A 119496-nucleotide genomic window follows, 5' to 3' on the forward strand; every position below is an offset into this window, starting at 1 on the left:
GAAGTTATTTATCTTGGTAAACTATATTCTTACAAAGGCTTTTAAATATGTTATTATATATGGTATTGCTGCTAATGTAACATTAATTTAAAAACTTTATGAAGAATAGGATTGAATCCTTACATATATTATAAAGGCGAAAGTGTTATTTTTTTCTGTTTTATTTTTATTTCTTTTTCGTTGCAAATTAAATGTATGATATTAGCAGTCAGTAAGCTACAGAGTGACATAGATTTATTACCGTGGTGAAATGTATTATAACAATGGGAATTTCCTTTGAACACGTGGGCGAAGCCGCAGGCACAAAGCTGGTATGTAATATGTAGTTGCTTTATAAGAACTACATTATTATTACTTATAAAATATTATATTGTAATGATTTGGCCATTGCGCAGTGTAGCAATAACGTGAATGACTTTCCTCAGGATTATTTGAGTTTAATTTGACATAATATCATCCAGTATACTTTTAATTACATTATAGTTGGTGAATAGAAGGTAGTGGTGTTTATTATGAAACTATTATAATCAAGAGAATTATTTTTCTTCAACGTCAAGTCTTATAAGAAGAATAATAGTAATTTTAAGCATGAGAAGAGAAACGTCTGTAGCAATTACCTAGTAAGCTTCTCTGGATATTTTTCATTGTAAGCTATTTCAAATTATGTCGGATATGACTATTTCATAAATGCAAGTAGTGGGTATACGACGTATTTTATAGAGACAAAGGGCTAAAAGTAAAAGTTATGCGTATGTACCTACAGAGCGCAATCTAGTGGATATTGTAAAGTTAGGTACAATAGTTAACTGCAAAATAAAGTACTACTGACGAATACGTTTCTTCGTACATATATATCTATCTTTGTAGTACCTCATATACTTTTAGACATATAGCTATATAATTTGAATCTGAAAATGGCTTTGATGGAGATTCATGAAAATCAGTAAGTGGGCTGTTTCGTGGGCGATATAATTGATCTAACTTGGTAACATTTTTAGAAAATGCAAAAAAAATAACGAACACGTTTATCCGAGTGGGTGGCTTCTTTTTAAAGCTTCCCTTCACTTATTTACTAATTAATTAAAAAAAAACAACTGTGTATTAATGTAACAACGTTTATTTTAACTTGTATTTAGTATCTATTATCACTTTCCTAGAATATATCTAATATATACTACATATAAAACAGTAACACATATTTATACAGATTTTATTTATTTTCATGAAAATGCATTTAAAGTAGAATATAATAATTTTTAAATTAAAACGAATGACACATACATGAAATCTTAATTTCATATAATTTCGAGCGTTGCGCGTACTTCACGATGACTCAATGATCAGATCATTGACCCCGGAAAAGTCAAAAGGTAGATGTTTGCTCAGAGTTTTTTTTTTTTAATTTATCCCGCATTTAAATCTGTATAATTTAATTTAAAACTACTATGAAATAAACGTGTTAATTAAAGTTTAAATCTCTTGAAATTAATTATCATGAATTTATGAATATAAATAACATAATGATGTGAAAATATGAGCCTTGAATATCTATGAAATTCTATATCAACGTCGTTAAGTATCAAGATACTGGTATAAGGAGCTCTTCTTCAGGTATTACAGACAAATCCTCTTTTCTATAATTCCACCTAGAGAACGTCTCCGCTCCTACAATAAATCTTATAGCTGCTTGATTTCGATATTACACAGAAATGTTTATTGTGCAATTTCTAATGAAATGTCTGCATCTTGTGATAAAAATTGCTTGTCTCAGTTATTCTCTACAACTTATGTAATTCACTTGTACGTTGCGCTCTCGCTGTGAAGAATTCCAAGGAAATTTAATATCTGTTCTTTAATAAATACATATATGTATTTAAGAGACATGCGTTTTATCGAATGTATGTTGTTGAATCGCGTTATATAAGTCGCGCGCAAGTGAGAGCCATACGAAAGAATTTGTATCAATAACGACTTTCGATTAGCCAGCATTGCGATGTTACACTAAGAAATGATATAATTAAATGTGTAGTCTTTTCAATTGACTTTGATGGCGAAACGATCCAATTTATAAGCTGAACAAAAATCCAACGTGGGAAGTGTACGTACAAAATCGCTCAATATACCCACATAAATCGAGTTTCGGTTTGGAAGTTATTGCACGTTAAGCACGTTGAGTACTTAACGTCACTTTATCCGAGCCACAGCCCACACCACAATCCCCACAATATAATTTTACGTTTCACACGAAATATGCATCGCACAACACGAAAATTAAATGCGACGCTATTCAGTCTGAGTGAAGTTAGTTAGTTCATTTAATTAGTTCTTACCACTTACAAGACCGGACAATTATATATCAATCTCGATATTCTGAACTGTTTTCTACTGTCAATTAAACTTCGTGGTACCTTATATTAATCATGAGTTTGGAATTCAGTCTAAATAGAGGGGAACCAGTAACTCATATAGGAACGGCTTTCAAAATAAATGTATATTCTAATCGTAACATTATGTTATTGTATTACATACAAATATTAATGTAATATTGGACTAGGTTATTTAACTTAAGGTTGTAGTGGTACGCAGGAATTGCGCTTGTTAAGAGTCTACGTTTTTTTAGGTGCTAGCTTACATGCACGTAGGATGAAGACAGCAGAAGAGAGCAGTGTGGACCATATTAAGCTACAGCTTTAATATTTGAAACATATTATCTATATTTTCTTAAGCAGCTCAATTACTAGATGCTTATTTTGAAATATAATATGAGGAGTGATAGTTCACTTAGATCGTTCAATAAGTTTCGTTTTATTAATGAGTATCTGGATGACGTCTCTGTATATTTCGACATATTCTGGAAATCAATCCCGGCTAGTGCATTTTGTCAGCTTCGAGCTTCCTGAATACAGAATTTCATTAAATTTGATACGTAATCCTCGTTCCTGCATCCAATAACTCGATTTTAATTAACTATAGTCCATAGGCTGTTAAGCTTATTGGACAGACACGTTAATTACAACTCTCTCGTTTGATGGGGCTGCTTTGTGCAATACAACTTTGAATGTTTGTAAGTGCATAGATATACGCTTCGCAATACAACGTGAGGACGGATTCGCGGTTACACTTTGCGCTATCAACATATCATTTATTAGTCTAATCACAGCACAGTCAATACCAAGCATCACTGTTTCGTTGTTTTGAACGTACATTTACGCTCGATGGACTTCCGATTAATATTAGCTGACCATGTATGAAAGTACCTAATCGTGATTTCCTGCCGCTTTGCAGGACGTGTTCCGATGTCCTAATCAACGATCGCTTAGCTTGCTTCTACTCGAATAGTATCATATAGTTATGTAATTCTCATAACAGATTAAAAATTGATGCAAGATATAACATTTTTCTCAGTAACATTTTCAAGATTAAACCGTGCCTGATTACGTATACTTTTATTTGCAATGATGGATCCTTCATACATATTATAAACATTATATATGTACGAGATTAGATTAGACCTTTGGTTATTTAGATTAAATTTGCTTCGTAGAAAACCTTTTCATCTGTCTGTAGTTGCAAACCAATTTTATTACTTTTGCAGTTCTCGTTTGCAATATTCAACCATGAATACATCTTGCATTAATACATACTTCTGTAATCTTCTATCCTATTATGAATTATAGAAATACATATGCTCTTTATTTCAATAACAATATATAATTTAAAGGTATGCCGTTACACCTATATATTTTAATTATGCACAAAAACACGTTTAGCCAATAAGTAAATACTACCCACTACCATAATATGACATGAACAATAAATATTTCAACATCCGATAATTTTGATTGAGGTCGAATCTCGACCACTTCGGGTCCACTAGTATGCTTAGATTGACTACAATGGCACGGATTGAGATATTTCTTGTAATAATTTATGAGTGTCTGCGCTGTACCTGTCAATATTCAGTGTTGAATATTTAACGCCTCTTTCTCTCCCATTAAATTAATATTATCAATTAGATTTTCGGTAAATTATGACAGTTGAAATGAACGAAATATTATCCAGGATATTTGTAATTCTATCCGATATTTTAATATAGCGTGGGCGAACGCAATCTCGTTGTCGTCGAATCTATGCGCAGACAGGATTTTAGCTACAATTTACATTGCTAAAGTGCTTAATGCCTGGTTCAAGCCCTACTTATAATTCTGTTACAACGGCGTTGGTGCAGAATTTAGGCAGTATTGACAAACATTTATAGACTGAAAATAAAATATTACTAGTCTAGGAATGGGATTATTTTATATATTGTGTTAGCCCTTGTCATTCACAGCACAAGTACAAACTCGAAGATTTAGGTGCAGAGTTGTGGCATCAAAGTCGGTTTGTTATAGATCAGTACGTAACTATCACAGCCAGCTTTGATGAGCATGACTCCACTTACAAACCGCACGAACGCATCGCAACACCGCCTCACCGCTACGTTTCTCGGGCCTAGCCTGTCAAAGCGCCTGTGAAATGTCTACGTCCTCATATCACAGCCACTTTGATGTGGTCGGTTTACGGAGATCCATTTCGCTAATAAAGATCGAGGTAAGCGTTACACCGGACAATCCGTGGCCCATTCGTTAAAATGGTTGTGAAATGCTACACATTCATATCACAGCCACTTTTGACGAGTTGGGCTGCGAGTTAGAACAGCAAATGAAGAGGGACATCGTTTCGCGACTGGAAAGTGACGCGTGTGTCTCTCAAAGTGGCTGTTGTGTGCTTCCGTCCATATCACAGCCAGCTTTGATGAGCGACAAGCGTCATTGAACCGATGGACACGTATATGCTGCGTTTACGCGTTTGGGCGATGGGGAAGCTGACAAAGTGGTTGTGACATGCTGTACGAGTCTACATATCACAGCCAGCTTTGTTGACTTCTCTGCGGCCGAATTACTACGGGCCTCGTATCTCTTAGCATTTGGAATTGTATCATTTGTATATTTGCTTCCTAAGGAAATTAAGATATGAGTGACTGAAAGCTGTATCACTGTAGGTACTGAAACATTATCAACTACAAGATTAAGTATAATCTTGTAGTTCATATTGCTTCGATGTTTTAAAAGTTGTATAATGTGTATGTTAATTTTTTCTTGTGTTACCGTTTAAGAAAGGCGTAATATATTGATGCTCTTTGGGTTTAACTATAATAATATATTAAACCCTCAAGAAGGCATGTGTCCCTGCAGTGGGATTGTATGGGCTGATGATAATGATGATATTAACATAATTTCTTTTTCTTATTTCAGACGATGACACACCCTCAGTTTAAAGAAAATGTTTTGGAAGATAAATTTTTTGGAGTCCTTATATTTTCAGAGCTTGTTTACAGGAACAATACAAATTATCGATAATAAAATTTTATGACAATTTTTTTTCTTTTATTGCTTCCTTCACGATATTTCCTTGTTTCGCTATAACGTATTTACTAATCAATAAAATTGAGACATGATATTTTAACAAAGCATCAAAATTAGCCAGCACCGCAAAATATCTCATCTTTATATTAAATTATTATAAATTCGGAGCAGTAATGGCATTAACATTCACCAAATTTTTCTCACAGACTTATTTCAGCTTTAGAATATGAAAATCTCACAACAATGTGCTTATCGAGAACAGAATACGTTTATTAGGTTTAACAAAATACGGTCTTACTCATAAAAAATAGCCTTTCGAAGGTGGGTGCTTTTCCACCAGACATGTGCTGTGCTACGTTGTTGTGGATGTATTTGATATCCCCCAATCGTATGCAATGGTTTCAACTGAGACATGATTTTTATATGGCAATATGCGTGCTATGGATGTATGCTTTAGATGCGTATCATGGATGGACGCGAGTGGTGTAGCTATGTGCAGAGCGGAGAGTTCTACATTAGGCCTGCGTTTAAAGTAAACATGCCAACGTAGAAGCAAAAATTTATTTACATCACACAATGCGCGAAGAACTCATAAAGAAAGATGAATTCATATTTATTAGCAGCGCCGCATATTCATAGCACATCATACTCGCATCGCTATATAGCTTCGTATTAGTGAAAACGGACACATTTTTCAGCTTAGCTTTTACATCCTCACATCTGCATGGTGGAAAATAGCACCCTTTAGCATACTGCAGGTAATGTGTTTTGCTTATTTGACGTCTTTCAAATTTATCCATTAACGATCTATATCTATAAGGTTTCCTTATAGTTTGTGTAAGTATCAAATTATGGCCATTACAAAGCAAATTTTCCCAAATATATGGAAAACTTGTCCACAGACCTATTTATGAGCTAATTAATAATTAAAATAAATAAATTTATCAACAATAACATAAATAAAAAAATGGATGTGACAAAAATACTCTTTTTTCTCAATTATGGCAATGAGTAATGACTTTTGCCAGTGTCAAGGAAGATGTCAATTTAAATAAAATCAATCATTCAAGTGCGAGGCGGACTCGTGAGACTAGGGTTCCGTTCTAACGTCTAATCTAGAATAAGTATATGAAAAAAGACATTTCTTTTTTCATATACTTGACCATTGTCACCCATCCTATTTATGACCGTGTAAACCGTCCCTTTCCCGTCTCCATAGCGGCAAAAGAAATACCTTAGCTATGAAATTTTCAACTGTATAACTGTCATAGTTCATGAGATACAAGCTGGTGACAGAAAACAGATAGACGACTTGAATAATAATATAAAATTAAATTCACGGACGGTGAGGTCTTAGTTTACTAAGGTTCTAGTTTGACCCTTTTTGTTTTGGAAGCCAAAAAACATACTTCAATAAAAGTATACGTTAATAATAAAATATTTTTCGATGATGTTGGCCATTTCTTATCTATAAGTAGCAACCAGGTACTACAACTAGGCACAGTAGGGGAACGTAAGGGGTTTTATTATAAAACTAGACGCTCGTCCCGGCTCCCCCCGGATATCAAGAATCCTGTTCTATCCTAAGGGAGCATTTAATAGGGATAAAAAGTATCCTATCACCCAAGTCAGCTCATACCCTTTCTGCGCACAAATTCATCAAAATCTGTTCAGGTACATCAGACTCGTTTGAGATTGATGGACAAACATCCAAACAAATAAACTTTCACATTTATAATATTAGTTTTAAGTGTGATGCTTTTATTAATAAAGATATTTAGCATACGTGGTAGTCCAGCCTTCAAATATGCTAAAACTTTTATGAATTTTGAGGTCAACCTTGATCTCAGCAACGGTCTTATGCTGAGATAAAGGATGACCTCAAAATTATGAACGACACTATAAAACACGCTACTGGAATAGTTGAAAATGGAACATTTTTGAAATCTTATTAAAACTTCATAGTGAAAAGGTGTTATTTAGTAGTTGCTGAGATTCAAACAAACTATTCAGGTTTATAATAAAAATAGAATACTTTATTGCACTCACACAAACACAAAAGGCAAAAAAAAAAACACAAAAGCACACAGAAAAGCTAACTTACCTATATTTAACTGTGCTGTGTAGCTTACGTTGTCACGTCTGTCTGTCTGTTACGTATATTGACGTGGTTTTTTTTGAATAGATACGACTGAATCAAGAGGAAGGTTTACATATGTAAATTTTCCCGAAATTCCCACGGGAACGGGCACAACGCGGGTAAGTTATGAAAAAACATGCCTAAAAAAAATTGGTTTTACAAATTACCAATCTTTTTAGGCATATTTTTCAACGAATACAAATACGCTGCTAAATCTATTGATGATATAAAAAATAATGTTCTACACAATCAAAGTACATATTATTGCGAAGAAATCAGTTCGCGAGGATATAAGTCTAACTATTATAGTTAAGCCACAATAACTGATTTAGTTAAAATTCATGAGTTAAAAAAGGGGTATTATTTAAGGTCTCCCCGTATCGACAATGGATTCGATTTTAATAAATAGTGATTCATGAGGAAGGTTAGGTCATGTTAGGTTATATTTTTAATAACATCTATTAAACTTCTCCGAATTAACGCGTGCGAAGCTGCGGTTAGGTTAGCCGCTAGTTAAATATAAACAATAAAGCATAGATTTTTTAGAGAAAAGTGATCCTCTATATCGATGTATTTTAAATAATGAAAGGTAGAAAAGCATTTCAGCAGACATCTTAATCGTAAGAGGATTATAAATAAATCCTTAGGATTTCTAAGTCTGAACCTATCAAAGGAAAGCTTTTAACATTACATAAATATTGTAACAAAGGGTTGCTTTTAAAATGTTCATTGTTAACATAAACATTGAACATTTGATTAGCAAAAGGTAAACTATACGTCTCGTATTTCAATTGCTCTAGATTTAGTTAAACAATGTTTACTTACTATAAAATAATTTACATTAGAGAGTTAATGTTTACTTAAAAATCTTTATTGTCATCACAACTGACGAAACCAATATTATAGTTAAACAGTTAAGGCCTTAAATGTAAAAAAATCTCAGTAACAAGTAATTTGAAATCTTTTGTTTAGTTAACTACCTGAATGGTCAACAGTCGTATTGAACATTTTCAATGAATTGACTGGCTGAAATGATTTAATCATATTACTACTAATATATTGATTTCTTACTTTAATATCTCCGACCAGATTGGTGATTATTGAGTCCTGAAATATTTCTATTGCTATTGAAAAATATAAGATAAATCGCAGATGCCAAGTTGAGCGATGAGAATCCACACAAAAGAAGTCCTAAGCGTTATAGTCCTTATTTTAAGAGTTATGGATAATCTTACAGAAGATGGATATCTATAAGCCCAAAATTATTCATGTTATGCTCAATTTCATACGAATACTTACTTACCACGCCTTACCGATTTCTTATCGAATAGTACACCACATTAGATAATAAGTAATTGAATTTATAGACACTTTGCGTCTAAAATTAGTAATCCTATTAAAGAAGAGCATTAATGATCAAACGCTGAAGGTGGAGCATAAGGATTCCATCCAGACCCCTCGTACATTTGAATATACGTAGCATATAGAATATAGGTAGAGGATATGGGGATGACGATAATTGTAATTAGAGTGAAATATCGGTATGTAGTGGTCCGCATCGGATTTAGCCGTGGTACGATTTTTCTCTCCATAAGAATCTTCCTTGGGCCTTAAAAAAATTTAAAAAATTACCGAAAGTGTCATAGCGATCTCGGGTTATTCGATTAAAACAACACTAAGCGATTCATTTATGTAAATATATCTTAATATATATAAATTATGGGTCACATTGTTCGTCCGCTTTGGACTTCTTAACTACTCAACCGACTTTTATCAAATCTGCACACTATGTGCAGTTTGATCCAAATTAGAAGATAGTGTAGTTTTTATTATGTCAATTAATGCAAATAACTACCCGCCTACAGCTAGTCTGTGTATATAGTTCTATGGATCTATTATGTATTTTTAGTTGAGTATTTTTTAAATACGCAATGAAAAGAAACACATATTATTTTTAATAATTCTTATATTGTGACTTCCAACAACAATTACAGTGATTACTTAAATATTTTTACATTTAGACAAAATATAACTTCATACAGAATAAATCAAATAATTGAGCGCAATTCAACAATAATACCACAAATCATTATATCTAAACGAAGACCTGTAATAAATTGCAAATGAATCATCATAAGAGAAAATCGTTGCAAAAATATCAGCCGTAATAATAAAACTCTGGATTGGACAGACTCCGTTTCGGTATCCTAAATATTAGAATAGATAATTTTATTCTGAAGTGCTTTACACATTTACAAAGTTGCGTTATGTATTATTCTTTACAGTACTCTAAAACTATTCCCTACGACGACTTTCCCCGATTCTATGTTACATTATAATAAAATACTATGAAAAAAATAAATGCTCCAACAGATATCTGAAAATACAAATGCACACTTACATGTTTGGTGTTGCATTATCTTTTACAAAAATAGATCTGGAAAGACGTCAGGCTTTCCCGTATAAATAATTAGACGTAATATTGTTTAGGCTGGGTGTGATAGGATCGATTCTCTTCGCACCAATCACACGAGTGCCGGCAAGGACGTTCTTCAGAAATGAGTATATTGTCAGGAAATTAGCCTATTTTCATATCCCGTGAATCGGTCGCTAACAATACGACGCAATTTATGGAAATCAATACACGTTGTGTAAATTGTAGACCGAGGTAATTTATTACATTTGTATACGTATAAGACAGAATCTATAACTATTGATAATTTTTTGTTACTAATTGTATATTTGATACTAGATAAATAAATGTAACTTTTTTTAACTTACGGTTTACTCAAAAAAAAAAAACGCGATTAAAAGTAAAGGAAGATGAATAAGATACTATATGTACGCACCTATTCACATTCGATGCTAAAGAAGCAATATATATATTTCGGCTAAATTTAGGAAAAATATTTTAATTTATACAAACTATAGAATATTAATTGATACTAACGCTTAGTCACAATAGATAATGATTATCCACTATTTACACCAATTATATCAATACACAACATTAATACACATATAATAAGATTTAACAGTATCATATAAGAAATTTGATTATTGTCTATTGAAAAATGAACATTACATATTGGAAGCAAAATCAATGAATACAAAGCTAAAGCGATCTTTTCTATGAAATAATAATAAAAAAACCTATCGTCTCTAAACTTAAATGACTAGTAATTTTTCAAAAGAAAAAATTATTTTACCTAAGTTCAATACGTATAATTTAAGAAATAAAGCCAGTAAGAGGTGTTCCCATATTCCAAAAAGAACGTAACGAAGCTAAACACTTTCAATATTCGCCCGATTCTACGATATATTTACACTCGCTTGAAATATTATACTTACAATTTAGCGTACTTCGTAGTTAGCGCACCATAATTAACGTTTCCGCGTAGAGATATTAAAAAAAAAAAATCTATAGCTAAAATTATGTTAAGTAATGCAAGTATCAAGGAAGTATATTATGGATTACGTTCAGTCGTTTTGCAATATCACTAATAAACACAAAAATAATAATTTCACATCACAAAAGTGAAATACGGATGTATTGTACGTTTTTAAATATCAGTAAAGGTATTCTAACAGTCTTGCGAGTTCAAATATATAATATTTAAATTAAAAACGGTTACTAATCATTCATGCGTGATAATGAATGTTAGTTTTTTTTTAATGTAACCCTTATATAGCATCACCCTCGCCAGAAACGATCTGTCTTTAAAAAAAATATATATATAAACAAAACTCACTCCTAACGTCGAAAACACCGGTTTAGTTACGTCAGCATGATTGCTACAGACACCACTTAGCTGTTATGCACAAGGCCAGCTTTATATAATTTAGAAACGAATTTCTCTTTCTTTTAAGTGGATGTTTTATATGAATTTCGGAAGGATGTTAATAGATCTTACTAATATGTATTTTATATGTGAATATTCGTATTTTAATGTACACAATAACTTAATTTGCTGCGAAAAGAGATGGACAGTCAAAAAGAGAGAAATTAGATAGATCTCATATTTAAATATACGAAGTCAGCTTCGTTATAACAAATTGTTTTTATGTGTTTGTCTACAAGTTATTATTCATTTATTATTGTTATATAATTGAGTTTTTCATATTTGTCATACAAAGAGACAACGCGACTTACACGTTAGTCATCTGAGAATAGAAGTTGAACCCAAACATAGAAAGTATTATTTAAAACAAATAATATTTGTTTAGGGATTTCCAATACTTTAGCCAGGTAATTACATTAAAGAAAATTGTTATAATATTGTCATAAATTAAGTTCGACAAACGATTTGAATTAATGAATAATTCAAATTTAAACATAATTTAAAATTAAATATAATACTTGCTTATTATTTGTTCATTCATCACATTTAAGTTACTTTACCATTTGACAATAAAGCTTCCCCACACCTGAATCGGACTAAATTTCAGTCGAAACAAATGATTAAAAAAAAAAAAAAAAAACAATACAACATGAAATACAAAACATGCTACGAAATCATAAATAGAATAAGTCGTATTTAACAATCAAACGTAATTTTTGACTACGTTATTGTATATTTAAGTAGACAATAGACATCTAATATTCAACTGACATTGACTAATGCCTGGTTTTAGTTTCCAATCGTTCGGAAATTCCCAACGTTACTCACCGACCAATTACAGACCGATTGAAAATTGAAATCGACCGTATATATAACCAAAGGATCTTAAAGTTACACTGTAAGATAAAATTATACATCGATCATCATTTAGACATCAAAATATGACATTCAAATATATTTGTCACGTAATAACTATATTAATACTTGAATATACCTATATTATACTATCTAAGCGTTGCGGGGATCACAAAAGTAATGGATAGAATCCTTTACGTAAAAAAAAAATAAAGAATCACCGGTAAGATAGAAATGTAAACAAATACAACTCATCAAAAAGATCTTAAAAACTGCTTAGAATAGTTAAAGCTGTCTTTGTGACATAAATTAAACAATAGTTTCAAATCGCCACCGCTCAGGGCGAGGGCTCGAGAGTTTATCGGTTATCATTAACATTACAACATTAAGATAATTGTAAATTACTGTAATTACACATAACACCTAGAGTATGTAGGATATGTAACAATAAATATACGTCTGAAAATATCGTTGCAAATAAGGAATTCATCAGTTTTCTTAATAATTAAAGCGAAGCTCGTTTTTTTATAACAGCAATTAATATAAAAAAAATGACGTAAACCAAAATGAAGTTGGTCTGCTTTTACATGTTTTTGCCACAATATTTGCCAATTATAACGTTCCACACAACTAACAAAGCAAAGGTATAGCTAATATATAAAGTATTGTCCATTGAGTTGAAACATTAACAACAACACATATATATGTAATATCATTAATGTTAATTTAATAAATTACGCTAATTATGTATGGATCAAATGGAGTCAGAGGGGCTGATAGCACAGTATCTCATTTTCAAGGCCGTCACTAGTACTACAGGCTTCAGAAATGAAATATGTCTCTCTATAGCTCTGTCCTGTGTAAGACTGTCTAAATTATAGATTTAAAAGTTACCTTGGTATTTAGGGCATATTTCCTCAATTTCCAAATTCTAATTTTGAAAATGAGTTTATTTTTTTTAAACTCGTCCAACGTCCCGGTCATTTAAATTAAGCAAATTGTGTGTGAAATTCGAATTTCGAAAACGAGCTATACATGCTCTGTAGCAACGGCCGTCGATGTTACGCGGCGCCGCGTATCGTCATGGATCTATTGATCCGCAGGAATGTTCTCGTTGGAGGCGATCGGCGACACGGAGACCAGCGAGGACCGCTCCGAGGAGTGATTGGAGGCGGAGAGCACGCGCTTGTAGTCGTGGCTTGTGTTGGACGCGCTGGTGACGTCGGCCAAGTAGTCCAGGTCGATCGCGATCTCTATGTCGTCCAGGTCGTCGACGTCGCCGAGGTCGAGGCTGCAGTGGGTGGGCGTGAAGTCGCTGTCCTCGTGTCAGATCTGCTCACGGCGCACGTTGAGGATCGGGCCGCGGCACATCGGGCACTCGCGCAGCATGGACGTGCAGACCGAGCAGAAGCCCCTGTTCGAAACAGATACAATATATCCTTCCTAAAAGTATTCATTCACGACCGATTCGCTGCGGCCCGCACCAGTAATGTACGGTCACAGAATAATAAGTTCAAGTACAGAAGCAGAACTTCTCGTAACCATTCATAGTAATAGCGGATCTCGAAAGTTAAATTCAGTTCGCAAAAGCGCACAGTGCCTCACAAGATATTCACCTAAGTATTGCGGTTCTCTTCTAACTCGTAACTCTGGGTCTATGTGGGGCAGAGTGACGTGACACTTATAGCGGTAGGATTGTAGGCTCGGTAATATTTCTATGATATTATACGCGAGCCTAGATAGTCAGTCACTGGACCATACTTATGATGCGTATGATTACTAGGTCATTTAGATAGATATAACAATGAATATTGTAGTCTCTCTTACTTACTTAAATATACTTGTAAACATCGTGATAATCTCAAATACTTGGCAAATACTCATTGAAATAAAAATAAGTTTTGACGTAGAAACTGTTTTTTTATTTAATTCACTAGTTTGGATTCATTTTATTATACACACATAATACACTAATTAGTAATAATTACAGGGAAATTTCAGTACTTGGGGTAGTACAGTAAGCAAAAAAAAAAATGTATTAGACTATTCCAAACCTAACTTTATATTTGAAGATAATATTATTATATAGCATTATAATATTATTGTTACGCAAGCGCGATTGTACTTATTAGTCTGTGGCAACCGACTGTCGAAGTGGCGACGGCGCCACGCGATTTCGTAGGCACTTAGCGGTGTAGGCCAAGGCCTAGTATGGTGCGGTCTACACAACAGACAAGCGCACCAGACTCAGACTCCGAGCCGCCCAGCTATACGCTAGCATCATCGCTAGATAACACGTCGCGTCGTGTTGTGCGTGTGACTAAACCGAAAAATGGTTCGGTGCGCCGTCCACACGATCGAATCGGTTCGAAACGAACTGCATCCGACGGTTTGACGTGCAAGCGCTCCGAAACAGCCGCACCGATATTTAAAGTACCCATAGACGATCGAACTTGGTTCAGGCCGGAGCACGATCATGTGATACACTATCTATCTGTCCCCATGTATGCTTGAAACGGTTAATGTTAGTGGCAGTCTTTTTAATATAAGATATTATGTACAGAGATATTGATAATTTAGGTTTCTTATGAAATAAAATAATTATGTATATTAAGTATATATGAACACTTTTTTTCGAAAAAAGAAAAATCAAAATTATGATTCCTTAAGACACTATGATTTATATTGAGTGCGAATTAATAGTATTTTCGAAATTCTAATGTCAATTCGGGGAAATTCAGATAAAAACGCCGATATTTCTGTACCATATTAACCAAAGGATACAAGGTCGATTTTTTTTAGTATATTACTGCATACCTATGTCCGCACGGTTCTAGCATGCAGCAGGCGGTGTCATCGAAGCAGAGCGTGCACGAGTCCTCCTTCACGCTCGAGTGCCTCATCTGCTCCAGGATCAGGCGTCGCGGCTTCACCTGCAATATAGTACAGTACAATACAGCTGTAACACTGATTTACATAAATAAAACCTAGAAAATACGCCTAAAAATGTCCTAGATTCTAGATTAATTCTTGTATGCGGAAGTCGAGCACGCTTCGGCACTTATTGGGTCAGCTCGCACCAGGGAAGTATCAATATCAATAGGCGTAAGGTCTGCAATTGACCTTACGCCTCTCTAAATATCTACGGGCGGTGATAGCGTTTACCTTCAGGTGACCCACCCGCCGTTGCCGACGATGATATACGAAATCTTAACAAAATTTGCTAATAGCAAGTATAAATCCTTACTTATACTTTATATTTATGCTTGTGTTCGTTTATTTTTCTTTAACATGGCAATGCAGTGTTTTTGTAACATGATTTCTGTGTTTGGAGATTGTTAGGAGGCTAGAGTGTGACATGGGCTTAGGATGAAGGTAGTTTTTACCGTGATTGTATATTTCATTATTTATTTGAGTAAATCGTGGAGAGCTTGCTCATAGCTATTATGCTGTATATATCTGTATTAGCTGTTAAAGCGGAAACATTGCAAAGTTAATCGGAAATTTCTAAAATCATTATATTTATTAGTGACGTGTTTCTATAAATTTAGTTGTTATAAACGTGTATGTTCGTAACAACTGCTGGTAATTTGCATTTAAACATTAGTAGTGCAATCATTTTATTTCTCACGGAGTTATAACATCTAACACCAAGACTGTATAATTTTCTATCAATGGAAGTGGATAATATGTCGCGGGAATTACATTTGAACTATCAATTGGGTGCCTCTATTCTAGTGCGATAATAGCTGAGAAATCGGAACGCAAGAACATGTGTCGCTTCAACCCCACGTTTAGAATACTTAGGTAATTACAGCGAGACTGCACGGAGTGCAATTTGTGTCAAATTAAGTATTCAATTTTGAAAGCTTTGTTTTTGTAATATAATATGCATATGTAATTGTAGTTAAAATTATGGCCAGTACTATTAAATAGGGAACACTAACACCCGCATGAAAGACATCAGCGAAAGAATATATAATAGAATGCACAGTAGAAATACAATGCAATATAGTAGTGTAAATATATAGCCTATTTATATTTTAGTCCTTCTCTTATTTCGACTTGTACTTCGTAATATATATATTGTGCTCCCTTGAACTCTCGCTTATCCAGGTTTGACTGTATCAATCTCATTCTCGCTCATAGAGGTTTCTCACTTACCCGAGTTTCTCACTAATGCATAATATATATATATTATTTTTAATGAAAGCAAAACAAAAATTTATGTACTGTGTAATTGAATTTTATTTAGAAATGAGAATGTAACTGCTAACTATTTTATTTTATTTAAAACTTACATATATTTAAAAATTTCCTTGACAACTAATTACTATAAACTGAGTAAATCCGACTTACATGACAGTACACAAGCACATGTGTCCATTCGAAAAGAATGCGATAAAATGACAATGTTATTTAGTTCCACGAAATAGAATAGGAACAATATTGACGAGAAAACAATACAAAATAATGGTAGAAAGTTTCACGAAAGCTAAGAATGGGTCATAAAATAGCAGATGTTAAATTTTTCATTTGTTTTGTCATATATTCCTCCTGAATAATATAAATAAATAAAGCTCGACTGTCGCTTATAGAGGTCTAGATAAGTAGCAGTCTCACTTACGGAGGTCCGTGAGGGAGAATCGACTTTCTCTTACAGAGGTTTCTGTTTCCCGCTAATAGAGGTTTTGGGAGCTTAAAATGACGGGTCCTGGCTATTACTCTCACTTATAGAGTTTTTTCACTTATCCAGCTCTCACTTACCCAGGTTTGGCTGTATATATAGTGTTGGACTTCCGCGCAATTTATATTTGTGAAATACGTACGTACGATTCTATGTAAACTACGACTTTTGGCAGCCATTTTGTGTAGCACTTTAAAATCGCGGTGGCGTAATACGTATTTTATTGTAACTAGCTGGCTCATATTAATTTTTTATTAATGTATTTAGATTACCATCTTTTCTTCTTCAGTGAGGTTCCCGAAATCGTTGAAAGCGCCGAAGAGTCGATCGCACGGCGGGTACTTGAACGGGTCCTTGCCGAAGTTAAATCGGCACTGCTGATAGGCCATGAAGCTGGCCGCCGCGAAGAAGCCATATCTGAAGATAATTATGTCCAATTTAGGATTTGCATCATAATAAGGAAGGCGTTACTTGGCACTTGTAACTGGCTTATAGATTTAATGTGCGTCGAATACGCTTCGGCACGAATTGTACCAATTCGCATCGGGAAAGTGCCACACCTCCACAGAGGATCGACGTGAAATAGTAGGATGCTACTGTGTTTCGCTCGGTGAGTGGGGAAGGCGAAGCCCCATCTACTCCATTCCTTTATTCCGTAATAAATTCTTTTCTTATCCTTTGAAAGTGGGCAATGCATTTTTGATTGTACATTTATGATTGCTTTCGATCAGGCGAACCATATACGAACTATAATCGTACTAATATTATAAATGCGAAAGTTTATAAGGCTGTGTGTGTGTTCTTTCACGCAAAAACTACTGAACCAATTGCAATGAAATTTGGTACGCAGACAGCTGGAAAACTGGACATATAGGTAACTTTTTATCGCGATATTCCTACGGGATACGCGCTTACGCGGATGCAACCGCGGGGCGCAGCTAGTCTAATATAAATGAGGTAATGCGAATCTTCAGGGAAAAAATAACTATAAAAAAGGGATAAAATATTGTTCTCTTCAGATGTTTACGGATTAACATACAAACAGGTACATATGGGCAACGTCCCTATATTGGTTAAAAGATGCAATGGCTAGCAATTATTTAAAAATATTTTATTTGTCTTGTTTCGTATTTTATTTCATTTCGTTCTTTATGTCGATTTTACAAATTCATTGTTTCAAAAATTGATTATTAAACAGAATCTGTGTACACAACCTATAAGGTCTAACCTAACAAACAATAACCCATAAACAAATGATTATCAGAACTACAATTCCTATTGTTATGTTGTTTATCGTTTCCGAGTTCCAAACAACTGACATATTATTATTATTACCTAGATGGAATTATTATGACACATTTGGTGAAAATTTTTAGTCTAATAAATTAAATCCTTGAATTGACATAATTACTTTCGAGTATTAAACCTGCTTCAATGATATTATATATAAGTCAGAAGTTATAAAAATCTCCTGTAAGCAATATTCAAACTTGTTCAAAATTTCTAGAAAACTTTATGATAAAAAACTCACCTAGTGGCATCAAAGATATCATTGTAGGGCGGCAAACGCTTCCCATTGATGGAGAAGATCACCTCCTTGGCGGCCAGGTCTATGAGGCAGCCCAGGATATCGCCCGGTTTCCATGTCTCCACGTTGTTTATGGCCGTGGGCTTGGCGTTGTACCACACCAGCTTGCGGCAACCATCGTACGCTATCGAGTAGAGATCGTCACCGATGCCGAAGCCCTCCTGAAACAATGCATACTACTAGGCACTGTGATTGTACTGTTTACAGGATGCAAGGCGTGCGTGCATACACCCTACAAACAGTAGCTGAATTCAACATTACAAATATTGTTTAATCTAGCCTATTTATCTATGTGTGATGCTACAGATTACATAATTGATACTACTGCACTGATATATAAAAACTATAATAACTATACTGGATGGACTTTAAAAGTTATATCGAAACTATTACGAATAGCAAAGCTCTCTCAAGGAGGTCTATTATACAGCCTTCATCGATAGATGGATTGTTCAACACACAACTATTTTTTCAATACAAACCAATACTTTATAAAATTAATGCGTTAGTGCAAGCATAAAAACAAACTCGCAATTTTTTGATGTTAGTATAGACATTGGTAAAGACGATAATACTTACATCGCTCAAAAAGTGGCTGTTCTTAGTGGCCCATCCAATTTGCATCACGCCGGATGTCACCACAGTGGCTTCGTAATACCAACACCCGTCGTCCACCTGGAAGGTGCATCGAACACTCTCGAAGGAATACGAGTCGCATCTAGCTTCTAGGCCAGTGGGCGAGATCTGGAGGTATTCGCTGACATCCTGGCAGTTCAGTATGGCGTTGATGCCGGTCATGTCAGCTTCTTCATAGGACAGCTTCCTGCCCTCGACCATAACTAGAATTTTGTGTTGATTTGGGTTAAAGGATTAGATTAAAACAACAGAATGGATGGATAAATTACTTTATTATATTAAATAACTTAATAAATATTAAATAACTTTGATCGTTAATAACATGTGGATATACAATCAGTTATAAAATAACTTCTCCAAAAGTTCACCCAGGGTATACCCAGTGTTTGGATTGTTTGTTAATGCGACTTTAATTGATGAGAATAAGGTTGAATTAATTTCGGTTTATATATATGAATTAATATGTTTTATGTTTTTTTATGAATGTATTTTATTTTACTAAGCCTTTAAAATTAATTGCATTTGGTAAGCTTGATTTTGAGTTGAAATTCTTTCGACTAGAGTTTTGAGTTAGGTTTGATGCGGGTATGTATCTAGCTGTTTTTAGTGATCAATACATGAGAAATAGTCATAGTTAGAAAGGTCTAAAGAAGAGGTCTCTAATCATGTATTATTATAGAATAGTTTCTACTATTGTAACCTGTACAAACTATTGTATTGTGTGCCTAAATAAGTAATATACACGTATATATCTTTAGAAGATATATACGTGAAGTGCCCATCGCTATATTCGCTATTTATATATCAAATATATTCATATCCTTAGAAGCTGAATATATTTGAATATATCCTTAGAAGCTTCCAATTGGCGACCCATGAGAAATTATTATTTTCAAAAGGCCTAGACGTGATGTCTATGATAAATGAGATATTGCGATTAACTGTTTTTTTTGTTTTGTTTTCTAGTTTAATTAACATAGTTCCTCTTTCATATTTAATTATATTATTGTATTGTATCTGCAACGATTAGATTGGACTATGTTTACAGCTGATCACGCTGAGCACGAAAAACAACGTGTTGCACATGAATTTGAATCTCTCTCTACAAATTTGACGTTGTTATATTTAAAAGTTTCTCCTTATTTATTTTAATTAAAACAATATCAAAAATCACATAACCGATACTTTTTATTTTTTCAAATTATTAAAGGTATCTTTTTGAATTTAAAAATCATCCCGTTCTCAAATGTACGGAAGAATACAATTACTCGTGTGGCTAATCTAGATTTACGATAAAAAAAAAATGGATTTGGATTACCAAGCCAAGTTTTATAAATTTTGCGAACCAAGTCTTTCTGAGTGCCTATATTTGACTCTATTCTTATGACTTTTACGCACCATGATAGTGAGATTAAAATCAAAAACAGGGACTTGGACAAATCACAAAAAATTCAAATTACATTACAGTAAGGAAAATTTTTATTCTACCGTATGAATGACGTCATCGCATCATTGCTCGTTTATATATATTTTTAATATACGATCGTAAAAAAAGTTTTCTGTGATAACAAGGAATAAATGGTAAAATCTTTTCTGTTATGGTCTTATAAAAAAATTAAATGTTGTCAATTGGCATGAGTACGAAAAACTATTCCACGTCTATTTTTTATGCTGTCCTTTTCATATTACCTTATCTATACTAATATTATGAAGAGGGAACTTTCGTAAATTCGTGTTTGTTTGTTTCGTGTTTGTTGCTCTTTCACGCAAAATCTACTAAACCGATTGCAATGAAATTTGGTACGTAGACAGCTGGACAACTGGAATAACATATAGGCAACTTTGTATCTAGATATTCCTACGGGATACGCACTTACGCGGGTGAAACCGCAGGGCGCAGCTAGTCCCTACTAATATTATAAATGCGAAAGTAACTCTGTCTGTCTGTCTGTCTGTTACGCTTTCACGCCTAAACCATTGAACCAATTATTTTCCAATTTGGTATGAAGTTAGAACTGATCTTGGGAAAGGACATGGGATAATTTTTATCGCGAAAAAAATGGAAGAAGGAGTTGAAATAGGAAGATGAAAGCGATATAACCGAATTTCACGCGGACGAAGCCGCGGGCGGAAAGCTAGTAGGCTATAAATGTACCACAGGTGAACAGCTACAATTAAATAATTTTTGAACTAGCAGTACTAACTACGATACCATGCGATATAACCAATATTAACTACGATATACGGTTGCAACAACAAATAATATGCCATAGGAAATGGATGAATGATAATTAATTATTATCAGTCTATATGACACTAGCCATGCCCCGCGGTTTCACCCACGTTGAATACCTATAGCCTTCCTAAATAAATGGACTATTCAACACGAAAATATTTTTTCACTTGTATCAAAAGGCGTTTCATACTGTGTCGACTAGAATCCTTATTGCTAAGTTGCAAAATATTGGCGTTTGAGGAGTACCCTTGAAATGGTTCCAGGACTACCTTAGTGATAGATCCCACTCTGTTAAAGTAGATGGCCACGTAAGCAGTGAAGCTCCCAGTACGATCGCGCCAATTTTATTTCTGATTTACGGTAACCCTCTGTGCATGATGCAGATACCACATGCCATGTTCGCTCCACCATACAAACTGGCGTGACGTCAAAATAGCTACAGAGGCAGGCTTATCAATGACTTCTTAGTGGCTTGAAGACAACCTCCTCTCGCTTAACACCAGAAAATCCAACTTCATCACAACATTCAACTTTCACAGAAACAAAAACCAGCCTACCTAATAATGATTTCAAAATAAAACAACATACCCATCCTTGTAAGAGACATGACCTTGACATCAGCAACTGTGATTGTTTAAATTTAAGGAGGCACACTTGCTTAGTGTACGTAGTAGTGTAGTGCAAATTATATGTATTGAATCTTCTGCAGAGATACCACTCCAATATTGTACCCGCCCTCGAAGTAGTGAACAAACGGACTGACAGATGCCCAATACCCGCAATAAAAAAATCATATAGCGTAATTGCTCCTCGTATTAACAACAAGTGAACGAACAAAAATAAAGTAAAAAAGCTCAATAGGATCGCTTTCAAAAAAATGGTATTAGCGTGGTTCGACAAACATGATTACGGTAGCTTGGAAAATCTCATAATCTCACCAGTTTCATAAATCAATTATATGCTGAAGATTTTTACCTATAAGTATACACAATGAGCAGGGAAGGGACTGGCTCTCTTAGCACAGGTTATACCTAGAAGAGGGCCAGAGCCTCTCAATCAATATGTACAACTATTAAGGTGAAATAAAGATTTATTTATTTATTTATCACCCACTGCTATGAGACTTTGTAAGGTAGATATGTTATTATTTAACATGTTATATCCAGTTGAAGAAATTCGATTACTGTGGCAGGATCACGGGTGGCCGAGAGGCTAGGCGTTGCTACGGTTAGGCAAGAAACGCAGGTTCGAATCCTGCCTCGTGATGAATTTTTTCTATTCTTTCAAAATTTCTCATGTTATATCCAGTTTAATACGTGTGAATAACCACTTTCAAAGAACCTTTATAGGGGACCACCCCACTAGCTATATATACCAGTGCCTAGTCAGTATTAAGTGGTAGCTTATTGGCAATATAATTTTCACCATGTGATTCAATTTTCAAACGAATCGAAGACGCGATGAATGCCTTATCAGAACCAATCATAGTTCTAATGAGATAGATATAGCATGTGACCTTTATCCAGCCCACACATATTCGAGAGGAAACCTATGCAATCTGTTATTGATTCCCTGCTATATTTGCAGATTCGTTGAAGCGAGCTCCAATAGCCCACGCAAAGTTTACACTCGGGTTTGTAATATCAGTTCATCAAAGCCCCATACATCGCTGACATCATTTGCATAGTAAACTACGCTGCATTCAACAAATTGTGCTTATATGTGAGCGGACAATTTGATTCCGTAATCAGATTCATTATGCTCATTACAAACTGCAATCACGGCATTTGTTCGCTCATATTATTTAAAAATCAGTACTGATTGATCAAAGAGTCCATACCTCGATAATTTCTTGGAAAATATAATAATATTGAGCGTTTTGAAAAGCTCACTTTTATTAAGCAAAGGTAATTTATAAAAGTATGTTTTCATCAATTTCGCATTTGCAAGAAATGCTTCACTTAATTAAATTTATACTTCGATGGAATTCTATGTAATAGCTTTTGAAATGTGATTTATAGAAAGAAATTGAACGTAATTACGTCTTTTAATTTGCGTCTATGTAATATCGGATTGGTTACGACTGTGAGGTAGGTACTAAGTTATACACAAATCAGCAATAATTAGCTTACGGAGCGGTTTCTGAACTATTTAATAATTCTTCGGACTTGATAAAATATCTGAAAACAGAAAATGCCAAAATTTACTTACACAGGTTGTCCAAGGTCCAACCGGCAACGAAGCCCACCTGCCTCCGTATAAAATCATCATCGTTCGCCAACTTCTCCAAGCGCAGCAAAGGGTTATCCTTGTGTGCGAATTTGTGCTTGATGACGAGTTTGTTCTCCATTGTATGAGCTAATTTCTCCAGAGCGATCATAGCGAAGAGGCAGAGGCACGGATTCCGAAAGTCGACCTATCGCAAATATTTTCTTATGTTATAAATATACATTTTTATGTCATAGTCGGCAAAGGAGCTAGTGGGTCGCCTGATGGTAAGCGCTACCACCGCCCATTAACATTTGAAGATTATTATATTACATTGGTGTGGTCGATCAAAAGCGGAGCTGAAATAATTATGTCAGAAGCCTAGAAACGAGAAACAATTTCACATGCAGTCAAAATTCAGCTTCCGCGCTTTCTTTATGTGGGATCACTCCCATCCTGGCCCGCTGCTGCACAATTCGGCCAGCTCGCGCCGGAGAAAGAAGCACCCTCACAGAAAACCGGCGTGAAATAGTAGCATGTTTTGTATGCTGAATGCCCTCCCCCTTCCCTGTCCATTCCTTCTTTCAAGTCGTCATCTTGTCCTTATCCCTTTCCCGTTAAAAGCGGGTAGCGCATTCGCAGAGGTCCTACCTCTACGATTGTTCATGACGGTGGTGATCGCTTACCATCAGGCGCACCACCAGCTCACCGATTATCGTATAAAAACCTTTAGTTTTTATTATTAATTTAGGAAATTTAAGTTAGAAAGTTGTATATATATGCCTCTGTAGCGAGAGAATTTCGCTTACGCGATTCAGAAATATGTAGCTACAATGTCAAAGGTAAAGTCAAGGTTTGCTCGTGTTGTAGAATAAGCGGTTTCTATTCGCGCTGTGTCAGGGCGAAGGTTATTATCAATGTCGTTATGTCTTTGGGTCGTTCGTCAGTGTCAGGTCAATATCAGTGGAGTAAGTGCAATATCATACAAAACATATTAAAGAGCATGTTATGTTCGAATAAACGGAATTTCTATTGATGATTTTTCAACAATGCTATTTACACCTATAAATTGTTTCATGAACTCCTAAGAAAGAAAATTCTCTGTATAAAAAAAAGAATACTTACAATGTAGGTGTACAGGTAGTCTAGAGCTTTATGCGTGAGCATAGCAATGCTATTAGGCCCAACCAGCTTTTCGGCAAGGCAGCCGATCACGACGCATATGTTGCGATCAACCCTTATATTCGGAGTCTCCAGCCGTGCCCTCTCAGTCGATAAATTGAAAATCTCCGTCAACTAGGAAAAATATAATTATACCAACAGAATTACATTTAATACTAGATCTTTATTGGTTTGAAATATATTTCTTACTTTAACTACAGCCTCTTTGGAGGGCAGGGGACATGCATCGAGCAGTATTGAGATGGCGGTTGGCCCGAAGGGATTCTCGATGGGGATGACGTGCACCATCGATGATATCATCTGAATCCATCCTTCTTCTTTGTCAGCTATGAGGTGCAGCTTCACGAGCGATACCGGAGAATCTTCATCACTACACACATGGAAGTATGAAATCGTAAACAGTTTGGACTATTTGAAATTATGAATTATAGTCAACCTCATCAACAAAAAAAGAAGTTTATTATAGAAGTTAGTTGCCGCATCGAACCTCATAACGCTTAACGTTCGCAATAGCTCTTCTTAAATTCAACACAAATACTATAAGATTAAATTAGCTCTACTTTGGCTATAGACAAATAAAACTATAAGTCTCATTAGGATTCACTGCAAAGTTAAATGGTAATTTAATTCAACAAGTAGATTCGAAAAATCTTCTCACCTAATGAAATAAATCATGTAAAGAAGTAAAAGGTGTATTTTTATCATGGAATTTACAAAGGGATGGGATAGTGTGGCTATAAATCATTCGGAATAAATGCTTTTCCCATCCTTAACAACTCGCAATCATACTCTCTCTCAAGAGAAACCTCCAGAGACACGATTTCTTTTAAATATAAAAACTGCGATCGCAAACTTATTTCTTGAATACCAGAAACGTAAACACTGGAACTTTTTTTAGTTATTCCGTCTTAAACGGCTTAAATAGATTTTTCCTTTTTCGTGCAATTTCCTGAGAAATTGTGAAATTCATTCCATCCATTATTTTCAATCCTACTATGAAGTAAGATTCCAGTTACCAACAACAAGATATTTCATTCAAACATTTACTTCATTTAAAGTCCTATTTAAGACTTTGTATTGTGGTAAAACTGTTTGAAATTGAATTAAGTACTTACTGATTTTATTTTGATGGTTAGGCACTTTTCATAAGGGAGGTGAATTGATGAATATCACATACTTTTACAGACTATCAAATCTAAACTATATATTCTACGTGCTTGAACTAGGAATTGTTGTATAGGTACAATTTATAGTAAATTGTATAGTAGATATTCGACTCGGCCGGGTAATCATTTTTTGTAGTATTTAAAAATTTTAATAACGTTAAAATTCGTTCAGTCATTCTTAAGTTATAAGTTGTGTAACTGTCTATAGTGGGATTAAACGAGCTAGCTAGGATTCATGAAAGAAATCCACAGCAAAACTCAGTAATGCAGGAAATTAAAAGAATGTATACCTCAACGTTCTGTTTTCTAAATGCTTAAAAAATTAAAGCAATTACCATGTTATTAATCCCTAAAAGGAACACGTGAAGGTTGTAGCTATCAAATTAATCTATAAATTTTTCCATAATTATCTGTAAAACTCTAAAGCGTATCACTATTTTTCATTAATATCATTATGCCCTGCAAACACTGCTAATGCAAATTGAATGGATTGTTAAGCTTGCTGCAATATATGCTTAATCCTTCATAACAATTGCCGTTTCAGGTGGATTAAGAAATGCTTTTATCGTTGATTCCTTCTTATGAATTTTTCATAAGCTGATGAAATGCATGTTGATCCAATAAAATGGGATTTTACAAACTGTTGAAACACTTTAATCTTATCTGCTATAGTACAATGTGATATGAAGTGGTATTAATTGCATTTTACTTGATTATGCAGTGACCCAATTGCATGACTAAATTGTAAAACCACATTTTGTTTGAGAGTTATGATTATCAGTAATGGCATAATGGTCTTGATCTTCTGAGACTTCATCCTCAAGTGATAAATCTTCAAATGATGATCTTATTGTTTAATTATTCTTCTTATGATCTGTATCTTCTTATATTCTGTTATATTGTAGTCTGCATATACAAAGACTCAAATCATCACTTATTGCTGATAGTTAAATGTGCTTTTTCGCTCATAAAGTGATATTCAAATCCTGATAATGAAATTGTTCAGATCATTGATTAATTTATGGGCGAGGCTATATTATGCGTATCTTTTGGCGCAATGTACTATATCAGTTAACTCATGTGGATTCTTTTCTTAGAATAAAAACTAATATAATATCGGCAATATCTAGCAATGATGGAAAATATATGCTAAAGAGCTTTTTCAGTTTGTTGACGTACCATTCAGAAAATATGATATTATGCTATATTTATTTGTTTTAGCATAATTTTCATATCTAAATCATTAGTTAACCCTAGTTAACATGAAATAGCAGCATAAAAACTTTGTCATCACTTCTTATTTCATTGAAGAAACAAACTGTGTTATACTCAATTGAATTATGTGTACCTAGCACAAACATACAAACGACGCAAAATTTTGCAAATTTCCAGTTAAGTTCTTTTGGACTTAGAATATTAAACATTTTGATACAATCTGAATTTCGATAGTAGCTGCAAGAATTTGTATGAAACTTAGTACAAAAAAGCATTTGAGAGCGACAAATCTATCTAAGTGGGATTCATTTAACAGCATAAATATATGCCAGTTAGGCTTGGTCATCTATTTAATAAAATGTTTAAGAAACACAATTGTGAAATGTCACTGCCGCTAGTTATTTCCGTAAAAATTTTCGCTTTTGCTCACAGAAAGATATAAATGCAATGCTGGTAGTGGAAAATTCGCAAAACATAAAGTAAAACAAAATTTGAAATCTACCCAATATTGAGTTATACAAATTAAAATTTTAACACACATTGAATTGTAATGCTCGGTCAATTCTTCAAGAATTATTCGATCCTATCACATAATAATCAATAACTTTGTTTGAATATACAACATAAAATCCAATTTTTGCTGAAATAGAATTTGATAAAAAGAATGTTTCCAATGAAATTCACCTAGCACTTGCAAATTTTATATAAGAAAATAAAAAAAAAATCACTCACTTGTCCACTCTGGAAGCTGCTATTTTTAGCATTTCCAGCACCAGCTGATCCACAACATGAGCGTCTACTTTGGCTGTCCTCTGCCGATGTTCAGAATGTGTTGAACTATGTGCTGAGGAGGGCGCTGCATACACAAAGACGTCCGGAGCCCGGCTCTTGCAGCAGCAATCACCCACTATTAAACATGTCAAATGAATGCTGGACCAATCCCAAAGGAATATCTACTAAACACATCAAACTTCAAAGTGCTACTTACTCCTGAGATGTTTGCTCCTTATTATTAAAGATTGTGAAATTTCATTTATTGAATCACATTATTCACCAACTGCTGTCCCAGATGGCTATCTATAAGACAAGAATAACAGGTGGGTAATGAAAAATAAATAAGCACTGAACTTCAGAATCAAGTCCAGATAATTAATGTAATTTTTCTGAGCTCAAAAAGGGAAGAGGTCTTGCACTGGCGAAAATTCGGAATGCACTGAGAGCGAGAGCGGTGACGCGGTAAGGATGTGATTGATTAATTGATTTGATGCTATCCCAGGTAAATTTGCCTCCACTGAACATGCGTCGAATGCACTTTTACCATAGAGTATATAATACATAATGATATTCAGTGTTACACTTGCTCTCGCATGAAATGTTGTTTACGCATCCTAATAACACCTTATAATGCCAAAAATATTTCAAAATACATCGTTCACTTCGCAATTAACGTTTGTTATTGTTTTATAAATATACTATATAGATACATACCGTAACTCTTTTCATTTTTTATCAAGATGATCACAAACACAATGAAAACTGCCTATTATTATTTTGATTCAATGTAATAAAATCTATAACTTTAATGTCTGTATCATTGAGTTATATTTCACTTCGTGTGAATGGAAATAACAATTTTTTCATGAGGAAGAAATCAAACTCCACTGTTCACATAAAATTAAAAACATAGACAGGATTTGTGATTTCGAGCTTATAAACGGAACTGCCAAACGCTGAAAGTAATAAATGTCAAGTAACTAGCCTGGGTGAAGTACCAATCGAAACGGAAAGATTCATGTGAGCTAAGGCTGTACCTGCTTTCTATCGATATTTAAGATAAAAAATTGTTTTTTGTGCCTTACGAATGATATAATAAGAAAAAATTACACATTCTTCATATCAAAGATCAAAACTATAGCCTAGCAATGCGACGCAATGCGATGCAAAGCGTATCACCAGCAATCAAGTACAAACACATAAATCATAATTCATAGTCAAGATAAATAAACAAAAAAATCGTTCTGACCGTATTTTAATAAGTAGCTCACGACTACAGGATACGAAAAAAAAAATAATAACTACAGTGCGATCTAGTACCGCATAAACTAGTATCGTTATCGAATTATCGAACTATAATAGTAAAACACTGAAAACTTGAGCTAACAAACCAAGGAAAAGAACATACCGCCTACCAAAGATTGGTAGTCCTTCAAATAAAAAAAACAAACTAATACGTGATAAGTACTAGCCTCAAACAAGTGGTATTGGTTTGTTAAAAAAAACTAATTACATCATTAACAAGTAAAAAATAATTAAGATTAGTTTAATATTCTACTCTATATTTAAACGAATAAACCTTAGTACCTGGATGACCGAGCTTTGCTCGGTTTAACTTCGTGAAATTCGATTGTTTAAAAGCGTTTTTTCCAAGATCGTTTAGGCATTTTTAAGTGAACACGTGCATTAAGAAGAAATTAGTCTAACCTCAAAGCAAACACTCATTGACTTCGTTACTTAACAACGCCATCTGCTGGAACTTTAATTATTCGCCAAAAAAAGGTATTAGTATTATTATTCGCCAATAGAGGTCAGGAAGAAAAAGTAGTATTAGTATTATTATTCGCTAATAGATGTCAGGAAGAGTCGCTAAGTTTAAGTCGATAAAACACGAATATGACATTTTCTAAAAAAGATTCCTAGCTAGATCGATTTATTGCCCCCGAAACCACCTATATACTAAATTTCATGAAAATCGTTAGAGCCGATTCCGAGATTCCAATTATATATATATATACAAGAATTGCTCGTTAAAAGGTATAAGATACAATATATCTATACATTTTTAATTTTTATGAATAATATAATTGATCACATACAGGCAACACACACAATTTTAAAGTGGGCTCTTTAATTGGAGAACTCTTATATCGAAACGTTACATCTCTTGTTATCTTATTTTTTACCCGAATGCTATTCCACAACCAATCTATACTAACAACTTCGTCGGGGGTAAATTGTTCTCCTTGACTAATACGACATCACCTATTTTGATTTCGGGACCTTTACATTTCCATTTAAACTTCGTATATTTACCTTTAACAATTCAAAATTGTTATCTGGAGCTACAATCAAGGACTCTCCGATCAAAAAATTACCCGGAAAAACAAACGGATCATCTGCATCAGTATTAATGACGGACAGCCTACTTATGAGGCCGCGAATTAAGGTACACTTAGTGAATGATAATGCAATTTCACCACACATTTTGGATTTCTCTTAACAAACTAATTCCGTAACTCATTGAACCGCCTACAAAATTGATGCCATTGTCACTTCATTACTGGATACAACGGTTACGTCTAGCAACAAAGCGTTTGACCGTAAAAAAACCTTCAGCAGTAAGGTCAGAACTTCCTTCTATATGCAGGGCCCTTATAACCATGCAAACAAAAAGGTAAATGATACACCTTCATGGCCCCTGCATTTGAAAAACGTGGATGTTGATGAAACTGGCATAATCAACATCTGAGTAAAAAAATTTTTTTAGGTATTACATGACAGGCTTTTGCTATTTTTAGATGCTTCATTAAATTAATTGCTTACCCTCGGAGTGCTTGGCAAAATATTATTAAATACTAGTTGGACGTCCGTGGCTTAGTCCACGTAGTTAACGGAAATACCATATTCTAGGCCCTTTTTCAATTAACATATCAATCATCGATAAAAAATATCGAATGCTGAAAGCCCTAACGCTCCTTTTTGACATTGACAGTTTTATGTTTTTATGTTGGTAGAACTTTTTCAATAGTTGGCAATAATAACAATGCGTTCACTAAACAGTATCAGATTTTGTTATCCATTAATTAAACATATTTACATATATCTTAAGTATAACTTTTGTAAATTTCATTCTACAAACACCATATCTTGCGTTATTTCTTAATTTGTTGATTAATATTCTTTTGCACATACCAATGAGTACAAACTAGATATAAATGTCTATGGCTAGTATTATTGCGGTAAATTTAAATTTTGACGTTCTGAGGTTATTTACGTAAACACACAATAAATGATTATTAATAGGTTGGTATTGTTATTCTATAGTCTTACGTATTTTATATTCTGTATTGTTATATAAGAGGGTTAAAACTGTAGCATATTAGTCATAATAGAGTTCTCAAGAACTTATTTGCACTGTTTGTATCCTGTTCTAAATGTAGAGATCTAAGCTGTTATTAAATAGCTAAATGCGAAATTTTGTAAAATTGTATCGATGTATTAACGTTTGTCACTCTTTTACGTGAAAACCACTGAACAGATATTGATAATACTTGGCAGTGATGTAGCTTATGTACCAGAATACTACATAAACTATAAAAATATTTGTTATTGTCGCGGGTTCCTTCATTGGTTAAACCTCGCGGCACAGCTAGTAATTCTATTTAAATTACATCTATATCTATTACTTTTTAACCGACTGACTGAAGGAGGGAATGGCAAGGGAAATTCGAGAGCATATGTGTGTGAAAGCATGTAAGTATGTCACTATATATATCCATTTGTATGGCGCTCCCTACAACTCAATCCACTGGACAATTTTTGAGATGATTTGAGGTGTCGTAATATTAGCAGAATAAATATAAAACAGTAAAATTAAAAATTGATAAGCAGGGATTTTTTTTATTCATACAATAATAATTCTCGTTAGCATTATATTTAGTTTTATTGCGAATTTTTAATAATGTCATTATTATATTACCTTTTTTGTTAAAATGAAAGTTAAAGCGGAATATGGTTTGAAATTTTCAATGAGTTAATGTGTAAAAGCTTGTTAAACAACATCTTATTTTATGTCCGCTTTTATGTGTAGTAAATAATTAAAAGAATACTTATCAATTATCCGTAATAGGTAACGGAGTCACGACCCTAATGCAATTGCTGTGTCAAGGGGGTTTAAGGATAGGGTTTCAATTACTTATCTGCTTATATTAATTAAATAAGTACATTCTTAGTAAAATTTATTGTCCTTTTTATATTTTTAACGAAACTTTAAGTATATTAATAATATTGAAATGACGTTCTGTATCAGAAGACTTATACATGAAAAATAATAATGTTGGAATTAAATAATGCCAAAAATTACATAAAGAATGGTTTTATCATAATATGGTATAGCTTCATATAAAACAGTGATTGTTATTCTTTTGCTTAAAATTTTTTACAAAATAAAAAAAAAACAGCTAGTTGGATACCAACCTAATAAAAAGAAATATACGGTGTGTATATTCTAGAAAAAATAAACACAATGGGGTTAAAAAAAATTAATATAAATATTACAAAGACGTAAATTTTTTTGGGACATTATATTGGTTTTCTCCTCTTAAAATTAAAATTTCACAAACAAGTTTAATTGATACGATGAGATATAAGACCTAGTTGCGAACTCGCTTAATAAAATTTCAAGAGTTGCTGAAATAAAAGTTACGTAAAACTTTTCGCGCGCAAATGGTTGAACAAAGTTTTGACATTTGAAGTTTGAGACAGTTGGGGAAGTTGGGACATGGTTCGCCGTGGCTCGGAGCAGGGGACCAGTCAGGAAAAGGTTTTCTTTAGTCGCGGTGAAAACCGCGCGATCGATAGGCGGGTTCGGCGCTGTTGGCGCCCACCCTCCTACCACCACTCGCTGTCACCTCTCCACTTAACCATAGCCCCTCCGGCACTCCGGCGACTTCCCTCGCCGTGCACACACGCGACGATGCGCGGCGATCGCGCCGCTCGCGACACGCGACACAACAAAGATCACGATAACTTAAAGTCATCACTTAAAAAGGGCAATAAATCAAAAAAGCACCGAGTTGTCTTTGATGAGAGTGCTAATGAATTTTTTGAGGCCGATTATATTATTGTAGTCCGAGATGAATGCGGGTATTCCGATGAGGGGGAAAGCGAGGAATGTTCGGGGTGCGGGGCATGCGAGCGCTTCCAGGAGCCGGAACCTGGGGCGCTCAGCCCGCCTGAAGGGTACAAAGATATGGGGCTATTTAACAGAGACGGTACTTTGCGGGAACAGGCTTGGTGGGAAGCGGGAGATGTTGTTTTGGTCGGCGAGAGATCCGGCACGGTGTTCACACCGCAACACCTGCAACTTCTACGTCGCTTACAAAGAGAGAGGATGCTCCGATCAACGGTGTGTGCTGACTGCGACGCTCACACGTCGATTCATCAGCCTCTCGGTGAGTCACCTTCGTCCTTACGTCCTTGCCGAAGACGGATGCGGTCGACCTTGTTGCTGTATACGGCTCTCATTACATTCAGGACAACGACAGAAACAATTAAAACAAATATTAATATGCTCTAAACGATGAAAATACGAACCGCGATTATCTTTTCAAATTTTAAACAATATTTATTGAAACCTCAAATGCTTTTGCGATTGTTCCTAGCCAAGCGAATTTTAAATTTAGATGCTATCAGCGAAAATGTAAGCTTGGCGATACCATGATTATAAGGTGCATAATGTATTCTGGAAATAAAAGTTGTCGAAAAGTTCGTAATAGAAGAGGAACGGTTTAATTGAAACTTTAATTTTTTAAATTTCATGGCAATTAATTAGTGTCATTGCGTTAAATAGTTATTAAAAAATACCATGACGTGAAATAATAAGAAAATTCTATTGACAGTTTAACCAAAATTGACTCTACCTATTTCTTATAAATGCGCGTAACACAATCTATCAGCAACTAGCGATCCGCCCCAGCTTCAGCCGTGCTACGTTTTTTTCTCTCCTAAAAATCTCTATAACAATGACGTTAAAAATACATTAGCCAAATCGCCCCAGCTTCTTTTGGAGATTTATTCTATTTGTACAGATAGGTATTTCAATATTTGTTTAGCCTAATCAGCACAGCACGACTCACCGCCTCCAAATTACAATAATAAATTCATATTTCATAACGCCATTAATAAATGAAACAAATATGCTTAATATTAAGCATCAGTCTATTAAGGAATACCAAACAAACTAACGTCTTATACCTTAAGATAAAAGAAATGAGTCCATCCTTAGGAGTCCAATACGATATTTGTTTCACGTCAAATTCAAAAGTAAAAGTTTTCTTCTATGCCTGTACATTCTATCTATTGAAAAAAAGCATGTTCGTACAAGTCGCCAGCGTAACAGATTTCATTAAAATTTAGATTGCTAAGAGGGCTAACCTCTGAGTACTGACAGATCCAGTTTCAGTCGGCTAAATATTTACCTTCCGAATTGTGGTTCCTCGTGTAGACCACTAAATAATAACTCGATCAAGCCAAGACGATCTTTATCAAACCCTTAAAATACTTCGCTTTACACGAGAATAATAAAAGCCATTAGCAGCATTTCTTATTCTCGTGTAAAGCGAATAAGCAGCATTCGCATACGTACCTGTAGTCTTTTCTCAGTAGACATTAGGCTAAACTTTCAATAATTCAATTCAGTGTGAGAAAGATTGGAATGGTGGGTAGTAGGTAATGACAATGATGATGAATATTTGTGTTTGTGCATGTAAAAATAAGAACGCTATATGCTTCTTGCAGTGGTGGCTCAGTGGTGAGAACCTCGGACTTCAAAATCGATAAGTCGGGGTTCGAGACCGGGCGAGCGTGCAGGAAATAAATTGATTTTTCAATTTATCTGCACATGTGGATAATATCGCCACTGCTTAAACGGTGAAGGAAAACATCGTGAGGAAACCGGCATGTCCAAGAATCAAAAGTTCAACGACATGTGACATCTACCAACCCGCACTTGGCCAGCGTGGTGGATTATGGCCTGAACCCTCATAGGAGGCCTGTGTCCCAGCAGTGGGAACATATATGGGCTGATGATGATGATGATATGCTTCTTAATTTTCAACTGGGTTCAATCGCAAATTGTAACAAAGGCTAAAGTTATAAAATATTCAGTGATTAACGTGTTTATCAGTAACGCATGTTTCTTTCCAAGGTTAAAATATTCTTTGTCATAATTCGTATTTATTAATGAATCGCATAAGTTTATTGAATAACAGCAATGACATGGCGCTGAAAAAATATTTTATTTTCAATGAAGGCATAATATGATACGGTGGCTAAAACATTGGAGATCGCGATTTCCATTTAACTAACAACTTCAATGAAAAATGGCATAAACATTAAATTATGCGGAAACATTTGAATTGAATGTCAAATGTCATTAAAGTATGAATCTTGAAACCGTTTGTCAGGCTACACAGACTCTTGGTCTCTTTGGAAAGTACTATTCGGCAGTATTTTAATATATCTTCATCTGTAACACTACTTCATATCCAACTACATAACACTAAGTATGAAAAAGACTATCACATTTTTCCTTAACGGAAACATTACGTATAAAGTCTATGAACTGCTTTATCGCTTGTTTTCTGGTAGAGATTTGAAATATGAAAAGATTTGTTTCTGATTAAATTTTGTCAATTCGTAAAATTCCTTTCTTTTAAGACACTCACGCAAATGTATATTTTGATTAAAAAGCCATACGCCAATAAATCGTTGTCGTATTTACAATTTAAAGCGTTGAAAAAATAAAAGGATAACGATTCAATCAATTCAATAAATTCCACTTAGTCTAAGGAATAAAACAAAGCAGAGGTTTTTAATGCAACTTCATAACGCTCGTCGACCATTCGTTAAAAAAGAAAACAGCAATAAATAAACAAGTTTATATCAATAACTGACGAGGTGTTGGATTAATTAACTTGAATTGATAGGACTGCACGAGCTAAATGAAATGTGAATCTCATATTAACTAACCCACTGAGGTGTTCATTTTACCCTTCATTCTTGATTTTAACTGGGTAATGAGTTTTTGAAATGTGTCCTAGATAAAATAATATTCTACGCTATCATGTTGAATGTTTTTTGCGACTTGGTTTGGTGTATTTTACGGATGATTCTTATTATTTATAGGGTCGGATGTAGATGTGGCAAAACTTATTCCCGAATGCTTATGTGTTTTCGAAAAGAGCATATAAAATAATGGTCTTGCCATCGGGTATTCCTAATTTCAGTTCAGTTTAGTATCAAATTGTATAGTATGAGCACGCCTGAAGAAGAGAAGTAAGTAGTATATCCTGTGTCGGTGTCCTTATTTTCGACGTCAATAAACTTCACAATTATTATTTCGTTGCAGAAAAAAAAATAATACACTTATATAGGTTACCGAAATTATAAAGATCTATGCAGTTGCCGCCAGATCGCAGGAATTGCCAAAAATATGCAGTAACTAAATAATACTACACAATTATTATCACATTACAAAACTATAAATGAAAGTCGTTAAGCGTAAAATCATTCACCTTGTATCATGAATTCAATATAACAATACTCAATTATGCAGTTAGCACAAGCGTCTGACGATCCGATCATCCAATACAAATTATACAATATAATATCATAACCAACGTCGCGTTCACAATAGCTCTTAACAACTAAGCAGTGGCAAGTGGCCGCATCATCTCCATTGGGTTTTATAGGTTAACTGTGTTTAGATCTTAATTCCACCGCATATTAATATTCCATGAATGGATAGGAAAATTAAAGATTTTAAATACAGTTATGACTATTCTATGGATATTACTTGAAATATAAATAATGAATATTAATCTTATTATACAATCCTACCACATATACCAAGTAATAATAATACGCAAAGTTGTAGAGTCCAAAAACCCTTTTTGATATGAAGAATTTTACCAATATGTTGCATATTTGGGTATAATGAAATAGACTGTACGTAAAGAATATTTTGTATATTACAGAAATTCGTGACAAACTAAAATAATGTTATATGTTATGTTATTACTGGTGAAGCGAAAAGAACAAATTAACTTAAGATTTAACGTGAAGCGAAAGAATTTCAATCTCTATCACCCGTCCGACTAAAGACATTTTTATTTTATATTTTTCGTCGGAATTCTACTTCACTAATCTTTTAACTCTGAAATTAAAAACATATTTCTTCGTCTCTTTCAAGTATAAAATGGCAAACGTAAAGCTAATGTTATTTATAAAATAATGACTATGACACTTGAATCAGTCTTTCCTAATTCTATAGCATTCGTAGGATCGAATGCATGCCGTAAATTCACTTCAATAAGCTAATTTAGGAACACATACTTGATGCGGCGGTGGCTGCAATATTCAAATTTAGTCTCCGTTATGTAGAGGTTTCCTGGACAATAGGTACGATACCATACAGAATCTGGGAAGCTTGTTGAGTAACTAGATTTCGTCAAAGCACCAGAATAACAGCAAGGACCTATATCTATAGATGGTTGACCTTTTGTTGTCAGTTCACTTCATTCTTCTCGAAATTATATATAATAATATTATTTTAATGTAGTATTGGAAAATGGTAAGAGACCTGAAATTTTATTTTATTTATCAATAGTTAGTTGTGCGTTGTTTTAGATTTAAGACAAGTAGTACATACAGACTTTTGGTAAAAAAGGAGACTTCCTAGATTTTTGAAAAAAGGTGATTTTTTTTTTTGTTTTCATGTGCTCTTTTCGAAACTAGTTGCTACTTGTATCTTATGGCATTAGAAAAATGATATCGAAAAGCAGATTTATGTCGATATTTCGCTTCCTATCAATTGCAATGAAAAAGTATCCACTGACAAAATAACTCAAGAAATTTTTTAACAAACATTACGATAGTGAATTAATTATTATAATATTTGTCATAAAATCTAGAGCGAAGCTCTGTACGAGCGCCACAGAGCGCTAATTAATGCACGTTTTCGTGAGATAACTCTTTCCTCACCACCTCGAATAGCAAGCGAAGCTATTTTTTATGTCGTTTTGTTAGTCCCATATACAAAAAAATGTTACGATAACTTATTTTATATATTCATACATAGCCATTGATAAATATGAGAAGCATTTTCGAAACGTACGTATTATATTTTTGTTTTTAAATAATAGACAAACTAATTTACTTTTATTGTTGATTTATTAGGATCCTTGCATGATATGCCACCATCAGTTCTAAATCCCATTCCATTAAATAAGATAAGCATAGCTCGAAAAGATAATATGCGTTTTTATCAACGACGGACAAAACCTAAGAGCATGTCATAATAGTATTGTGTCGAATTTATGTAAACAGGGTATTTCGAAAGCCACCAATTTAACATATTTCAATCGTGCTAAGCGGATTAATTTAATAATGAAATTATTGAATTTTAGCCTGTCATGAAGCTAATCCGAGTGAATGCAATTTGAGCAGACCTGAAATTCTGATATAACAATTAGTTTCGGAATTCAATAAACGCCTTGTTTTTATTAGCACATATTACTTTGCAATAATATTTTATTAAGGATCTTTGGGTAGATATTTAATATTAGTAGTATGGGCAGATGCCTATAGGCATGTAACTAATTTTAGGATTCAGTATTTTTCCTGTAGAAATAAAAATTAAACTATTGACCTTTAATTCTTTACGCCTCGCCCCTTACTTTATTCAATATAAAAAAAATTAAGACTGATATTAACTTATTAATTAAAATGGTCTATACCTACATATTAATTAACTGAGGATTCTAAATCATATTGTATTTAAGTTAGCGTTGAAGATTCTATGAAGGAAGTTTTTACAGTTTGGCAATGTTTTCAAATGTATTATATTTATGTTTTTGAATTATATTATCAGTCTAATCATATGAAATTCATATCAAAATATGGGAATTAGTATGGAATATGAAAAGGTATAAAACCCTTGCTTGATTGTTGAATAAATGAGAGGAAGCCTTTATTTAGCCTGATGCGATGTGTGCTTGAGCCTGAGTAAGCCATTCTGTCGTGAAGGAAGTAGTAAGGTATCCCATTACTATACCAAGGGTGTACGATAAAATATATAGTTTGTCTATACACCATTCGTTAGTTACGTAATAACTATTTAGTAATATGTGTATTTAGTGTGTAACTATCAATGAAATCTACAATAATTTGGACTACTTCGTAGTTTACCTTTTTCTTTAATAAGAAGACATAGGAGAATTATCTTTTAAAAATCTTGTATTTTTGACAACAATACTATGTTTATTCATTATATTTATGACTATTATAAAATTATTTGATAAATTTTTATTACTCACACAGATTTGAGAAAGGAAATCTTTATTTCTAAGACTTAAGAATGTTTAAAGACAACTAAAGCTCTGTGAAATATATATTTCATTTCGGGTTCTAGCGGACAAAGAGCCATTAAAAAGAGTTGTTCTATGAAGTTCTTTTATGCAGTAACAGTATAAGATTACTCATCATTGAGACTGAGTTGAGAGTACAATACTTTCTCTATTTTTAATTTCACTTTGACCTCTCTTAAGAAAAAGAGTTTTAATGCTTTAAACGAAATAAAAATGTTGTCCTAACCACCATATGAAAAACGAAATCATCAATAGGTTTTGGTATTGCAATTTTTTTAGAGAGTAACTATTTCACTTACTTAAATATCGTAAATAACTGTGTTTAAAGAGCTGTAACATTGTGAAAAGTAAATTCACATGCAGCGTCTAGCCTGTGGTTCAATGACATCTAGCCCGCGTGAGTGTCAGTGCACCCCAAGTGTAAGGTGACCGTCACATGGGGAGGCTTGCTCTGTCTACACTGAACGAGCTCTAAGCAAAAATATTAAACATTCAAGCACCTGTAGGGGCTGGAGTAATATTTTTGCTAAGCCCGTTTTGTGCTCTCCGTTCTTCAAAAGAAAATATTAAAAATACTTATCTCTGCTACCCTACACCAAGGGTTATTTTATGCTATTCTCGATTTGATAAAACGCATATAATATTCAGGAAATATCAAGTTTAGAAGAATATTTCACATTAGTAAGTTTTTCAAAGACTTATTTATTAAAAAAAAAAATGTTATGAAGGTCAAAATTCGTTGAAGCGTAAATGAGTAACTGAAAAGATCATGAAAATAATACGATATTAATTCGTCTGACGCTTGTTCGATAAAATATTATTTTATTAAAATAGTTTACGAATATCATTATTACTGTGAATATAAAACCATATTCCACTAAATATATTAATCAAAAACGATCACGTAATTAAAATGAGGTGATTAAGTGGCCAATCATTGTCAGATAAATATTCGGAAAATTTACTTTGAAGCGAGTTAAGTACTTTTAAGCGTTGTAATTGATTAAAAATGGGTAGTTAATTTATTAATTTTATCGTTTTTTCAAATAGTGTATTGATGCATAAATAACAGTAATAATAAAATATAATAAATAATACTCAACTCAACGGTGTATGGTGTATTTAGACAATACAATTAAAGCAAACAATATTATTAGGTGGGGACGTAGGCATCCTTTAGAACGGGATCATACGTTTATTAGTTATCATAGGAAGTATATTAAGATGAGAGTACAGCACTAAAACGTATCTTTATTATGTAAAATAAAATGATAGCTTTTAGTGTCTCAATTTTTTTTATCCTTCTATGATCTGAATTTATTTCTATAAATCTTTTATTATTATTATTATTTATCTGGTAGATGTAGCTGTTAATGTGGTCCGTATATCCGTGATAGTAAGTTATTTTTACAAAGGGATTAAATAAGAATTGTTTTCACATGTATATTTGTGTGTGTTAAGTAATTGTTTATGTGTGTGGGATTCCTTGAAGTCGTATTTATTTATCGAAAGCCCTACAGTCGGTATACCGGTAGCCGTTTAGCTCCAACAATACAAAACGCCATACAATGTCATTTTTTCTAACCTCACAATAACTATATAATCCGCTTTGGTGTTGTTACTTTTTATTGAAATGGCATTGAGGCGCTGTAAAATTTAAATAACAGGGAACGCAATGAAATGACACGCGCTATTAAGTGGACACGAAACGTGTTATGAAATTTAAATTTACGAGTATTCAGTCGTGGTACAGTCAAACGTATGTTGCTCAGAAATAGGTGGCTATAGTATTCTGTTGTTTAATCTAAATATTTAAAACCCTAAGTAATTATAATTTAAATGACAAATACGGTTTTGGAGAAAAATAAGATAAAGTGTCTGATTAACGTTAAGAATTTTTAGTACATACTTTTTATCATCTCATTGTTATACTTTTGTTAACGCTTAACAATTAATTATAACAACTCGCAGCGTTAGCGTATACCAACAGAACAAAGCAAATAATATACGCTGGCGAGGTCGCACGGTAATTAACCTTGAAACAAATTCATAAAAATCGACTTACTTTTCATCGTTGTAATAGTATATATTTAGTAATAAGGCCGCCTTTTGTGCTGTGTCTTCCTATTTGTTTAAGTATAAGTTTTGTTTTTGTTGTTGTATTTTGTTGGCAGCACAATAAAGTGTTAAAATAAATAAATAAAATAAATATTTAGCGCTTGTTCGACTTTAATTCCATAATTTATTTTAACTTCGAAAACTCTTTCAGGTTAAGCTTGCCTAATCTAAATAACTGGTAATGCAATTTTAACGTTTTAGTCAAAAAGTGGGTCTCTAAAGGTCTTCAATATAATAGAAATAATTGTAGCTGATTCATTTTGTAGAAACTTAATTCATAAAATGTAAGAGCAATAACATATTTCCTCATACTGAATTCAGCAAAAACGTTATACGAATACAGTAAGTATTAAGGTTAACGAAGTCGCATTACAGAATGTTTACCTGTTCAATATCCATACAATTTAGTTTCATTATGAACTTGGAAATGGAAACCTGAGCTGCATATGTGGACATCAAAAGCTTTGAAATTAATGAAATTTCTATTGCGCATTTCCGATGGCACAAAATGAATGTTCGAAATTTATTATGCTACATAGGAAATTGATTTGAAGTACGTTTCACGTTTCACGTTATTATAGCAGTTAGCGCTATGTGCATATTGGTTCGGAAATGGGGCATAAGAATTTATAATCGAAATTCAAATAGCCAGGTACTGCATAGATTCGTTACACTGGCTGTTAACCGCGGCTTCGCCTCCGTGTTCTTAGAAATGAGATCTGTAACTGCTATTATAACTATCACCAGACACAATTATAAACCGATATGAAATCGCTCCGTTGCGATGTTAAAGAACTACAAACACACCAAAAAGTATACACAAACACATTTATTTATAATATTAGTATGGTCAAACAATAAACCATCAAATTCATAGATGATTTAAAAAATTTATAAATGTAATCATAGCAGCCCTAACATCGATTAATTAAAAATTATATAACTTGGTTTAACTAATAGCCTAAGGGTCCGTATAAAGTCGACCTTACCCATCTCATAACCATGTGGAATCTATTTTGTACAAAATATTTTTTTCGTAACAGATATACATAAGATAGCTTGTCTATCGAAAAGTGTTGGTGGCTAGCAAGCATAGCGATAGGAATGTTTATAAAAAAAAATTATTTCATAAATAATTTCCATAAGCAATTCTGTTAAAAAAACCTACTTTATTTAATTATCATTTAACTTTTATACTGTCATAAATTTATGCTTTTTGTATATTTTAAGTAACTCGGTACCCAATTTCAAATCGAGCGGACGTAAGTAAGTTAGTCCGACCCATGTCATATAGAAAAGAGATAATCTTCCCAAATTTTCGTCGTCCGTTTGGGACCTACAATACCACAGACAGATATGTTGGTAGAAATAATACCTACCTTTTCTTAAAAAAAAATGGTCTCATTCTAAGGTAATAATTAGGTCTTATTTGGCTGTCAGATGGGTGAAGGTCGACCTCATACGGTCTCCTCGACTATAAACATAATTTGTGTATCTTGGGTTGTAGCGTGAAGCCGACGTGTGTGAGCGTTGATAAAACAAGTGAAGTGGCACGTCGTAATTATCTTCCTCGCCTTGCCTCTTATAGATTAAACGCTCCCTAACAATATTGTGTACTAATATTAGATTCGAAACCGATATATTAATTGTTTTTTTATAGATCGAATTATTAAAATAATAGAAGTTAAATCCACGCACACACAATAAAAAATGGGAAATGTGCAATACTTTCAAATATCAGTATCATGTAATTTGGTGAAGTACAATAGTTTGAAATATTAATCATCACCAAAGTGTACGAGTAGACTTTTAAAATAATACATAAATACTTTTCTACAATATGTGAATGTCGCACACATATCAAACTCTTTGAAATCGAAGCTAGTTTGATGCCAATTAAAGGTACTGTATTGACAAGCTACAACATCCGCTACAATTTTGTACACATTCAAAATTAAACGAATTAATTAATACTCAATAAATAACGAAACAACTAATCAAGACTGGATTTCAGAGAAAATTTAGTTTGCATACGTTCATTATAAACAAGTTAATACGGTTCAAAAATTTCTGAAAATAGACATTCCTTCATATATTAAAAAAAATCTGCATACAATACATGGAAGAATCACAGTGAGAAACGTTTTCGAATGAGTAATTTGTTGTTTAATTCCATTTAAATCTGTTTACGATTTTTAATCCTTTTCGATAGCCTGAGGAAAATTAAAGACGCTGTTGTAACAGGTGAGAATTTATTGACGTCCCGTACATTTCAGAACAAATTTATTTTAATTCAGTTTTACAAAAGCGCAGTTCGTAATAATATAATATTTATGAAAGCGGCTTCCGATTAATATATTACTCGTTCGTTCTTTAAATGATAAATTTATTTAATAAAGCTTATATCGTGTTAAGCTTTATATCAGAAATAATATTTATCATTTCTATTGATATTTGCGGTTTTATGGTGAACGGGCGTTATTAATTGACGGCGATATTCAAATGTCGATGAGGGTTCAATGTTTGATTTTGTTCAAGCGTATATTCGTTTATTTATGATCATTATAGTTTTAGATATAGCACTAGCCGCTTCCGGCTCCGTCCGAGTTGTATAAATTAAAAATAAAGCTATGATAGATAGATAGAATAAGGCTATGAGCCATGAATCTCACACGTGCTCTGTGGCTAGTGAAAGCCACGTGGTATAAAAATAATCTCTTTAGAAATTAAAGACTTTAACGAGCGCGGTCACGGGGAGAATGAGGTTTCCACGTGACCATGCTCGCTGTAAAGTTTCGAAACGTCGGGTTAATAATATAATGAATAAATCGCGTTTAAAATCCGTTAAAAAGTCTTTAATTTCTAAATGTATAATACTCGCGTAAAATCAAACTCAAGAAAATACTATAATCTCTTTATTTCTTCAAATATGTACAAAAATATTTCATAATTATAATATTTCGGATAGAATATTTTATCGGTGCAGTAGATCCAGAGATCCCCCTATAACGTCACAAATTCACATTTTATAATATTAATAAAGGAAATAAAAGATCCAGTTTACAAAGCAAAGCAAGTAACATAAATGCTTTAAATGAAACTAGATATGATCTTTTGCCATCAAATCATTTTTCATTATAGATAATCACTTATGTTCGCCAAATAAATGTCTTCTTAAAATTTGTAATTTGGCTCTTTTATGGTTATAGGAGTTACTAATATTTATAAAACAGTTGGCCTGTTAAGTAAAGTGCAAAGTTATTGCACTGTTAAAAAAAAAACAGAAACAGTTGAAAATATGAAAAAAACTAATGTCTTTTTCGAGATTTTTAATTCTTTAAGTTATAATCACAAAAGAATTTTGATGAAAAAGCACTTAATGAACTATCTTCTTATAAAACCAATAAATGGTTTCACTTACCCTTTCCAGTTCATTCCTTCTTCGCAATCGCCGAACCGTTTCTTATCCCTTTGCCCTCAAAAGCGGGCAGCGCAATCACAGAGTCACTACGAATGTTCATGGCAGGGGTGATCGCTTACTATCAGGCTTAACCACCAGCTCAGTTCCCCGCTATGACTTAAAAAAGAAAAAAAAAATCATTTATTCCGTGTAAAGGTACACTCCATTTGATAATTTGATTTAATAAAAATGTAGTTCCATTTTTCTGCTTACAACTTTGACTCGTCCAGTAAGTAGTTTCGGGGAACTGTCGTTCGTATCGTTGAAAAATAAAATTTCAAACTAGATTCGTTGCTAGAAAGTCTAAGAGCCACCTATTTGACACATTAGCTCAAAATATATCTAAGCTAAAAAGTACACATAATTTTTGTTTTTAAATTTAAACAGTATAGATAAACGCGCAATTGCAGAATTGTAAAGAATAAAAAATGTGCTTTTTTAATCCATGGCTTTTGTTTAACACCTATAAAGACTGTTTTTAAATAAAATAGAAACAAGCGATAAACCAATCAAAGTGACAATAAACAATAAAACACTTAAATGCAATCCTGAGGGATTTCCAAGAATTTATGTGAGCACAAGGAGCGCAATGAACGCTACTTGTTTTCTAACGCTCTTGCAATGTACATTTTTGTTGCTTCATTTTATTTAGATTTATTTTATACTAGCTGTCCGCCCCGGCTTCGCCCGTGGTACATATAAAGCCTAAATTCTCCCTCAATACTTTTATTGTAGGGCATCTAAAACTGAAAGAAGTCAAAACGAACCAGTAGGCAGTAGTTCCTGAGATTAGCACGTTCAAACAAACAAACGAACAAACTCTTCAGCTTTATAATATATTGCTGTCCAGTTGAATATCTGAATTATTACGATTAGAGTTATATATTTGAGTTTAAATAATATCAAACGAACTAACTAACTTGTTTGGATGTTTCAATAAAGATATGTTACGGAACCCAATTTTTTTCCAAAATAAAATATAGTCTCTGTTACTCGTGGATAATGTAGCTTTCGAATGGTGAAAGAATTTTTAAAATCGGTCCAGTAGTTTTTGAGCCTAAAGTTTTCCTCTTTATAATATTAGTGTAGATGTAAATACTATTTGGGGCTTAAAAATATATTGTTGAATGAAACTACTTTGTTCGTAAACGCTTTTCTGCATCGTCATCTTCATCATCAAGTGTACGATGTGATATCCATCATCAATGACATCATCAGTTTATATTTACTCCACTCCAGGGACAAAGGCTCATAAGCGGGTCCGGATTCTATATTCACGTTTTTTATTTGTTAGTCCTTAACACCATGCGTTTATATTATTTGGTCCCAAAGTTATAATCTGAAGTAGTGCTTTTATCTCGAGCAGCATCGGTAACCTTCTTTTAAAAAAGGTTTATAAGTATAAAAAGATGAATACGAATTTTGAACCTTCCTTTTCTGAAGTCGTATAGAATAGAATGCGGTGGTTGGTAATATAAATGTAATATACTGAACAAATAAAATGTTAACTAGATGTAGGGTGGTGAATTCTACGTCAGCTGGTCATTCAAATATGCGAAACAAACACTTGCGCTGGGCAAGGGCCGCAAGGAAGGCAATCACCGTCCTTGCAGCCTGAATGGAAAATACGAAAATTATATTTGGCTCGTGAAATAATAGCGAAAGCAGTCTTTTACGAGAGTATGCCCCCCGTAGAATTAGTATTCTACGGGGGGCATACTCATCGATATATTTTAAGGTCCACTCAATTCCCACGTGATAGAAAAAAAATACAAGTTTCATTACAAATGTTTTATACATATTAATATGTGCATTAATTTTGAATTCCATGTTTTGAGACATAAGACATAATTCAAGCTAAACATAACATTAGTTATACTAGGGATCTCTTCACTGGCGCGTATTTCAACACGAACTTGTTTTGTTTTAATTCGGTAAAATACTTGACTTTATGTGGGACATTGTGGGCTTGTATATTGTAAAATAATATTAATTTAAAATTTACTGTGGCGATAAATGTTTGTTAGTTCTTACTGAACTAACAAACGATCCCGTGAATCAAAATCATAAACACGTAAAAAGCGTTGCATTTCTAGCCATTCGTAAATATTTGAATTCCGTTCGTTTTTTAAATTGTAAAATGTCATTTGTTTTTTTGATGATAAAAATAAAACTTTTTCAACGCTTTTTATGTATCATCGTTAAACTGGTAACAATGTATGAATATGTGTTCAAACCTATAAAAAATGCATGCGTATGAAAATATTGTAAAATGATATTAACATTTTAATTGTTATAATATAGCACACCGACGGTTACTGCGCTAAGAACGTGGATCTCCCCTGATTAGCCACAAAAAGCCTATACCTACCATTGTTTTCTATGAAATTTATTAAAAAACAAACCGCAGTTATGCAAAAAAAAAAGCAGTGGTGGGTCAGTGGTGATAACCTCAGACTTCAAAATCGATAAGTCGGGGTTCGAGACCAGGCGAGCCTGCAAGAAATAAATTTCAATTTATCTGCACATGTGGATCACCACTGCTGAAAACGGTGAAGGAAAACATCAATGGCCAGCGTGGTGGATAGTAAATTATAAAATTAGTTCGTCGTTTTTGAGCTATAAGGTGTAAATTTACATTTATTCAGCAAAATTACGGGGTATTTATAGCTCGAATTTGGCCGGTCAGATTGTTAATTATTATTGAAATATTTCCCTAATGAGTATTCAAAATTAATATTTGTTCTAGACATATACACATAAGTATTATAATCGCAGTGAACATAAGTCCAAAAGTGGATATTGAATGTTTCAGTATTATTAATAGAGTTTATAAACACACGTTTTAAAGCCTTATAATGCTCGTAACGAGGAAACGTGATGAGGAAATTATTAGAGTACGTGATGCTTGCAAATTGCGTAAATAGAATTCAGTGTGATTTGGGTCAGCCTGCGTAGCTTGACACAGCTAAGGTTTCGGCTTGCGTGCTACGTTTTGCAGACGCAAAATACAGGTGTATATAAATATAGAGTTATATTATGTTGTCGGGCTTGGAACCTTGATATTAAAAACCAAATCCATCGACATTACTTATTTTTGTGTATACCTAATCCGTAATTGATCTCTGTTAAAACAAATATTGAATTTTCAAAAACTTCACCCGTTCAAATCATAACCCGTAATAACAGTTATGTGTTGTGGCTGGGTATTGATATTTGACTAGATTTATGAGCGCTGTGGAATCTTGTATTCTTAGAATTATATTACTACAACGATACATACGTAGAAAAAAACATGTACTTCTTGTGTCATCGACATATTCCTGAAATAAAAAAATCTCCATCCAACACATTCCTTTGCTCTAGAAGACTGATAAACTTATCTTTCTGCGATGTATCGTTAGGCGCCTGATTGGTCCCCTGTATCTCTGTTCGCAGAGTAGCATACGAGTTTGATTAAATAGCGTCACATATCTGTAGGTACGTACGTACGTTGAATACATCTCGAGCAAATTTCCTATATGTCGCCGACCGGCTGTGGTTGACATTCCATAAGAAGGTAACATTTATTAGAGTAAGAACAGATTTGACAATTTGATTAAAGTTCTATTGTAATTAGATAGGTGATTTCACTTGTTCCGTGAAATTTGCAAAATTAAGAGATTGATAAGATTTAAGTCATAATTATTATGTTTGTACAATCTTTTGTTGGTGAGACGGTAAATATTATTTCTTATTCGAGTAGAATTTTCGCGGTAAAATTAAAAAAAAATGTCATATCCTTTAAAACCCGAAGAATTAAAACTCTAGTTTAACAAAATACGTCTATCTATATTTGAAATTTTATTTCAATTTTCTTCATTTCAATATTTTACAGTGAAAATAATTGTACATTTCTCAGGACTTACTATGAAAATAGATTACTTCACAGTCGCATCAATAAACCTTTCAAAAGTTTTCCCGCTCATTTTTCTCCAGAGAATATTATCATGAGTACCGTAACTGCATCGGATGTCTATACGTACTGATGGTATTTATTGGAGATTTGTCTAAAACGAGTGTAAAAATATCAAGGCATTGTCAGCAAAAACGATTTATTGTTTCCGCTTTTGGATTCGTATTGTCTATTCTACTTCACCAAGTATATTAATAATAAATGTCTGTTTCACTCTGTACTCCAATATACAGGGATTGTATTTATGCGTTAAAGGTAGGTCCTCATTTTGCGTTTTAAAGAGAATAATTTAAATTTTAAATCTCATGCATCACATTTAAACATCCTCTTTATATAAATGTGGTTGTTATTTAAAGGTATAAATGATACTTAACTTACGTCTGGTGGTTTCCATTTTAATGAAACTTTTGAGCGCATATAGGTGTGCATTGAAAGTGCCCATTTAATTAAACCGATTGAGAAGCAATTAGATACTCAGCAATTGTATTGCTACAATAATTTACAATGCTCATTTTATTCGTCAAGCGAAATTATAAATATTCGATTTTTCAACACGAATACATTTTTTTTTTAATTTATGGTAAGTACTTTTTTCATATTCTGATTTCCATAGATACTGCTAATATATATAAACTATTAGGACACCATTGTTGTAATTTGTTGTATTTTCAAGCTTTTTAAAAAAAAAAATGTATTAGGTACGTTGTATGTCAAAATATGTAACTATATCTTTATATGTAAACTTTTATACGGACAGCCTATTTCAGGTTTTACACGTTGATCTGTGTGCGTTTCAATGGTCCACTGGCACCGCAATGCAGGTATTTCGAACAACGAATACTTTTTGGAAATTAAATTTAACCCGTTCCAAAATCGGAAATTCGATTTTTCATTACTGCAAGAGTTTATCAAATTACATACTTACATGGGATAAATAGAAATAGAAAAAAAAAAAGAAAAATGAATAGGAGACAACTTCAAAATTAGTGTTCAAGGGGATAATTGTTCTTGTGCCAGTTTTCATTCACTATGCCAAGTCGTTTAAGACACATTAGTTATTATTAAGTAATAATGGAGCGTCTCTATAGCAGAAAGTTATTAATGCAATGGCCTATTACTTACTATCGAGTATCGGGCAACAAACAGTTTCAGGATTAAAACTTGAGAACAAATTTAACGAACAAAATCACTTATTGAATACTTACTAAGTATTGGTTAAATATTTACTATATATAACATCTTGTAAGACAGAATTCTACAAATACTATAATATTTTAGATGGGAATTTGAGAGTAAATTATTTAAGATGTATATAATTGTCAATATAAAGCTTAAAGTAATTGCAATATTGAGAATATTTATAATGAAACTAACGTAAGACTAAAATCTATAAATATGGCGTTATCAAAATTGCTTGGTTCGTTCTTACAAGTCAGTCTATAAGTACTAACAATATGAAGTTGAAAAGTTTTTTTGTTTGACCGCGTTGATCCAGGAACTGTAGGATTAATTAACAAAAATTGTATATGAATATGTACTATGGGTGACGCTGAGACGGATCTCTAATATAAATTAATTATAAAATGTGCATGATAAAATAATTTACATCATGTTACATAAAAATAAAACATACCATTATAGACGTTATATTGCCAATTATTATAAATGAATAAGCTCAGCTTGCGTACGAACATTAAATTAATATTAATATTACCTACCGTTCAAAATTGTTCGCTGTAATTTACCGCAATGGGACCGGTATGTAATAACACCAATATTTCTAGCTACTTTCATCTACACTGAATGTTTTGCGCATTGCGTTTAAAAAAACGGTACGTGAGAGTATACAATGCTAAAATTTCAAGTGGAAATGTTATACCTGGTTATACCTTATTACAATAAAACCAATTTTGTTAAACTCCTCTTCGATAACTAATAGGGGAAGATTAAACCTGTGTACTAATCTAATACCGTTGTTCAGATGGAGCATTACATTATTAAATTGTTTGTGGAACGTTCGAATAGTTTAGACGCCAACTTTCCCTTGGATGGAAAATTAATTTCGCTTTTAAGCCAACGATCTTTTTTCTCTTCGTGCTTATACACACTTGTACGGATATATAAATAGGAATCTAGAAGTTAGGTGCGAAATATATGCTAAAACTAAATTGTGACGATTTTACTCAATAATTCAAAAATAATTCAAATATAATAATTCGTGTCCTAGTTGTTTAATGTTGTACACCTCGTTTACCGTACGGATAACGTGTCGCTTCAGTAATTGAGTTTTATCTTCAATCCGAAAAAAATCCATGTGTCCATCGAAATCAGAATCACGTAAATGTCTAGCACATTTACGTGATTCTGATTTTAAGTTTGAAGCCGTAAACTCTCGTACCAATATATCTATTGGACCTTAAATCCAAAGAGCATATGTCGAGAATTCAACACGTCGGGTTCTTAAGTCGTTCATGATGATCTTATTCTATTTATCTTCACGCCGGCTGCAGGTATTGTGTGTGTGTGTCACGGAGAGTCTGAGATTTCCTCGCAGTTGGTATATTGAGAATTTTTTCTGGAAGTTGGCATTAGCTGTTAGTGTCTTGTAGAATTTGACATGTTCGATATGGGCCTTTAAATTAGAGTTTAGATTTTTAAAATAAAAAACACTCAATCCACTAACCTCGCTTTTATTTGCTTTATAAATTTAAATGAAAAACATTTTAAAATTTTCGATCGGTTTTGGAACATCATCGCCAGGGTTTGATATCATTATACATTTCTAGGTGTTGAGAGCTCGATAAATCATGTTAAAGGCCCGTTGAATTTTGTATATCTTGTTCTTTTATATTATAAAGTAAGAAAATATGTAAAATTGTTTTACGGTAAATGCTATATAGTTATATAACGCGACCGCCTTCACATTGATAATATCAAATATAAATAAATGGGTTACGTATGATTTATTCTATAATGAGTATTGAACTTCATTGGGTAGTAAAAATGAGAAGCTTATCAATACGGTGTTAAATTTTCATATTCGTTTTTTATCTTTATCTATTGGACCAATTTTGGGGGCGCTCTTTTATACAAAAGGTGGTACTACCCGTGTTGTCCCATTTTAGTCCAGTTCTGAATAATATCGATAAGAGAATCATATTATGTACATTGTTTAATTTAAAGGAAAAAAAATAACCCAAATCGGGGTCCGAAGCAAGCAAAAGATAAAAAAAAAAATAAAAAAAACCACCTGAATGTGACATAAACAGTGTGTTCTTTTAAAGCTCGTCGTAAACTTTTCAACGCGTTCATTTTCAAGTCAAAAAGGATGTGAAAGAAATTCCAGGGGAAATGCGGATATTTATCATTCATGCGAAGTTTATGCCGCTATTGATACTAAGTCCATAAGTATATTTACATGCTCGTCGTTGTTTACTATTGACTAGAACTCTGGCTTCAAGTGTATTTCTAGTCGCTTGAGAATGTTTGCTTTGAGATTATAACTTAACAATAATTAATTAATAACAACACTCCACTTGCAATATGAATTATTAAAAGCAAACAAATATGTAAATTGGTTGCTTGTTAACCAACTACACCTCTATACATTGCATTCAATAAGAGAATTGGACAATTGTTTAATTTTTTTATTTTACTATTATTGTACTGCTTTTTTGTTTTATTGGATTTGTCACCTATTAGATAACGACAATAAATACTTAAACTTAAAAAAAAACTTACTAGAGGGGTGTATCTAGAATTTTGTTTAGATATATAATATCCATTCATACTTATGTAGTTAAACATGAAAAAAATATTTGTTTGATTATGGTTCTATCACATAATACTATATGATCACAACATTGCGCTGCGTAAAACCAAACAATATAACATAACAACTCAAATTTTTACAATTTTAATGCTTCATAATTGTTATTTTTCTTCTTCTCAGAATGTTACAATGTAAGGCAGCATGCATGCATTTTCAATACCGGAACAGAAATGTTATATAGAATCGAATTCTCTGAGCACGGTTGACAGCAGTCTTCAGGCTCTTTATTCAATATCAATATTTTGCTTGAGGTTCGTCGTAATTGCATTGTGTACGAAATATCAAAGTCAATAGCAATACCTAGATCGTGAGTCAATCACAATGAGCTATGCATATATTTATGAAGCCTTTGAAACTCGTGTGTCGTGAGATCAATTTCTAGCTTCACCGCTCTAACGACTTGACAACGCACGACCGCACACTTCCATAACTTGTATTAGTTTGTTGGATGCACCCGAATTTCCGATAATATAAAAAATAGTCTAACATTTTCGGAAATACGCCGTTTCCGGTAATATAAGTTTACGTAATGACCATTTTTCAGAATTCTTCCCGAGTTTCAGAGTTGTTCGAACGATATTCTGAAAAAGTTCATTTTTAAAACATCTACATACATATTTCAAGGGGTATAGGTACAAATTGTTCACAAGGTAATTGTAGTTACCATTTAATTTAACACTCTATATCGTAGAAACTCGAGAAACTCTACAATACTATTCATTGATGGAGCGAAGTCAATAGCATGATTTAACCATAATTTCACTTCGTTTAATTCGATATAAAGCAGAAGCGTTCACGGGAAACTTGATAAGTCTGCAATCAAGATCGCATGAATAGAATGGAGATTGTTTGCAATTAAATGAAACTATCAATGTCTAGTTAACGTAGAGAAATTTAATGGTATTGATATAAATCAAATTAAAAAATTAAGAGTTATTGGAACTTATATCGTATGATAAAACTCCTGATTATGAATGAACTGATTATTTCAATAAAACTCCGATAGATAAACTTCACGTCAGTAACCCGTCGTTTCTGTTTACGTACTAGTACGTACGTAGTGTAAATCTTAGAGCTTAAGTCTAATATCATTGTTACAGGTATGGAATACACGTACGAAGAGGATGAAAGCAGTGACGCGGACCGTGAGCTCCGGCCCATAGCACGACGCACCGGCAAGCACATAGCAGCTGGCGAAGAACGGCCTAGGATCAATTCTAGTCAACAAACTACACCTATCGACGGTAAGTTTGTTCAGAAAAATGACTATTCACAATTTCATGGCATTTCACGTCAACAGACCCTTGACTTCGGGCTTCAAGCTTATGCAATTCCATTGAAATATTATTTTTATTACGCGTGGCCACCGCGAACAATGTCTAATCCTTTAGTTTACTTTGTTTCTGAAAATGGTTGCGTATTTCATCCGATTTAGAATTTATACACTTAACTTTTTTTAAGCGATTATTCAATTTAATAAATTTAAGTTGTTAAATTTTTACGGATACTTGTAGGTGGTAATAAATTTATAGATAGTTGGAAATATAACGCACATAATTAATGTTGTTTGAATAAAAATTGGTTTCAATTAACAAATAAACCTGAGCATAAGTAACACTACTATCACGGACTTAGAGATAATCAAATAAATTACATTAAAATCTTACATCGTCGCTCTCAATGTGAGAGTTACCTTTAAAAAATCAACAAATAACCGAGCATAAATATCACGGCTCAACGCCGCAGCTGCTCGCCGAATATAATCTCGTAAAAGCAATTACATCGTTGTGGATTTACTTTGCACTTCCACAATATTTTTCATCCGATTCAATAAATTTACATAGATGTCTATCACTATTCACGGGCTTGTGAATTTACGTAGATTTGCTTGATTTTTTGTTTATATAATAGACCATATTTTGTGTACAATTTATTTTGAGTTCACCATTATATTATATTTACAGCACCTTTCACCATTATATTACATATACACAGTCTATGCGTTATATCTATCCCTATAATGGTCACTTCGGCAATCGATTCTCAACTTCACCGAGTTCATAAAAGTTTGCTATGCAATAAGGGAGTATCAGGCGCTCTATCTCTAAACTGTGTTGTTATTCCAAACTGCACTCTTCTCCCTAACTTAAGTTCTAGTCCTTTGTTATACCCATATAATCACAGGAGTTGTGGCAGACTGCGTATATAAATCATATTAATATCACGTGAGTTACCTCGTATACTTTTATTTAGTGAAGACGTAATTATACTTTATTAAGTGTTTTCTTTATAAAATATAGTCTATTTATTTTTTATCTATAATATTATAAGGTAGCACCTAATTATATACCTAGTTTGTGGAAATGGATTTTCTTTCACCCTCGTGATTTTTGATTGGAGTTCCTTTTATTCCTTTATTCCTATCGTCAACCTCACATCTTACCTTTCATATACGGGTGACGCTTTAGTAGCTTAAGATAGTGCACACATTATCTTTAAACCCAAAAAAAGTCTACAAGCTTAAGAATTGTACTACAAATATTCTAACAAAGGGCATTCCTAGCCTCGAATTCGTCTAATAGCTCAGCAACGGTTTTCTACTATTTTTATAGTAATCTAATATAAATGTGGCAATTTCGCTATTTTATAGAACGGGATGTCAAATATTATCTCAATTACTGTTAAAACAAAATTTTGCTGTAGAAATAAACTCTAATATAGAAATCGCTTGAAAACTTTGTGGTATATCGACTCCTTTGATCCCCTTTATGAAATCATAAGCCTTCAGCCACAGCTCATTCTTACACAATTTCATTTCTAAGATAATCGTTTTACACTTCCTTTGTACTGGTCTTTTGTTATTTTGAATTGCATTCGTAGATTTATATCAAATAGTGTTTGTATCAGTTTCAATAAATTATACCAAATTTTAAAATTGACTAACCAACTTACGTCGTGTTGTGTTGTACAAATGCTGAAATAATATTTTACTGCTACAACACCAATTTACTTCGTGATAACGTTATTTGGCGCCACAAGTTAGAGACCGTACCTACCTAGATTTCAAAGAAATGCACGAAGTGTCAGTTTAAATTTTCCGAGATACTTAGTATTTTACTTCTTCTAGTTTCTAATGAGACCTGCAGTGTCGTTTTAACTTCGCCGTATTTTTCTCATAGAAATAGCTGCGAAAATATTATGTTCAATTTATAGGGGAACAAAGAGTTTGGTTTCATATAAGGTAACTTAATATTTACGTGTATTTTTAACCCTAAAAAAGTTACAACATTTACAACGAAATCGAGGAATATTAAAACGGATAAAAATGTGTATGAGTTTTCTTTATCTGAACAAAAGAAACGTTTCGAAACAGGTCGTTTGTTACCTGTCATGAGGGTGATAATGTTAACAAAGGTTACCCAACGTCCATAATGTATAAGCTTATAATTTGTTTTGGGATTGAAAAGCGCACGTAAAATCTGGAGTTCTCTCTACATGTTCTGTGCCAAAAAGACCGCCGGGATGTAGCCTAATCTAAGCTCTCACAAAGGAAAATTTTAAATTGGATATAACTTTAATTCACCGCGATGAAAATATTTTTGCAGTTGTTAAGAAAATAACGCGTTTAATATTGGGCTCCGTGAGGCATTTAATCGTCAAGTGTATAATGCCGTGCTTTGCGTACGATTATATCACACTAGTGTTTTTATAAAACGATATTTCGAAATTACTACATAAGCGTAAAATAAAATCACGTATGAGTATACTCATAAAATCATTCTCCATTTGAACATTACATGGATTTATAACTGACTAGCTGTTCGCCCCGTTTTGCACATAGGGATCAAGTACATAAGCAACTGTGAATTAATTTTTTATATCGGTGCACTAATTACTGAGATTTATGCGTCGAAACATACAAAGTAACTATTATGCTATTGATATACATCAATGTCCACAGCTGCATGATGTTGTCGAATTCCAATACACAGTCTAAAAAAGCCTATTACATGCAATAAGAATGATCCGTTCAGTCTGGGAATATAAAATGTAAAAGCAAGAACGTGTCGCACGAGAGTAATCTACAATCTATAATTTGGTCACAATTTTATTTTGAAACTAAACCAGACGGTATAAAGGATAAAGCGTGCGTCAACGGGGCGAAATGCGATTTAACTTTGTTGTTGACGTCACAAGCAAGCAGAGGTTAGATAGAGGCTTTGGCTTTCACGCCATAACGTGCTTTAACACTTTTTTGTAACTGACAGAATTGAATTAAAATCTGCCTTTTGCGTGGTTTGTGATGTGTGTATAAAGTAAATGTTGGTGATATTCGAGCTCAATTTTATGTAAATTGTTTGAACTTTTAGTAAATGTATAAACACATAGTTAATGTGGGTAATATTAAAATGATAATAAATTATAACGCCTCATCGTTGTATTTCAGTAGTGTAGAATAGCTACAGAAATATTATTTTCCATAAGATATCTCAACTTCGTTCTTTTTTACTATCATATAATTATTATTATTATCAAATAAAACTAAGTTTAAATGAGCCCACGTAGTAGGCATCTAATAAAAAAATAAAAAAAGAATCATAAAAATCGGTCACCCAGTTAAAAGTTATACGTTATAACTTTTAACAAACACAAAAAATACCGTCCAATTGGTAACTCCCTCCTTTTTCGAAGTTGGAAAAAAAATCGAACAAACATAAGAAACATTAGAACGGTACTCGGTTTTTAGTGTCCCTTACCGTTAGCCTTTTCAATGTGATTTTTATATGGACGTAAAAAATAACACACTTTTCTTACGTTGTAAAACGGCTTGTGAAGTCTTCTACAAAATGTTTATATTTAACAAATGCTATTTTATAATTGCATTAGAACATGTTACATGTTCACTTATGTAAAGCTGATGCATCATAAATATTATGATATATACCTTAATAGAATATATTTTACATAAGAGGTAGTTCAAGCGTTTTCACGGTGACGAAGATTTTTTAAAGGTCGCCTCGTTTGAATAAAAATATAATGTAGAAAAATTACGAGTGCTTTATATTATAATATCATGACTTGGCGAAATTGATGGATAGGTTTTTAATAGTGAAGCAAGAGTAGCTTTTATTCCATTCGTGTTAACGTCGTTTATAGAATAATTTGAGCTCTAAAAATTCTCATATTTTATCGTGAAGGAAAGTTATCAACAATGATTTATTTCGCAACAAATGTCTGACCTACATACAGGGAATTATGTATTTACGATTAAGGTTGCGCTTTCGGAATGAATAAAAAAAAGGTTTGTCAGTTAACATCCCGATTATCCGTCTTACATATTTTAAAATTGTAAGTAATGTTTTAATGAATGTTTTGATCAACAGTGGTAAACGAAAATCACTAAAAACAAATCTGTTTGTTACCGGGTTCGGGATGGAACAAAATGACCCCTGCCAAATTACTTTACGAGTGGTCGACAAACATCGCCTAAATGCTTTCCTGGTACGCATTCTATGTTTACATGCCCGCCCATGCACCGCCACACAAAACGATTCAAACGTAATCCTGGAAATTTGCGCAGCCGGTCGATCTATGTGCTCTGGATGGTATTGGTACTTCAAATACAAGAATTTTAATGAAATAAATATAGTAATGATACTCTTATTTTAATGACGGATTTGATAGTTTTATATTGGCGAGACAAATATTTGTTTCATCTAAACTGCTCTTAGGATATTTATTTCGAAAAAGAAGACAAAGAAAAGATCATTTAGATTTTTTTATCTCTTCTTCAATTGCGTTTAGATATAAATATTTATTATCCCTTAATTACCCTCGTTGACGAGATACATATCCAAGAAATATGTGAACACTTTCGACTAAATCATAACATAACAGAGTCTGTCCCAAGTAGGACACCAGCGAGGAAATTATCACGGATATGAGTCGCCTTCTGATGGGAACAGCTATGACTTATCCGAACAGTGAAGTAACAGGCTTATGTAAGGCAATTACCTTGATTGGAGCTCCCACGCTCGCCGATTCATCCCGTAATGTAATTACTAACATGTGACGTACGCTTAGTAACTAATTAACGTCCCTGGTACTATAATTGAGTGTGAAAATTTAAAGCGCTCTAAGTATTTAATATATTGCCTTACTGGTAAAGACGCTGCCATTTTTATTTACCCTTTTTTAATGCAATATTTTTTAATGAATTACAAAAATACAGTTGTAGACCATAGTAAAAGACAAACAATCGTAAACATTCGACAGAACTTCACATTTATACTCGTAACATAATTATGTTTTATAATGGCGAGTGCAATTAGACTTATTTGATTGAAAGGGATTATCCGTATCACCATCACAACGACCATCCATTGATAGATCTGAAACTATTCAATTTCCAAATAGATATTTACCGAATACGATTTATTTCTCTTTTTGGAAAATGGATTTTACATTCTAAATAAATGTGGCTTTAATCCTAACAAAAAGTATGAACATTCGGAATGTTGTAAAATGAAATCTGGGTATAAATATAGTTCAGATGAGTCGAAACTTTCCTGGGCAATTTAGTAATTTCATTCAACGTCGGAATGTCGATTGTTCAATAAATATTCTGTGAAATATAGAATTTCTCTACTATATGGGGTATTTTTAAGGTAGCGTTTTTAATATTTATGGACGAGTGTATTATTCAATTGTAAGAGTAGATTTAGCGTATATTTACAGCCAAATGATAAATGAAAATAATTTATCGACGTTAATTTTAACATAATTTTCTTTCAATTACGATTAACCATGAGATTTATCATTCGTTCAATTTTTCTATATCCTGTTTGGTCACAATCAAAATTATTTATGTACTTGTAATATTCGTGATAAGAGCTTATAAGAATTTCGAGTTGCGTGGTGGTGAATGATGATTAAAATGTATAGTGTATATTACATTAGGTCTTCAAAATTAAACGCCCACTGGGGGTAATAAACGGCGATACATGCTCCGGTACCTTTGGGGTGTAAGGATAATGGGTTTTATCTTAATTGCTAACACATATGTACTGAATGATAGGTCTATATTCTAACTTGAGGGGCAGTAAGTTTACGGTTCATTTACTCACTATTAGCTTATTATGGCAGCATTAAATATTTGTGTTCCTGTTATTTCGTGCAGACAGGAATAGTACATTTTATACTGCTTTATTTCAAAAAAGAACACTATGAGGGAAAATTCGTCCGATACTACTTATTATTAAATAATAATGAAACAGAAGATCGTTTTGGTTTTGCATGGTCCAGTACATTTTTTCAAAAATTATACCCAGACGGATTAATTTGTCGCTTCAATGAAGAGCCAGTATCGGGAGTCATGTTATTGTTTGAACCAATTTCCTCGTTATGAACTTTCTCCGTGAATAACAATTTGTCGCAATTTATGGTCTACCATCCAATTTAATGTAATTTACGCGTCATATATGCTAATAATTATGCTTACTTGTATTGTCACTGAAAACATGAGGTCGGTGACAAAAATTAATTATTATAATACCATTGCCTCCGTATTATTTATTACATTTCGCCATCTTAATTGTTTCCTCGCGATTTTAATTACTTGTTTGTGTTGTAAAACTGGAAGGGATCAGAAAAGTTATATAGCATTGAGCAATAATAGTAGAACCGATTTAAAGAATTCAATTGTGAATACAGAGCGAGTTGTTATTGGATGGCTTTAGAAGCTTTGTCGCTTGCAGGTCAGTCTAGATAAATTTACTCACACCCAATAGCTATGCGATCGGTGTATTGGATCAGCTGATGATGCTCAGAATACTGAATATAGCGAGGTTTGAGATAAGACTATCGTTTAATCACAAAACCGTCCACAGTGTTGAAATTCAATTTTGCTATGCGATGTAGTCGCTCGCTATAATAAGTATTATCCCGTTACATACGAGCGATAGCTGCCATCGCGCAGCTGGCCGCTGTGTACACTTGATTGTACAGTACATAGTTTCATAGAATATTTTGATATTCATTGTTCCATCATCTTGCAGTCAAACGATTTCGAAAGTAGCAGGAGCGCTCATCAACGCTTTAATTAAATGTTTGTTAAATGCTTTAGAAAGTGCGACACACTTTATGGTAACTTTTTAGAATTTTTATTGCAAATTTAAATGAACGTTCATTTCCTTGAGTTGGGAAACAAAACGTTATTGAAATGCAAACACAATGTTGTACTATTTGTGTACTTTTTACTTTTATTTTACTGAGAAACAACACTTCGAAGTTGAAACATCTCATCATAATAAAAGAGCTTATATCTAGATGGGTCTTGGTTGTACAATAAGCATGATATTATTTAAATAAAATGGTAGATAAAAAATTCTTAAAGGGACTAAGTAATAAAAACGTAATAAATTTGTTAACAGCCTTGTTAATTGTATCAATGCTACAAGATCATAAAGAGTTTGCTTGTTTGAACACGCTTATCTCAGGAGCAACTGAACCAGTTTTAAAAATTATTTTATGTACGTATCACGGGTGAAAATGGGGCGCATCGCTTGTTCGTCAATGTATTTCTAAATTTAACAAATTGTCTAAAGATTACACCTAAAATATTAATCCCTAAACAAATATGTGTTATGATCGAGACTATTTACGTAACGATAGTAGTATGGGCAAACTATGTGACGATCTATGGGGTTAAATGATCGTTATCAATGTGTAATTAAATTTTCACAAAACCACGATGTCGAGAAATAGATGGCTTACTCTCATAAATGTTTCCTTGTTTTACGATTTACTGCAAGGGTGGTTTGGGCGACGGGGTCTGTCCTTGACCGAAATAACTGGGTCACGAATAAATGGAAATTGTTTACCCTGATCATTGCTGCACAATAAAATGAAAGTGCTTAAGAACTGTGGTAACCGCACATTGAAAGCGATCACGATTACAAATTTTTATACCAGGAATAAAATATGTTTAAATAAATCGTGCTCGTGGGCAACTGTGACGACTATCTAACTTCAGCCGCATTCTTGTGTTTAATATTTTTCATACAGAAACTATGAATTGAGTAAAAAAAGTCCTCTCGTAATCAAGTAATCAAGCAGTCATCTATACTAGTCATGTATTTTAAAATATTCTGTATTCTCTTTTTCATAAAAACGGTTATGATTTTAAGTTTGCTAGATTTATTGTCATGGATTCTCATGGATCAGAGTTATAACTGCTATAAATTTGAGAAATTTATAAACATTTCTCGAGCGGAGTCTGGGCGAGCATCTAGTGACGAGTAATATGTATTTATTTTAACATATAATATTATAAATAAAATACACTCGCTTTGATACGGGTTACATTCCAAAGTAACCTAATATATTCATATCTATGACACAAATTTGGAAAAAAATCACAATCAAATTGTATTCGCAATACATAAAACGAACATCACATAAATGGCGAAAGGAATAGTCCCTTCAATTTTCAACTGGTGCAACATTTTTTATGTGTAAAAATATGGCGCACCTAGAAATTGGCGCGCCGCCAAGCTCCTCCATCACCAATTTTCATCTGCCAGTTAACACAGGCTCCCCCCGCTCCCCGCGGATGTTCGAGCTGCGGATGTTTTAGGATGCGTAGGAGCGAGGACGCAGGGGTCTCGCTTCAATGGACGAACATTGCTTTTTCAGGCTTTTGTTTTCGTCATTAGAACTATGCCAGTATGCCTCGGTACAGATTATCTCGCATGTGTTCAAAGCGACGTATTTAGGTCTCAGATACTCAGGTAAAAGAGCTCTTTCAAGAAGGACATAAACGGTCTTTGTTGCTTATTAAATAGTTGACCCAGGAAAAAAAGAGCCTACTCGGTTAATATATACGTAATTTCTTTTTGTCCCTGCTTGCTGGATTGAAAATCGGTCAGAATACAGCTAAGCGCCACTTTCGAGGAATTAAAAAGTCCGCTTATTGAAGGATGAAGGATGCCAAATATAATTAAATGAAAAATCACTAATTTCATCCTATACTAACTACCTACGAGAACTACCTATCCACCTACTGAAAATAGATGCCTTTCCAATAGGATATATGGAACACGATTTTATTTGAAATTTCATTTAATATACCTTTTATCAATGATTTCGTCAATTATTATTTATAAAACCTGTTATTTCAAAATTGTAATGAACATAATCTTCTCATTATGATGATTTTCTATAGTGCACGCAGGAATTATTTTTAATTGGGTGTCCATTAAGATAATTTATTTTGTATAATATTTATGTTTACGTATTGATGTATAACTATAAATGAGCCAATGAGTGAAACAGTAATTAAATTTTAATATATGAAAAAATTTAGTTTAAAAAAAAAGAGTTATTATCCTAAACCAGGCATGGACAAGCAGGTAATACAATCACAAAACAAAAATCTGCATTTACATATATAATTAAAATTGTAAATTAATTACTAAATAATAAAAGATTTATCTGTCAAATTTATAAGTTTTATTGAACTCATATTGTAATAACATGAATACATAAGATTTATTCAATAAAATAAACTTATCTATCCATATTATTCCAATATCATGTATATATTAGCAATTTATGTCTCACATACATCATCGCTCGGTTTGTAACGCAATAAATAGGCTTCAAGATACACCTACGCGAAGATACTTCAACGTTATTAACATTTTATTACAGAGGTTGCAATATATAACCGTGAGGGAGTTAGACTAGCGAAAAAAATATTATGCTACGAATGACGTATTAAGAGTAGGTGGTTCTGCGTAACCTAAATGTTCTCGTGTGCGAGGGAGGCACTTATACCCTCGCAGGTCTTGATTTGTGTCTTGTGATTCGTCTTATTGCTCATCAAGTACTTTTCATCCTCCTTAAAATGTAAAAAGCTACGCTTGAATCGTTAATAATTCACATTTGCGCGGCGTATGCTACTCGGGCTATACCAGGCATATATGTAATCGAATGTCGTCGTTTAATCATTTATTTACGCCGATTCAACGAATGCTTGAGAAAATGTTGTTCATTTTGTATGTTAAACTGAAATTCATTTTAATATTTCATTGTCTTTCATTTTACATAAAGATTATATATTAAGGAATTAGAAACTTTTAAATTTATCTGGTTACCTGAAGGAGAATGGAGAAATGTTGTTAATTTATATATTATAGCAATCTATAACATATACAAATTAAAGACTTTTTAAAGGATTTTTAACGCGGTTTATTCATTATCCCTTAATTAATTGTGACTTGGGTATCTGTGTGTAAATCGAAATAACATAACTTTTTTCCTAATACAATCACCGCATTCTTTTTAATTGTCTTACTCAAGTCGGAGCAAGTTCTAGAGGGTTTTATTGGAAATTAAATTTGTCACAACGAACTATACGATAAAACTTTCACAAAGAAAATGCACATTAGAATCTATGAATTTTAAAAATAACTAACTGCTAAACTCGCCAACAAGATCAAATTTAAATTAAATTAATTTTAACATAAATTATAACTCCAAAAAGTACTAACATCCATCGAACTTGATTTGATTTCGATAAAATCTCATAAATGGCGCTTCTTCAAAATTGTCTTTATACCATGTACTAACATTCATTAAAGTATATTTCACAACTCAATTTATTTAAATGGCGTAGTTTTATAGTGCAAAACTAGATTTTATATTATTAATCCGACGTTTCGAATAAAGTGTTCGAAACAGCGAAGCGTGGGCACGGGGAGACTTAAAAGTCCTTAATTTCTAAAGGTATAATACTTGCGTAATATCGAACACGAGGAAATACAATCTATAACATATGTAAAAATGCAATTTGCACTTGACCTTACAATAAAGAGTGCGAAATTGCGATTTAAATGCACTCAGAAGTATTTAATACAAAAATGATAAAGGAGTTTCTAACAAACATGCACATATCTGTGCGACACCAGTTATTTGTATAAGTAATTCGTCAAATTGAACTTTGTATTAAAGTAAGTACAAACACAAATACATTAACACTGTATTTGCAAAACTAGAAAGCACCTCGGAGTTACATAAAAGGAAACACTGAAAAGAGTTCAGTGCGCTTCACCACCTCGATTTCAACTCCGACATTGTTTCTATCAGTTCTGGGAAAGGTTTGATTGGAAAGTTCAGTAACAGTAACGTGGCTCGAAACTAGCAGATTTTTATCCTAACGCTGTGTGTTTCTGAAGTCTGTAACGGATCGACTTTGAAGAAATTTTTTGCTCTTGTATACTATAATTGACTTTTGAAATACAGCTTAGCTCCAATAAGTGAAGATTAAAAGGAAAATTTTTATGTATGCAGTGATGATCTTTATGACTTGTTAATTTGTTGTAGAAATAAGAAGAAACCTTTATAACATAATAAAATTATTACTGACGAAGTTGTACAGTGTCAAGAAAGGAGCAAAATAATAGATCCGTAATTTTATCCCAGTTTCCCAAGAACCTTGTGCAATGTCATAGGAAATGTGAAGAGTTTTATTAAATGATTTAACATGAATTCATTCGCATAAAATTTTACGGTACCTGCTAATATTTTAAACTTCTATGGAACTAATTTAAATTGCATGAGCTGGATGAGGAGAAACTTCTCTGGTACGTCAATTTTTTTTATTACTATCTCAATTCGAATAATCATAATATGTATCATATATTGCTAAGAGATTATCGTATGGCAATCAAATTGAAATTTTGCAGTCAACCGCAACTGATTGTGGTGGATTAACCACTGTTATACATGCATTGCATTTCTGCCGCTTTTCGCAATTGACACATGTAAAATATAAATTGGATTAAATAGCGGTAGCGCGGTATTAGCATTATTAATTATTTAGCAAAAAATTAATATTGCTTAAGGTTAAAGCTTTATAAATAAAATGTTATTGCCTATTTTTCTCGTGGCTACAAATTTAGTTAACATCTTATTTATCTTTATTAATTACTTAAAATGCTCTAGTAATTTACAATTCACAGTTAAACCAGTCAAATCCTCTGTTTTATATACATTACTAAATAGACGTGTGCTTATTTTATTAGTATATCACAATTCAGTTTAGTGTTTGTCAAATCAAGATGTGTAAACTACACCAATGTTGGATTCAAGCGTTTGTCAAGATTTGATTTGGTTGATTGGCTTGGCGTGGCTTAATTCCCAAGTAATTGTTGGTGTGCAGGAATGCTACTGACTAATATTACATACATACAATTTAGTGTCTACAATAAATCACATTAGATCTACAAGATTTGTAGCACCTCTACGAAACGTTTGAGACGTCTACGCTATTCGTAGAACTTGAGGTCGCAGTGCCTTTTGCTTCGCTTTAAAGCGTATTAAAATAGTTATTTATGTATTTATATTGTGAAAACTTTAACTTTGATCTAATATCTGTTATTGTTCAAAAACTAATATTTCAATCATTATATTTTAAGCAGATAATGATTCTTATTAGATCTTTAATTCAATCTTATTTATATTTTATATATAATATTTTCCGAGATTCGTGGTATATTAATTAACGATGATAAACCAGCTGTAGCTAGTCTAGTGCATGTAACGAAACATTCAACTTCAATGCAATCTGATGTAGCTCGAGTTTAACTAGAAGGCAAACTTAGCGTCTGTTATTTTAGGAACCGTAGTATTCGTAACACTAACGTAACGTAACACGTTGAATTTTTATTAAACTATATTGGGTATCAATAATAAAGTTATAAAATTACCCGTAATAATTAACGACACGCGAGTTTTATTTGACTCTTACTTAATTAATGAAAACTATAGAAATAAAGAGGAATAAAATTAGTATGACAACAGCAGTGTCAATGTTATCAATGTGACTAAATTTACACATAACCTAAATTGATAAAATAAATTAAATAAAACTAAAAAGAATCAAAACAATTCTTGAAGTTAAATAAAACAAACACATAATAGAGAATATAAACGAAAAACAAGTTACTAACAGCCAATTATAAGCTTTTATGAAAAAAATAATAAAACACGATATAACTTTTTTTTGTATTTGCTGCTACATTCAATGCTTTTAACAATGAACTCACGTGATATCATTAATATTTTGGTAATGATACTGCGAATCAATTATTAACATTATTCATTTATAATCAGTTTGTTAATATCAGTTCTCTGTCTATATCAAGTGTGAATATTTAACTCATCATACGCATTCAGCCACGCGGTTAATAACATCGTTCCGGTTTATGTCATTCCTTTACGTGCCATGTTTATTACCTGAACAAAATGCCAATAATGAAGCATTTAGCTGAGCATTTTGAAATAGCATGTACGGAAAGTTGTATTCTATTTCAAAAAAACTCATCAAATTGCTTTGCATCGCATTGCATATCAATTTTCAATTTGCGTGTGACAGCAATCTGCGTAGGCTGTTAGAAAATCGTATTTGAATAACTAATGAAATTTGCCTTTGAAACCCCATGCAGAACGTTTAATTTGTGAGAAACTGTAGTTCCATTGAAGTTCTATATGTCCCGGAGTGTGGTTGGTATCCGTGACGAGGGCACTGATGTACGGAAAATTAGGGACACAGTTAAATTGTATTGTATGGAGCAAGGCGAGGTGGGGTCGGTAGTTATAAACGAATATCCGCTACTCGCACCACGCGTGTGAAATTGCATCCGCATCCTCCCTGTACCACTTGATGTGTACTGAAATTATAAAACTCGATTAAGGCTCATGTCGCGAATCATGAATAATGCAATGAACGCTTGAATTACTGGCCACTTCACGAGCAATGCATTCATTTGAATACTTCAATTAGTCATACTACAGAATAAAATTAGGAGCAGTTACGGACTTGAACAGTTATGTATAGTAAAAGTTAATTATTTTATTAGAATCATATACTTTTTAATCCTACTAATAATCATTCTAATAAATGTAGTTAATTGACACTATGATATTCATGTATAAATTTGCATTTACGATAAGAAATAAATTTTTCGTTGCTTGTTCAGATCTCAAACAAACTCCTGATAGCCGACGTATTCATTAAAATTTTATTCCATTGGAAATGTATTTAAGATATGTGGGGTTTTTTTTATTCTCAAATGAATTGTTATGTACAGCAAAGCTATACCAGCTTGTTCTAAATATAATATCTACCATCGCTTTGTTTGGATTTTCTTTCAACTTTATTATAACGATTGACATTAAAGAGCAAAAGTCTTAATGTTCATTTCATTTGGATTGAATGTATCAAGGGTCATTGATAAATTTATAACAGTAATAAACGTAAAGCGGAATATTAAAGATAATTATGCTTTACTAACCCTTCTACTTACATCTTGGATCTTTTGTCCTCACGTCGGTGATGAAGAACAATATAACAAAAACATTTAAATTAAACTGCATTTAGATACCTACATTATCATGTGACGAGATTCAGTTCAGGTACCAGCTTAATTGCAAATACCAATATGAATCATAATCCATATTGGTATTTGTAATTAATTTAAACCCATAAGTTTAATCTATTAACGGCCTTTCAATATTCATTAAAATTAATAATGAATGTTTTTATCTATTATCATCTATTATTGCTTAATAAGCACCACGCGCTCGGGTTATCTCATTTGATTTGCAAATAAATTAAAACGAAGGTGTGTCGTTTTTCGTTGGAGTAAAGCAAATATAGGAACACGTCTAAATATCCATTATTTACAGTCGCTAAATGTTTTAAACGAACAAGTTATACGTAAAGCGGCGCACAAATAGTAAATGTTCTTCCCTGCACTATTTGTGTCTCATGCAATCGTTCGATAGAAAAAACTAGGTTGGCTCCGGCTTAGCCCACCACCACCTACGACGCTTATAATTTATAAGCGTCGTAGGTTTTTGCTTTAATGTAGCAATGTTTTTTATAGATTTTAAACTCTTTTTCTAGAATTTTTATGGAAAATTTTCTAGAAAGTTTTAGGCTTTTATTTAATAATTAGTTACAATATACATAATAATGTAATATTAAATACTTAAAAGTTCTTCAGAAGGCAAAGAAAAATCGAAACACCTAAACACTATTAACTTAGTTAGACACAATAATGCCAATCCCACACCACTCACGTCACGAATAGTGTCACCGAAGTGGTCCCATACGAAATTAATCCCAGCCTGCATCTGACCTTACAGGCATTGATGCGAAGCAGTGAACGACGGCACAAAGTCGGGGTGACCGTGTCAACTGCCTGCTGTCACCCCGTTCGGTAATAGCCATATTAGATAGTGCACTGCACAAAACGGAAATAGACATATTATTGAGTACAGTGTGCTCTGTCACAGAGAATTAACAACAATTTGAATATGTAATGGGTTAACGTTAGTCCTATTTTATGATTAGCAGGTCTATTAGTTTTTATCCGTATGTTTCTTGAGTGTATATATTTATATTACTTTAAGACTAAGAGCCGAAACTTCTTTTTATTAATTCATAATATTACCTATCATCGAGAATATATTTAGTAATATGTATGAATATTTTCTATCTTCGTTTGTTTATATGCAACAAATATATTTTTGTCGTTTCATGGCATTACTTATGTCCTTGTTTATTGTTACAAAAGTGTCGAAACTCTTATTTCGCATAGCGTTTCGATACCGGGTTAAAGTTGATCAGCCTAGAACATAAATATAAATTATTGTTATTATATTAAATATATGTAATAATAATTGAAAGTACTTCATTATTAAATTTATTGATTTCTTAAGATAAATACATTAACAATACAATACATTGGAAAGGTAGAACTGTCAGTATAGTCTCGAAATGACGGTACCATTAGTGACCCGATACCTACAAGTCGGGTGCCTTAACCACGCTGTCTGTACTATCTGTCGTGTAACCAGAACTTTAACAAGGCTGGACTGGAGTAATGACGCGGTTCTTACTTAGGAAGTAAATCAATACTATAATTTCTGTAGGTGTTGCGTAAGGTGGAATGTTTAAGAATGTATTCTATAAATATAATAAAAGAGTAGCTAGATAGTCTAGTAGCAGTTTGCTAAATTTAATTTTTAGTTTTATAGCATTGAAATGCTTTATAAATGAGAAATTTTGAAAGAATAGAAAGCAGTTTGCTAGTTCAGTAAAAACACATATCAGGAAATAATTTATAGACTTGTTTATATCGGGTTTAAGGCTGTTATCATTGTGTCTGTAACATTACATTTTTTGGTATCGTATACGTATACGTATATTTTAGGTATAAAGTCAGTTATTTGTCTATTTTTTTAAATATACTAGAAATAGCGTTATTTTACGATGTAATAATTGCTGTAGGTGTTGCATAAGGTAGAATTATTAAGAATGTATTCTATAAATAAAATAAAAGAGTAGCCAGACGATTCTGTACGTTAATGTTACGATGTGTTATTGACGCCGAAACAATGGTTAGCTTTTCTGTTCGTCTGTCTAAAACTACTCATCTGATTTTGATAAAATTTTGTGTGGTGAAAGACGAATACTATTTTTATACTACAGGCTGCATTTTGTTTGTAAAAATATTCCTTTGGGTGGATTATAAAATATACATATATTGGTAAATTATACAATATATATAAATTATGTTTCATTGGATAAAACAGAAGTGCGTAATATGTGCTTTTGTTAAAATTAAAATTTCACGAGATGCAGTCTCTAAAATAAATAATTAAAATCGCTATTGTGACATTTCATAGCGCTCACTCCTATTGTTGTTCTGTCGTGATGTATATTGGTTAATTAATTAAATATTTAAATAAATATCAATGATTTTAAAAATTCAAAGTTCAAAATTTTATATACAGAATGAAAAAATCATTTAAGTGTTATTGAAATCAACGATTACACTCATAAAAGCTTATATTAGTTATGGCACAGGTGCCCCTTCCAACATAAAATAAATACTGAATAGAAATTAAACAATAAGAATATTTATACCACTTTATTAAAGAAATTTATAGAAGAGAGAAAAAAAGATCTTTGACATTAGACTACATTTAGTTACTGAGTATGTGAGATTTCCCTTCATTTTGTTATAGCATTTAATGGACTATTCATTATTAAACCCAAAAAAATCATCAATCATCAATCGAACCAGTTTCACGAAATAAGCGCCTAATTCCAATAAACATTTTGTTTATACAAAAAAAAAGTGAAATATTGTGGATTGATCTTAAATAACCATGTTATATCATATCGATAAATATTTATCAATATAATGTAACATGCTATCTTCTGATTGTTAATAAATAGACGGATAGGTACATCACGACAATTACATATAAAAATACACATTCCATATTCCCAATGACTTTTATTCAGAGTGTTATGAGTCGGCGGGGATTTTATAGTAATAACACATTTTAAAAGCTGTTACTTATTGCTGCAGGCGTCGTAGTTAATAAATATGGATATGATTTTGTAAAAGAATTTTGTTCTCTCTATGTTTGGTGGATAATTACGGAACGACTTTTATTTGTGTCTCTCGTTGCAGATGAATTTAAACCGACTTCAACATGGATGGTTCTATATTGTACGATATATTTGTTATTATGTATGTTCACCGATATCATTGCTATTTAACAAATTTTCAAATAAACATTTTTTTGTTGAAACAATATGAGTTATTGTTTTGAATTAATAATAATATACAATAGAAAAGACAAAACCTTACATTATTGACTAACACCAAAAAAATCGCAAACCATAAATACATACCTACATAACATGTTTTCTTTGAAGGTATTTGAGTTATATCCATTAAATGAAGCTCGAAAATGAAAGAAAAACAAATTCATATTTTCCCTTTATTATATCTAGAAATCACAAGAGGTCATATTATGTATACAGAAGCTCGTACAAATGCAAAATAATTGATCAAAGTCGACTTCATTGAACTTATCAAAACTATAAAAATTTCACGCAAAAGGGATGTACAGAACATTAAAATACACTTCCATTCATTCATTGCCGTATACCGTGAATCAAAACAAGTTTATCAGACTATAGTATACTTTTAATGGAAATGTTTTAACTCTATCATCATTTTTTTTCTTTCTATTTATGGTCTGGTACTGGCTGTATTATAGCTTCATTCAAGGCAAGCTTCTTTCAAGTTCTGAGGTAGTTGATAGGTGCTTTGGTGCAACTAGAAGCTGTGATTCATCCGCCTAACGCTCTCGGGAGACGTGCTGGCTTTACCCTTCATTTTCATGTATAGTGATTCTACTGTCTTACGTCTCCACGCAGCATGAAGGTCCATGTGGCGTGAGATAAATAAACCGACTGGTTGTAATATTGCCAATGAATGCGTAAAAAAAGTCTGCCAGTTCAGTAAAAACACATATCAGGAAATAATTTATACACTTGTTTATATCGGGTCTAATGCTGTTATCGTTGTGTCAGTGTTGTTATCGTTTTCATTATTTGTAACATTACATTTTTTGGTATCGTATACGTATACGTATATTTTTGGTATCAAGTCATTTTTTGACAATTTTTTTAAATATGCTAGAAGTAGCGTTATTTCAAACGTGTACCTACTTATTTTTTTGACCGCTTCCTTGGTACAGTGGTAAACGCGTGAGCGTAGAACCGAGAGGTCCTGGGTTCGATTCCCGGTGGGGACAATAAAAAAGAAATGTCTCGGTCTGGCAGGACACAGAAGGCTGATCACCTACTTGTCCATAAAGAAAATCGATCAGTGAAACAGATTTATATCATTTGCCCCATACCCCAGAAGGGGACACGACTTCACTTTACCTACTTATTTTACGTTTCAAGGAATACTAATGGTTTTTAATTTATCGTATTAAATTGTGTGGTATTCGGGTACGATACTTTGATACATGCATGACATAATCTACGCTCGTGTGATTACTGCAAGTATTATCACAACAAACTTAATTAGGGCGACCTTTGCTTATCCGCGTGGATAACAGGTAGCCCATAAGTTATAAGTAATAACTTAGTCGTAAGTCGCTTAAAGCTATTACATGCTTGAGTACTTTCAGCATTGCAAATGTATCTTTAACTAGTTTCAAAATGTCATTAGTAATCTCATTAAATCGTAAAATTACTAAGAAATCCTTCAAAGCTGGCAATATTAATATAATTTTGGTTCGTTCCGGTTTTAAAATCAATGTTCGATCATAAATAACAACTATTACACGAAGGGATCGATATACCAAGTGATTTCATTCGTTGAATTATTAATTGATGTCATTCAATAAAATTAGCTATCTAAAATGATTATGAGTTAAACTTCTGCACGAAGTGTCTGTATAGGGATAGCACAGGGCAAACAATGTCATTGCCATACAATAAAATCAATAATCAGCTTAATAAATATGAGTAATTCTCTAAATTACTTATCTTTTTAAACATTAAATAAACATACATTTAATAAAATAGGTGCGAGACATAAGAGTTTCCTTAATTTATATACTACAAATAAGCCAACCACTTTAGACTTTGACAATGAAACATACTACTTCAGTATAATATACTTTTATACTTCAGTATACATGTTAATACGAAGTGATTGATTTCGAAGCATTCGGTTGGAAAACATGATTAAAATTTGTAGCGTTTTAATCACAATTTTGTAATTTGTAGAGTCAGAGTAGCGATAAAATCCTATCCTACTAATATTATAAATGCGAAAGTTTGTAAGGATGTTTGTGTGTGTGTGTGTTTGTTGCTCTTTTACGCAAAAACTACTGAACGGATTGCAATGAAATTTGGTACGTAGATAGCTGGACAACTGGAATAACATATAGGCAACATTTTATCCCGATATTCCTACGGGATACGGACTTACGCTGGTGAAACCGCGGGGCGCAGCTAGTTATGATATAAGATACCTATCGTTATTGGGGATGGATGAAAATTTGTTCGTTTAAGCTGAAAGTTTGAAAGTATTTACAATTCGATAACAACACTCTTCAGAGGAAAGGAGTTATTACCAAGTACGTTTCTTTTATAAGATTAATTGAAAATTATTGTTTTCTCCAGCATTTACAGGATCGGTATCAAGTAATACCCCAGAAAACGTTTAAATATAATTGTTTTATCATTATTATGTAATATGTATTTGAAATCAAAATTAATATTTTCCATTCAAATCTCAACATTCCGTTAATAACCATTTGATACAAAGCGAATTCACTTCAAGAGAAGAAATATCGGATCAATTCTTGAAAATCGGTCGCTTGAAATTTTTGAAAGGAACTGTTGTTCCAAATACTGGTTTATTGCTAATTCACGCGTTTCTGTTGATTTGAAGTTTCAACAAACATTGAGATAGATCGATACGGCGCTTGGCGAAATGCCTAAATTTGAAACTTTCATTTCAATGATGATTGCAGTCGTAATACTTTCGTATTGTGGAAATTTAATCTTTGCACAACGCTTCAAAATGTGTTTCGTTCATGTGCACGCTTAGAACTCGGCTTATTCATGCGGCGTAAACTGAAGCTCTATACGAATTATTCGAGGGATTGTTTGGAATTCATATTTTGAAATAATAAGTCCTTCATTAAGCTTAAAATTGCGTTGAGAATTCATTTTATAAGGTTTGCTCTTTTAGGTCATCTATCCATATTTCACATTTACAGAATCAATATAGTGGTATACAGAATTAATGTTTTATAATTATATTCTGTTCATACTGCAGAATTTTATTTACCTAAAAATAAATTGATTTTACAATGGCAACATGATATATTTGATACTAATTGATTATATCTTTTATGTGTTTACATATAAAAGTTTCGTGTTAGTTAAACCACTTACTCAAACACGACTGATTTTAACGAATTTTAGTTTGTTAGCTTTATGTCCGCTTGGATTAGGATAATACCTGTTAGTTGCTAGATTTATTGGAACGAATTCTGCACCCCTATATCTAGTATATGTAGAAATCTGTCTATTTAGATTTCGTTACGTGTAGGAAATCCTGCCATTTATTAGTATTTTTTTAGCTTGCCCGGTTTCCTTCGATTTGCCATGTAGCTTATTAAAATAGGGGTTGTCAACCCTTATCATTTGGGGGAGTAAAATATATTTATATCTATATGTGTATACCTCGTCTTATTTCACTTTGAAAAATAAAAACATATAAATCGGTTATGCCGTTTCGGAGGAGTTCAGTTACAAACTTAATACATAATACATTTTAAAAATTCTATGAAGCTGAAGAGTTGTATTTGTTTGAAGGCGTTAATTTCAGGAATAAGTTACAGGTTTGCATTGAATTTTTTTTTTCGAAATAGTCCATTTATTGTGGAAGGCTCATAACATTACGCACTAAGGGAGTGAAAACGTTGGTACAGCTACTTTCATTTAATATCTTACTGTAAAATTGTAAACACCGTTAGATTGCGATCTCGCCTATGAAATCGGTCGGAAAATTGTGATCCGTATCATATTACTTACAATTTAACGCATTATTTTTCGATAAATTAAATCAATCGATGTAAAGTTTGGTTTATTGAAAACGATACGATAAAGTAATAACTAGCTTTCCGCCCGCGGCTTTGCCCGCGTAATCGCAGAAAAGATAGACCCGGGGATTTCCTGTTTCCTGCATGTTCCCGTCCGTGGGATTTCCGAGATAAAAACTTTCCTATGACCGTCTCCTGGTTCTAAGCAACCTCAAATATTAAGCGAAATCTTTTAATCCGTTCTTGTGTTATAAATAGTGTGACTTACACCGGTTTCTTTAATTATTCTACGTATAGGTAATTATTCTTTGCTTGCTCTGCCATAAAAAAAAAAACAAAAATAGGTAGCCAACGAAAAATAATGCGTTAAAATGCAAGCAAATGTTTCGGATTTTCGACAAATTGCAATTGCGTGAGTTCGATTATATCATCGGTTTTAACAATCCTACATCGACTATAAAGAACTAGAAAAGGGAATCGGGTAAGTTTAGTTTCAGAGAAAATAAAAGTTACAAAGTTATGCTTTTTTAGTTTTGTTCGTTGTTTGCACCTTTACAGTTCTCGATAGTTACATAGACTTGCAAAGATTGTAGTACACTTGAATTGTGATACACAAACTTTGTAGATCTAAGAAAAACTATTTAGATATACTATAATTATTATTAACTGCTCTTTAGAATTGTAAGTTGACTGTCTATCTAGATATTATTAATAAAAATTAAATCGCATTCATAAATAAAAAAATAAGGTCAAAGTTTGTGATTCGTATTTAAAGTTTTAATTACTTTGGGGCGAGTTTTTCTGTATTTAGTGTATAAATATGAGGACGAATTGAAACTCTTCCTTTTGAAAAACGAATCGCTGCAGCTGCTTGGTTCTGGATCTTAAATTACATTTAAATAAGAATATTGTCGATACCTACCTCATTCTCATAACCATATATATAATTATTTCATTTTTAGATTCTGAATTCCCAATTAAATTATGGAAAACCAACAGATATTAAATTTCATGGCGCTGCCTGAGGGGTATTATCCCAACAAAAAATAATTTGCGTCGCCGGTCCTCTGTTTCCATTTACCTAGTACATAACATACATAAAAAATAATAAAACAAACTAGAAACTAATAAGCCTCTCACTTTTAACTTGGTTCAAAACATCAAAACCGTTATTTTCGAAAAGTGATCGAAGTGTGAACACTTATTGTGCACGTCTTTAAGTAATATAGTAATATAAATAAAATAACAAAGATTGGAAATTGCCTACATATTGCATGGAGTAAAAGTTAATTGGCCGACACATTGATAACCAACAAATTGCACATGCGCTCAAGCCGTGGTTATAATAATTAACCACACTCTCTTTCATACATGCGAATGTCACTCATTAAACAGAGAATAACGAGGTTGGAGTACAAAAAGCATTATATATATGATGGTGATGGTGACAAAGAAACGGACGGATATATATATTTATAGTTAGAAGAAGATATACGCATTTTAAAAATGTTTCATTTTTAACTTTAAGCGCAGAATATTGATTCACGTTTGTATGTTAAATAAAGTAAGTAAAATGTTTCAATCAACGTATTTATCGAACAATGTGAGCATATTAATTAATAAATAATTACGAACAGTGATACTTATGTTTGCATAATAAACTTACTATTTGGGGTTAAATGTTTGTTGATTTATGTTTGAAAAAAGGGCCTTAAAAGTGACATATTATTTACTTCTTATTTCTTGTATTATGTTATTAATGTTATGAAAATCAAGCATTTTATCACCAGTGTAAAGAAAAATGCAAAATAAGAGCAAGGAAGAAATACGAAGTCCATGAACTCAAATGTGAGTTCTTCAGTATATGACAAGTTGCATTCATTGCACGGACTTTTTGCTCGTGTCTCGTTCATGGTGGATAAATGCACGATTCACTCGCTAAGTATTTATTTCTTCTCACACGTGAAATTGTTGCACAGAAAATTTCCTTTACATATTGAATTCAGGAAAATTATTAGGAAGATAATTTTCAATGTTGCATTTGTATTAAACCACATTTTTCTCCATCTCCGTTACATATTTCATATCTATGAGGGTGGTGAATGATGGACAGATGTTGTTGTTGTAGATCCTTGAATTTTGCAGAAAATAGGTACACTTCAGTCATAATTTTAGCAGTGCATTCTGTAGCACGGTAACAGCTGGTTTAGCAACTCTCAACTGATCTTTACTTGCGCTCTAACATTTGCATAATTTTCAACGAATAGGTATAATAAAGAATAGCTTTTTCAACTAGTGCTATTTATAACACAATATTTGAAAATATTAAGCGTTCGCCATGTCGTTTATTTACCTGGACTGCCAGGTGACTTATAGGGGCTTATATAAGCGCGGAGGTACCGTTGTCGCATGTTCCCGAAACTTCCGCTACTAAAAATCAGGTCGTTGAATCGTATTTATTTGCATACAATTTAACTAATGGTTGCGGTATCACTTCGCGCATAATATTCTCTATCGTGCCTTCACGATACAACATGAGCTAAAAGCGTGTTTTATAATGCTTTAAAATATATAATTCACTGCAGTAGAAAAAACAGACATATTACTTCAGGAGATTATATTATGTAGATAGCGTGTTGAAATCATAATACTACAAAGTTGATGCGATAGAAAAAATCGCAAAGATACTTTGCGATTTTTTCTATTATATAGATTAGATAGGTCTAAACACATCTTTTAACGATTAAAAAACCAAGTTACGGGCATTCGTTCAAATTTGTAATTAATTTTTTTTTGCATATTCAATAGATATTTAGAATATCACGTATTGATATTTCTCATTAGCGACTGCGACTCGTGTGACCCATATCTGCTCACCAACCAACTAAATCTCTCACCTTTTATCTTCAACTTATTCTCTAACACTTCAAAATATGTTTATAATTTTTCCAATTTACATATAAATATAAAATGAAACGAGTGGTTAAGTAGGAGTGACACTAATTTGATTCTATTGCGAGTCTTGCACACAAGTCTCGGACAGTGGGTGTTTTTTGCGTAGCAGCCATTTATATTTCTATTTGTTTCAGATTGCCCACCAGATTTATGTATCGAAGAGATCAGAGTAGAGTTGCCGTCGGCGCCTCTAACGAGTCAGTATCATATTTTAACAACTATGAACATAATTTATAGAATAAATATCTATATTACTTTAATTTATCGTTTTAGTTAATATAATTTAGCTTTTGAAGCTCTATATAATCTACATTGCATTAAATTAATAAGCCGCAATTAAACCTTGTTTAATAATCGCGGATTGTCAGAAGAAGAAGAATTTGTTTGCTTGTACGCGCTAATCTCAGGAACTGCTAGACCGATTTCAAAATATCTTTCGCAGCTATGTATGTACCACGCACAAAGGGTGGGTAGTTAGTCTATCCATTAAATGTGAAAAAAAAACTTAAAGTACACAACATTATCTATCTTACTGCCATTTTATACCGAATCATCTTGTGGTTTGAATAAATTATCCTTCATCTTTTATATAATTATGTAAATATAACATATAACTTGGTTTAATAAAGTTATTTCTTATAACAACATTTGTAGTAGCGATAATGAACCTGTCATAGCCTGACAGGTACATCTAACTTGTGTTTAGTAATGTAGGTACTAATATCTTAATTCTAACATACAAAGTCTTATCTAATCATCGTCTTGTTAATTATCTGGATGCACGTATATGAGGATTTAATATAACAAAGGCTTCGTTCTATTTTAGTCTAAATTTAACTAAATTGTGTCCATTCGATGATTGAGTAAGGAGCCGGTCTATTAGAATATCTATTATTAAATAATACAGTCGATAATTGCATTATGCACTCCACTGTACGCGTGTACGAATATCGGAAATGTTTCTATTATTTTTCACCACAATATCTTATACAATTTTTATTATTCCTAGAACTATCGGCAACTCGTCTTAGTCAAGTAACTAGTCTTTATTAACTTGACTTTGAACTTTGGATCCAAATTTAAGCGGGTCCAAATGAAAATCTTAATATTGTAATATTTTCATTTCTCGTAAATCCCCGACAGCCGTCTAATGTCTCTTAAGAAGCCCTCAGATTATTACATTTAAAGCTACTGTCGGCCCAGACGGGTGTAGATATGAGAGGGTTCCTTTAGTAAATAGCACGAATATCTTCGACATTTCCACTATGTATTTATAAATCCGAGAATGCAGACTTTATTCGCATAAAAATATAAATGCTTTTCCATTTTAAAGTGAACCGTTGTACGAGCAACTGTTGTAATAAAGTTAGCAATAGTTTCTTTGTTATTGGATGTGTTACGATCGTGTCAATAGCTTTAAAGAATGTTGTTTGAAAAGGCTGAAATAGATACAGTTATAATTGATGAATAAGATTTATGTGTAAATAGTACTTGTAAGTGTTCATTCATGTTTTGAATAGTTACTTTCATGTATTACTGCAGTTTTTTCTACTATTAACATAATGTGACTTTGAGTTAGTAACACCACTCATAATTGAAGAAGAGCTCGAAATGATATTTAGTAAGATGGATTCGTTTCAGCCTGGATAAGGACATAAATTCTAAGAAAAATTTACGGAACTCACAAAACGGTTAATCCGCGATAGCCAGGGCCAGTAGCGAGTTATTTATATATATAACAAATAAATAATTAGTCGTACCTTTATCTGAAAATAAAAAGAAAATTATTGTATCGTAAAACTAAATATTTTTTATTCAATTGAACTTCTTCTAGAACCACTTTTGTGTCGTCACAACATAGTTTTGTCACTTACTAAATACCAACGGTTAGAAAACAAAATTCTCTATCCTTACATCAAATCTTTTTCATTGTATTATTATTATTATATTTGTACAGTGTAGAAACTTTTTTATGCTTTTACCAGGTGAAGACAGTGACACAGCTGATACGGAAGGTCGAATATCCTCGGACAGCTCGCCTTCACGGCAACGACGTGCGGGCATTCTGAAGGGCGGCAGATTGTGGAAATCTTTGGACAACGATAAAGACAGCAATGAACAGGTAAATACCAAAGTTTGAAAATCTCTATTATTGGTATTTTCTTTTTTTATTAGAGACTACATTTTAGTACTATCGTTAGCAGGCAAACGGAAGTTGAATAAAGCAACTGTAATGTACTTTAAAAATGCTAAAATTGCACCTTTAAACGTGGCAGGTCTGTTGAATGAAGCGACGTCGTAAGTGGCTGAATTCGTTTAGACGTCGCTTCGATAGGGTTGTTTAAAAACTGTCTCGCGATCGACAAATTATTTGCCTTCTATATTTTTGTAGTGTGCGTAAAATGTTTATACACACTACATGCAAGATATGAAACCTCAATACGCGTTTTATGACTACAATTGTATATTTTATCAAACTTCTCTCTCGCCTTTGAATAAGAATAAGATATCATACGTCTGTGTACAATAATACTTTTATAGAAAGACTCTAAGGCAGCTGTGGGATACCAATATTGTGAGGGATATTTTTCGCTCGTGATTTCTGAATCTGTTGCTACAAATTTGCTTTTCAGATATAGGAATAGAAAAAAAATTTGGTACATTCATAGAACAGTTTTTTTCAATGTGTCCTATAAAGCTTCGTTGAACTATGCTTTTTAGATTACTTCAAGTTTCTTTAGATCTTGGTATGGAGCGCTATGTCTATAAAACTAGAGTTGATGACCTACTAAGCCGCTTTTATTGTATACAGGGTATTAAAATTAGCAGATTATCCTACTTATCCGCTTAGGGTATGACCTTTTGTATAGTCATCGTAAAATTATAAAGTTATCAACTATTACCATAAATGATGGAAGGTTCTCAAATGAAAATCGAACAGTATTTCAAAATGTATCGGGGTTCAAACGATTTCTTGTATTAACAATTATGGATATTGTACACTTGAAACTTAATTTCATGACGCATTGCGAACGTTTGCGTTTTTCTAAGCATGCAAATAGGTGTAAAATAAATATCAATAAATGCAAATCTCTTGAATAGCAATCTCTGCCATCTAAAGATCAAATGCAACATAGCAAAACTTTGTTTACTCCCGACATACTGGTCACCTATCCTTGACGCTGACCATCGTCATATTAATTATATAAATACTCCATATTGTCCCCTGTCTCTTTAATATGAAATATTTTATTACTCTGCAAACATTGTCATAGTACACAACACACAACATACAAGAAGGTGGGATCAACCTTACTGATGAGGCGAGATAATTTCTACAAATTATGCAAATTCAAACTTTACTTAGCTTTATATTACGAAATGTTTCAAAAGACATGTTCTAAAACTTCATACACTGTTCTATGTACAAGGGAATTTTAATTCATTGTTCACGATAAACTGCACCCCTGCTAACTATCTGTGAAGCGTATCACTGCATATACAATACAATTGAAAACTTTCAGGGTATTAGTCTTTATTTTTCTAACAGTGTCCTATAATGAAAACATAATCGCAGAACGACGACCAACGGTCAACAACAGCCAGCGATGAAGACGGCTCAGTCACACCGAGGTCGGTGCGATTTGTGGAACGAGCCAAGGAACCAGAAGACGACGACAAACAAAAAACCGCAACGGAGCAAACACAAACAATGGTCGAGACTACGCAGAAGGACAGCACGAGCACCGCCCACCGGTAAGTATTACCACAGATAAGATAATACCTTCAATATATTATGTAGACTCGAGTGATATGAACACGAGATTTCAATTTATTGTTATTGCTTCCGCTCACTTTCATTCGGGTATATAACAGACGGCTTCATCGTCTAACATTCTGTATAGTGCCATATTATTCATAGCTCGCTTCGATATTTCCAATAATTCTCCGTGTTTGGTGTAAGCCCTAACAATATGTTCAGTTTACAACGAATAGCCAAGTTACTTACCTACGTCCCATGTGCCAAGTTTATATAAGCTAAGTTGGCAATATTAACTCAATCCGAGTTACAGATTCAACTCTGGAATAATGTGTAAGTCGTTGTAAAGTTTTAGTTTCTTCGCTCTCGCCGGTACGTGTCTACTTTGTCGTGCTCTAAAACTTTTATTGCAACTTTAATTGCCTGCTTATAATTGCAAACTCCAGATAACTGAGCGGTATGTTATAGCCAAAATCTATATAGATGTGTCGTGATTAAACGTTTAATTTATCAACGCCGCAAAGCTGCTAATGTCACTTACATGAATTTGGCCAGTTGGTTAAAATCATGATGAAAGCAATGTATAACAATATTCATAATATTGTACTGTTTTGAAATTTGTCGCTTGTACGAGAGTTTATTTTTAAACATATATATTGGAATCGCCGATTATAATAATAATAATGTTATTTCATTGTTTCGTATGAATTTAAGCTGTCAATAAGAATTATAAAAGTATTTTTATAATCTCATAATGAGCTACACGATTACACAGTAAATAGATTATGAGTTGGTAAAATGGTTAGAACGAGACTTTGGCGAAATTAAGCGACAGAGAAGCTTAGTTCCCTAATTTTATATATACTTGGTTTTAATTTCATGAACAATTGTGAAATATTAATATTTAAACTGTATATTTGTACTTTATGATACCACATCTGAAGTTTCGCGAGGAGTAATTAGTTTGGGTTTGACTTTAATATTACGAGATCGACTAGTTGTGTGTTTCAAGAAGGTTGCCTTTTAACAATATATTGGTATAAAAAAAATGGTTGCCTGTAAAGTCGGTTTTACGGGCGAACATTTTACGTGACAACGTCTTTTTCTCGGTAGAATATTTATTGATATGAATATTATTAAATTGCACAATAGGAACAAGGAATTGAATGAAAATAAGAATTGCACATATTTTAACTATAGAAAATATATTTTGTTTACTAAAAAGACAGAGACAGAGACACAAGCACGCGCCGATTCAATGCGCCTAATTCTCTAGTGCTGCGCGCGCGGCGGACCGATCATAGTTCGGTGACTCATCGTAACGTTACCGGGCGTTACAATTTTTCATGAGTGACTCCGAGCCGCAACCTAATTTAAGACGTTGTCACGTCAAAAATAGTGTTAAGGATTATAATAAATGACTTAATAAATATTGATTAGCAAATTGTAGTGCTGTAGGAGGGTTCTCGAAGTGGCCTTCGTAAATTGTCAACCTTCATATTTCTTAATGTGGATAAAATTGTATTTTTATAATTGATAACACATCTAGACACTAAAATAGTTATGTCGAAGCGCAAACCTGTGAGTCTTATTGCAAATTGTAGATTAGCTCATATATCACCGGTGTTTTATTAATACCTACATAAAAGGGCCTGCACAACCATTAAAGGAGGGAAAAATTATTGCAATGCCTTTGATACTGCGATTGCTGGTGATCACCTTAAATCTAGTGCGCCGCCTGTTTTTTGCTGGATAGTAGAAAAAAAATATTGGTATATGAATGTCGAAACAGTTTTTTCAAATGAAATGCTTTTCATTTTAGCCATATTGAATCGTGCAAGGGCAATAATTGCTCGAGATTTTTCCAATATGTTATTGAAAGAGTGTTGGAATGAATATATCCTCTATGTACCTGGGAATGGACAGTGTTTAATTGCAAAGTCCGTGCAATCTCTAATCTATTTTCTGAGATTTTCTTGAACGAACTAATTGGCTGCCAGTCTAGAGAGAGGTAGCACGGTGTTTTTTCCTTTGTGCTTCAGTGAAATAACTATAGCGGAGAAAATTGTAGTGATTTTTTTCCAGTGGCTAGACTGTGTACAGTTTAACTAACTTGTGTATCTTTGCAGTTTCTTGTACAATTAATTTCATTGCATCTTATTTCTTGCTTTTAATTTTATGTTCTGTTTAATTAACTTCCCTGGGGATCTACGAGTATTTACCATCAAACTTTCATACCTATTATTTCTAATAATCACATCTTTACATCGATAATGTAAAGATATATATATTTGTAATAAAAGTTTTGAAAGTTGACATGATCAATAATTAATTAGTGAACTAATCTCTCTTAATGACGGGCGGTTCAGTAGACGGACAATAGATAGAAATATAAGAGGAGCAATTTTTTTAATTACAAAACATTCAATCTCGCATTTAACAACTTGAATTATAATAATAAAATGGAAAAACATAATACATATGGTTTCTTTACTTTCTCGGCATTAAATGCGATCAATTTATTTATACCTGGGATTAGTCTAAGATGTTACATGTAGCCACATCATTGTCTGGCTCCCACGCGGTTTCCAATTTCGGTGACTAATAAGCAATGCTAGAAAATTCGAAGTAGGATAAACTAAAAAGGTCATTGATACCATTTATCACTATTTAAAACTATTTTGTACTTTGTTTTTATTACTCTTTTAAAAATTAATGTTTTGTATATATAATGAAAAGGTATTTTTGTGTTGGATTTCCAAATAAAGGTCTATATAACACCATGACCGATAGGAGCAATTAAATATATTGCAAGAGTGGAAAAAATATTCCTTTTGAAAGTAGACAAAGTTGTATAGGTCGGGTGCTCAGAAATAAAACAAAGTTAAATGTAAAATATGGGAAAAAAAGCGCATAAATTATGAATTCTAAGCGCAGAGCACTAATTATTTACTTCGTACGATTCTTATTCGTAACGGGCTACGATATCTCACCGAGACGCCGTCTTGCACACGCTACTGAACTTTTAATGAACCATTGTGCTCGGACTGAGATCGAGTTTGGTTGCAGATTGGAGACGCCTTTAATACTCACGCTAAATGCCCCGAAGGCCAATTCGGCGGTACAACAATTGTTTAATAGTAACCGACCGCCACCGCCCGCCATTGAGCCGCAATTAATCACCTCGGAAACTTTACGGTAAGTACACTTGTATGCCTGTAGTAATTGTAGGATGATATTATCTATAATGTTGCTGGGTATAATCTGCCTAATAGATTTTTTTTTGTGGCAGATTTTCTTTTTTTCCCTGAGTTATTGTTTTTCAGCTGCATGACTTTAACAGCTATATAATTTGGGAGGTGCTATGTTTATGTGCTTGAAAAAATATTAATATTTAATTCAAGAAACATGTACAACGTGATTAGTCATTATTTAATTAAACCCACAAATTCAATGTCATTGCCGTAATTTCCACTTTTAAATTTGCAATATATAACATGTAACAGTGCATGGGACGCCGGAGTCAGGCCAAAAAGTGAAGAAACCGCCGTGCGACGGGTGGCAGAACGAAACGCCCTCAGATGTTCCCTACTTCGAAGCGAAGCAAGGAAGAAACAACAACCAAAGGTATATATTATAAATAATAACCTATACGACTTCTAAAACGAAAATACAAAAAAAAAATAATGCAATCTGTCTAGCCTTAGCTAGAGGCGATTTGAAACATTCATGACTTTTGATATACTGCCTGAACATTATATTTCATTTCAAATATTTTTCATTTCACATTGTACGTTTCCAATATGAAGCACAAACAATTATTTGTACATTTAACGAACACCGCTTTTCATAAACGTTAAAATAACAGATAGTTTTTATTTCATTTTTACATCCATTAGAAGTCGGTTCTTATTTTACGTACTGTATTCATTTTATTTGTTCAATTTGTTTCTGTTCTTTTATTGTTTTCTTTGTGCTATCGTTTCACCAATTGATCCTTTAATTTTAAAAATGAAATATGTTTATTTACCGATTGTAGCGATTGAGCAAAGCAAAAGTGCAGTTTTAGCTCATTGCGGAATAACAAAAACACAACATTACTGTTGTGTTTTTGTTTTACTAGTAATATATTAACTTTATCAATCTTTCTCAAATGCCTACCAAATATAAATGAGACGAATATAGGTATTCGTTTAGTAATAATCTGTGTGAAATTAGTGACAGCGAGCGATTCTGGGTCAAACTAGAATTCATTTGAATACATTTATTTGTATAAAGTCGAAAGGTCGGAGCCGTCTGTTTATTTCTATCGAAGCAAAATATATCTTCAATCCAGAATCTAGACCGCTGGCCACTCATATGTTAATTTAGAAATTTCTATTCAACTTTGTCAGCACAACGTTTCTCAGTACTTGAATCATTCCGGTAATAGAAATTTTAATATAATTCAAATTACGTAACATGTCAAATGAGTATATTAATAGCGTTGGTAATGGTACACGACAGATTATCGCAGTTACGTCAACGAAATACAGTTTCACGTTGCGAATGTAGTTACATTTGCCAACAGAAGACTTTGACATTCATATGCTTCACCACGACCTTCAGCGTCATTCCGTTAATTGGATGAGCACATAAAAGCAAGTCTATGTCATATTTATTATTAAGTTTTGTTCTTAACATACACTCTACAACAGGCTTGTGCAACCGTATCGTAACATTAATTTAACTTACTAGTACTAATTAAATGTTTCAGTCATAAATATCATAAAACGGATTTCGTCTTTGCGAAGTGCAATAAAGAAAATTCATTTACTTTACAACATTACTAAAAGTTTATGGTTTTAGTGTTGCTTTTACAACCTTCCCAACGGATTGATATTAAATTTCGACTAAGTCGGAGTACGCGTTCGTTCCAAATTTTACAGTTATTGACCGACAGGCTGTAAGGAAATCTTTCTTTTTAATATTCAATAGTCGGTAGGACGTCATAATAGAATCCGTGGCAATTAATAACAAATGTGCCAAAATTCATAATTAATTATATGTTGGTATAGGGAAGTGAAACGCTTGTCGTTGAGTAAAAAATTGAAATCGAAGCCACTATGGCTAGTTAAATTTCCTTGAGCTTATCAAATAAATCTCCTGTACATTTATTAAAGACCGCCTCCTTGGCACAGTGGTTAACGCGTGAGCGTAGAACCGAGGGGTCCTGGGTTCGATTCCCGGTGGGGACGCACAAAAAAAAAATGTCTCGGTCTGGCAGGACACAGAAGGCTGATCACCTACTTGTCCCTAAAGAAAATCGATCAGTGAAACGGATGTACATCATCTGCCCCATACCCCACTAGGGGACACGGGACTTCACTTTACATTTATTAAAACTCATTATGAAATACAATACCCATTCATCGCGTGCATAAACACGTTTCACTCAAATATGAATATGGCTAAAACGGTTTAGTTTTAAAATCCTGTTAAAATAAAATCATTTCAAATGTTGAAAGGTCAAATGTTTGGACTTAATCTCAAACACCCTAAACAAACTTGCGAAAGCACTGACGTTCGTTATTAGTTTCAGTCTTAAAGTTGGACGTGATGAAAATCTATTCAGATTAACAATTACCAACCTAGCTAGCGGAACATGTCCTCTTGGTGAGGTGCTAAATAAATATTTTATGTTTACTTTTCAATATTTCAATGATAAAATGGATTAAAATTATTAATAGGTTATTAATTATATTTAATATAGTAAATGAATATGGCATACTTATGTTTTATTATATAATCCTTTTAAACATTATTAGCGTTTAAAAATAAATATTTCTATTACGACGGGAAGTTTTGCGGAATAATTGTCAACATTGCGCTATGGGGCTATAAAAGAACTACGTATTTGATCGTATTTAAAGACAAACTTTAACTAACACTGTAAAGTACTAGGTACAACTTTTCAAGTTCTATTGTTACGTCTGAAATTCAAACCTGTATCACTGGAAAATAAGAAAGTGTTGTTATTTTTTATTTGATTTTATTTACAGTTGTTTGCAATTGCGATGCTATATCTTTCTTTTACATTTTATTGTATAAGAATGAATCTCTTTCTCGATTTCGCTAATTCTTTTTCGTTTTATTTATTATTGTCTGGAGAGGATCAGAAAATCAGATTCCCTACATCTGATTTTTAGTCTGATTGTCTGATTTTAATATCATATATAGATATAAACAAAATGAGCATTACATTACACATTAAGTGATTGTATTCACCACAAGGAGCTCGTATAGTATTTATACTTTTGTAAGCATTCATCGCAAAAAATATCTCGTTTTACTCGCATAAACTTGTTCAATTGCGAGCAAATTCATTTTCCAACAGAAATCGAGAGTGAAAGGTGCGATCGGTAACTGTAAATAAGCGGATTACTCGCTGAATAATTGTTATATAAACCGATTCCAATAATACACGTAGGCGTTTGTTGCTATTAATTTTTTTTTTTATATTTACATTTGTGAGTCTTTTTTACACTTTAGCGACACTTATTCAGGGGTATTTTTTGGACTACCAAATCGAAACCTCTCAATAAAAACAAATACATGACGATAGTTAAAATTTCTATCATTTCTTATTTATTAAAAATTTCGGCTTTTCATATTTCAGATTACCGTGTAATAAATTATCTGAAATAATAGTTAATCCTTAATTTAATGTATACTGTCATAAGTATATTTTTTCTATAAGCCAAATCGTACTTATTTCATATCATAACTAAAACGAAAGCTTTACCTAAATATATCGTTGAATCTCGGAAATATGTTATCGAGTATCGAAGCTTTCTTTGTGCAGGAAATCCATGGTGATAGCCCTACAATACGATTTCTAAACTTTATCCAGGTTCAAAGGGAAATCGTTCACGATCTTTCAATAATATACTAAAGGAAGTATACGAGTAAGCTCTAGCATTAGTATCGGAAAATGTTGCACATTTTATTTTATAGTTATCGTGAAATGGATGATTAAAATATTCGGAAAGTGATGTTATATTTAAACAGAGAGTTTTTTCGAGGATTTTAGAAAATTGTTGTAATTATTTTTTTAACATCGTTAGATGTGTTTATAAAACATTTTGGGGACTGACCAGTTTCCACAATAAAAAATTCCTGAGTTGTACAAAGCTGAAAGCTTCATTTAATTATTGTACAAGTTAAAATAATCCCATTACAATTAAACGTTACTATACCGACAAATTTAGTTAAAAAGAGCAGTGGTGGCTCAGTGATGAGAACCTCGGACTTCAAAATCGATAATTCGGGATTCGAGACGAGCGTGCAGGAAATAAATTGATTTTTCAATTTATCTGCACATGTAGATAATCATCATCACCACTGCTTAAAACGGTGAAGGAAAACATCGTTAGGAAACCGGCATGTCGAAGAATAAAAAATTTGACGACATGCGACATCTGCCAACCCGCACTTGGCCATTATTATAGGAGGCCTCATAGGAGGCCTGTGTCCCAGCCGTGGGGAACAATATATAGGCTGATGATGATGATGATGATGATACCGGCAAATAAAGGAAATCAATAAACATAATAAATAAAATATAATTGATTTTGCTAGTTGTACCGAGTATCGTATCGTTATTCATATTATATTTTGAATAGATTTTAGCGCTAGTAATGGTTTCTGTACATATCAATAGTTTATGTGTTTTTTTTGTACCGCCCATGAACATTTGGGAGGCGTAACGTCATTTGCAGACCTTACGCCTCTCCAAATGGATTGCCGACTTCAAATTGGAAAGGGATTAGGAAAGGATAGATTAGAGGAATAAAGGAAAGGAATGGGAAGGGTAAGGAAAGAGATATGGGCCTCCGGCTCCCCCACTCACCGAACGAAACACAGCATGCTATTTCACGCCGGTCTTCTGTGGGGGTGTGGTACTTCCCCGGTGTGAGCTATTTAATGGGTATTCTCCTGCAATACATGACACGACCGCAATCATGAAAACCAAACATATTCCACAAAATAAATTATTAATTCTCAACGAATTCATGCTTTAAAATTGACCCGTTTTTCACAAATTAAAGTGAACATATTTTGTTCGTGATATATCGCTACTGGTAACATGCGAGTTTATTTTTATTTCTAAATAACATAAGTCGCCTTAAGGCGTTGAAGACGATAGAGGGTTATTCAATTTACAGAGAAATATTCCAGCATTTTACAGGGAAAACTTTGCTCACTATTTTAAATTATCATTCCTCAGGGGCTTGAGAAATTTCACTCAAATGAAAAGGGTAAAGGTGGTTTAACGAGTTACAGACGTAATACCTGGCAGCGATGCATGTGAAGGGAACAATTAAACTTTATACTAGTAAACTTTGTATTCTGTGCTTTGCTTTTTGGCTCGGAAAATTGAAAGTCTTATAAGTTTTCGGATTTACAATCACTACAGATACATAACTAAAACTACTCACATTTTTAAATCTGAATCCCATAAAACATAAAACATAAAACAGTTGAAAAATACGGTGGATGATGTCGCCACAGCGAAAACGTTCATTTTTGAATATTTAATGCAATTGAGACGACGCAAGTGGAGAATGAAAAATAAAATAGCATCACAAACAATAGTTTGGAGCTCCATTTTTCAATGATATTTATCAAAATTCTTTAAAAGCTTTCCCCGCAATTTTCAACTTTATTTTTATCAACACAATAAATGTCGATCACGAATTCCCTTGACGTTTTTACTTGTTACGAGGCAAAATGTTATTTTATTTTTAAATTCCGAACTTGTGCAGATTTGATAAAATTAGATCGATCGATTTAAAAAGAATCCATAATATAGATGCTCTGTGATCTTCCTAGAGCCAAATGCTAGGCAAAATGTGCCTTTAAGCAAAAAACAATATTTAGGTACGGTATCATATTTTAATATGGATTTTACCCATTAGTATTAATATATACAACAAACTTATTATAAGGTACATAGTATATGTCGTTCAAATATAGTATTAAAAGTTTTCTAAGTTGCTCCTTTTCTAAGTACCTACACGAGTTAGCAATAGAAGTTTGATCAGAGTAGTTTAACTTTTTTATTTTCCTGAAACCACACGTACACGTGCGTTTAAGGAAAAAATACGAAGATTTTTATCCATACGTTTTGTATTAACTTTCTGCATAAGGAAACCTCACCATCGGTTCGCCAGTTAAATTATTAATTTTCAAATACATAACCAGACACAGCTTTGTGCACAATTGAAAATCCTTAAAGTGATCTATTGAACTTTTCAATACAGCAAGAAGGGGCGTCACTGGCTGAGCGAATTCGCTTGCTCACGTGTGACGTAGAGGACGAGCCTGAGGAACAGCGCTCCTCCCCCGCCGGGGCGAGCGTGGACAAGTTCTCGAACAGCGACAAGTCGAGTGACAAATCGTTTAATGGAGTCGACAAGAGCAACGAGAAAGCGTTCGGGAGCGGGTCGTCTAGTTCGTCGTCGTCTACGCTGTCAGCGCCGGTGCCGACGCGGCGGCCGCCCGATTTGGGCGATGTACATCAAGAACCACATAAGGTTGGTTCGTGATCGTTGTAATTATTCGTTTCAAAGTAATTAAATGTAACGTACTCTTTCATTATTAATTGAATGAATTATTGCTCTTATCATCCTTTTTTATGGCAGAACGACCAGTTTAACTTCGCTCTCTTATCATATGCAGTAATCATACCAAATGCTGTTCGTCTTAAATCTATCCATTTGTTTTTTATGCCAATATCGGCAAAACAACTGGTAAGTCGCCGTGTAAGTGCTACCATCGCCCTTGAATATTTACAAATTCACTCCTCCACTTTTTTTTTGCGTAGGCCATAATACTCTGACCAGTAAAGTTTGCCCCCAGCCCCGAGCAGAGCCTCGCCGGCAGTTCCTATCCACGCTGGCGCCTCTCACGGCGTGTGTGGGCAACGCTCACCACGAGGGCTTCTACTACGTGCCTCCTGGGGGTAACACAGCGTCCAATACTGAGTTGGACATACATGAGACTAATGACGCGCCAGCACCTGATGTCGTTGCTGGAACACCAGGTGAGAAAATCTAATTTTGTTTAATATAATTAGTACTTATACAATATTCCAGTTTAGATTTTAGACAAAATGTCCAACTTCTCCTCCTCATTTGTTCGTATAAACCGTATTCATAATACGTTAACGATTCAAAAAAAATTACAATTTATTATTTTTCAAACAATATCATGTACCAATGTTTGCTCTAATGAATGTATACAATTCGCTTGAGTAAATAAAGCTCTTTGAAGTACTCTTCGGTTATGTTTCTTGTATCAATAATGATATTAAATTATGTCTGTTTTTGTATTTAGGTATACGTGTACTTGTTTACAAAGCGCGTGGTTATGAGTAGGCGTACGAAAGGCTTGATAACGATTCATATCACATTATGGTACTATATGAAATATTACATAGAGTATTTATATTTCAGCGAATTTTGCTCTATTTTAAATAGCGTGGACAAGATGAAAACGGGTAAGAGGAAAGACAAATTGTTGTTATTCTTCACGTTCATTGTTTTGTATCGCGATGTTAGAATTGTCTCGACTTATACGGACAAAGACCGTATAATGCGTGTATTAAACCCAACTGGAGACAAATGTTTTCAGCTTGGAGGGAGATTTCATTTCAATTACTAAAATATCTCACGCTTTAAATATCTACTCGTATTAAAACGATTCTTAGAAATAGATAATCCCTTTTAAATAACGAACAATGAAAATGTTTGATAAATAAAAAGAGAGCTTTTTTTTACATTCACAAATAATTATTCCAAATGTCGTTAAAGCAAAGAGTTAGTTTCTCTGTTTTTGTTTCTTGTTTTTGTTTCTTGTAATAATAAGATCACTTTTCTCCAAACTAGTAGACACCTAAACTTTTGTTACCCTCTATTTGTGTGATATCCGCGCGGGGGGCTGGTGACCTGTACCTCAGACTTCTATGTAGTCTACTTCAGGCACCAGTCTCTCACAACGTTATCCTTTCTCTTATCTGTATTTTTAAGTTTTTGTTATGTACTAATGTTGTGAGAACTAAATAAAGATGATTTTTATTATTATTATTATTGGTTAGGACTGTGGAATTTCTTAAACGAAAACGGCGCTGCTTGACTTACCACTCGTCCATTTGTTCCGTAAAGCGAATTTACATAGAACATTATAGTGAAAGTGCAAACTGAACTGACAAAGCTTGTGTTTGCCAATAGCTCTACGAAAACACAGTCTATAATATTACAGAAATTTACCGAAATCGTGTAGACTGATAGATAAAATTATCCCAACATTGCATCAACAATCGGCATTCAATTTCATACCTATATTTACCGATCTAATTCCGATTGAAACTAACTTCAATAATAGCTTGATAGTTATATAGCACTGTCATAATTATTTGTAATAGGATCATTGGATTTGTCTCCAATAATAGTAACCCTGTTAGTAGAAATTTGCAATTAAAGCGTAGCAAATTCTAGAAGGTTTTTCGTTCGATTTCGAAGGCGAAGTTGTTTGATTCATTAGAAAGATTTTGTTGCGCTCTATAGAAATCATTAATCTGAAATTTGGCTGTATAAAATTTATCCAGTGCGCTGGCAAGGAAAAAATGTAGCTAAAAAAAAGAGAAAATCTTTTGTATGTTTAAGTATATATAATACATAAAGTAGACTAGTGTAAAACAGTATTTCATTATTCAAATATTAATATTGCACTATATTCATGGTACGAATATTTGTTTCTATGGGTTATATTGAAACTTTCTCAATTAATGTGCAGTTATACTACTGAACGTTACTGAATATTATAAACTTTTTGTAGTTTTATCAGCTGAGATCGGCATCCATCCAGCAGGCATCCGATCTTTATTTTGTTCTTTTATAATAAACCAGAAGGTCGTCCCGGCTCCGCCCGGATATCAAGATTCCTTTTTTATCACAAGGAGCATTTAATGGGGATAAAAAGTATCCCATCACCCAAGTCAGCGCATACCTGTATATATACCTGTCTGTATACCAAATTTCATCAAAATCTTTTCAATAGTTTCAGCGTGATTGACGGACAAACATCCAAACAATCAAATTTTCACATTTATAATATTAATGTGATAGTGTGATTGCTAATTCTCAACAAAAGCATATACCTATTCGCTTTTCTATATTTAGTTTAAAAATCACGCTATGTATCGAAGTTTAAACCCAAGAAAATCGTTCATAATGTGCGGTAAATACTAGACGTCCCGGAACGAGCGAGAATTCATTTAAAACTAGATTTATTCGTTCAAGCTATGCAGCTACATCAACTGATTTAATATTTCCTTTGTAAGCTTTATTTTTTAATTACACCGCGAATGTTTCAAGGTGGAATTTGAACATAAATGCGGGTAGTGATTATAATAATGTTAAATGTTAATTCTTTTAGACTTGTACCATTCTGCTTTTAGTAAATGTTTAAAAGATTTTCTAAAAAACCAGTCTCTACTTAAGCATACACAACATTTTATACGCAAGGGTGACTAACTGACTGATGTATTAAACGCAGAGACCAAACTGGTTGACTGATCGTAGGCGTCCGCTAAAAAAGGATTTTAGTAAATTTTACCCCTAAGGAGATAAAATGGGTATATAGGTTTGTATTATAAACATTTATTTTGACTAGTCAGGCGAAGCTGTAAGCAATAAATATTTGCTTATAAAATTATTAATTAATTTACTGAAACACATTTACAGCACACGTAATGAAACACTTAAACTATCGTATCAATTATTGTATGCAATCCATAGGATAATCGGTTCAATTGATGTTCCATAGAATATCTATAATACACGGTCTACTCGACTGTTATTGTATAATTCGATCCAATTTCGCATTACCGTAAAGCAATTATTGAAAGTGATTAATGCTTCGATCAACTCTGTTTAGATATAAACAACTACAACTATAATTTTTTTATTGCAATGATTATACGTGCCTGACTGAATAATTATGATAGAGAATTTCAAACGAATTCGGAATAAAACCTTTTCAATATTCTGTTCAAATTTAAGAAAAGAATGTTATGATTATTTATTATCAAAAGAAGATAATAACCAACTTTTGATGTAAATAAATACTTTTCACAATAACGTAGCTGTCGGCGTTCGCTTTCTATTTAATTTTGAAGGCAAATTTTTCTCTCTTATATAAAAAAATAAGCTATAAATGATCAACCCCGTCGTTTGAATTAATTTAATGTTGGAAACGAGATCACGCGTGACTCTTTAATCGACCCGTTCACTGATTGGTTTTTGTCGAGTTTCTTTTGATGATCTGATGGATCTTATAAAAAAATACGCCTATAATAAAAAATAAATAATAATATAAAAAGTCTGCTTAAATTTCACGCGTTTGACACTTCGCGTAAAGACTGGACGTCTGTCGAGTGTCGGTCGGGTGAGCAAGTAACTTAAAAAATGTACGTACTATTTAAACAAACTAAAAATGTATTTTTAAAATTTAAATTTGATGCCACTAGGCGCTACAGACGACGATAGTTTAGCAGCGTTTGCTAGAGCATCGGCGCCGCGAACTGAAAGGCTGCGGCAGCGATACGGCCAGGAGTCGCAGCCTGGCAGTAGTGATGATGAACATGATGACTATGGTAAGTTTTTATTGTGGGGTAAATCGCTGTAAGGCGATATACCCAGATACATCGCTCGTGTTGGACGGATTTATCTAATATATAAAAAAAGATTAAATAAATGACACTAGTTAATTAATTGTTAAACTGTTACTGTTATATTATATTAAATAAACTATGCCATTGTTATTGTTTACTGATTCTTAGAAAGCCAGCCGCGTCATATAGTATTGCTGATACATTAAATAAATTAAAATTTAAAATTTGACCAGACTCCCACCCGTATTTGACCGGCGTGGTGGATTATGACCTTTAACATATATATAGGTTGATTGTGATGAATATTGAATGTATCTTTTTTGTTGCAATACAAAACTACATAATTTAGCGATATTACTTTACACTTCACTAATGAATGCCACAAGATGGCCTAATCTAAACTAAAATGACTTTTTGTTGAAGCATACAAATCATATTTTTTATACACTTGTACTTTCAGTGAGTTTAAATTGTAATTATTCATTTAATCAATAAATTATAGTTAGTATTTTTATTAAAGACAGAAGGAACAAAACGTAGGAATATCCGGTTAGATCCACGATGTGAATTATTTATTCTTTGGTTATTAAGCCTTAGGCTTTTATCATTGTATTTTTATAGACACGTACGGAATTCCATGCTGAACACACAAAGGCTTTTCCAATCTATCCTCATTTCTGGACCGTCTCTGAGCAATAAAACCATGACGCGTTTCACAATACGACAATACGATAGAGAATATACTGTTACATCTTTATAAAAATGCCAATATAATAATTCATATCGGAATAATTATCATTATGCAACACGTATCGTGTAACATAACACCGATCGAATACTTCACGTTCAATCTTCTTCGACATACAATACGTCCGAACATAATTGATCACCCGCAATGAAGTAATGCGGATGGATTACATCATTGTGGGTGATCAACATACATACATACAGACATACAGAGTCCTTGGCACCGCGGCTCAGACACACTCTCTTAGTTTTCTTCTAAGCAGGAAATGTGTATCATCACGAGTCGCAGGAAAAGTGGTCGGAGAAAAGGCCAATCGAATAATTTACGTTTCAGCTCTCTCTGAGTCAACTAGATAATTAACTTCAGGGTGGCACTAATCGTCCTTTAGAAGCGACTCTTTGTTGTTTTTCTGTTCTAGCTCTAGATGAGACAAGATTTCTCAGAACAGAAGTCTTTGTTTAAACTGAACATTTTAATAGATGGAATGGATGTCTTTTCTTCTGTCAAAGTACCTGCGGATATAATTCTATCTAATTATAAAATGAGAACTCTTTTGGCCATGATATGACCGGTTCTTGCAATAATTTTCTATGAAAAAACGTTATCAATTGCTTATTATTTTTTAGTTTGGATTAAATTTCATTAAATTTACTATATTAGTAACTATAATATCTTCAAAGATTCGTTTTGAAGTTATTTAAATATTTATGTATTTATATAGGTAGGCTAGGACGTTTCAATGGGCCCGAATAAAGTAACGTACAAGTTGAGGTAGAATATTTTTCTACAGTTAATTGTCCACATTTCGCTAGGATTCCACCGGCGTCCAGCGGTCCGCGGAATCGCTGTGAAACAGCAGCTGGGAGCCTCAGACGACATACTACAGCAGATGCAGAGCGAGTTACAACCAACGCCCAGCTCGACACCAATGCAGATGCCGGCACACGCTTGCCAGCGGACCACGAGCGCGAACTACGCGTGGCCGTACTACTCGGAGGCGAACCTTAACTCGCGCCCGCAGAGCCGGGCCAGTGTTAATACCAATTGGTAAGTTTTAAATTGTAACAATAATGTATGCTTGATTTTATAGATATGATTAGGTGCAGTATGTCCATGAAAAATAATTGAATATGTAACAGCATTTTACGTATTATTAAAAAGTACCAAGTTCAGTTCCTTCAAGAAGACAGCTTTTTTTTCACTAGCAGTCCGCCCGACTTCGCCGGTATATATTCATATTTAAATTACCAAGAATAGTTTTATTATTCGTTGGATTCCTCGAGCTCTCTCTTCGAAATAGCGTTGAAAAATATTGTGAGAAAAATGTGGCAAAGCGAAAATGAACAATATTGTAAAAATATCTAAGGAAGTACGCCGGATCAGCTGGTTCAAAATATATATATAGTGAAAAACTTATAATTCTATAAATGAGATATATATATATATATATATATATATATATATATATATATATATATATATATATATATATATATATATATATATATATATGTATATCTCATTTATAGAATTATAAATTTTTCACTGTTTAATAAGTTATATATAAACATATATAAAGTTTCTATCAATGCAACTGATTTAATATTAGTAAACGTAAAATATCATCAGCTGTTTTATCGATCGGTATAAAATTATGCAAATATTGTTATAAAGTCCATAAATGTTTGAACATAACAAAATTCGACGGCTGCTGGCAGTGTTAAGCCAACTAAAACATATTATCCTTGACATGTCGCGTCGAAGTAAAGACTAAAAATAGCTTATAATAAACAAGAATAATGGAGCTATGTACTAGTGGAAAATGATCATAGTCGCTTAAATAATTTTTGCTATTATAAACATGTGAAACAACGAATGAGAATTAATAATAAAATGTTACTTTTAATTAATCACAGCGAAGTCCTTTACTTTTATAATGTGCCGTTTATATAATAATATGCCATTCTTAGATTAATATTAATGATTATATATTCTCTTTATGAAAAAGATAACCCAAGTTAACCGAATTACTATTATAGCATGAAAGTATGTAAAGAGTCAAAGTCGTCAGGCATTTTAATTTTTGAATTCATCAACTCTTTTCTATAAATTCTTGGTGAGTCGAATGATTGTGCACCGGGCTATGAACAGATACAGTTAACTATGACTGAAAGGGATCAGCCCGTCTACAACAAACCCTGTCCATGGCCAAAAGGAAAATATTTGAACTCTGGAAAGGTAACACAATGGATCTTTGTGCTACATATCTCTCTATCTTTGTGATATATATCTCTCTATTTTTGTGCTTCATATCTCTCTATCTTTGTGATATATATCTCTCTATCTTTGTGCTTCATATCTCTCTATCTTTGTGATATATATCTCTCTATCTTTGTGATATATATCTCTCTATCTTTGTGCTTCATATCTCTCTATCTTTGTGATATATATCTCTCTGTCTTTGTGCTTCATATCTCTCTATCTTTGTGATATATATCTCTCTATCTTTGTGCTTCATATCTCTCTATCTTTGTGCTATATATCGCGTGTTATAAAAATTTATTGATTGCACTAAATAAATAAATATCTATTAAATAAGCAGGTCTAAGAATAATTTGGCAAAAAAAATCTGAATGATAGCCGTGTGTTTTTTAACCATTAAAATATACGTAGCATTTTGTAGCATTATGATTCCAACACACCACCAAATTAGTATCCTGAAGCACAAAAATACACTTCTCTATTTTTTTTTAATGCAGTTGTTCATGGCAGGCATTTAAATCATATACTATAATAGTCTATAGCAAGTGTAGAATGCCAATATTAAAAAAAAGATGCAAATAAAAATTGCTCTCACTTCCATGTATTTGACGCATACACACATACACATAATAATTTTTTACTCGCTACGGACGAATAACTACCACCATTTTAAGTTATTCGTATATTGCAATTAGTGTTCCGAGTGGTGTCGAAAATAGAGACATTTAAATACAGAGCTCAATTTAAAAATATATAGTCTCTTTATTTCACGATGAACCCATTTTTTTACGGCATACATCTTTTGTAAAACTGAACATCCGCAGTGGCGCTGTCAAATACGTAATCAGAGTCAAGCCGCGTGTGAAACCTTCCGTAACCGAGCTGAAGAGCCTCGATAGAAGTAGTCACAAAAAATGGCACATTTTGTATCAACCTCGCGAAAGTACAAAGTAAAAAATAGAAGTGGGGTACTAGTGGAATTGCGAAAAAGTATTTATATCTCCATACTAAATTTTGTTTGTAACTATTTGAGTCCAGAACGAGTCAACCGATTTTAAAAATTATTTATATATGCTATATACGCTCGCCCTGCTTCGCCCGGATGTCAAGATTCCTATTTTGACCCGAGGGAGCATTTAATAGGCATAAAAAGTATCCTATCACCCAAGTCAGCTCATACTCTGTCAGTATATCATATTTCATAAAAATCCTTTCAGTGGTTTCAGCGTGATTGACGGACAAACATCCAAAAAAACACACTTTCACATTCATAGTATCAGTTTAATTTGATTTATCATAACAATATTAAGTCAAGCGGCTATCATGAAACAATTAGGTTACCTGAATAATACCTATAAACTGATAGTAATAATAGCTAGCCGATATAAAGTTACATGTAGACCGAACAATCTGTGTACCGGCTAACAAACTTTAAGCCAAGAGTACACTCCAACGTTCCAACTGGGCGCTGTATTTAATCAATTACTAAACGCTTAACAAGTGCACCGATCCATGTAACCTGAAATATGTTGTAAACCTGTGTCCCATATCAATCTCCATTGAGTATACTCTAACTAGTTTTAAGCTTTTTGCTATTATGAAGCAACTGCAATTATGTACATGTTTGCTTGCTTTTATCATTATCATGCAATAGTTTAAATTTTAAATTTAAGTAGTAGGTATACAGAAAACTTTGCTTTGCATATTATAAAGTACTCGAATTTGTACACTTTGAATCAGACAGTTTCATTTCTGATGAATGGATTAAACGCAAACATTTTGTAGCAGGTGTTTTGATAATATCTTCGTAGTAAAATGAATGTGGATTGTTCCATTTTAAATAGGACACACCCCGATACCATGGAATAAAATTACTTGCACTTGAGAAGTACAACGGCATTACTTATTCTGGTTCTTAATAAAAAATCTACCGTCATTCTCACGTTACTTTTGTATGAAATAAATAAATGAGATGGAATAAGATTTTGTGAAGGTAAAATAATTTTCAATTCGTTCTCCTTTCGACCGGATTTATATAATAGCTTTTATTTGAGTTTGACAACTCAGAGGAGCGTATTTTAAGAATCACTAGGTACATAGTATAAAACAAAGGCGCTTTCTCTATCCCTATGTCCCTACGAATGCTTAAATCTTTAAAACTACACAACGGATTATGATGCGGCTTTTCTAATAGATAGAGTGATTCAAGAGGAAGGTTATATGTATAATAATTAATAACAACTACTCCGAATTTAACGCATGCGATGCCGCGGGCAAAAGCTATTGTAATAATAATTCCGATATGCAACTGGAATGTAAAAGTGACAAATACTTAGAGAGTTAGTATAGAGCCAGCTCGCCACAGATTGTGTCGAGCTTGCAACAGAACATTTTCCTTCTAAAACATTAAAATCCTGATGATGAAATAGAAAGAAATTCAATTAAATGTAACGTTAGGCCGACGCATATGGAAGTAGACTTAGGTACAGACAGGACAAAATAGAAAAGCCAGTTTTGAAGCAACTAACTGAAGTAATCCATTAGTCGAGAGTGCAATACCTTGTATTATTTATTTACACATATCAATCCCAAGCTTACGTGAAGCTCTATGAAAATACCTTAAATACGCGAATATTTCAAAATTGTAAGCGAAGTAAAGTGAACAAACATCTGCCGATATTTTATTTATTGAAACGTTTTCTATGAATGAAAGTTGTTTACAATACAGCCGTTTAATTCCAATTAAGTAAACCGGTTAGGTATGCCCTCGGAGTTTCCTGAAAATGTTTATGTTTTCGCGGAAATTTACCCCGCTCGTTCAATATTTGTTAAATAAATACGTGTGATTAATAATAATGAGTGTGGCAATATTGATAATTGGTTTAACACTTTTAAAATTCTCTTTATTTAATTTTTAATGTTGAATGAATCTTTTTCCGTGGATAAGCAAATGACATTTTTTCAATAAACATACGATACACTATAAAAGTTGAATGTGTGAGAGGACTTTAACATAACACATAAAACATAACAGTATATTTGTAATATTTTATTTTTAAATGAGAAATTTTGAAAGAATAGAAAAAATTTGATCACGAGGCAGGATTTTTTCAAAAATTTTTTCAATTCTTTCAAAATTTCTCATTTATAAAGCATTTCAATGCTATAAAACTAAAAATTAATTTTATTTTTATTTTTATTATATAGGTGTATACGTTTTATTTTTTATTTTTATGGCCATATTAGATAACCAGTTTGAAATGTCATAATTGATAGATTAAATAGTAAAATACTTTATAAGTTAATTTCAAATTCAATGTGGCTCAGACTACAAAATGAGTGTTTGTTTTTAAGTTTCATTTAATTTTTAATTCGTTATAATTTGCCTTTATTTTGAAAATCAACCCGAATCTGTATAAATCACTAAAATATAACAAACGCAATGTATAAAAAATAAAGATTTTTTTCATCATTTTTCATTATACTAATAAGTAAAAGAAAGTTTATGACAAAATATACAATAGACAATAAAGGTGCTACAAGCAAGTACGATAATCGTGTGATGTGAAGCGTCTAGACAGTTTAAATGCGTAGGTCGTTGTCTCCAATTAATTCGATAAAACGGTTCAAAAAATATATATCTTTAAAAGCGAGTTAGAAGTTACGTTTATTACTTACTTTTTAAACCAGACATTTCGTATAAGAAGTTGCTATCAGAATTAGAGCAATATCTTGTACTTCGCTAATGACATTAATGAAAAGTTCTGAGGAGCTAGGTAGTAAGTGTGATATTTTCATGAACTTAGCGTATGAATTAATTAATGTACGGAAATTAATTTAAAACATCGTCATATTCTTAGTTTACCGTAATTACGTTAACGTATCTATGCTAATTGAATTATAGTGTGTTTAACTCCAGTGCAGTATATATTCATTATACCTAACTGAACGTGAACAGCAAACGTTTCTTTCATCTTTATTCTTCTCAACGATGAAAGGAGGTTTGAGACGATAAAAATAATGGACGTATTGTTTAATAGAAGATGCTTATAAATATGACATTGTAGCTAAGCGATTGTTCGTCGGTCGGGTTTCAAGGACGCCGGGCGGTTGTGTGCCGTTTTTCTTGTCAATTACTCGTTAGGTGTTGTATGACGTGATGGAATATATTGAAATATTTTACTAATTTTATCTATCTTTATTAAAATGATTGTTTAACAAGAGCCTGGCAAACTTATTTAACCTAAATAGTTCGAATATTCACTCACCAAATCTTATATTCGGACATTTCAGGCTTCTGACTGTAATTTGATATAAAAATGTATTTTTGATGTAATATATGTATCGCAACTTTCACGTAAAATTTGCCGCCAAAAACTGTCAAAGAAGGCAATATTTCGCAAATCTTGTCTGAAGTTATACCAAGCACTTTTCGTAAAATCTGCCGAACGCAGTGTTGTTGCTTACTCTTAATAAGAAAATAATTTATAAGCTAGCTTTCTTTTTGCATGGATGGAACAATAGCCTATATGTGGTTCGTTATAAGTCCCATCTATTTCTGCTTTCAGTTATATCAGTATTTCGAAGGGAAATGCTACAGACTGACAGGCTTACCGTTCCAATGTCCATTAGGCCTATAAGATAAATGCGCTTACGATAAGCTGTTCGTTCAAAGGATCCTGTATGTTCTGGGTTTCAAACTAAATGCATGTAATACTTCGGTATTTAGTATCCATCCACAGTACTATCTGTAAGTTCTAACGATTAAAAGGATGACGTTGAATGCTGCTTCTTTAAATAAATAATTGGCCTTAATGGATTAGAACTAAGTATACACTTTGTCTTCCATCCCCTCTCCCAAGGGAACGTACTTTCAAAATTAATTTTTCTAAATATACTTCCAATGTAAAACTTGTTTAAGACACGACAGATACACCCAGACAGATATTAAATAAATGCAGTTCTTGCTTCAGTTACGAAATATTCTTGACTTTTAAGTCTTGATTTTTATGAAAACTTCAAGGTTTATACATAAAGATATCTTCGTATGTAAGTAATAGGGTACTTTACGTGTTATTATAACAATAGTTTACGGTAACTGCTCAAAAAACACAGTCATAACTCGTGTAGATGTCTCACATTTCATTCCTTTCAGGTCGGCGAAATCTTCAGATTACGTCACGGCGCGACAATGCAGCACTACGCCAGTCCCACAACAACACACAGACGCCTGTTACGCACACGCTCAAAACATGGCCACATACACACACTATCAACAACAACGGCAGCAACAAGAAAATATGTACAGAAATTGTTCTCTCTATGCAAACATTGGGTAAGTTATTCTTCATATATGTGGGTATTGCCAGCGATCTAAATGTATCTAATACAGGCGAAAAAAAATTCACCATTCTAAAATTATACATTCTATTTATACATATTTAACAGTGTCTAAAAGGGAATTTATTTATTATATTCGCGAATGAAACATACCAAAACGAATATAAAGCGAGATTTTAAATAAAATCCGATAAACCAAATGAAAATGCACCACACATATAGCGTAAGTTGCGAAAACTAGCTCAATAACAATTCTAAAGTTACATTGTACCTATCTAAAGCGTTAATTACTGACATCGCGTTGAACGCATTTAGCTCGCGTCCAATAAATTTCCTTCGAATATCACGGGAATTTCCGCTCAATAGCGCACCATCGCGGCTTTGTGTGCGGTGAATTTTCCACCGGTCGTTATAAAGCAGTTAGCTAACTTTTGTTTTCGGGATTCTTTCAGTTGTTCGGATAGTAGTCAAGAACTTTATAGTTCGCAAACGAGTTCGGAACAGACTTCGCCGGTGAGGTCTCGGTGTCGCAGGCCAGAGTCTCCGCCGCCGATTCGGAGTCATCACCAGCTGCTGTATGTGCCTTATAGCACCCACTATCACTACCAGCAGGAGTATAACCAGCACTGGACGGCTAATGACTGTGAGTGATTTTTGATACTTCGTTGGTCCGTTCACTTGTACTGGAACCAAATTCCTCATGGAGTACCATTTTAGAGACATTTACCAAAAGAGCGTTTTTCTATGTCAAAGGCCGGCAACACACACACACAACACATTCCAAAAAAAAGGTACTATATTTAAAAGAAATGTTATTTACAAATATTTGACTTACTTAAAGAGAATAATTAAATTGATTTTTTATTAGCTCTGATTCTAATTTTAGATTCTTAATTTTAAATATACTCACCAATAACTTATGTTTTCTATTGGATAAATATCCATTGAAATCATAACACTTATATATGAAAATCATCGAATACACTCGACCTGACCTAAAAAAGTGCAGATTGATTAAGCTATTGAAAATAATAAACTGATGGCTATATACGTGTATGAGGTTTCGTTTTAATTAAATTTTCAACCAATTATATTTATACTTATATTTTCAAGCAACTTAAAGAAATGTAGCAGGTTCCCAATTCGACTGTATTATTGTGTTTGATTCTTCAGCAATTTCGACTAGATAAAATCGAGTTTGATTATCCTTTTTTAATTGAAAGCTGGTGATTTCTGCGTACATAGTCTAATTCTGTCAATTTTAAGGCGCTTTAGTTTTTTTTTTTTTAATAATCCTTATTTATTTTTATATTATAACTAATTTTAGTTTTCCTTGCATTCTATTATAAAATATTATATTCGCTATATAGCTTAAAGCTTGCTGTATAAATATAATTATACAATAATTACGTAGCAAGTTATGTACCTTTATTAGTTAGTTAAGTGAAACCTTTGAAGAGTTCTTTGTGAAATGGCAAAAAGTGCATTTAATTTTCACTACCTTGAAGCAATTAGTATTTCAGGCTTTATTGTACGTCTTTGATGACATAAATTCGTAGGGCCATATACGAAGCCGCCTTATAAATACTCAATCATATAATACGATGAAAGGTTCTCTAACAGATGCGTTTTTACGATTCGTACGTCAAGCATTTCCTGATTTTTCTGAATAATCAGTATTAACTTCTTCACTTAACTAGCTACTAGCTTCGCCCCGCGGTTTCACTCGCGTTAGTCCATATCCCGTAGGAATATCGGGATAAAGATTGCTTATGTATTATTCCAGTAATCCAGCTATCTACGTACCAAATTTCATTGCAATCGGTTCAGTAGTTTTTGCGTGAAAGAGTAATAAACATACACATTTACATGCTCACAAACTTTCGCATTTATAATATTAGTAACACTTTCGATTAGGAAACTACCGTTTTTGCCATTTAGAATATTTTCGTGATGTAGATGGTCGTATGCAATCATACTACCAGCAGCAGAGTCGAAGCGGCGCCAGCACGCCACAGCCGACGGCGCCGCAGCCCCAGCGAGCACATTACACGCACCCACTGCAATTACAGGTGAGGATACTTCCTTAAGATGTATTGCGTTTTTAGATAGCATTTTTTATTCAAATAAAGCATCCTTTAGTTTAGTATAGTTTTTGCAAGTGTAAATGTATTTTGTTTGAACTAGCATTTCGCATGTAAGGAATGTCAAGAAAAAGCAAACTTTCTCACCACTTATTGTAAGAAAGTCGTCAGAATTTTCCTTTTGGATACGATCTGCTGAATATAACTGTCGCACTTCTTAAAACGTTGCGACATTAGGACTTTTCCCTAGCTAGTTAACTTTATTATTTTTCCCGACCTCAATAAAATCCTTAATCTGAGGTATTTTAAGTTTGAAACATTTTATGTAAAGAATTTGGAATATGGATATTAATAGCGTAAAAGTTCACGGCATACATACAAATTTAGCTTTTTAGGTACACTTGTAAACCAATATATTAAGTACTAGCGGTCCGCCCCGGCTTCTTCCGTGATACATATATAGCCTATAGTCTATACCTTCCGCAATAAATGGGCTATCCAACACTGAAAAAAATTTTTTTAAATCGTAGCAGTTCTTCCTGAGATTATCTAACAAACAAACAAACTCTTCATCTTTATTAATATTAAGCGATTTACCGATACTTAGAATTTTTCATTAAAAAAGATTGGGAGGAGTTTTAAGATGACATGTATGCTTTAACAGTAGTAAGAAACTGCGCTTATCTATCTACTTTAACGTTAATGTATGTATTAAACCTATTACAAGAAAATAAAACTTCGTATCTTTTACAGGAGTTAAGCTCTACAAATGCAAACATTGTGACTAAAACACGTTCGGTTCGTAGAATTTTCAAAAATCTCGTCCATTCGTTTCAGCCTTAAATAAACAACTAAGTAACTTTCCTCATCATTCCAACCCATTACGACTTACGTGCAAACGTTAATATTAACACATAACTTATTTTATGTATTCATTACACAATTTTTGAGTATTTATTAAATACCCTGAACTGGTATAAACTGAATCTCAGGAGAAGTTCAAGCGCCTCTTCTTATTATGATGCAATGCATGAAATTGTATAAAATATAAATATTTTCCCAATAGAAAATGTATATGGAATTTTCAAAAATGACCTTACAATATTTCAGACTCTCTGCCCTGCTCCAGCTAGATACAGGACAGTGCCAGCTCCTCAGCCGGGTGGTGGAAAGCATATGATTTGCTACTCCGAGAAGGTGAGACCATAATATGCGATACCTTTTTTATGAATTATTATATTTGGTATTGTCGTTTTTTTCTTTTTGATGATTTTTATTTTGGCGATCTCATTTTCATAAATATTTTTTTTGCTCATAAATAATCATGAAAACTTCATGTGTAGTCTATAAAATATAATGAATAATTAATTTTAAAAGTAATTTACAAACTGCTATTGATAACAATTTGTCCGCACCTCACATTTACGCACACAACTACTTTAAAACTTTTTCTGTTTACTAATATTTTATGTATTTCTATTAACAAATTGCACGATTGTTGTAAAAAAATCACAGTGATAAAGTTTAAAATGCACTCTACAATACTGATTATATTCCTACCATATTATCAAAAAACACATTATCTTCATTAAAATAGCTTCAATGTCCAAATAATTCGAATTTATACCCAACTTGGCTAAAAATGTGTTAATTTTTCAATAAAAAACAAATCATACAATTTCGTAAACATCGTAAGAAAGATCGCGCGAAAGTTTGTAAAACGCTCAAAACTTATCAATTCCCATCACATTTCGACTACTCTGCTCATAAAATAGACAAAAATAACATTACAATTCAAAAATAATTTTTTCCGCGATGTTTTACAAACTTTAAAACTTTACTATTAGCGTAAAGTTCAATACACTCTACAAAACTTTTGACCACGTGTTGCGACGGCGCACTAACTTTCCGAGCACGTGGTCGTATTTATAGCCCACTATTTATAGCACCACCCACCACCTCCCCAATATATTTACTGGTGCAACTAACGTCATCTATATTGACTGAGAGAGAAAATATTCAGCGGAGCTAGCACGAGCCTTCAGTCCTTGCAAACTATATCCTAGATGCACTTTACTACGGTTCGCCTAGATGGCGTTCTGTTTGGTCCTCGATGCAAACATCGGGCCACGTTTTACATACTTTAAAACATAGAATGCACTCATATCAATCTGAATAACATTTTTGATCTAGACAGTTGTCGAAAAAATTATTTTCCATGTATAATTAAATTTTTGTATAGCTAATATTATAGTAAAATATAACCATTATTTCCAATAGACAATCATTATTTCCAAAAAGTGTGTTATTAAAATGTTCATTGTAGTATTATCTACTTATGGATGTGTGTATTTATTGTCATTGTTGTTAATTATTATTTCTATTCTTATAATATTTGATTACTATATTCACCACATCTGCAGGGGAATAACTTCTTTTGGAGTTCATATATGTTTATATAGTTGCAGTGTTCATATAGACTTGGAGCGGATTGGTATGTGTCACATGTCGTCGGACTTTTCATAAAGACATACTGAAATCATCCTAATGTATATCGATAGCGAGTACATTCCGCTTATCATTACTTTTAAAAAATATTTAGGGAAGAACGTTTTTTGATTTAGATAACTGTTCGTGACTTATTGAAGTCTAAACTACCAATTTTCGTTTCGTTAAAGTCAATTACCAATCATGAACATCATCAGCATCAATGTAACGATCGTGTATTATATTGAATTATTTGAAAAATTAATGCTAACTGATTTTGACATTTATTAAAAACATAACACAACACGCCGCACGTCTACTGCACCTGTGCGTCTGATGGACATCGTTCGTAGTATAGACTTGGATCGCGTTTGACTCATTACAGTCTCCAATTTGTTAATTCAAAAATAAAAAAGGAAGAATAAATCTAATTAAATTTAACTTAAAATATTCAAAATAGATAGAAGCAAGTAAACAGAGGTAGAAATGAAAGATATGCGTGTGCAGGTGGCGCCGCCGCTGTACCAGCCGGCGCCGGGGTCGCCGTCGCGCGCGCGCACCGCCCCGGAAGGCGCGCCCTCCGCGGTAAATGCTCCAAGTGCTACTTCGCCAATGGCCGTACCACCAAACCCTATATATTATGCCATGAATGTCTGATAGGAATAGGTGAGGCTAAACTTGTAATGTACGGTTGCCACCGGTTCCGTGGCGCGAGGATCGTAAGTTTGCAGGTACTGCGGTTAGCCCATCGGGTATAAATGTGCACTATGTGTTTCGATATATAATAATAGCTTATTTAAGCAAACATTGCAATACCGGTTTTTGTTTTTATAAATTTTTAATTTTGCTAAGGAAATTCATCCATGATAGTCAGAATGTAGGTAGCTTCTGTTAAATCGCATTTTGCAAAAATGTGATTTCTAAAAATAGCTAAGTAGCTAATCAGTTTTAATGTAATCATTTGTTGTAACAGTATTAACAGGATTAAAAGAAAGGTGGCAACCCGATTCATACCCCATAAAAGCCTCTAATGTATGGTATTCTCTAATTTCCCGGGAAATACCACCCCGCTGTTATAATTTTTTATTTACAGCTGATTTTACATAAAAAATGTATATGTTTCAGATAACTGGGTCCAATCTGAACCTCAGAAACTGAAACCCAGGACCTACACGTGTGACGCTGAATCATCTGGTATCATACATTCACTGATCTGAAGAATCTCATTGAATTGTGTTTTATACGACGCTTTCGCTTTGTATAAATTTAATTGTCCATAAGATTGCAAACACCGGTTCAACGGAGACTACGTATGACGTGACTTAGAAACGTTTTGAATATGAAATTTTATTGTGATTGAAAAAACGAAAAAAAAAAAATTAAATTTGTCGTCTGTAACCTTTTAAGAATTCATACCTTTGTAAGGAACACTGTCATTTAGGAGGAACATCGGTTCGACTATAATGACTCGTTTCCCGCAAAGGATATTTGACAACCAAAGTCGTGATTGGAGGTGTCTCAGATTTTATAGCCAAAGATAATGAATTATGTAGATAATAATATATTTTAAACGTTTTTGTAAATATTTATAATTTTCTTCCAAAATATAGGTGTTAGCGTTGTAGAGTTATGTCGCAATAAATAACGCAATATTTTCTTATATTATTCTGGATAAAAACGTTTTGATGAGTGTTCAAGTGGTATTTAGAACTATGTGTTACCATGTGGTGTAACTATGGAAACAGAGTCGTCAGCTAGCTCTCAGGATCGTGTAGAAATGACATAACACAGTGTTTAAATTGATAACGAGCATATTCATGAAATCTATTTACACACTTACTCGAAATGACGGATAGCATTTTGATCAGCGACATTGTTAACAAAAGGTATCTGAACAGTACTTTCGTTTGTATGCTTTGAATTTATTTGCCTAGCGATTGGGTTAATATATTATCATAGTGCATTTATGTATTTAAGAGAGAAATTTATATGTATATTTATCAGTGTTCTAGTCCCATACGAGTTACTTGCCTAGTTTTAAAACTAGATGGCATCGTATTAAATATCTGGGAATTTGATATAATTTTGTTAGTTATTATTAAAATTTAGGTTTACATATTATATTAGCGCCCCATTAGCATAATGGTCAACAAATAAGCGTAGAAGGGTATCTCAATAGTCTCTAGAGAAGTCTAGAGAAGTCCCGGTTTTGGCGGAAAGAAAATTGACGAAAATGTATGTGAAATGCATATTGTAACCCAGAATCAAAGTTCACTTATATCACCGTAAAATTGTAAAAACTGTTAGATTATAATCTATCTCGCGAGATTGTAAACTGTGGAATAATTGCGATCCGTAACATCTGGTTACTCTTTTGGTATATTATAAGATATCGAAATGAAACTGTTAAACTGTGAAAAGGATTCGATGGAAGGCGCTGATTACTACTACTTATTTAATACTAATTTGCAAACTCATACTCAATCATTTATTTATTCAAATAGACTTTTATATAGAGGTACTTTTGACTCGTCACAACATAGTTTTAACTTTTACCACTAGTTTGGAAAGCAGTTTCTACAGGGAAGAGCCGGCAAGAAACTCTGTTTAACTCTAAACATTTATATGTACATATTCTACATAGTATACATGTATATGAGAAATTCTATTGTAAAAAGCGTATACCTTGTCCCATAAATGATTTTTCATTACTACGCCGGAAAAGAGGCATTTCAATTTATTTATATTTCTTGTGTTATAATAATGTCTATCACCACACTCTTGTGTGTAGTTAAAACACAAAACACAAAATTATTATGTATTATGTATTTGTAATAGTAAACCAAAAATGTTTTTGCATATTGCTCTTAAATACAATTTTTAAAATTATTTTATACATCACTGCCGTCGACTCGCAACCTGCACCTGACAGACATTTGGGAAAAGTAAACTCTCGGCATAATACAAGCGTCTGTAAATTTATGACGTCACATATCGGCCTGCTAATTTAGACAGTTGACAAAATTACGGGCGTCAGATTGTAAACTAACGCTTGAAAATATGGCGTTAAATTGTAAACGGTTTGTTACGGATCACAAGTCTCAGTTTGCTATCTCGCGATATAGAATTGTACTGAATAAAGGTTTATAGATAAAGGTATATGGAATACACATCACAATATCGCTTAAATTTCCACAACCAGTCCATTTCAATACCCAAAGCTTCCGAGATGATACACCTATAATTAGGCCTTTTTTATTGGAGAATGACGATGGAGTACTCCACGATATCCAGCTATAATAAGGCCTACGTAGACCTACTGTTAAATATAAATATTGTTTAGTACTTAAGTTTATTGTGATCAGCTCATTCCTTTATTGAGCGCATACCAAATGTATAGTGCCAAAGCGAAGTATTAATAGTTTTAACAACTAGTTTTACCAAATTCGAACGGCCTACGAAACGAACTAGTAAATCATTAATGATATTCAATATGAACCATACAAGATAAACGCACATAGTGAATAATGGTCAATTGGTCTTCAGTTATGATAGTTATCGGTGGCGTAGACTGAATTGTTTGGTATTGTGTAATTATAATAAGTAAAGGCTTCTCGATGTTGCAATAATTTAGTCAATATAGGTATAAAAATGCGATCAGTAAAAGTTTATTGGAAATTTTATTTTTCAGACGGACAGCTGTTTTAGTTTATGGTAGATTGTAGGTTGCATGATTCGACTACAATAATTGTCATTGGAAATGATACTGCATAAAAAATGCTAAATATTTACTTGACGCTTATGCATAGTTATGAAACTTTAGTACGAATGTACCCTCATGTAAAAGTAAAGAAAGGTAAATGTTCTCTTTGATATTCCCCTATGTTAATACTTCTTATAATTTTACATTCTTAACATAAATAATCCATAATGGCGATGCAATATTAAATGCAACTCTAATTTTAGATATATTGGGCTGATCAAATATATATATAATTTAAATGTGATTATCATTCGCACAATTATCATTTATATTGAGGCTTACAGTCTTAAAAATACTAAATGCTATTTTATTAAAGCCTAACGGGGCTAAAAGAATAATATTAAATTTACTTTATTTACGCTAATTATTCATATCCACGATTCTTATAATAATATTATGTATATCGTAAATTTTAAAAATGTTACGTGTTAGAAAAATGAAAATTGGTCAATGTGATTTATGTTGTATCTAAAAAATGTTATAAAGTTTTATAGCCAGAGGCAATAACAAAATTTAAAATTTATCGTTACTATGACGAATTATTAGATTTTCTTCTATTATATATATTAGATTATTTTCAGACATATTGAATAATTAATCATCTTACTTTTTTCCCTTGGAACTTTGCGTCAAAGCATTGTGACTGAGAAAAATGTACTGAGGATGTAGGCCAATTCTGCAAAATGAGTTACTGGATCTGATAAGCGAGTCTTTCAGCTACGCCATATACTTACTAGTCCAAAATTATTAGTATATGTGTCTATATGATAATATTATATTAGCCTGGTATGATACCAACATAAATGGTGAATTCCACAGAGATATTAGTCAAAATACGCATGTTACGTTTTCATAAATGTGCAATTAAACGATTAGATATTTTATTTTGTAAATGCTGTAAATATTTAGAAAGATCTGTAAATAAACGAATAGGAACAGGTTAACGTTATACGTATTTGTAATCGATAATGCATTTTGTGCGACGATAGTAACCAAATAGTAGAATAAGCGATAAACGTGTACGTGTAATGGAACAGTACTAGTAAGGTAAATAAGCAATTTTTAATATTTTTTCTTACGTACATGCCGTAGCTACTAGGACAGGCGTCCGTCCATCTGTTCGTTTCTTCAACACGGCTTCTTCCCAGCACTTAAATCTCGATATTTAATAAGACTGAGCTTGTTGAATTGAAGCCTGTAGCTACGGTATTGTTCGACTCAATAACAAAGACCGCCATCTTGCGGACTACCTTGGTACTAACGAACCTAAAAATAGATGTAAAGGCGCCAAAAAGTTTTATTATAATATATCTACACGTAATTGTCTCCTAACCGAACCGACTTTTTTCTGTTGATCTTTTTAATATTTATTATACTTTTGACATATGACGGGTTTTTCATGTTACGAGGTTTTGTTGTTTTTATTTTGTATTATATCATAAAGTCTCTATGTATTATAAGTTGTGGCTAACTTTTCGTAAAGGGTCGCTTTACATTTTATAAAACGATTACAAACTGCATTATTATTAGTTGTTTTTTTTTAGCTATGTGCCTATGTCGTATCATTATAAATATGATGTAAATGTCTACTTATAAACTTGTGATATTGTTTTCTGCGTGGCAGTTTTAGTTGAATATGTTTATATTTCAAATTATTCAATCCATCAATTAATTATATGTAAGTGCATTAATTACTTCCAGAAATCTTGTTTCATACGTTAAACATAATCTGTTAAATCGTTGTTATATATTACTTGTAATAAATCGTTTCAATGTTAAACATACATTGCAACGAAATATGTTGAAATTTTTGTTAGAAAAAAAATGTGCTGGGGGTTACGGTGACGTCTTAAAGTAATAAGTAAACCCAGTGCGGGAGAAAGAAAAATATTTCGTAAAGTTGGTCGTTTACCGCCATCACCTTTCCAGTTTCCACATTGGAATTAGACGTTAAGACGTCACGGTAACTCTCTGTTGAGATATTTACAAATGTGGCATTGTTAATACTTGACTTAAGCTCCTAAATAGGGTTCAGTCGCAATTTATTCTAGAAATACGGTACATTAGCCTTTGTACGTATTATGTAAAAGTCACACACAGGAGCAGTTACAAAATAATACCAAATTCTATAACAAAAACAATATGTTGTCTATGAATTGACTTCGTTGCTTGATTTATACTTGATTTTGTTATTGAAAGATGCAACGAGCTTCACAGGTACCCAGCATAATATGTAAAAATATGGCCATACCTTTTTTCAATTGAATTACAAATTTGATGCTTTTAAGCCCAATGTTTCCGTGGGAATGTCAGAATGAAAGTAACCTAATTTACTCCTTATGACATCAACTCTCTATCTGTCAGTGAAAGTCCGGTCAAAATAGGTCCAGTCGTTCCAGAGACAATCCGGAAAACCAGAATAAAACTGTATGCATGTTTTTCGGTGTTTCAGTTTATACATCGATACGAATTTAAAAAAAGTTGTTATTTTAATATTACGAACAGACACACCAATTTTATAATGTAAGATGATTTATGTTTATACGTCAACTACAACAATTACGAAAATTAATGCTAGATGACGTATTACGTATGGCTTGCACGGTCGCATAGACAGAAATAGCGGCAGCGCAAACGTGATCCAATATATTATGTAACGTGTGATATACGCTGGCCTGTATCGTTCGGTAATCTGGATTTGTCTCAATATTTTTGATGGACACTCTTGAATGAAGACACTTTCCAAAATATTTTCGATTTAGCGATACTAATTAAGCATAAAAGGATGTTGTGAGTAGTAGATAATTTAAATAGTGTAAGTAACTGTCTATTAACGCATTTCTAATAAAAAAGTTTAAAAGTAACAATCCAACCGTTAAAAATAATAATTAATCATCGTAAGTAGCGATTTTGAAGTGTTTGTGAATTTATAAATGGACGTAATCCATTGAATTTGTAACTTTCAGAAAGTTTAGATTGACGTTAAAATTTTTACCATCTTGACCAATACATAGAGTTTTTCACATATATACATAACGCCACGTTGTCGTCATCTCGGCAACAGATCAGTTTATTTCATAATTTTTAAAATACATCTTTCGTTTTGATTGATACAATTATTGAACATGCTATTTACCTACATTAATATTAGACAACATTTAACAACATTATATATTAGCACTTAATATATTCAATAAATTTGATGTACCTATTGACGGTAGAGATGTTTAGGTGAGTGCTGAGTGGATGCCGGGACGACTGATGCGTGTTAGACAGGGATACATTTTCAAAATTTTAAATATTTCAATAGTTTTCATACCATAGGTATACATGATATATGTTTACATTATATATTTTGTGCATAGTGGGCAAAATCGCCGTGTAAATTTAAATGCCTGTAGGTCGAAAAAAAGTATTAAATTTTTTGAAAAGTTTCAGAATTACTATTGTGAATATTTATCTTATTTGCTTTAGCTACTTAAGTATAAACAGATATACCTATTATGTAATAAAATAAGGTACACGGAACTCAATGTGACCATTATAGTGAATGTTGAAAACAATTTACTGTATTTGTTATGTTTGTTTAGTAGTGATGCGTGACCATGCAACGGACTCGATACTATGTTTTATGTTATACACTCTGTAAGCAGATAGAGCATTTTAAATAAAGATACCATTGCAGTATAATGTTTTATTTACCCGACTTCCCTTTGCAATTATCATCAATACAAGATATCAATCTTAGATCGTTGTAGTTACATACACCACAAATAATATAAATCTATACTAGTACATATACAAAACTATAAGAAATATCTTTGTGACGTAGCATAAATGGTTACATGTGAAGAGCATTTTCTGCTGAGAGTATAAATATGAAGATATGGAACTCCAAGAGCCCATGAACAGGAGTGACATCTTATTATAATAATAAAAAAATGTAGTTCATAAAGAGCTTTTTTATAAGTTATTCACAATACTCTTAATTGTTAATTCAGTGTACTCTAGGGCTCGCTGCGGAATTCGGTAAGAAAAGTATTATATCTTCATTCAAATTTTATTGAAATTCTTCAGCTGTTCATATTCAAAGTTTGCGCGAGCGTAGTCGCTATGTATGAACGATTATGGATTAGCCTACGCCTACGGGTTCAGGAGATACTCAGGAACCAGTGGTACGCTGATCAAGTGAGCTTTGGCAGATGAAACATGTCTTCGAAGTTTTTGTTCATTGGACATGCCGATTTCTTCGCACTGTTTCACGTAGCCGATTGGAACAGTATTGTGAATAATATGCAGATAAATACTAAATAATTTTTACATGTTCGTTTAGTCTCGAATTATTTATATCTTTTCATATTTAAAGTAGGTAAGTACTGAAATCACAATTTCATTACAATCACGTGCAAATTGCAATCTTCTTATCTAAATTAAGCAATTCGTCATTTTAATAGATGAATGACGTCAATTATAAGTATTATTATTTGATACCTTTATTTAGTAAGGATATGGATTTGTGAGTAAATGTGCTTTATCGTAAACTATTGAATTTGTAAAAATAAGGTCATCACGTCCCTGAGCTATCTCAACTGCTCAACCCATTAACGGATCTGCAATTGACAGTTACCATGAATAAATAAATAAATAAATAAACACTTTAATGCACTCACACAAATAATGAAGTGGACGTACATAAACAAAAAATAAAAAAAACAAAGAAGAGCTATATCTTCCAGGCAACCTTTGGATATAGGAAGAGTATAATAGAGGAAAAGCGGTATATAGTGTATAACAATATACTAAACTTAGAAGTGCATACATAAAGTAGGAGGTGAATAAAATATTAAAAATATGTAAAAAAACATAAGTCAATAAATAATAATAAAAAATATAATATATAGAGGAAAAAATTTAAATATAATTTGAAACTAAGAGAAAATATATATTATGATGTAAGTATGTTAATAGTTGTTAAGAAAATAATTCTTAGCAAGTGCCTTGGAGTTAAGGGAGTTAATTCCACAACCTTACAGCTTGCACGGTGAAGGCGGAGTCGTAGAACCGTTTATGAGTGGTAGTGATACACTTATCCTAACAATTTTACAAGTTAACAGCCCAAAATAAATGACTGCTAAATTTTATTCCTGGTTCGCGGACGATGCGACGCATATCATTATGAAGTTCACCATTAATATCCACCTCATTCATCTTGAGCGTAAGGTATAATAGAATATCGTCTCCATAACGGTTAAACTTGCAATAACATATGCATTGTATTAAGAAATAAACAAAGAGGACAAATAATTATAAATTGTGGTAGTCCTTTGGAAACTTCCACTATTCGATATTAACTGTTACACAGTCTGATTACATTTCAAGTACCTATCCAATTACATAATAAAAAAAAAAACAAAATTACGCGAACTAACATTCCTTGATATGATCATTAACGTTCTTAGGAAACCAATTTAAACATTAGCAGTAGGCAATCACTACTTCAGCCTACTAATTATTGTTATTTTTTCATAAGCTTATCATTAAAATTCTTAAATTTTTCAAAATTTCTCTTGTCGGTGTTTGTTTTAATTGACCAATGTTATGATTGTTTTTGTTACATTCGTATATGAAAGAATTGGATTTGATACCGTTATTACTGTAGAAAATGATTCTACAGTAATAACGGTATCAAAACAACGTTTTAGGGTCTGTGCTGCGTGCTGTATGGCAGACCATAACTTAATTCGACTGACTTTTTTATTAGTAGAAAATGTATGTGCAATGTCTTCGATTGCAATTGAATTAAATCATGTTACATTTTTATTCATACTGTAGACAATAAAGTGCTATGAATCGAACTACTAATATAGATTACGTAATAATATGCAAAACGTGACATCCAATGTAGATACTGCGAAAGGCGTCAAGTTCACGTGGCGATTACCTAAATAGGTACCTATGGATAAGTATGAAAGTCTAGAATGTAAACTGTTAGGTCAATCATTATTAATTATACCTATAATGAGAATTTAGTGTAGGTAATTATAGTTTATATCCGGTTAATATTTTTGGGTAGATATGTACTTTATGATAATGGTCATTTAAATATTTTTTCCAACAGACGTCCCAAAAACGAATTAGGTAGGTATTATCTGCCCTAGGAGCCCTTGTTGGTGACCTTTTTTTGTAGAAAATAAATATTGAACACGTTTTTATTTGCTGATTATGGTTGTATGCTTGCATGTATGCAAATAAATCCTTAATTAAAAAACGATTTTTATAATACAATAATTTAATGAGTATATCTTGTTATCCTGATTAGGATTACGAGAACTAGGTTAATATTACCTTTACGTATACTCTGGTGAGAGAGAGTAACAAGTGAGGTGGGTAATTAAGTTTATTCTGTCATTAAATCATGTTTTTACTCTTATTATAATTACATTTTATTAATCTAATATTTTTCATACCATAACCACTCGGCAGATTTCGACAAAATGATGGTAGATGAATATTTAGTTTAAATCATTGTTCAATGGGCTTTATTTTATTTGAAAAACATAATTATCAAGGCATAAAATATTATGTTTGGACATAATAAACACGGTATAAGAAATGGATTGGCTAATATGTAATAAGCAGGCATTAAAAATTATATAGGTAGAAGTTTCTAAATAGGATTTTTGTCAAAATAAAAGGAAAGTTGACGAGATATATTATGTAGGTAAGTACGCATCTAAAGTCGTAATGTCATAATACCACTTTGAAAACTCGTTGAAAATGTGGTAGTCCACGCGAACGAAGTCGCGTGCAGAAAGTTTGCAATGTAATACAATATAATGGATCTTAATCGTCATTCGTACTGACTCCACGACCCACGTTCTCTTGCCATGTGCACAGTCCGTTCAAATTGAGAGATAAATATATGTCTGTCCCTTTCCGCACGCGTTCTCACGTGTGTTTGAGCGTGAACGTTAGTGACTTACTACAAGTGGATTCAATCATACGATTTTTATTCGATTGGATAATCGAATCAGAAATTCTGTTATAATGAATCAGTCATTGGAATATGGTAAAATAACAGTTTATTAAACAAACAAAAAGGGAAAAGTTATAACATTATTGAGTATTTCAGAAATTCAT

At 32.9% G+C, this 119496-nt stretch overlaps 2 protein-coding genes across 5 annotated transcripts; one reads left to right on the top strand and one right to left on the bottom strand.

The window, feature by feature from the left end:
• Positions 1–9493: 9493 nt before the first annotated feature.
• Positions 9494–28881, bottom strand: LOC119835690 (RING finger and SPRY domain-containing protein 1-like). Of its 3 annotated transcripts, none has more exons than XM_038360666.1 (11): positions 28649–28881; positions 28149–28237; positions 27893–28067; positions 24969–25149; positions 24723–24893; positions 23601–23805; positions 19097–19356; positions 18461–18675; positions 17202–17346; positions 15060–15175; positions 9494–13656 (listed from the first exon to the last, which is right to left on the bottom strand). In XM_038360666.1, coding segments are annotated over exons 2-11 (1557 nt in total). In that variant the 5' UTR covers positions 28150–28237; positions 28649–28881; the 3' UTR covers positions 9494–13568. The 3 variants fall into 3 exon arrangements, with proteins under 3 accessions (XP_038216594.1, XP_038216593.1, XP_038216592.1); XM_038360665.1 differs by having other exon boundaries at positions 18461–18678; XM_038360664.1 differs by having other exon boundaries at positions 18461–18693.
• A 3958-nt stretch (positions 28882–32839) lies between these two features.
• Positions 32840–110807, top strand: LOC119835579. 2 transcript variants are annotated; one of them, XM_038360488.1, is made up of 17 exons: positions 32840–33390; positions 53832–53975; positions 78330–78392; positions 80181–80317; positions 81773–81951; positions 85025–85153; positions 85462–85582; positions 91261–91533; positions 91859–92042; positions 95529–95654; positions 97233–97467; positions 103838–104017; positions 104475–104665; positions 105982–106094; positions 107217–107303; positions 109101–109259; positions 109719–110807. In XM_038360488.1, exons 1-16 carry the CDS (start codon positions 32913–32915, stop codon positions 109248–109250), a joined length of 2790 nt encoding a protein of 929 aa, XP_038216416.1. In that variant the 5' UTR covers positions 32840–32912; the 3' UTR covers positions 109251–109259; positions 109719–110807. The 2 variants fall into 2 exon arrangements, with proteins under 2 accessions (XP_038216416.1, XP_038216417.1); XM_038360489.1 differs by having other exon boundaries at positions 109101–109178.
• The last annotated feature ends 8689 nt before the right edge of the window (positions 110808–119496 follow it).

This window comes from Zerene cesonia, chromosome Z (genome assembly GCF_012273895.1).
Source record: "Zerene cesonia ecotype Mississippi chromosome Z, Zerene_cesonia_1.1, whole genome shotgun sequence".
NCBI classification, from domain to species: domain Eukaryota; kingdom Metazoa; phylum Arthropoda; class Insecta; order Lepidoptera; family Pieridae; genus Zerene; species Zerene cesonia.

Bases quoted from the DNA above. Each gene is read 5' to 3' on its own strand.
- LOC119835690 (XM_038360664.1), bottom strand. The intron at 23,806-24,722 runs GTAAGTATTCTT...TATTTGCGATAG, and splicing joins ACTACCTGTACACCTACATT to GTCGACTTTCGGAATCCGTG. The intron at 17,347-18,460 runs GTGAGTTTTTTA...AATTATCTTCAG, and splicing joins GATATCTTTGATGCCACTAG to ATATGGCTTCTTCGCGGCGG.
- LOC119835579 (XM_038360488.1), top strand. From the start codon at position 32,913: ATGCGCGGCGATCGCGCCGCTCGCGACACGCGACACAACAAAGATCAC. The intron at 85,154-85,461 runs GTAAGTACACTT...AACATGTAACAG, and splicing joins ATCACCTCGGAAACTTTACG to TGCATGGGACGCCGGAGTCA. The intron at 104,018-104,474 runs GTAAGTTATTCT...GGATTCTTTCAG, and splicing joins TCTCTCTATGCAAACATTGG to TTGTTCGGATAGTAGTCAAG.